Source organism: Sorex araneus, chromosome 1 (genome assembly GCF_027595985.1).
Source record: "Sorex araneus isolate mSorAra2 chromosome 1, mSorAra2.pri, whole genome shotgun sequence".
In the NCBI taxonomy this organism is placed as follows: Eukaryota; Metazoa; Chordata; class Mammalia; order Eulipotyphla; family Soricidae; genus Sorex; species Sorex araneus.
In genome coordinates, this window is record NC_073302.1 from 310069063 (window position 1) to 310213241 (window position 144179).

Genomic DNA, 144179 nt, shown 5'->3' on the forward strand with positions numbered 1-144179 from the left:
AAGCTAGAAATAGTCAAGACCCAGAAATAAGGAAGCTACTTACTTAGGGTAATTTTACTGGCAAACTCTGAAGTGGTGGTTAGTGATGAGGAAGCTTACAGTTTGACACAAACAGGTGTGAGGTAATTCTGGTGTGTGTTCACAACTGTCTTTCAGGATTTCAACCAAATTGAAGGGTTACACATGATGACTTAAAAAGTTGATTGCATTTAAAGCAGATATCCAATTAAGTCAACCAAAGAACTGTATCTACAAGTTAGGACTTATTCCAAAATATTCACCTCAGCCTTTCCATCATTCTCATTTCCACTGATCAACTTACCGGGCCATTCATACCGTAGTGCCCAACTCCTTTTTATTTTATTTTTTTGCCATTTTTTTTTTTTTTTGCCTTTTGGGTCACATCCGGTGATGCTCAGGGGTTACTCCTGGCTCATGCACTCAGGAATTACTCCTGGCAGTACTCAGGGGACCATATGGGATGCTGGGAATCGAACTCGGGTTGGCCGCGTGCAAGGCAAACCCCTACCCACTGTGCTATCGCTCCAGCCCCCAGCTGCTTTTTGTTTTCTTAATACCTTTCTCTAATTTAAATGTTTTTTTAAAACTGTAAATATTTGGGATACAAAGTGAATGCCTCTTATTTCCTAATTTAAGATTTTTGAGTTGATTATCTTTTATCAAAGATTTTTAGTAAAATCATTTTTACCAGTGATTTGACGGACTCCAAAGAGAAACACAGGATGAACTTAGGGTTCCCATTCCAATGTGTTATTATAAATAAATGAAAATTCTAACAAAATGAGTATGGGCTTTAAAAAAAAAATCCTCCTTCTCCCAGGCAATTGCTGGTTCTTCACATCACTACTGCTTATAGTTCTGGTTTTCCAGCTTTTCTCCACTCTGCGTAAAATAAAACATTTGCCACCAGGGAGAGAGCTCAAAGGGAGGGAGCACACGCCCTGCATGTGGGAACACCGGGTTCCATCCCTGCACTGAAGGATTTACGAGCACCAAGGCACCCAGCACCACTACGTGCGGTCCCAAACCCAAATTACTGACACTTGCCGATTTCACTAGGATGACAGGCTCAGGCAACACAGAGAGCTTTAATTTTGTGATTTGATGTTAGTTTCCCAGATTGAAACCAGCTAGGCTGCTTCACCTCTTTACCATCTCAATATCCTTCAGGCAAGAGAAACCCAGCAAAATTCCATCCATGTTACCTACAGCCTAAAGGTACAGTCTGAAAAACCAACAAGTTCTTTTACTTTTATTGTAAAACAAAAAAGTTCTACTTTGTAAAGCTTTCTACCAGGTCTCATCAGTTTCAGAAAGCCACAGTGAACAGCATAAATTAGTTGAAATATCTTTTTAATTTTTTATTTGGGGGGGATTTACATGCTAAACTATCTTGTTAAGAATGCTTGAGTTGGGACTGGAGCTATAGCACAGCGGGTAGGGTGTTTGCCTTGCACGCGGCCGACCTGGGTTCGATTCCCAGCATCCCATATGGTCCCCTGAGGACTGCCGGGAGTAATTCCTGAGTGCATGAGCCAGGAGTAATTCCTGTGCATCGCTGGGTGTGACCAAAAAATAAAAAATAATCAAAAAATTTTAAAAAAGAATGCTTGAGTAGAAAGAGAAATGAAAAATAACAAATGACATTTTCTAACAGTCCTTAACTTTGCCTGGACTGCTTGCACAGTTGATGTTTTTCCTTTGGATCAGCTGACTGGCTGCTTCTTTGAACCACAAACATTGATAGGGAGAAAAATCCAGAGCTACTAAGGGCTACTCCATACTCTGTGCTCAGGAGTTGGTCCTGACCATGCTTGGGACGGGTGCTGGGGACGACCCCAGGCTTCAGCATGCAATGCATGTGCTTAGTCCCTTGATCTAGTTCTCTGATCCCCAGACGCCTTCAGGGCTCCCAGCTGACCTCTGTCCACACGTGTTCACAGAGAACAGTACAGATAGAACAGCAGAAGCTACTGATGCTTCCTTGGTGGTATAATAAATAGCTTTCCCCCCAGCGTGGAGAAATTAAACAAATTCCTTTCATCCACAGAAGCTAGTGAAAGTGCCAGAGAACTAAGGGCTTAATTATGTAGCTACGTATATTCTACCTGGGGCACCCCTAGGTAGAATTTTTTTTACATTTTTTTTTTTTACCATTTTTTTACAGGGGGCTACACCTAGCACTACTCGGGGGATCACCAGAGTAGCAAGATATCGACTTCCGTACCAATGAATGGAGAACTGGCCACAAAGGAATCTCCCTGGCTCTTTCATCACTTTCTTCAGGCACTTCAGTTAACAAAAATGAGTTGTCTGATGATTATAGGCCATACTACAGGAGGGAAAAAAGTGAATTCTTTTTTCTATTTCTAGAAGTAATACATAATTTACTCCTTCAAGGACTTAAACTTCAAAACATTCTTTCAAAAACTGAAACAGTTTTTCAAAAGGGAAATAAGATTCTACTTAAAGGGAAATATTTATTTAAATAAAAGAGAAAATGAGTCTACTAGCCACAAGATGGTGCTATAATTCCAAGATAATACTGGTATTTTAGAAGTCAGCTGATAGGACAGATATTTCACTTATTAAATCTTTTTTTTGTTACATTTTTTGGTAATTAAAAAAGTGAGTTAGTTTAATAAATTTATAAATACTGACACTATTAAATTCAAGGTTGAATGTTCTTAGAAATTATTTCTATTTAGATTTGCAACTTAATGTAGCAAATATAAACTTGCACACAAATACATAAATATATCAGATATGATCAGATGATCTATATTGCAATTAGACATTGTAATAGCAATGTCTCCTCCTCGCTCTGTTTTCCTTCTGGAGAGTAGAATGCAGATCAAAGATGAGATTTATTTCTGAATATTTTATGTAAAAGTTAAAAAAAACCTGATTTTAAAATTAACTTTAAGTTTTTAAATTTAACTGCAGGAAGACCTTCCTCTCTTGAGACAAATAAGTAACTTCCCATCATTTAAAAAAAAAAATTCCATTGCTCTAACTGGGTATCTGCTGTATTATAATACAGCACAGCCACCATCCGTGTCTGATGGCCGGGCTGGTCTTAAAATGTGTGACAGAGTGTGGTACTAAAATATTCAACACATTCTCCAGCAAACTCTCCGACCTGCTTTTCAGGAAGGATCATACCCATACTCTCCCCCAGATGGGTGGTTTTTTGACATCTGACTCAGCATAAAATAACTGCATTTTCACTTGAATTTTCAATGAGTGTTTTGAACTGTTCATTACAACATATTTGTCAGGACAGATGGCAAGAGGGTATGTGTGAGAGCCTCTGGGGTACAATATACAGGACCCTGCTGAAAGGTTGCCAACAGGATGTAAACCACGGTCCTCATGTCTGGACTTTAAAAAACATTATTACTTAGCACACTGCCAACAAACGTCAACACAAAACAACGGGACTGTAATGACTTTGTTCTGTGAAAGAAATGGACAGAGACACAGGTTTCCCAAGAAAAGTGACACGGAATAATCCTGGAACAAAGATAGGTCATATTTATTCAATATTGGGTGGAAAAGCTCATATGTCAAGTGGAATTCAAATTATTTATAAAAATAATGCAGTATATTAAAATTTTATATTAAAATGTACAACATGTACAGAAATCAAAGTCCCAGGGGAGTTATGCAGCAATTTCTATAATTAGTGATTTGGAAATTTCAGTAACTCTGCAGTTTCCTCAAACCTACAACATAATAAGAAATATATTAATAATTCATAAGAAACATATTAATAATAAAATATATTGATAATTCAATCACAGGAAGATTGAAATGTTTTTGACCTTAAAATAAACTTGTGGTTTTTTTATTTATAGGTCCAGTTAATGATAATAAATTAAAGATACTATGGGCAGAAAAACAACTACAATTATAAAAATTTAATTCTTGAAGCACGTGATTTCAGTATTCCCCAAATTTCAAAGTATTAATATTTTTAGGTACTACATGGCATAATAATCTTATTTAATTACTTGTTGCATTTCCTTTGAGCTGTTCTCTAAACCAATCATTCTTTTGCAATTTTACTTTTTAGAGTAGTTGCCGTTAGTTTATTTTAGAGTATGCCATTTAGTTAATTTGACCAATAACTTTCAGAAAAATACAAGTAATACTTTTACAAAACTTGAAAGGATTAAAATTATCCATCTACATGTATTATTTAACATCTTGATATATAGCTATATTGGTGATCAAAATAGAGAGTGCTCAACTCAAAAAGATCTCTGCACTCTCTAACCCACAATTAATTCCATCAACAATGTTTCACATCCCTTGTTAGAAACCAAAACAGTGACTCATCTTGCAAACACAGAACTGGAGGTGGATTTATTATCCACTGGAGTCCTGAAGGAAATTCCACACCTGATTGAGAGGCCTTTTAAGGTCTGAAACACACATGCACAGTCCACATACACTGTAATCCAATCCAATTCCCTACAGACAAGTGAATTTCTGTTGCCCCTATCCCTTTACTTACATTTTTTTCATCCTTTCCATTTTCTGGATTGCTGTTTCCTTAAATTAAAAAAAAAAAAGCAACAAACTTAGCTGGTTGCGCAAAGCAAACCATCACCACAGATGCAACACCAACATACTCAACTCAGTATAAAACTGCAGGAAATACTGTTTCCTTATCACACAGAACTTTTAAGAGATTAAGACTTACACTTTCACTATTTTCTTTGCCAATGGCATCTACAACCAAAGCCAATGCGTGCTTGTTCTCCTGACCTCAGGAAGGAAATCATCGAAGCAGCTGGCAGTTTTTCTTACCTCTGAGAAATCTCTCACACCACAGTAAGTCACAGCTGAGTTCCTTGGAGCCATAACCATCGGGGAAACTGTACAACAGAACAGAAGATCTGTTAGCCTTTCTTTTTTTTTCTATTTGTGGAGAAAGCAATTTTTAGACTGTTATTCTTTTCCCCGGAGAAGCAAACATTTAAAACTTTATGTATAGATGAGGAAAATGATTGTTTATATCGAGTCAATGAGTATGATGGACATAAAATGATGACTAGGATAGATCCAGATAAGTCAAAATATATTTAAGAAAATGACCCACTCTTAGAGACTTGGAAATTAAAACGTGCCAAAAAAATTATAAAAGGTAATGTCTATAACATGATAGCGATCAATTGCACAAGAGGGCACTTTAATCATTTCTTTGCATAATCATTTCTATATATAAGTCACTAATTCATCTTTTTTTTCCTTAAACGGTGGGAAGTGTCTCACTGTCAGTGAGACAGTATAGGGGTAAGGCACTTGCCTTGCATGTAGCTGACTTGGTTTCTACATTTGTCCTGGCACCACCTATGTCCTCTAGACCCACCAGAAATGATTCCTGAGCACAGAACCAGGAATAAGTCCTGAGCACCACTGGATGTGGCCCACAAACAAAAAAGATGATGCACTAGTTGGGTTTCTTTGGGGGGGTGGTGGCTGGTTGGGCCACACACAGTGGTGGCCGTGGGCTACTCCAGGCTCTGTGCTAAAATACCATTCCAGGCGTACTGGACTATCATATGTGGGGCTGGGGATCAAACTTGGGATGGCAGCATGCAAGGCAAGGGCCTAACCCCAATGCTCTCTCTGTAGCCCCAAATGGTGAAAATTATGATGATAACTGACATATACTTTTTAAAAATCAAGAAACAGTCCACCCCGAATGATGAAGATATAAAAGATAATGTTTAAAATTCAGGTTCACAGACTTTTGTTTCTCCCCACCTCATTTTTCAGTGGAGTAAGAATTAAACCTGGAAGCTCCCCACTGCAAGGCAAGAATCCTACCACCGAGCACATTCCCCATTCCCACAAATCCTTTTCCCCAAAGAATTGGGTAGCGATCTATTTCCAGTACCCTAATGTTACTCAATCAACAAAATGAGAGCACATCTCCAATCTTTCCTACAATTGAATCAGCGACAGAAAGGTACAGATAAGGCCTGCTCCTGCTGAAGAAACTCCTAAGTTCTATGTTTTCGTCACGGCACATTTGGCAGCCAAAAGGAAAAAAAAAAAAAGAGAGAGAAAGAGAAAGAAAAAAAAACACAAAAATCAGACAGCCATTTAAACTGGTTTACATAAAGAGTTTTATTGTAAGCCTCCACAGACAACCTCAATTAGGGAACAAAGTATTACCACATGAGGACTAGAACAAGAAAGACTTTTGCTTTCATCTCGCAGGGACGCCTCTTGCCTGCCTGCTCATTCTTTGGCGTACTCACTGCTATTGACGGAAAAAATGGCCAGTCCAGGCTCAATCGCACTTGACTGACTTTCAACACCCTAATTCTATAGTTCTAAAGGACAAAAGTGATTTGCCTGGATCGCAGGATAGACCTTTGTCTTTAAAGCTTTTTCAAATATAATTTTCAATTTGATATGATGTTCCACTGACTGCTAACGATTGGCGTGGCGAATGCGGAGCCCACCTTGTGGCCCAACGTGGAAGACAAGCTCTACCTCACTCATTCTGTGGGGACTGTGAGGAGCACAGAACTTCAAGGAATAACATGAAATTAGGCAGGGATTTCATGGACTCTATCCTAAACTTGGGATTTTTTTTTTTTTTTAATTTTTGGACTGGAGCCACAGCACAGCAGGTAGGGTGTTTGCCTTGCATGCGGTTGACCAGGGTTCGATTCCTCCGTCCCTCTCGGAGAACCCGGCAAGCTACCAAGAGTATACCACCCACACAGCAGAGCCTGGCAAGCTACCCCTGGCATATTCAATATGCCAAAAACAGCAACAAGTCTCACAACGGAGACATTACTGGTGCCCGCTTGAGCAAATAGATGAACAATGAGATGACAGTGCTACCGTGCATTTTGGGTCACACCCGAGTGGTTACTCCTGGTGGTGCTTGGAGGACCATATGGGATGCCGGGGATTGAACCCTACCTGCTGTACTATCGATCCAACCCAACCTTGAGATATTTTGTATGAATAAAGATGGGTATTGTCTGAGGGTATTTTTATGAATATTTTTATGCCATTAAAAAAACTGGGCTGTCCTAGGGTGTCGGGACAGGAAAGAAAGAAAGGAGGGAAGAATGGGAAGTAGAGTAGTGGCTAGAGCTGAGGTGCCCCAGGGCTGAAACTTGTGCAAGGAAATACTTCTCTGTGGGAGAAAGTTTGGTGGGTAGCTGGCTGGGGAACTTTTCAGGGAGAGCCATTTAGGGCATTCCAGAAGTTCCAGATTAGGCCAGGCACATAACACTGACTGCGACGGACAGCCAGATGGCCTAACTTCCTATGATTTTCTGTGGCAATTCTCCTCCTGATTTCCTGGGTCTTTGCTTGGCTAGAATGGCCTCTTCCCTATGCTATGGGAGACCGAGCAAAGAACAAAGAACTAGGTCCCGGGAAGAAAGAGCTGGCCCTCCTTGGCATGAAGTCAGGGCTCGACACACAGCCCCCAAACAAATGGAAGGGAAATATCATTATCCTAGTGGGTCTCAAAGACCATGGGAGAGACCGCACTTTAGATCCTTTGCATGAAATTATCCTAAGATTGTCTAAATGCAAGTGGCTTGTAATACCTCAGAAGTGACTGACAGGGCTTGCAAACCAAGGGTGTGCACACCAAGTCTAAGCTATGAACGTTTCCACAGGAAACCACGTGACACTGGCAATCAACCCCAGCTCCCACACACCCTTTGTGGCATCTCTAGCCCAAATTTTGTCCGCTGACATGTATTCAGTCACTCTGCCATGTCAGATACATAGGAAACTGGCTTCTTCGATAATCCTTGCCTTCATTAGTCTGTAAGTCAATGGCTTGATTTATTTATCTATTTATTTATTTTCAGTGGTTGTTGTTGCTCCTAGGAGCAGTGCAGTTTCTAAAATTAAGGCATGAGAATATGAAAATCATCATCATTTTTCTGGGAACTACTCGCCATACCACTAACACTGACAGCATAGAACTTACCTGGGTTCTGGTTTTCCACGTCACTTCTAGACACCAAGTTTTCACACCTTCCATTACACATCTCAGATTCGTCCTTCTGGAATAACATAGTTGAATATTTAGAATGAAATGGAAAACAATCTGCTCTGGGGTTGGAGGGACAGCACTGTGGGTAGGATGCTTGCCTTTTATGCGGTTGACCTGGGTTAGAGCACAGCATCCATATGGTCCCCTGAACCTCACCAGGAGTGATGCCTGAGTGCAGAGCTATCAGTAAGCCCTGAGCACCACTGGGTGTGGCAGCAAAAGCAAACCAAGAATTTGATTACAAAAATAAATAAGAGAAATCTGTCCTTACTCTTCTGCTTGTGGGGCTTTTGAGCCACATCCAGTGGCACCTGGGGATTACTCCGCTGTGCTCAGGAGTCACTTCCAGCCGTGCCCAGGGGTCCTTAAGGGTGTCTAGGATCAAACATGGGTCTACAGCACGCAAAGCATGCTCTGTTCTCATTTTAACACATTCAACACTAAGTATCAAATACAAACATGAAATGATGCATGTTTGAATATCTGTTTTACTTGTTAAAGCAATAAACGTTTCTATGCATACAAAATTATCATTTTAAAAGTAAGCAGATAGTAAGCTTTCTGAATTGTTAACCTGACTTCCTTAAAAGGTAAGGTAGATAAGGAACAGAAAGTGAAATTCTGAGTAAATCAAAAATCACATTTCTGGGTGAGAGAGACAGGCCGTTGCGCTGCATGTACTCAAAGCAGGCTTTGTGTTGGGAGACCCAGGTTTGATTCCCAGTACCTCACGGTTCCCTGAGTACTGTCGGGAGTTGCACCCAGCACAAAAATAAAGAAATAAATAAATAATCACATTTATCAGATTTCCTGTGGCAATAATAAACTTGGTACTTGATTTCTATTACATTTAGAATTTGAAGTGAGAATAAGAAATTCTAATTAAAACTATTTTTCTCCCGCTCATTTCTTTTTTCACTCTATAAAAACAGGCCGTCTGTACTGTCTGTACTGCTGAAGTATATTTTCATAAAACATATGAAAATATATTTTTTCATAAAATCACACACGGTCTCACCCATTTGAAGCAATTCGACTACTAACAGCTCTGAAAGCTCCATTTCCATGTTTGTCTACGTTACCTGATATAGATCACAATAGCTTCAACAGGTTAATCCAAGTAGGACTTCATCACAACTAAACATCTTCCACTATACCTCATTCCTCAGCATTTTCAAAAGAATATACATCACAATGCATATCTCTTATGCATCTGAGATATGCCATAAACGTTAAGGGGGGGGAAATAATACCTTTTTAAACAAAAGCAATTCTGTTTCAAGAAGGGTGACGCGACTCATAAGATTGGTCCAGGATTTCTCATTCACCATCACTTGCCCTTTCAGTTTCTCTTCTAAGGCATCTACTCTGCTCTCGATAAAAGCCAATTTCTCAAGCTTCTCTTGGCATTCAGTAAGCATAGTCTGCAGTGCTATAATCTTGTGATCAAGTTTTAAATCCTAAAATGATTAGAGAGATCACAAATTATAATACACAAAAGCTGAAATTTCTTTACAAATCAATATATTCCCACTTATTGCATTGTCTCAACCACGACAGCAGGCATAAGCAGGAGCATCAGAACTACTTTTATTTCATAGAATTCGATCACTTGGTACAAGGAAACAATCACTGGCTTCTTAAGACAGCTCCTAGCACAAAACTGAGAGGGAGTGACAGGGCGAGGGGAAGGAATGCACCAAAACTGCTCAGTTGGCCATAAATAGGAGACCAGCCTAATGGCTACTTAATAGTTTTTTTAAATACCAACTGGGCCAGAGAGAGTCTAACGTTAGCGGGCTCGTCTTGATGGGGCAAAGCCCAGGGCAATGTCCAGCATTGTACAGTCTCCTTCACCCTCACAAGCACCAGCTGATGTGGCCCCCAATAATGCAAAAAAAAAAAAAAAGTTAAATAAAAATCCAGCTGTATGTGGAATATACAGGTGCCACATGATTCAGAAGACATGAACAAGTCTTAGCAGCTGAGATTAGACACATAATGGATTGGTAGCAATCAAGTGATAGAAGCAGTATTCCAAGAAAGAATAGAACAGTGAGGGAACTAAAGGAAAATGGAGAGGTTACAGTAGTGATCTTCCCATTCTTCAGAACAGGAAACAGATGTGGAAAACCTTTGCTGCACAAAATAACAGCTCTAGTCCTTATTAGATCGCATAGGCCCTAAATTGAATACTTACTGTGGTGCCCAAAACACCTAGTCTAGTTTAGTCTAGTTTCCTAAGCATAAGTGACAAAGTGAATTATACCATCAGATTTATAGGGACCATACACCAAGTCCAGTATCTTAAACATAAGCTACAAAGGTACCTACTGAATTACACTGTCAGATTTATAGTGCCCACAACGCCTAGTCCAGTATCTTGAACATGAGCTACAAAAAGTACCTACTGAATTTCTACTGTCAGATTTCCTGATTCTTAAGTAATGGTCATAAAAGCAACGTGTCCTCATTAACAATTCTGCACTGTAGCACCGTAGCACTGTTGTCCCATTGTTCATCGATTTGCTCGAGCGGGCACCAGTACCGTCTCCATTGTGAGACTTGTTACTGTTTTTGGCATATCGAATGCGCCACAGATAGCTTGCCAGGCTCTGCCGTGTGGGTGGGATACTCTCGGTAGCTTGCTGGGCTCTCCGAAAGGCATGGAGAAATTGAACCCGGGTCGGCTGCATGCAAGGCAAACACCCTACCCACTGTGCTATAGCTCCATTAAAAATTCTGAAGACTAGAAATATTCCAACCTTTAAATGCTGAACTGACCACGTGGGCCAGAGGAAGAGGGAATGAAGGCAATGAAGGAAATTTCAAATACTTACTTCTTGGTCAGTATTGACTTCAGCATCCTTCATTTCAGGCTTCTTTATTTCAGAGGCTTTTGCATGACAGGAATCAAAGATTTCACTAGCCTTCGTTGCAGGCGCTAATGGCTCATTGGGAACATTAATAGCTTCTTCGTTATACAAGTGACGGATCACCAGAGCTTGCTTCTACACAGAGGAAAAGTTAGCAGAGTTGCCTCATGAAGGTTTCTCCCACACAATCTATTTTTCAACATATACACAGTATTTCTGCAAAAGAGATGTCCTGTCTTCCCTTTAAGGTTGGCAGAAGTTTTCTCATTTATTTGTTTGCTTGTACCACACTTGGTGCAACACTAAACAGTCTATCAGGGCTAATCTTGGTGGCACCAGGTAGGTACTCTTATTTTTGATCACATCCCTGGCCCTTCCTCTATACAACTATATCAATCAATAGTAAGCTACTATTCACATTTTAAGAGTGATATAATTAAGTTTATAATCTTTAAACTAGTCTTAGAGTTTGTTTGGTTTCTTTTAGTCTCCTTAGTGATGTCTGGGATTTATTTCAAAATGTTTCAGATCTGGGGGCTGGAGCGATAGCACAGCGGATAGGGCGTTTGCCTTGCACGCGGCCGACCCGGGTTCGATCCCCGGCATCCCATATGGTCCCCCAAGCACCGCCAGGAGTAATTCCTGAGTGCAAAGCCATGAGTAACCCCTGAGCATCACAGGGTGTGACCCAAAAAATCAAAAAAAAAAAATGTTTCAGATCTGGGCAAAAAGATATTGAGAGGATCGGTTGCAATAAAAATAAAACAAGATTAGCAAAAACGTTGACAAAGGACTGAAATGCTCCAGGAACGTGTTTTCCTATTTGTGGTTTTGTAGGGAATCCTGTGGTGCCAGGGATTGAACTCGGGGCTTTTGCATGCTAAGTATGTGCTCTGTCAACTGTCCCCAATCCATAAACAGATATTATTATTATTTTCTGTTTGGGGGTATTCCTGGCAGTGCTCTGGGCTTACTCTTGGTTCTGTGTGCAGGGGTCACTCTTGGGGGTATTTGAAGGACCTGGAATACAATCAGGGTTGGCTGCATGCAAGGTAAGCACTGGCCCTTTGCTAAGGTTATTTTAAAATATTATTACGAGGGCTGGAGAGATAATGTGGCTGGTAAGGTGCCTGCCTGGCACACTGCCAACCTGGGTTCAATCCCAGCATCCCATAACGGTCCCCCAAGCACTGCCAGGAACAATTTCTCAATGCAGAGCCAAGAGTAGCCTAAGTATGACCGGATGTGACCACAAAACCAATATACATATGTGTGATCCCAAAAGAGGTCAGGAATATGGCTCATATGGTGAAGCACATGTCTTGGACGTATGAGGCCCCTGGTACTCTCCTGGGCACTCCGTGCCCTGATATGCCAATCCCCGAATGGCCAGTGTGCCTGTATGTGTCATCAACAACAATTTCAAAACAAGACTGCCACACAAGTAAGACTCAAGTATTCAAAACTAACTCTGAAGGAATCACAGCAGTATTTTTTTTTTAACCTCAACTAAGGTCACAGAGTATCAGACTCTATGTTAACAAATCAAACTTCATGGTGACAAAAGGAAAAAAAAACCGAGAGTACGGCATTGGGTCAAACTGCATTCATGCAGGATCTTTCTTACTTCATTTCACATATTCCAGTGTTTTAGGACCACACAGACAATTAAGAATACATGTTCAGGGGCTGGAGTGATAGCACAGCGGGTAGGGCATTTGCCTTGCACGCGGCCAACTCGGGTTCGATTCCCAGCATCCCATATGGTCCCCTGAGCACCGCCAGGAGAAATTCCTGAGTGCAGAGACAGGAGTAACCCCTGAGAATCATCAGGTGTGACCCACAAAGCAAAAAGAAAAAAGAATACATGATCAGGACCAGTGGGATTGCTCAGAGAGCCTGTGCACATGATTTGCATGCAAGAGCCCCAGGTTCGATTGCTGGTACTCAGCAGGCCCTGAGCACCACCTGCAGTGGCACCCTCCGTTGAACATGAACACATTTCATGCCTGTCCTGTACCCTTTCTACAGAATATAGAAATGAGGAGCAACCTGAGGTACATAAAGACCACACTCAATTTTGTTTTACCGGATCTAATCACGAAAGGGATCTTTTCACCTGGAATTAATTAAGATCATTCTTAAAACTGTATGACATATTTTGTTTAGTCCTACCTTCCCTGAAGTCATAAACCTGCCTGTGATATCAATGCCAACAGATTCTGCAGATGATATCTCACTGGTATTTGGAGGTTCTGGCTTATTAGAACTGCTTTTCTTTCTTTGCTGTGTTTGTGTCTAAAAAAAAAAAAAGTATTATATAGCTTATTAGAACTGCTTTTCTTTGTTGTGTTGGAGTCTTTAAAAAAAAGTATTAGCACATAATATATTTGTGTGAAAGCCTAGTATGCATTAAAAACTCTTCTGTCATTAATATTATCATACATAAAACATGGTTCCAAAATGAGTCCAAAGAAACTACATGTAACACGTGAAAGTGTTTATGAACAGCACATATAAATCACAAACGTACCAAAATAAGTGACTTGAATTTAAAGCAAATATGAAGTATTATAAAATTACCCAAAATGTATGAAAACACAGTAATTGCATTTTGTATCAGTTGTCTAGGTTTTTTTATTTTCTACATTAAAATCCTGCATTACTTTAGCATGCATTTGTCTTGAAAGTATTTCATCAATGTCTTGATTATTTCTGGTCCCAGAACTCAACACCAAGGTCTCACATGTGTAAAGAACAACCTCTGAAGCTATGTTCCCTACCATACTTTTACCTTCTCAGAACCAGCCAACTCCTTGTGCTTTTTCATCACACAATTCAAAATATCACAAATAATCTGGATTTTCCATTCTGCAAATCCAGACTGAAGAAATTGCTTTTTCGTCAAGATTGGCTTATAATTAAACTGATCACGAAGAAGCTACAAAGAAGGAACAGATCAACATGAAAAGAAGCAATGATTTTCTCAAACCCAAACAGCTACCTGGTACTCGGGTCTTCTTTAAGGAGGAGCATCAAGCCTTAGCTCCAGGATACTACAGAGACTGATGAATAAAGTGCTGTCAGTCAGAACTACATGGGTGACGTGTCCAGGCAGGGAGCTAGGCGGCTAGGGATATACCAGAAAACAGAAACTGTTCAAAGTGAGAAAACACAGTCAGTTATCAAAAAGTTTGAGTATCCTTACAAGATACTCTTGATTGATAGGGGGGTGGGGAAGGAAAAAAAACCCCACACTAGTCAAAAAAAAAAAATCAACAGCAGAGTTTTATTTGGTTTTAATTTTTTTTCCTTTTTGTGTCATACCCAGCGATGCACAGGGTTACTCCTAGCTCTGCACCCAGGAATTACCCCTGGTGGTGCTCAGGGGACCATATGGGATGCTAGGAATCAAACCAAGGTCGGTCGTGTGCAAGGCAAATGCCCTACCCCTGTGATATTGCTCCAGCCCTGGTTTTAATTATTTACCGCATGGTTTTTCAGATAAGTCAGTAGGCCCAAGTTTCAATTTTTCCCTTGCAGAATGAAACAGACTGGAATAGCTCTTTTCAGTATCTACTCTGCAGAACCCTAAAATTTCTTAAAATTCCTTCTTAAGCATCGAAGGGAATTTTCTGAGCTAAGAGACAAAGGAAGAAAAGATTTAACAGAAACTATGCGAAAGTTCCTATTTTATCCACTGTAACTCTCTATTTAAAGAGAAAAGGATTTGCTTTGATAAATGGGCTTTGTTATTTTAAAACAGTTTAAGAAAAGACATTGAATTTGGACACAATGGAATGACTGTAACTAGGGCTTTAAAAAAAAAAACCAATCAGGGGCCGGAGCGATAGCACAGCGGGTAGGGCGTTTGCCTTGCACGCGGCCGACCTGGGTTCGATCCCCGGCATCCCATATGGTCCCCCAAGCACCGCCAGGAGTAATTCCTGAGTGCAAAGCCAGGAGTAACCCCTGAGCATCGCTGGGTGTGACCCAAAAAGCAAAAAAAAAAAACAAAACAAAAAAACCAATCAATGCAGATTAAAGCCACTGTATATATGGTACAGGTATGGATACTGGAGTAGATATAGGATGTTGTTTAAGACCTTAGGAACATAAAATATCAGAATTACATTTCCTTCTGCAAAGGACTAAATTAATCCACAACTCTGTCACTGTATCACTGTGTATCACTGTATCACTGTCATCCATTTGTTTATTGATTTGCTTGGCACCAGTAATGTCTCCATTTGTCTTAGCCCTGAGATTTTAGAAGCCTCTCTTTACTTGTCCTCCCCAACGATGCCACATTGGAGGCGCTTTCAGGGTCAGGGGAACGAGACCCATCATTGTTACTAGTTTTGGCATATCGAATACGCCACAGAGAGCTTGCCAGGCTCTGCTATTCGGGCAGGATACTATGGTAACTAGCCAGGTTCTCTGAGAGGGAAAACTAGACTATAAGCTTCCGGGAGCTTTGTTTTATAGTCTCTGGATCTTGGCCGTTGATGGGATTAACCCACAACTCTATGAACCATAAGCCTTAATCCCCAAAAGAATATTTCTAACTTTTACTATTCTATCAAATATCACCAAAAGTTGGCATAAAAAAGAATTAATAATAATGAGTGACAAATATCAATGAAATGTCCCATGATTAATTGTGAAACACTAAGCAAACGTTTGAGTTACATCTTGACTACAATCAGAATTGCATTTAGGTGAGATAAAGACATTTAAACATACTGAGAATTGGAAGCAAGTGCTATAAAATTGTTCAGCTAAAACCATGACTTTCCAAACAATTATGGCTTTATAAAATCAAAGTACCTTATAAACAGTGTCTATAAAGCACAAGTCGTTCTTGGCCAGGAGCTCTACATTGGATTCCAGCAGGAATTCTGCGATGTAAGGCGAGTACGAGGTGAGGGAGTAGCTGATGATGGGCAGAGAGGCAGCTGTATCACCCTTGACCAAGCTGTGTGCGGGGAAGAAGGATTTTGAGTGAGCAGCACTATACCGAGTGGCATAATAAGCTAATAGATAAGAAATGCTGTAATAATAGAACTTAGTACTATAGTTACAATGATGCTCTAAACGCACAAGATCCTTGAGATTTCACTAAGCCCGACTCCTCAGCACTCCAGAGGATTTTAAAATTCTCTTGTTCATTTGCATGGAATATAGCTCTGTAGTACCAACAGTCTATTAGAGTATTGATTGGTTTTTCCCAGAGCAGACTTCTTCCACTAAATCTATTTTCTTCTGCTAGTGATACAAATGCAGTCCCTTATGGTGCTCAAAAAAAAAAAAAAAAAACTTGTCTTATGACCATGATTTGCTTCTGATCACACACCTGCAAAAGTAAAATAATAAGAATCTTAGCTTACCCTACACAATCCACCTCTTTAGGATAATTTAGTGAGCGAAGCACTTGTTCTAACTTCCGTAAGCTTCTCTTCAAGTCACCAGTTGCCATTATTTAACATAATATTCAGTTCCAGCTTTTGAAAAAAAATCTAATTTTTCACCTAAAAAAAAAAAAGAAATACTGGATGAGTCTGTATTTCTGAAGTTTCTTTATTTTTCACTTCATTCATTTATTCATTTTTCATTCACTTACCATATTTGGCTTAACTATTTCCCCTAACTTTTCTCTCTTATTAGGCTTCACTTTCTTGCATCTACTATATCTTCCTAGTTGTCAGGTGCACTTTATTTTCACCCAGTGTTTCTCCTTACAAAAAAATAAGATAGCCTTAGGTTCCTGCTAACTGGTCATTTTCTGACTCTTCCAAATACTATATGTAGAACCCTTAAGTAGGACTTGGGGAGATACATCAACCTAAAATAGTCTCCCTTGATGACAATGTAGGGCACTTCTAAGACTGTAATTCACTGCGCACAGGTGGAGCCAAGAGCTGGAGAGAGCTCAATGCCTGAGCGCAGCTCTGCAGGCAGGAGGCCTGGGTTTAATCTCCAGCATAATCTGCCAGTTACATTGATTGCCAGCATGACCTCTCAGCTACAGCTGGGAGAGACCCCAAGCACACACCAGGAGAAGCCCTGAGTATCACCGAGAGTGGAAACCAAACAAACAGGAATTGGAGACTGTTTAATCTCCTGGGCGGCCAGGGGAGGCCCCAACGGTTCTTCCCCTCGCCACACGGGTTGGGGGTGGGTCTTGGGCTGCTCGCCCAGCCTGGGCGGCCTGTGCCATGGGGCACACGGAGGAGGACATGAGGGCCAAATTGGCTGGTTGATCAGTTGCTGTTCATTCCATTCTCCCCACGCGCCTGTTCCAGGCTCTCTGAGCCCCCCATTTTAGCCTCATACTGCCCCTCATTCCCGTCTCCTCCTGTCTCCCGCTCTTCTCTCTGCGCTCTATCTTGCTCCCTACTCTCTCTCCCAACTCCTCCAATTCTCTCACAATAGGTGTTGAGGCTATACCCAGTCAGGTAGCAAAATCAACATAAGAAAGACCTTCCTGACTGCCCATAAGGCTCAATGGTGAAAACACCATCTAGGGGTAGGCCTTCCTCTTCTCCTTAGTCCAGTAACTTAATAACATCTTAATACTAGTTATTTTTGTATGGACACAGTAAGAGATGCATTGAGGCTTGTAGGGCAGCTCTCCTGGGAGCATCTTGCCACAGACTCAGACTACAGTGCTCAGGCCAAATTAATCATTCCTAACCCTAGCAGGGTCCAAATCTAGTTATTACTTTTTGGATCATGACAGAATTTGTTCATGACCAAGCTCTTAACTTATAGTTAAGCATTATGGCACTTTGGCCAGGCCCATCTCGATGCCAGGGTAGCACATAGCTCACTGCTTGCCCTGGGTCCATCCAGTCCTTGGTCAGGACCCTGATTTTGGGGGTGCTAGGAAGTTAGGGTAACTGAGGCTTAATTCGAGAATGGATGCCCAGGAGGAAAATATCATTTGGAGTCGATTAACTCTCCTGTTACAAAAACATAGCATTAACTGTCTTCTTGTGTCCATACAAAAAGGACATTGCTCTGAATTACCTATGCAAAAGACTTAAGGAGAAGAGAAAAACAATATTCACAAATCAACAGAGCACAAGGAAATAAGTTACAAATAAACACAAAGGAATGGGAGCACTGTGATGGGAGTAACCCAATAAACCTAAGCTTCCTGTGGCAAGGCAGAAAGGACAAACCCATGTTATCTTAAAGGAGACAAAGAAATTTAGCACAGAGTTAATGATTGAATATTATTCATTATCTAATAACTAGTATGATTTATTACAGCTAATAATATTTACTACAGATTTTATGGCTCTAACCTCAACGTAGTTGCCAATCTAGTGTTTTGCAAAATAAAGTCTTTTATAAAATAAAAGCAGATACTTAAAATAATGACTGGGGCTGGAGCAATAGCACAGTGGTAGGGCGTTTGCCTTGCATGCAGCTGATCTGGGTTCGATTCCCAGCATCCCATGTGGTCCCCCAAGCACTGCCAGGAGTAATTCCTAAATGCATGATCCAAGAGTAACCTCTGTGCATCGCCGGGTGTGACCCAAAAGGCAAAAACAATAAAAATTACTTTGGAGTGAGGGGAATTGGGCCGCATCCAGTGGTGTCCCATGGTTACATACGGGCCTCAGGTAGATAAGACTTGTACCCTTTGAGCTCTGTCTCCAGCTGGATGTGCATTTGGGGGGTTATTGTTTGGCTTTGGCATGGTTAGGTTCTGCAAGTTACATATAGCCGGTTTAATGGATGCTACTTTTTGTTTCCTTCTTCTAACTACCACTGAGATGAGAGCAAAGGATGAAAAACCACAAATACTCAGCAAAGCAACACGAACTCAGAAGGAATTCACATGACCAAGAGTATGCTTCCAACACAACCTGGGCTAGGAAAGCAGATGCGTGAGTGATCAGCAGGCAATCCATAAATCCAACAACTTATAGGGAAATGAATGGCAAAAAGTAGGTTCAGAAAGGAGATATGAAACTAATGGGTAAGGCCGTGGGAGCTGAGATAAAAATGATTATGTAGAAAAAGTATGTATATGGGGAGAGCTACTAGCACCTCGATTTTTACTTTCCTTGCAATAAGCTTATCACAGCAAGATCCATAAAATAAAAATTTATTAAGTTGAACTAACTACAAACCACTCTAAGACATTGTTAAGTACATAGGGGATAGTCACAGAGTAGATACAAAACATACACTGAATAAAAGACTGAATACATACACTGAATAAAAGACCCAAACTATACAAAGAACTCTTATATTTTAAGGAAATAGCTCAGTCAAAAATAGCGAAATTATGTGAACATTTCTATCACCCCCTAAGAGATACAAAGAAGCACATAACAAAAGATGCTGAGTATCTATGTCATTAGGATAACTTCACAATTTTAAAAGAATGAAATACTACAGACCTATTATAATGGTTTGAATCCAATAAAAAAAATATACAACTAATGTTACAAATGCTTTGAGGATATGGGACAAGAACTCTAGTATTTATTGCTGGTCAAAGGCAAATGGTGATAGCAATTTTAAAAGAATGAGGCAAATCTCACAAAACTCAACAGTATTTGAATACAATCAGCAAGTAAGTTAATAGATACACACTTGATTTGAACACTTAAGTACATGGAAGACTCTGCTGAGATTGTTTACCGTAGCTTCGGTCACCATCAAACACTAAAGCAGGGGGAGGGAGACAGAATAGCCCTTAAGACACACGCTAGACCTGGGCCCAGTGACCCCATGGAGTCCCTCATGCTGCCACTTCATAGGGTGCAACCCTGGGTGGGGGGGGGTCTCCGCTCTAGTTTTTGCAGGCCCTCACTTTTTGCTATGTTGCAGGCAGACAGACACATGGAGGCACCCTTGGCAGTGAGATTTGGGGAATGGATTCAAAGAAGTTGCCAAGGCACACCCTGAAGCAATTCTGAATGAAGGCTTGATGGCACCATCCAGACCAGATGGAGAAACCGGAGAAACCAGGGCACAACCCAGAGAGGATCCCCTGAGAAAAGCAGCTTCAAACAGAACAAGGGTTAAGATGAAGGAAAGACACCCCACAGGCTCCTCCTCCCTCTGGTGGCCACATAACAAAGCCCTTGGGGAACAGCCAGGCCATCAAGCCAGATTTGTAAAGATGAAGGGGAAGAGTGGAAAAAGACAAAGATGCTGGCCAGGTAAGTCTGAAAGGACCAGAGACCTAGAGTTTAGAGGTCAAACATCTGCACACAAACAAACACTACCACACACACAAAAAAAACAACACTAAATCACCAGTTCCTGGAGCAGAGACTTCCATGCACAATACACCAAGGCTGATCCAGGGACTAAAAAGCAGGAATCAGGTTTCTCGCAGCTGCAGTGAAAATTTCCAGAGAAGCAAGAGCAGGAAACTAGAATGAAGCAGGCCCAAGTGACTGGCTAAGATATCAATATGAACTCATGCTGGGCGAAACAGGGTAGCTTTTTTAGCTCCATACTGGAATATTGGAATATTTACAGATATGTATAGAGCGCTCACAGTAAGCACACTTATTTTGTTTCTCTCAGCTGAGAGTGACAAAAGTCTTCAACAATCCAGTAGCAAAAGGCCTACCTCATATCCAGATCTTGGAGTGGAATGCTCATCTGAAAGAAAGGAGGGAAGGGAGGAGGGAGGGAGGGAAGAAAGGAGGAAGGGAGGAAGAGAGGGAGGGAGAGAGGAAGGAAACAGGAATGAGGAAGGAAGCAAGCAGCCAGACAGGCTAAAAAAAAAAAAAATTTACATGAGCCCTTTCTTCTACACTTATATATTCATTGCAGCACTTTTCACCACAGCCAGAATCTGCAAACAACCCAAGTGCCTGAGAACAGACAATTGGATAAAGAAGCTATGGCACATTACACAATAGAACACAGCTAGGAAAAATGAAGTCATGAAATTTGCTTATAAATGGGTGGACAAATCACAAGGTTCAACCAGGGCCAGCTGCATGCAAGGCAAATGCCCTCCCAATTGATGTACTATCACTCTGGCCCCTACAGTTGTGATCTTCAGATACATATTTCTTAGAAGCAACAGACTACACTAAAATTAGCACACAGGGGCTGGAGTGATAGCACAGTGGGTAGGGCATTTGCCTTGCACGCGGCCGACTTGGGTTCAATTCCCAGCATCCCATATGGTCCCCTGAGCACCGCCAGGAGTAATTCCTGAGTGCATGAGCCAGGAGTAACCCCTGTGCATTGCAGGGTGTGACCCAAAAAGAAAAAAAAGAAAAAAATAAATAAAATAAAACAAAACTAGTACACAGAGACACCTTAGAGAGGTGGGAAAATAGCCACGGAGTGGAAGATGATGCTGAAAATATACAAAAGCCAACAAAATGACTGGTTTGGGGACTGGAGCAATAGCACAGAGCATAGGGCGTTTGCCTTGCATGCGGCCGACCCATGTTCGATTCCCAGCATCGAACCACTATTCCTATGGTCCCCCGAGCACTGCCAGGAGTAATTCCTGACAGTAACCCCTGTGCATCACCTGGTGTGACCCAAAAAGAAAAAAAAAAAAAAAAAAAAGGACTGGTTTCTAATTTTCAACAAAGCAATAAGAAAGCTCAATAAAAAACTTTGAAAGCGCATGAACTTCATCTATATGAAATATAGATGTAAAAGAAACTTCATATATTAAAAAAGCTTAATATATGAAGGAACTTCATACATATACTTAAAAAAAATGGGCCAACTTGTTCAATACAGCAGTATTCACAATAGTTGAAATCTAGGAACAACTGCAGTCCTGAGAACAGATGACTAGATTAGGAAACTATGTATTCTACACAGTGGAATACTACACAGCTGTAGGAAAAATGAATTCATGAAATCTGCTTATAAATGAATGGACTTGGAGAGTATCATGTTGAGTGGAATGAGTCAGAAGGAAGGACAGATGCAGAATGCATTCATTTTGTGAATATTAAAAAAAATTAGTATGAGACTGCTATCCAAGGCCAGGGAAATCAGGGGCCAGGAGGACTGGTCAATGGGTGGAAGCTACCATAGGTGTGTGTGTGGCGGGGGGGGCAGAGGGCCATTAGGAGAGAGAAGAGGTCAATATGATAGTAATAGTTGAAAATGATCATTCTTGACAAGAACTGAGGAACTGTTAAAAGTAGGTAAAGGGATATACATGATAACACGCTAACCCTTCAGTATCTGGATTGCTGGATTGTAAACCAATAATCCAAAAAAGGAGAGAAAGAGAGAGAGAGAGAGAGAGAGAGAGAGAGAGAGAGAGAGCCTGTTATAGAGGCAGTATGGGGGTAGGGTGGGGGCAACAAGTGGGAGACTGGGGACACTGGTGGTGGGAGATATGCACTAATGAAGGGATAATGTTAGAACATGATATGACTGAAATTCAATGATGAACAACTTTGTAACTGTGTATCTCAGTGTGACTCAATTTTTAAAAATTTTTAAATTAGGCCAAGAAGAAATAGTACAAAGGTTAAGGACCTTGCCTAGCAAGTGGCAGCCTAAATGCTGGTTAGAATCCCAGTATATGGGTCTGAGAGAGTACAACAAGTAAGGTGCTTGCACAGCATGTGGCTGACCAGGGTTCCATCCCTGGCACCCCAAGAGCAAAACCACGACTAAGCCCTGAGCAGCCCGAGTGGCCCAAACATAAAGGGGGGAAAGGAGAAAATTCTCATGAGCCAGGAATGGCCCCTGAGCACACAGACTTCCTTTCATCCTTCTAGAGTTTATTCCACACCTGAATTTTAAAAACTTTAACACCTTATGCTGTCTTTCCCCTTTCCTCCTCAATCCTGGTCAGGACGTCAGTCTCCTATCACTTCAACTGCGGTAACGGAACCCTTGACAATAAAGTACACACCCTTGGAACACGGCCTCTAGCTGCTGCTTTTGCAGGGGCACAGTAAACATTCTGAGCCAGAGCAGGAAGGGAGTGTGGCTCTGGAGATGGGGATGGCAGGTTGAAATGTGACAGAAGGCATTACAGGACTGAAAAATGTCCAGCTAATGCCCAGCAGGTCCTGGAACGGGTCACACACATTTTACCAGTTCCTTCACACCTCAATACTTGGATTACCAATTGACGACGTGAACCGTATCAAGGGGAATTTAAAGAGCTGCTCCTCTTTAGATCTGTGACGTAGGTCCCCCTGTTAAGATGGGACTTAAGGCTGCGGCTTCATTTCCTCCAGAGTTCATTCTACAAGGCAGCCCTCGTGCCCAAGGTCCTTAAAACACAACCTGATTCCTTTTGCATTGCAGTGAGCTGTCAATCAACGCCGCCACCCCAAGGAATGGTCCTTAAATTGGTGGTGTTTATAATGATGAAAGCAACTCCACCCTCCAGGTTGTGGTTGATGCGTTAAGTGACACAGCGGGTTAATTTAAGAATCATGCACGGAAGGGGAGGGGAGCGTTAGGACAGCGGGTAGGGCGTTTGCCTGGCAGGCAGCAACCCGGCCTCCATCCCCGGGATCCCATATGGTCCCCTAAGCCTGCCATGAGTGATGCCTAATGGAGAGTCAGGGGTACGCCGTGAGCGGCACCGGGTATGGCCTCAAACACTTCAAAATAATAATGATGATGATGATGATGATGATGATGATGATGATGATGAAGAATCATGCATGGAGACAGAGGCGAGGGCAATGAACTGTATGCAACTTCTTGCAGATCTAGTCAACTACTGATCTAAGAGGTATGAACAAGAGTCTGGAAAAAGAAAAACAGAAAGCTGAGGCGGGGCAAGCAGAAGGACGCACTTATGCATGGAGCTCAGGCGTGTGAATAATTTCCAAAGGGGGAAAAAAAAAGCATTTTGCTCTAGAGCCATCACCCCAGAATCAAACTGCCGACAGAGTTGTTCTAAAGAAAGGGTGATGAGAAAGGAATAATCTCCACGGTGCTCCAGAAAATCGGTGAAGGAAAAGAAAGAAAAAAAAGAGAGAAATGCAAATAGGGAAAAGGCGAGCTACTCTCCTCTCTGCCTTCTATGCGGTATTTTCACAAGCCTCGGGCCGCTCCAAATCCGCAGGAGCGAATTCGCTCTGGAAATTTCCCGACGCTGGGTCCCAGCCCTAAAATACCCCTGGGGTTTTGTGGGGTTTTTCAATTTTTTTTTTTTTCAGTTTGTTTTCTTTTTCTTTTTCTTTTACCCGAGGCGAGCAGGGTCTCTGGCTCGGTCCCCTCACCAGGTTTCAAAGCAAGGAGAAGCCCACCTGCCCGTGCGCGGCCCCTTCTTCCGTGCAGGCAGCGCAGAGCGGCGATCGGCGCGTGGTCCAGCCTGGCCGGCAGCCCCTGCGGACTCCGCAGCCCCCGGCCCCGCCTGGTCCAGCCCGGAGGAGGCAGCATAGACCCCGCAGCGCCTCTGCAGCTCGTTCTGCAGCCCTACGCCTGCGCCCCGGCGTGCTTCTCGCGCCGGCCGTTTGGATTCCGAGCCGTGGAGCGTCGCCCGCGGAGCACCGCGGCCAGCCCCGCCGGGAGGGCGGCCCGCGATTCCGCGTCGCAGATTCCACACGCCGCCCAGGGCACCACAGGGAGGACACCGGCCCTCCTGAGCACTATCGCCCGCGCGGGCCTGCCCCTCAGGTGACACTGTCCGAGTCCCGTGGAGGCTGGCTGTGCCTCGGGGCGCGCTGAGGGGCGCAACGCGCGCCCGAGCCGCGCGGCGAATCTGCTGTGCCGGGAACGCAGCTGCCGCCGCTTCCGCGCTCCGAGCGCCACGTCACTTCCGGCAACAATAGGAAACGTCAAAACTCCCACAGTCGGCCGCGCTCTGGCTGCGGCGGCGTCGGCGGCGCGGAGCTCGCCCCGAGCTGCTGGCGTTCGCGCCGCGCCGCTCATTGCCCTTGCCTCCTTTGGCGTGATCCGGGACACCAGGAAGCGGCTCCGCCATGGCCTGGGGCCCCGTTCCCGGCTGAACCATTTCCTTCTTTTTCTTATTTTGCCTCTGCTTTGGCTGAAAGCCCCCGCCCAGAAGGCCGATTCGTCGCGGCGGCGGTGGGGATCGCAGGTCGCTCAGGTACTGGGGTCGGCGTAACACTTTCTGAACTCTTGCTTCTTTTCCCCCCCTCGATACCCACCCCACTTTTCTCGGAAATAAAGGCACAGTCGGTGCTCGCCAGTTGGGAGAAACTTGCCAGCCCCGGGACTTTAGGGCCAATGACAGCGCAAAGGGTCTTGAGTGACAGCTGGGATGGCTTATAAAAATGCGGGACCAGTGTCAGGAGGCGGGAACTGGCGTGCTCCTGGTGTTTCTAGGCCATAGAGGGTTATAGGTCAGCTTGGGACCCCGGGTAAGGACCCTGCCACGTCCTGAAAGAAAGCCGGGAAACGTTGAGGCTTACGATTCTTTGGGCAAGTGTTGCAAAAAGCAGAAATTTCCGTGGGTCTTCTTGGGGCTCTTTTAAAAACGTATTTTCCAGTCATATGAATGCAATACTTTAACAGTTAAAGGTCGCGGTGGATTGCCAGTGACTTTAGTTGTCAGATTCTGGTTATGTAAAATTAGGCAAATTCTTCATTTGCTTTCTCCTGTTTCTCCCTCTGACTGGGCTCTAGTTTCCTACACGGAGAATGCTGCATTAACTATGAGTTAGGCCAAGTCACAGACAAGAATCCCCCACCCTAGGTCTTTTAAAGATTTTGTTTCAGTTTGATTTTATATTATGTGAGTAACTAGCAGGTTAACAATTTTGTTTACTTGCTTTAGCAAATGCAGCTTTTCTTTTTCCTGGGTCCTTAGGTGATTGTCTCCGGATCAATAGTAGGTGCATGACACCTTTCTCATTGCACAGTGAAACTGTCTTGGTTTCCATGGCAGTTTTCCGGACCCTCTCCACATTTAGGGATGTTTACCATGTTTCCTCGATAGGAAGCAGAGGTTTCTCCTCTGCGAAAAATGGTTTCCAGAATTGAGCAGATCTCAGGAGGAAGCATTAAGTTGGCTCTTTTTTTTTTTTTTCAGATCCAAACTTGCCAGTTTCATGGAATCAGCCTGACAGTTTAATGAGCTGTTACAGTGGTTGCCTATTGCTAAGTAAATGCTTTCAAAAGCGTGTGACTTCCAACAGCAAACATTATTTGACAGTTTCCATGTTTTAGGAATTTTGCTGTGTCTTGGCCGAGGGTCACTGACTGTGTGTTTCTTCTGAGTTCATAGCCAAGCCCCACTTGGAGACTAGGGACTCATCTGAAGGTTTCACTGAGAGGGAAGAAGCTCCATTTCCTGGGGTACAAGGTGACTGTTGGTAGCCCTGAGTTCTGCCACACTTGGGCATCTCGTCCTCCGTGGGGGGCTCACAATACGGATTTGTTAGGGTGAGCAATCCAAGAAGAGCAGTCAAGGCTGTCTAATACCAGTGGAGTAGAAACATCACCTCTGACCTATTGTCTTTGCTTGTAGTGAGGCCTTGCAACCTGGAGTCACTGGGGAAAGGGTGGCACCAACTGAGATGGTCATGGCTGCTAACTGTCGGGATTGCCACATAGAAGTAACGGAGCAGGAGCCAGAGGGATGGTACAGAGGTGTTTGCTCTACGTGCAGCTGACCCTGGTTCAATCCCTGCACTCAGTCATGCCCTGAGCCCCTCCAGAAGTGATACCAGAGCATAGCTGGGTATGACCCACCCCTCGGCCGCCAAAGTAATAACAGAACAAAAAAATATGAGAAATGTGCCTAGCGAAGGGATATGCCAGATTATGCAGAAATAAAGCTGCATTGGCCTTTTCATTCTTGGAAAAAAATACATTTTTAAAAAATATGTATGTTGATGACTGTAGCACTGTCATCCCATTGTTCATCGATTTGCTTGAGCGGGCACCAGTATCGTCTCCATTGTGAGACTTGTTACTGTTTTTGGCATATTGAATATGTCATGGGTAGCTTGCCAGGCTCTGCCGTGCGTGCGGGATACTCTCGGTAGCTTGCCAGACTCTTTGAGAGGGACAGAGGAATTGAACCCGGGTTGGCCGTGTTCAAGGCAAACGCACTACCAACTGTGCTATCACTCCAGTCCAAAAATATATGTAACAATTGAAAATATATTTTTTCTTACTAATCATCTGGAGGCCTTTTTCTTGTTTGGGGGTTTGTTGGTTTTATTTATTTATTTATTTTGGTAGTGGGGGGGCACAGGAATTTTGGCCTGAGAAATAATGTAAGAAAGAATGTATATGTTTTTAGAGTCCATATGAGAAGAATGTATGCATGTCTAGAGATTGTATCTTCCTTACTCATGACAATGGATATGACAGAAAATGAAGGAAAGATGACATTTAAGGCAGAGAAGGTTAGGAAAGGCTAGAGATAAATTTTCCTAACCTAAACAGAATTCAAGTCAGGGATGGGGGAGAAAGTACAACGAATAAGGTTCTTGCCTCACAGCTTTGCAAATCAGTGACCCAGGTTTCTTCCCAAATTGTCCCCTGAGTGTCACCAGGAGAGATCCCAGAGTATAGAGTCAGGAGAAAGCCTGAGTATAGTTGTGCTTGTCCCAACTACCCTAGTACCCTCCAAATTTTTAAAAAATTAAATCAGTAGCAGCCTGTACTTTGACATTAGTTCAAATAGATTTAAGGGAGAAGTGGATTTGGTGCAGAAATGTCTTATGTATGTGTCTAAGCCTTATTGACTATGTATGTGTCTAAGCCTTAGGTGGCAAATACCATCTTTCTATGTTATCTGCTGCCTATCACCGCCATCATTAATGTCAGTGAACTCTAAGGCACTTATTGGAAATGAAAGATGCAGGTTTCAGGATTTGTTGTAACACTGTTTTGGCCGTGACCCATTGTAAAATTGCCTCTGCTTCTTCCATATTTGAAAAATGCTGTAGATCCTTATCAGTAAAGTACTAAGTTAATTTTTTTATACCTCAGGCGCCTTAACACCAGCCTGAATGTGTCAGTTTTCAAATTGTAAGCATCACTTTTAATCAGCTTGAGCTTTATCTTAGTAGGTTGTAGTTTAGGGCTGTTGGATGTGTGGAAAATTATTAATGAATGTTTGAGGTGATAACAGATGGCTTACTTTCATCCCTCAAAATGTCTTTTGGCAGTAAGCTCAATAAGCCAAAATCTGCATAGTAACTTTTGATATATGCCATTGGAATATAATTCCCATGGGGGGAGAGCCCTAGGGGAGAACTTCAGTGGTTCCCACAACCACCAGGGCTACCCCCATACACCTAGCAGTGCTGAGGAGACCCTGTGATGCTGGGGATGGAATGAAGACCCCTGTGGGGGAGGGTGGCCTGCACCCCAGGCCTCTGAGCTGTTTTTCTAGTCACTTTTAAAAAAGAAAGAAAGGACTTCTATGAAAATGGGGGAAAACAAACATGTCCAGGTGAGATCACACCGTCTATAGAGAGAAAACAGGCTCATGAAGTAAAAGAAAGAAATTGCATACCCCGAGTTAGGATGCAGGTGGTTCCTGGGTGGAATGCAAGAAGGTGATTCTTGTTGGGGATTTTTCTTTGTTTCTTGGGGGCCACACTCAGGACTCAGGGCTTACTCTTAGGTCATTATTCAGGAATGATGCCTAGTAGGTCCCCTAGTGGGACCATGTGGGATGCTGGGGAGCCAATCCAGGTTTGCCACGTGCATGGTAGACACCCTTCCTTATATAATATTGCTCTGGTTCCCAAAAAGGCAGTTCTTAAGTATCAGTTATCCTATGGTGAAGTTGGTTTGTCATGCACCCTTTCACTTAAAGTTTGCAAAAATCTATCCATGACAGGAAGTGAACGCTCATCTAAAGTTGTCTGTGGGCTGGGACCAGGGTATAGTTGCGCAGTCGAGCATTGGCCTTGCATGTATGAGGCCTTGGGTTCGTGTTCTGCCATAAAAAGAAGAAAGGGAGGGAGGTTCAAAGAGGGGAAGGGAAGGAGGGGAGGAAAGAGGAGAACAGAGCCTGAATTGGTATTTGCTTTGTTTTCCGTTGCTCGGCTCTGACTGTGGTTGTTGGCGTGGAGTTTGGTGTTTTCCTAGGAGAGGGGCAATGTTTTATGTCCACGGCAGCTACTGGCCCTAGCAGGGTGAGTAAATAGAGCAGTTCCGTCTGCAACCAGGGGATTAAAAGTAATGCCTGTGAGGAGCATGAGCTCTTATTTTTTTAAAAAAAGTTGAAAGAATCTGGCAGTGGAATATCACTTGCATAATAAGCGGAAGAACTCAAATGAGCCTCCAAGTCTCAGCTTCCTGTTACATCTGAATGGCAACCTAATATTTTCATTGGTTTTGATGCCATTTGATAACACTCATTCTCAAATCAAATTTGACCAAAAAACAAACCTCCAGGGGAGAAAGAAAAGTAATATTGTAAATCGTCTTGGATTGAAAGAAGTGAATAAACCAAACAATAACAAGTAGTTTGACTTTCAGTAACAAAAACTGCTCTTCCTGGAATCTGATCTTTAAATTTAATAAGCATTTTGTTGTTGTTGTTGTTGTTGTATTTTTAATTCCTTTAATGTGCCTCCTCATCTCTTAGTATCGAACTATTTCTCTTTCCCTTCAGAAAGACCTCCTGTGGATGCCTCCTCCCCTTCCGTTCTCTGCATCTGTGGCCTTGATGCTTTAGGGGTGTGATTGGTTATCTGGTTTTTCTTTTCCTTTTTTTCCATCAGTTTTTCTCCTTTGTTCAAATTTGGCTGTCTGTCCTTTTGGCAGTAGAGAAATAAATCCCAGGCTGCCCATTGGATTAGAAAACGCCCCATAGGAAATATTTTCTCACATTCCATATTCTGATGGCATTCAGATCACATGGTTATGACTTTAAAAAGTTTAAGACCTAAAGTAACCAAATGGCTGTTTTTCACTTCTACTGAAGAAAAACGGGAAATTCCTGAAAAGAAGAAGAAAAACTGAATGAATCTCTCCAACCTGAAGTTTTAATAGGGTTCACATTTTTTGTGCTAATTCTTTGGTACACATTTCTGCTCTTTGCTTGAAATAGGAAAATTTCTGGTTTTGCCGTTACTACTCTACCTGTTCCACTATTTGGGGTCATACCCAGCAGTGCTTGGGGGTTCCACCCAGCTCTGTGCTTAGGAATCACTCCCAGAGGAGGGGCAGGGTACCAATAGTCATGTATCAGCTCTACACAAAGTAAACACCTTAACCTCTGTCTTATCTTCCTCTGCCCTCAAATGCAACTTTTAAAGCAGAATGCTTTTCTTGAAGACCTCCAGCCTTTATTCCCATCTTTCACTCTATTCTGTATCTAGTGAGTCAGTCATTCTTTTTTTCTTTTTTTCCCCCACTTTATTTAAACACTTATTTAAGCACTTTATTTTAAATGCTTCACTTACAAAGTTGCTCGTGATGATTTGCTGCAGGCATTCAATACTCCCAACACCAGTCCTACCACCACTGTCACCTTCCCTCCACTATCGTCTTCATTTTCCCAACCACCCCCTCAAGCCTGCCCCGATAGCAAGCCCTCCATAATTTATTTCATATTGCTTCAAATGGCTATTGGAATGATCAGAAAATGTTTGCATAGAAGAATATTTGTGAAAATTGTTATCTCTCACCCTGGGGACATTACATCCTTGTCTGAGGACTTACCAAGGTATTATTGCAAGTTCAGCCTTCTGTGTTCATGATTTTGTTACTTCGCTTCTATGTTGCATCCCATCCAAGCTGGTGTGCGACCACTCCTAGGATGTCCGTGTTGTAGAGTTTGGACATGTCACTTGGCTGCATTTGCGGCTGTTTGCTCCAGAAAGTCCAGAATATTCAACTATACAAATAACTGGGAAGTTAAATATTTACTGGGTGTGGCTGCTGGGTCTTCCAGAAGTGAGGTGGTAGGAGAGTGTCCATCCCAACCCTGAGAAGGCCTGGAGTTTTCAGCCACAAAGCCTCGTATACCTGAAGTTTCCGGCAGATTGGTTTCGCTTTGGCCCTCAGTCCTGAGGTGATGGGGTCCAGCTGAGGCATGTCAGCTGTTTTGCGGGGTGGGAGTGGCTGTCTGGGCTTTGTTAGGGTGGGAGCTGGCCTACCCACTTAAGAGATCATCATGGAAGTCTCCACTGGGAACGGGTGTCTGAGAAATTTTTGCAGCTGGCTGTTCTCTTTGGAGATTTATTTATGAGTCTGAAGCAAGGCTGGTAGATGAGCTGTTATGGCAGCAGTGGTGAGATGTTCAGCCTTTATCTTCTATGCTCAGCCTGTTGTATTTGAATGTTTGAGTGCCCTGGAATGAGGAAAAGCAGTGTGCCAGTGATCTTTTTTCATAAACAACAGTATTCCAGTTAATGTTGCACTTGTGACTTACGGGCATTTTGATGAAAACTGCTTGATATTTAGCAGGGTGTTTGGGGAGGGGGACTGGAGGGACTCTGCCCCCAGCTCCACTCGTGGTTGCTCCTGTGGTGGTGTTCACTAACTGGTGCCAAGGAGTTCAGTGGGCACCAGAAAAGAACAGGGCTTACAATGGGTGTATAGACCTCTCAATAATCAAATGATTATTCCTTTGTAGACACTTCAGGGTTTTTGTTTGCTTGTGCTCACACCCAGCATGTTGCTGTGGGTTTGGGACCACACCCAGAGGGGTCCAGGGTCTTCTCTGGCTCCTGGGAGTACTTTTGATTGAACCCAGAACTGCTGTATGCAAAGCATGCACTCCAGTCCTCTGAGCTATTTTCTCCAGTTCGAGAACATGACTCTTGAAAACAAAAGCTTGATGTGCTTTGCCTGCTAAGAGCCGAGGGTTTGAGGCAGGCACCTCCGGGGCCTTGGAGTCCATCCTGAGCACCTGGAGCAGCCCCTCAAGCACTGAGCCGTAGTAGCCCCCAGCACCACCAAGCCCCTCCCCTCCGACTCTCCCCCTCTCTGGACAAACACTGAATATGTTTGCAAAGAAGAGCTTTTCTTGTATGGGTGTTTTCACCACTGTATTAGACAGAATCTAGTCTGATCTCTTTTTCTGCAGCAGCAAAAGTAGAACTGGTTTATTTTGATTTTTAGAATCCACTTTGATTCGGGGTCGGACCCGCATCGGTCAGTGCTCTGGACTTGTGATGTGCCTCGAGAGTCCTAAGGCAATTGGGAAGGGCCTATCAGAGCGGCTTCTCCGGGCCACTCCGCACTCCACATTCTAGAGCCTTCAGCTTTGTAACACCACATTCCACTCAGCTGGGCTACATGCTTGCTCTTCTCTCTCTTCTCCTCCCTCCATTCAGAAGGCACCAGCATTCCAGATCAGGGTGCCTAGATTGATGTTGGAGTTGCTTAGCTATCCTGAGCAGTGATTTATTATTATTTTTATAATAGTACATGTATTTTTTTTTTCTTTATGGCACTCTTCCTCTGTCTCCAAATTTCCTCAGTAAAGCCTTCACTTTATTATTCCTCTTCACCAGGAACTCCTTTCTGCAAGGAATTTAGAAAATCCTTTTAAAATCCAGGGACTGACTTTTCCTTTTCCAGAGAAGAGCACAATCGTGACTCAGCCTGAGAACCGTGTGCCCCCCACCTCCCAATTGCTGGGGTAGGAAGCCAACTCCTGTGCTGCATATAGATGAAGTGGGCCCTAAGTGCAGCTTTTATTAGAAATACCATAGTATTTCCAGCAGTATAGAGCCAATCAGAGTTATTTATGTACTTTGAGTATTAGTAATTATACCAATTTACTTTTTAATGTATTTTTCCAGCATATGTAAATGTCATCTCTCCAAATGTCAGATCCCAAATGAATGAAGTTTAGAACTTGGATAGTGACCACTCATATGATAACCCCCCCCCCACACACACACACACACACGCACAATTATCAGATCCTCTATGAAATGGGCAAACCCCCAGGAGTAAGACTGGCCATGACAAGGGGCTTGGCTGAGTGGCTATAAAAGGTAAAATGCCCTCAGTGGTAAGGGCCTCACCTGGACCAGCCCTTTAACTCTTATCTTCCCTTAAGTCACAGGGTTTTAAGAATTCATGTTTTCATCGATGAGGAAAATAATGACCACAGAGTACAGGCTAATCATATTCTGTGTTAGAGTTTCAACCAGATTTTTTTTTCCAACATCAAAGCCCGGGTGCTTTCCCCAGTAGCCTGAGAGAGATGCCACAGCTGGGAGCAGCAGTGACAGGGGAGAAGATGAGAGCCAGTGATGAAGAAGCAGATGGTGTGCCGCCTGTGCCATCTGGGAGCTCTTAACAGCTCTGGGCATAAGGCGCGGTGACTGGGAACAAAAGTCTCAGTCTCAGATCAACCTGTATTTGCAACCAGCACGTTTCATTTGCCAGCCCTGTTACCCCCCCACACAGCCATACACCTCCGTGGCTCACTTGTCCTCAGCTCAAAGATTCAGACGTAGCTCTCCACCTATGAGAGCTGTTTTGGCAATAGCATGAAATAATATCTAAGAAGACTTAGAGCGGTTGGACAGTATTCAATGAATGGTCACTTACAGTGCAAAAGTGATTCTGCTTAAAATTTGATTTACGGGGCTGGAGAGATAGCACAGCGGGTAGGGTGTTTGCCTTGCACGTGGCCGACCCGGGTTCAAATCCCAGCATCCCATATGGTCCCCTGAGCATGGCCAAGGGTAATTCCTGAGTGCAGAGCCAGGAGTGGCCCCTGTGCGTCGCCAGGTGCGACCCAAAAAGCAAAAAAAAAAAAAAAAAAAAGAAAAAAGAAATTAGATTTACTAAATAGTATATAAAGTTCATGGGCATAGTTTCATGCACAGAAGGAGGGAGCAGCCGGGAATGCCAAACCTTAAATCTTCATACCTGAGAAGTTAGATGAGTGGGGCTTATTTTTTTCCCTTAGGCAGGGGGAAAAAATTCTTTAAAATGCAAATAGTGCACCACGGGGGTGTGGCCCAGAAGTAGAGAACATGCCTCTCATATGTGAGATCTAGAGTTTCTGATCCCCCCAGCTTTGCAAATAAAGTGATAGATTCTCATCAAAAATGAAAAATAAGTCCTACTGTTTGGTGTTTTTCTTGACTGAGGCATCCAACTGCATATCTCTTTTTCCTTTTTTCGAGGGTGTCCACATCCGGTGGTGCTCAAGCTTTATTCCTGGCTCTATGCTCAGGAATCATTCCTGACAGTGCTCATATGAGTGACCTTATGCCTTTCCAGGGATCAAACTTGGGTCAGCAGCATACAGGGCAAGCACCTTACCCTTTGTGTTGTCTCTCGGCTGTTTCTCTCACACTGTAATCTGAGCATCTGTCTGGTAATGTTTTTTGGTCTGTTTACTACACTAAGCCCAAAACCCTAGGGAAGCAATTCTTGTATTACTTTTTTTAATTGAAAGGATTTTTTTTCCTTTACAAATAAGTTAAAAGTTAAAATTCATTCTTCAAAACTTAATACCGAGGCTAGCTTTCGACAGTGCTCAAGCTACTCTTCAATGTTGTGGACTTCTTTCAGTCAGAACTCTATTTTCTCTGAAAAATCTGCTATTCCAGCTCCACTTGCAAATACAGAATAGCTCTTAAGCTTGCGAGTACACATCAGACTTAAAGAGTTTTTTTTTAATTCTTGATTCTGGATCCCACAACACGGAGGTTTTTATTTACATAAATGTTGTCTAAATTAATGTTCTTTAATAGCAGGTTTTTTAATGACGAGATTCAGTTCACATACTGAATTTGTAGGCTGTGGATTTTAGTTTCCTAAGTTTAAAATGGCCCTTACCGGTACTTGTGAAGAAAAAGCATTCGATCAACAAACAGACAAAAACCAGCGGTTGCCTAATACATCTCAGGATTAGATTCAAGTTCATGGTTGTTGTTGTTGTTGTTGTTTTTGCCTAAATACTGTGTAATTTAAATTTTGTACTGTTATTTGATTAAGTATTTGCTGATTTGATTTCTTTCTTCTTTTTTTGATTATTGGACCATACCTGGGCTGGGCTGAGGGCTTACTCCTGAGTGATCAGGGACTATTCCTGGTGGTGCTTAAGGGACCAAATGTGACCAATCAGAGAGCAAACTGTGATGAGCCACATGCAAGCCAGCGCCTTACCTGCTGTGCTATCCCTCCAGCTTTTAAACTGGAAATCAAGTTTAGATTGGTTCCATCTGAGCACCTGTTTCAGAGTTTGAAATGCCGCATGAGACCACAGCATCTTTCCATCTCTTTTCTGTCTCCGGGTTAGTAGATCGCTAATGATAGCACAAGGACCTGCCTGTCAGACCTTGTAAGGCGTGTTGAGTTTTGGGGGGAAAAAGTGGAGCATAATTATAGCAGTTCCTTTTGATTGGGGGCAGTAGGGGAGGGGGACACCCAGTGGTTCTCAAGGTGTCTTTTCAATTCTACACTTGTACTGCTAGAAAACATGCAGTACTGAGGCCCGAACCCAGGCGTCCAGTGTGCACGGTCTGGCTGAGCCATGAGCTGTCTCTAAATCCCTAGAAGTTGCTTTTTATGACTTTATGTTTGTGTTTGTTTGGTCCTTGATATATATGAGCTTCATTTTGTTTTATTTTGTTTTGTTTTGTTTTGAGTGTTTGGGATCACACCTAGCAATGCTCAGGGGTTCCTCCTGGCTCTGCACTCAGGAATTACTCCTGGTGGTACTGGGGGACCATGTGGGATGCCAAGGATCAAACCTGGGTCAACCGTGTGCAAGACAAACGCTCTCCCCACTGTACTAGCGCACCAGCCCCTGAACTTCATTTATGAGGAAAAAAATAGCAGTGTGATCTGTCAGGGTTACATTGCAGTTCTTGCTCTGCTCTCCTGGCACCCTTGGAATTAAGAAATGCCGTGTTTGTGTCTTGCTGGGTTGTTGCAGTGATGGGAAAGTCAGAAACATAAGCACATAGCTAAGCACAGGTGAGCAGGGAGGCAGCCACAGGTGGGAGCTCTGGTGTGACCCATCTGGGCGCTGGGCAGAGATCACAAATCAGAAAGATGACCAGAACAGAAGCCCCAAACCCACCTGTTAACCTCAGCAGGAAGGGGACCCAGGCCACCAGAACAATTAGCAGAATAAATATCTGTGTGGGACCTAGAATGAATTTATCCACCACGAAGATTCTCAACAGCAAGCCCCCCCCCACCCCCTCCAAAGTCCCTGTTAGGCCTCTCCTGCCTCATTGTACCTCAGTGAACTGTGGGGAAGTCACCAATGAAGAAACTCCATCCTGGTGCCCTTCTTTTTGTTTCAACATCACTGTGATTGCCAGGAAAAGTCCTACACAAAGTGCTCTGAGCTCCTAGTCTGGGCTGCGATTTCAGGTGATTACCTAATTGTGGCCTATTTTGACACTCACTAATTGGATCTCTTTGCTTTGTTGCCTGAAGATAGTTTCAGTGAGATTGAAGTGAATTCCCTTACAACACGATTATGTCACTAAAGGTTATGAAGAATATTAGAACCCTACAAAGCATAGCAAGTATCAGCATGAACAGATGAGTTCATGCAGCCAGTAGAACAGCAGGCTAATACAAGCATCGTTCCGTAGGTTCTGCCGGATTCTTATTGTTTCCACTTTAAGAGAATGGCCTTGCCCTACCCCACGACTGTTGTTTTCTTTTTACTGATTGTTATTATCATTGTTATTTTACCTTACTATCCATATTGCTAAGGAAGAAACTATAGTGTAGAGCTATCTAGTAGATTCCCTTCTGTCCACTCAGCAGCGGGTTCAGGATTCAAGCTCTTCTGTGGGAATTTAGCGACCAGCCCTGGACTCCCTCCATGCCTGGTTCAAGGCAGTCTGCAGGATTGTGTAGCAGCCGGGACATTTTCATAGGAGATATAATTGGCAAGGCTTTGGGGGGCTGTATACATAATCCAGGCTAATATGTGCTGGGGAACTTCTACCTTCTCCCAATTGAGTCCCTGGGTTTGGTTTTTGCTGTTTGAATGGACGGATGTTGGCTTTCCTTTCTACCATCCAGATGCCTTCTGAATCACATTAGGAGTGCTCAGAGTAAGTGATCCTCATTATGGTCCAGAGCCTTAGGGGAATCACCCTGATCCTCTGTCCTAGCAACATCCCTGAGAGTTACACAGATGCCAGACCATCTGCTGCCAGGAAGATGCTCCAGTGGAAATGGACAGGAATTGCTAATGAAATACACTGAGTCTTAAAGACTTTGGGCACCATCATTACCCAGTTTGATTATTCGCCTATAAATGGCAAAGAGCAAACGAGAAGAATAGCTTGTATTATCTAAAAGGATAAGATGTTCAGCAAGCTTATACATCAGAGTGGTTTCTGGATATTTTCTTGCTCAGTTAGAGAAATGGCCCCGATGAATATGAAACACCTCTATACTGTGAGTCTTGAAACGGTAAAGGGTGGGTAAGAACTTTATGAAGGAACCTGGCATGGCACATTTGTTTGTTCGTGATGCAGGAACCCAGGTCTCATGCTTGCAGAACTTGAACTTGGCTGCTGAGCCGCATCCCTGCCCTTAATGGGGAGGTGGGTGGGTTGTTGTTTGGAGAGACCTGAGAGCCACAGACAGTGGTGCTAGGGAGGTCATGCAGTGCCCCTAATTCATAACCCAGGGCCCTATGTGGCCCTTTGGACTATTCCCAGTCCTCACATGGTACATTTGAACATTAATCAAACTTCAGATTGCTTAAAAATTTCTGTTGATATTCTGTATCTTTCCGTTAATGAGGCAGGCTATTTTTGCAATTCTTGTCCTTTCTCAAATGTAAGCATTAGAATCATACCTTCTGTCATCTCTTCAGACATTTTTTTCTTTCTCTTTTGGGTTCTTGGGCCACACCCGGTGGTACTCAGGGTTATTCCTGGCTCTGTACTCAGGGGTCACTCCCGGTAGGCTTAGGAGATCACACTGGGTGCCAGGGATGGAACCTGGGTCTGCCGTGTGCAAGGCTAAAACACTACCTGCTGCACTATGACTCAGGTAATGCTTTTGCTTCTTTTCCTAGTTCTGTGCCCTTCCAGAGTCCCCGTATCTTTTCATGGCGTGATAGCCCATCCTTTTCACTGCTAGGTCGTTCATTGTGTGGATCTGCCTCAGTCTCTCTGCTCACCTACTGGAGGCAGTTTTTGTTGCTTGCAAGTTTTTATAATTATGCTGAACGTTGTTAAAACAGTTGTATGCTGGGTTTTCTGTAGACAGAAGTTTTCCATTTATTTGGGTAAATACCAAAGAGTCTGCTTGCTGAATCAGATGGTAAAAGTGGGTTTTGTTTTTGTGAGAAATGCCAAACTGCCTTCCAAAGTGCCGGTGCTGTTTTGCATTCGCACACTCTCCGTGGCAGCTGGTGTTGTCGCTGGTTTGAATCTCAGCCATTTAAATGGATGTATAGCATGGTCTCCTTGTTGGACCCTAGTTCTTAATCAGATGTGTTTTGCAAGGAGCTTTTTCAGTCTGGCTTGATTTTTCCGGGCTGTTTTTCTTTTAATAGTCTATATTGAAATGTAAAATTTAATTATAGATTAACCAAAGTTTAAAGACAGACATCACTAATTTGGTATGTGTTTCAGGGAGGAAGCTTATCTTTGTGACTTCTTTGTGAAAACAGATTTCCCACATTGGAAATTCACTGATATGTTCCTTCTGTTCATATACCACTCACCCGCCTTCCCTGTCTCCAGCCCTATAAATTTAGTTTTTTGCTTTTTGGGTCACTCCTGGCTCTGCACTCAGGAATTACCCCTGGCGGTGCTCAGAGGACCATATGGGATGCTGGGAATCAAACTCAGATTGGCCGCGTGCAAGGCAAACACCCTACCCGCTGTGCTATCGCTCCAACCCCTTCAGCCCTATATATTTTTAGTTGCTCAGGTGGAAGCAGTTGAAACTCTCAGGAATAAAAGTTAACAAATGATCTGCATTCCGTTTGTTTGTTTGTTTGTTTGTTCATTTGCTTGTTTGTTTGATCCACAAGTGATCTGCTACAGCAACCATTCTCCAAACTAGTTAGTAACTCCGTGAATCTGCTAATACTTGTGGTCTGCGCCTTGTAAGATACTTTTCATAATTACATTGTCATTCTTTGGAATTCAACCCAGCTTTCTCATTATTCCTAATATTTCTCAAAATTACCGGCCACATTAGATTTTCTTTTGCTTCACTCTGTCTCATTAGCCTTTCTTGTAAGCAACTCCTTAAGCCTGTGTTTTTGGAAGGCCCAGATCAGGGGCTGCTCAAGGGGCATCCCCAGGGAAGTGCTTGGGAATGAGTGCTGGGTATTGGGCGCACTGTGCCAGGCCAGGGATCCAACTCGTGGCCCCTGTGTCTACGCCCTTGGACCTATCTCCCCAGCATTGTTCGTCTTTTTAACAGCTCCAGCCCCTGGAGACCTGGGCAGTCACTGAAAGTAGGCCAAGTGGTTAGTTTTTGTTTTGCTTTTTCAGTATCCAGCCTGGTGCTCGGGGAGCTATTCGGGCCAGGAATTGGGTCAGCACCCAGCATGTGACGCATGTGCATCCCTCATTGAGTTATCCACGTAGACCTCGCTCCTCATGGTTTGGGCCATCTGTATTTCTCTTTTAAAAGAGGTAATTAATTGATGAAATTTTGCTCAGTGCTCAGCAGTCACTCCTGACCCGTTGCTTAGGGACCACTGCTGGAGAGTACTTGAGGACTGTACATTGCTGCCAGGGACTAAATCTGGTTTTCTGAGTGCGACGCATGTGCCCCAGTCCTTCGAGGAATCTGCAGCCCCCCCAAAAAATTGTCATTTAAAATCAGATGAGATAGGTACAGCAAAATTCATTGGGATGCTTTTCCAGAGCATCTAGTTTTTGAAATGCACACTACACACACACAGCACACACATAGTTGTGTGCCTGGATTTATAGAAATAAGAATGTTGTGTTTGATCATGAAATTAATTGTATTCTCTAAATAATCACTTGTATTAAATGATGCTTTGATTTTGACTTTTTTTTTCCCCAATGGATTTATTTGCCCAGGCAAAGTTACTTATTTTAGATCTGAGGTCAAATAGGAGGTCGAGGCAGTACTTTCTAAATGTTTGCTTTTGTGAGGAAGTCCAGTATTCCTGAAAGATCAATGTAGAGCTGCTTCAAGTCCACTGAAGTTGGAAGACCCTGGAGCACGCTGTCCCCTGCCTTCTCTTGGGCATTCTCAGCAGTCTTTAGGGATGTATGGTAAAGAATTGGAAAATGCATCTAAACTGTGGATTTTTATTTTTTTTAAATTTCAAGTAACCACAAAACTCAATAGTTCGTCTTGAGCTGTTTAGCATGGTCTCCTAGGTGTCTAATTTATAAGATTTCTGAATTAGACTTCAGGGCCTATGTTACATTTTATTACAGTCTCCAATATGCATGTAGACTGGCAAGAATTCAACTGAAAGCCTGTAGAACAGCTGTTCAGCATCTGAGTGCTTGGTTAGAAAGGCTTAGCTTAGCTTACCCTGACCGTGATTAAAAAGTAGTGCCTTTTCACTAACATCCTGTGCTCTGATCTGAGCTGTATGTTATTCTGGCGCCTGAGTCCATATAATTTAGTGTTTGAAAGCGCCTTTGGGATATCAGGAACATTTCGGTCTTTATCACTTCTGACAAAAATGATCATGGTCCCTAGGGACCTTAAAGGCAGCTCTTTAACTGGGATCAAGGTGTTGCATGAACCAGTTTTTTCTGTTCACAGTTGGTTCTTCCACGATCCCAAGTGTTCTTTAGACTCTCACTACCAGTGTTGAAATGCGTCTCACTATCCCTATCCCTTCTCTATCCCAACTGCCTTCTCCCCCAGCATAAGTCAGTGATGGTTGGAGGGATCACTTGGGATGGGAGATGTGTGCTGAAAGTAGACAAAGGACTAAACATGATGGTCTCTCAGTATATGTATTGCAGACCATAATGCCCAAAGTAGAGAGAGTAAGAAGGAAAGTGCCTGCCACAGAGGCAGGGGGTGCAGTGGGGAGGGATACTGCCAACATTGGTGATGGAAAATGTACACTGGTGAAGGGAAGGGTGTTCAGTTATTATGACTGAAACTCAATCATAAAAGCTTTGTAACTATCTCACAGTGATTCAACTAAAAAAAAATTTTTTTAATAAAACATGTTTCACTAAGGAATTTTAATTCTGATTAAGTGAACACTTCCTACGAGAATTTCTGGGCATGTTTGGGATTGCTTTTTTTTTTTTTTTAATGTCTTGCCACACTCTGGCTTTCCCCCAGGCTTGCAGATGGGTCAGGGGCTGTGGAGAGTGGTCAGAAACCAACAGCTCCAGCAGGACGGCTACAGCGAGCAAGGCTACCTCAGCAGGGAACAGAGCAGGAGGCTGGCCTCGGGCCCCCTCCCCAGCGGCGGGCAGCGGAAGCAGGTGCAAGGGGGCATGGATCTCTATCATCTCCTCAAGGCCAGGAAGTCGAAGGAGCAGGAAGGGTTCATCAACTTGGAAATGCTGCCTCCCGAGCTCAGCTTCACCATCCTCTCCTACCTGAACGCCACAGACCTCTGCTTAGCCTCTTGCGTTTGGCAGGACCTTGCCAACGACGAACTCCTCTGGCAAGGGTAAGTTGAGCTCACCTGTAGGATTCAGGTTCTGTTTGATGTCCTCATGCTTCAGTAGACTCGGCTATCATAATATGAGATGTTTCACTATATTGCTTTAAAAAAAATTGTTTTTGACATCTGGAAAGAAGATGCAGTTTTCCTAGTCAAATGTGATACCAGGAAAAGTAAACAAGTGGCCAGAGAGGGTAGGACTTCACACAGCCGACCCAAGTTCAATCCTCAGCACCCCACCTGGTCCTGCAGGCCCTTCTGGGAGTGATCCCTGAGTATGGAGCCAGGAGTAAGCCCAGTGGTCCCCTGTTGGATAACACTGGGTTGTTCTTGCTGCTCCCACAGGGAGCTTAGGTTTATTGAGTCACTCCCACAACAGTGCAGTTGAGGCACACCCAATTCCACCAGGCACTAATAATCCTGAACTGCTTTTCTCTTTCCTTTATGTCACTTGTTTATTTAGCAATGTCCTTTTTGCATAGACACAGGAAGACAGTTGATGCTATGGTATGTAACATGGGAGTTAATTGACTCCAAAATAATGTTTACTCCTGGGCATCCATATTTACTTGACTTAAGCCTCAGTTGCCCTTAGTTCCTAGCACTCCAAGAGCAGGGTCCCGACGAGGGACTGGTGGACCCAGGGTAAGCTGTGAGCCAGCCTGGCATCAAAATGGGCCAGGCCAGGCACCATGGTACTTAACTATAAGTTAAGAGAATGGTCATAGATAGTCCCCCAGAAGAAAGAAAATTATGGGATTTACAGTTAGAAGAGAGGTTACCAGTTAAGGTGTGTCCATTCATTAGAATCCATAGCTTCTCAGCTTATTCTGAAAATGCAAGTTCTGAAAAGAGAATTTAGAATTCAAAATGGAGAGAATTCACACTGCTCGTGTGGCCTGCATTTCCTTTGTGCAAAATAAAAATGATTAAAAGTCCCCAGATTTAAAATATTCCCCGAAGCTCACTGTTTCCTTGGTGATAAATGGAGTGGATGGTGTCTACTTATTTACATACTTTTTTTTTTTATTATCAGAAGTACTTCTTCACCTAAAATGTGAACTGGTGAATATTTCAGACTTTATTTATTTTTTCTTCTACTTGTCTTTTTGTCAATGAAGTAGGTAAATAATACTAAGCAGATTTGAGAACCAAAGTAGGTATAGAAATTTTAGCAGTTGTTCTACCAGTTCAAATTTAAGTTACACATCTAAGAACTTTTGATGGAAAGGAATCTATTTTATAGAACCTAAATGAGCAGTTCAAATTTAAGTTACACATCTAAGAATTTTTGATGGAAAGGAATCTATTTTGTAGAACCTAAATGATTCCTTGAATAAGCTTATAGAATTGAATCTTGAAAATGTTACCACCTAGAAAAACTGCCCTGTTTTCTAGCATCTTTGCCAAGTCTCATTCTTAAAATTTATTTACATTTTGGTTTAGGGGCCACATAAATGATGCTCAGGGACTACTCTTACCTCTGTTCTATCTCTGTTCAAGGTGATCATTCCTAGAAAGGCTCAGGGTCAGGGATTAAACAAGGGTCTACAAGCAGCCAACTTTCTGTTGCTATCTCTCTGCTCTCCCCCAAGTTTCATCATCATCATCATTATTATTATTATTTTGGGGGGGTCACACCCGGCAATGCACAGGGATTACTCCTGGCTTAGCACTCAGGAATTACTCCTGACGGTGCTCAGGGTATATATGGGATGCTGGGAATCGAACCCGGGTTGGCCCCTTGTAAGGCAAACGCCCTACCCGCTGTGTTACCGCTCCAGCCCCAAGTCTCATTATTTTAAAATGTGATTTTATAAGAAGGTAGAACATAACTAAAACAAATGTCTTCTTGGGATTTTACTTTCAAACTGAAAATGTGATGGTGAATTATCTAAATTGCCAAATTTCCAAGTGTGAAAATGTATTGGTGACAAAGACATTCCTAACTCAGACTTCATGATTCCACAGAATTATAATGTTAATAATAGTTTTTTTTTTCTTAACCACTAAATAATAAAAAGCATAAGTATCACCTTGTTCCTGTCTCATTCTCTTGTCATAGTGCGTGTACTGCATAAATGTGAGGAAATACTAGTACTTTGCATTTAAAGTGTAGCTGTGAACTAGAGAAGAAATGGAAATTCTTTAAAACTGGTTCATTTTTTTATATATAATTACTTCATTCTAATACTTCCAGAAAACAATTTAGTATTTTTTGAATATAAAAAAATGTTTATTTCTAAGCTTATCTGAACTCAGCCAGAATATAAACTTGAATGGAGAATAAATTCTACATTTCTCTTTTCTAAAAGTAATACTGATTGTTTACCTCATTATTATACTTGGTTTATTTTCCTGTGTGTTTTTCCTCCAGTTATTTTTAATTAAGAGCTAAGTTGTTGTGAAGACTAGCTTAGATTTTAAACTTTGAATGTTTTGAACGTCTTGAGACGTTCTGTTCCTTTCACATGGTTTAGTAATAAATCAACATCTATGGGGTTAGATTTAAAAGGCTGCTCAAATGAAGCAAAAGAAAATTATTAGGAAAGAATTTTATTAAACTTGATGTTTTAAAATAATTAGTTAATAAAAATGATCTAAGACTCTAAATTCACTACTTAGATAGTCTCATTTAATTATATATTTTCCCATTATTCTTAGCAATTTTCTTTTTCCGTTGTTTGGGTTTCAGTGGATTTTGTGTTTTTGCTTTTTGGTGCTGGAGGCCTCATCAGCTGTGCTCAGGGCTGACTCCTAACCATGCTGAGGAGTCATTTTGGTGGTGCATTGGAGACTGTATACAGTTTCAGGGCTCAAACCTGGGTCAGCTGCCAACAAGGCAAGCACCTAAATTCTTATACTATCTCTCACACCCAATCCTAACATTTTTCAATGTTGTGGTTTCAATACATTTTTCTTGCTTTTCTGTATATTATGTGCATATATAAAATGAGAGGCTTGAGGCTGGAGAGATAGTTTAGGGATTAAGACACTGGCCTTGCTGGGGCTGAGCAATAGCACAGTGGGGAGGGCGTTTGCCTTGCACACAGCTGACCTGGATTCGATTCCCAGCATCCCATATGGTCCCCCAAGTACCGCCAGGAGTGATTCCTGAGTGCAGAGCCAGGAAGAACCCCTGTGCATCACCGAGTGTGACCCAAAAAGAAAAAAAAAAAAAGACATTGGCTTTATATAAGCCAGCCCCTGTCTGATCCCTAGCACCCCACATGGTCCCTCAAACACCTCCAGGAGTGATGTTTGAGCAGAAAGACAGGAGTAAGCCCTCAGCGTGGCTAGAAGTGACCTCAAAACCAAAAATAAAAATTAGGAAGTTTGTGGTAGAAATCAATAATAAATATTAGAAAGTGAAATTATTTGAATAGTTATCATCTCTTTTAAAAGATTACTTGGTTTGGGGCTGGAGGGATAGTACAACGAGTAGGGCATTTGCCTTGTACATGGCTGACCCAGGTTCGATTCCCATCATCCCATGTGGTCCCCTGAGCACCAACAGGGGTAATTTCTGAGTGCAGAGCCAAGAGTGACCCAAAAAGAAAAAAAAAATTTACTTGTTTTATGGGCCAAATGCTGCTGTGCTCAGGGTTTACTCCTGGTCTACACTCAGGCATCACTCCTGCTGGTGCTAGGGGAGTCATATGAGGTGCCAGGGATCCAACCCCAGTCAGCTGTCTGCAAGGCAAGCACCAGACCTAGTGTACTATCACTCTGGCCCTGTCTCTTTATGTTTTTAATACGCAGAAAAATCAGGTAACTTTGAGACAGTTATCAAAATAAAATTTTAGTGTTCTCATTCTCTTAACGATAGTGTCCTTACATTTAATGATCTGTGACATACAGTGTCTAGAATTTCTAGACATTGTAATAAAATGAACCTTTAGTTTTTAAGTAATAACCACACACCTCTGTTCAGGGCTAGAAACTGCTATGTTCATCTGCAACAGTTTATTCTGCAGTATAGACTTATAGATTTGATAGACCTTAAACAAAAATGCCACTGGGGTATAATAAAGAACCAGTGTTTTGAGGCAGTCCCTTAAAACAACTATGCTTAATCTCACAGCTTTTGTGTTATACATTGAAATTAAAAGTTTTAATTTCTGTTTAGGTAACTCTCGTAGGTAATTAGGTAATTATAGGTAATTATAAATATATGGTAATGGCCAGAGCATTCATACTGCAGGTAGGGTGTTTGCCTTGCACCCGGCCATCCCGGGTTCAATCCTATATGTTCCCCCAAACACTGGCAGGAGTGATCCCTAAGTGCAGAGCCAGGAGTAAGTCCTGAGCACTGCTGGGTGTAGCCCCAAAACAAAACAAGCAAGCCAAAAAAGTTTCCCCCTCTGCCCAAAGTCTAGTTCTCCCATTCAGTTTCACTGGACAGTAGAGCTCATGTTCTTCTATAGATCATGTTTCACATCTTAGTTGAGATTGCAAAGATACCACCACTACATAAATTTACTGGACAACTTGTTTTCTTTAATTCTTTCCTTATCTATAGATCTGGCCTCATAGGATTTTTTTTTAAAGATTAGGCCAGTTATTATTAAATGCTTTAAATAATGTCTGGCATGTGTAGGCACTTGGTAACTGTTACTTTTTCTTATTAATACATGTATTATAGGGGCTGGAATGATAGCACAGTGGGTAGGGCATTTGCCTTGCATGCGGATGACCTGGGTTCAAATCCCAGCATTCCATATGGTCCCCTGAGCACTGCCCGGGGTAATTCCTGAGTGCATGAGCCAGGAGTGACCCCTGTGCATCGCCGGGTGTGACCCAAAAAGAAAAATACATATGTATTATAATTTCTGTATATCATAATGCCTTATGCTTAGCTTCAGCCATGTTCACAAACAGTAGTCATTGTAAGTTATACTTATGTGCTAGCAAAATTGCTAACTTAAGTGTACTTGTATACTGTACTCTAGTTAAAAAAATAAGTACATTAGAAGTAAATACATAATTAAAACCTAAATATAAAGTATATCTATGAAATATACTTTATATAATTTCATGTACTTCTTACCATGTATATGCATTTTTAACTCAGATGTAACCATATTTTTTGTCCAATTTATCTTACTTTTACAGGTTGTGTAAATCCACTTGGGGTCACTGTTCTATATACAATAAGAATCCACCTCTAGGATTTTCTTTCAGGAAATTGTATATGCAGCTGGATGAAGGCAGCCTCACATTCAATGCCAATCCAGATGAGGTAAGTAAAGAACCTGAATATTTATAACAATCAAAACTTTATCACTCTGTTGCTATAATTTTCCAATATAATAAACCTAAGAGTGAAAGAACATGGCTTTGAGTGGGCCTTTTTTCCCCTTTGTTAGTCTATCTGGGCCCACTCCCAGCGGTGCTCAGGGATTACTCCCGCCTTCTGCTAATGGTCTACTCTGGTGATGCTTGGGGACCATGTGGTGCAGGGATCAAACCAGGGCCGCTAGGTCTTCCAGTCACCTGAAGCCTGGTACTGGAGGTATGTCTCCGTGACGGTCATTTCTCTGTGACCTTACCACGGCACATTCTAATCTTTCCACATGGAGTCATGCTCTCCTGTCTGCCTGATTGAGATTTGCCTACCTGGCAGACTGAGAAAGGGCATAAAGGACATCAGTAGGATGGGAAGACAGCTCATAAGGCCAAAGCACGGCCCTGGCGTGCAGGAGTGCCATAGTACGATCCCCAGTACCACACAGGCCCACCCCCAACTCTCACTGCCTCGTAGAGCCCTCAAGAGCTGGATTTTGAGCACTGAGCTGCCAGGCCACCACGCCTGGGCCAACAGTGGCCAGGAACGGCTCACAGTCTCCCTAGTCACTGCCTCAGAGGTTTCTCCCCCCAAAAATAATGCTCACCAAATTTTATCTGCCATATTCACTTCCTAGTTTATTGTTTCACTGCTGGAGAGGCCAGGAGCGGTCGTGGTGGAGTTCTGACTATGTGAAGTACGTGCTTTCTCACTGTCCACATCTTCTTTATAATGCTCTTTCACTAGAGAGAGGGACAGTGAAAATATTAGTCTGCAACCCATTATAATGCTAAATGCTGCTTTTTTAAACACCCTAATTCTGCGCTGACAAAACTGTTTCTATAAAATTGAATACATTTGGGGTAGGATATTGAATAATCTGTTTCTTTTCAAATTATATATGAATGATCAAAATGTTAAGACCATTCTTTCACTTTTTTAATAATTTCACCCTTCACAATTCATCTTGGTAAAGGTTCAGATTCTCAAATGTTTAAATATCTTCTGGCCTTACCTTGTATAATGGAAACCACACAATAGTACAAAACTGCCACTACTCTGTAGATTATTTTCTGTAGAGAAATTTAACTGATAACATCTTAATTAACCTAATTTTAAAAAATATTTTATTTAGTCCTAACTTTCACTGTTACTAGAAAAATTTCTCCCATGAAAAATAGGTGAACCTAAAGTAGAAATAGTGATTTTATGACATATTATGGCATATTTCAAATATTTGATTTTAGGGGCTGGAGAGATTATACAGTGGGTAGGATGCTTTCTTGCACGCAACTGACCTAAGTTCAGTTCCTGGAACCATATATGGTCCCCAAAACCCCACCAGGAGTGATCCATGAGTACAGAGCCAGAGTTAAACCCTAAGCACAGCAGGTGTGACCCAAAATCCAAAAAGAAATAAAAAAACATAAACATTAGATTTATTTTACTTAAGGTTTTTTCTCCTTATCAAATTTTTCTGGTCAAAGAGTAAAATTATATGTAACATCATTGCAAGGGTGTCTTGGGACACATTATCAATTAAACCCAGCAAAGTATGTATTGTGCAGCTAGATAAAGTGTTCAAAGGAGAGTATTCTCTCCTTTGACCTGTGTTTAAAGGAGTGTTTTCTTTCAGTGACTAACAGATTAATACTTTCAGTGATAGTCAAATGATCTATGCTCAAACTAAGCAATGGAAGTCTTAATTGTATGAATTTAACAGGTTTTCCTTAGAAGGAGAATAAATAGATGTTACAATAAATGGATTTTTCAATGATGCTTTTTGTCAGAAATTACCCTTGTTTTTAACCTTGTTCTTGGTCAACTCCAAGTTCTTTCTATACTAGGTAGTAGCATCAGGAGGTAGGGACATCTTGGGTCGTATATCATGGTGATACCTACTCTGTGTGAGAAATTGCACTCCAGTGCCCTGAGCACCCAGCCACATGGTTTCAGAGAACTCACTGCTCCTCATTAGACTTACCCATTGCTTATTACTAACTGCAGCAGCCCACAGCACAGACAGTACAGTAGGCTGTCTAGTTTTGCATACCTCTCTTGGGCTTATTGGATGACAGTTATTGAACTAGAACTGAGACAGAACAGTCCGGTTTTTCACCTGAGCCACAAAAGGATCAAGTTGGGCAGTTACAAGCCCCCATCTTATTATACCCGATTTATCAAGGCATGCTGGTTCCTGTCATGGATATAACTGACATTTAGTAAAACTGTCATCTTCAATGCATATCACTCGTAAATGTTCCCTTCTAAGGAAAATGTAACTTGGTAAGTACTGAGTTGTAGATTTCTAAGGTCAGAAAAGTTGGATGTAACTGCTGATATCAGTTATGGTAAGTAGTCCCTTGTTGCAAAAGGAATCCTAATTCTTTAAGCTATAGAACCATCCTTTCAATGCAAAGAAGAGAATATAGATAAATCCTCGTTTACTCAAATTTAATCTGGGTACTTCTGAATATCTAAATGAAGAGAGGTAGATGACAAAGTAGGTTTCCATCTTTGCAGCTGCATATATCATATAGTTCTTAGATTCTCCTCTAGCGCTTGGAGGAGGGGAACAGAGAAAAGAGGCAAAATTAAAGGGTTTTTTAAAAATACTACTACTAATAATAATATTCTTAAACTTTGAGTGAAATATTTACTGAGAGGAGATTGAGGTTATTAATTAAAACAAGATCTTCAGATTTTACTTTTCCATCCTTCCTCCCCTGGTTATTGAGAGTTGGCTGTATTTTCTGTTTCTTCACTCCTTGGCCTGCTTTAAAGAATATTCGGGAGCATTCCAGGAGTATTGAACCATTCTGAAAGGGGCATATGTGCTGCCAAGAGACATAGACATAGTCATTCAAAATGACATGTGGTTCCAGAATTTTGATTCTGTGCTTTCAAGAACATTTTTAATTTAGCAGGTGTTGCCAGATAGCAAAATAGAATTCTCTCATTACCAGAATTCACTTAGGATATAAATAGGCAAAAGGCATTGGGGACCTACATGTAGGCACAGGGAAAAGAAAGTATGTTATAATTCTGTTTGATACTTTCTTTCATTGACTTTCATTCAATCCATGTATCATCAGTTATAAATAATTAACTTAGTTGTCTATTTAAGTCAGACCTCCAAATTTGAAATAATGTGAAAATTATCCTAAGATCTTTTTTTATAAAGTACTTTCTGATGTGGGTGATACTTTAACCACATTTAGATTGACAGGCCAAGTTTTTGAAAGAAGCGTGGAAATCAAGAAGTATTTCTGAGGGTGTTTTTTTTCCCCATTTTTACCCACTCAATGGAGCACTGTCATCAGATGTATTTTTGGTTTCATTTCAGCCTGAGAAGTAAATTTGTTTTATGATATGTTTAAATGTAAGTGGTGTTGATTTGTACCTAAGATGATATGTATATAACTGTTCGGTATTGTAAACAGTCTACTTTTCCATAATTTCTAGTTCTGTACTACATTTTTATAGCAAAGCATCATTAAAATATTATAAAAATCAGAATACTTACAGCCACAGGGAGCAAGATTCTCCAAAGGACATCGTGCATATCATGGATATGGGTAACCAAACTCCACAGCAGCTGCTGCCAGTGGCTCTTGGGGTGGGGGCGAACACCCGCACACTTCGGGGTACGATTATCCGGCACGCTGTCGTGATGTGCATGAAACTGTGATCCCAGCTATATGTCAAGTCTTGATCTTGTGCATGAGCTTGTGTACCTTGTGGCAGGCAATCACATTCTGGTAAAGGGATGTGCTAAGACCTCTCTGTTGACAGTAGGCTGGACTCTCCCCCTGCATGTACCAGTTGAGTGTGTTGGTCTTATTACTCTGGCAGAAGTCTAAGAAAGTAATTTTACTTGTAAATTAGTAAACTCTATTCCCTGTGCTCTGTTTGGTATTGAACATTTTGTTGATAGTTATTTGAAAATTTGGAATGTGAAAAATTGGTAGTGAACATGGTTTAACTTTTCGTGTTCCCTTTTTTGTTAATTGATGGTATAAAATTGCTTTCAGTTATTTTTTTAATGTGACTGGGGTCAGGTAAAGACTTTTTTTTTTTCAGTTATATAGGTATGTTTTTCCTGTAGTCATTCAGATAGAACCACATGCATATAGCTTGATGTATTTTATTGGATTAACAATCTGGAATAAAGTGTATTATGAGAAATATTTTAAATGTGACCCATGCCTACATTTCACATGGAAGTGTGTAAACAATATATCTTCACGATAACATTTTTTATTGGACCATCTAAAATATAAACAGGAAATTTGTAGGAATTTTCCATTAGAAAAAGTAACTCAGGAGTTTCTACTCAATTCTGTTGAATATCTCAGATATTAAATCTTACTGACATTTTTCTCCAGCATATAGCAGCCAGATGTTCATTGCCATTATTTTGTAGCACAGGAACAATGATTTAAAAAAAAAAAAGTTCCCCCCTAGGAATAGAAACCCCTCATTGATATCTTTAAAATGAATAGATAAGCAGTTCCCAAATGTATTCTTTGGGATAATTATTCTATAGGATAATAGGCACAGTCGAAGGAATTCCTAAACCTATTACATTTGATCATGGTAGCTTATGGTTAGTTGACTTATTTACAGAATAACTTTTGAGAGCTTTTTATACTTTTGATGCAAATTATATCCAAGAGGAAGGTGTTGTGTCTAGTAGTATTAAATAATTTATTTGACATGGTGTGTTTTGAATATTGGGAGGTAAGGTACTATTTTAGGTAATGTATTCTGAGATATGCTAATACATGTTGTCTGTAATATTTCTCATGTTAAGAAAGTTTGTGTTCTTAAGCAGACACACTGAGTGAATAAGATACGAGTGTTCACTGATAGCACTTTGTACTACTGAAAGTCTGTGGGCCTATAGTCATTATTCTTTCTTTTGGTCTGCTAGTACTTATCACCAAAAATTAATAAGCTAAGAGTTGAGTTCTGATATGATTCATTAATACTCTGGGTTTTTTTGTGGTAAATGTTAAGTGTAGTATAGTGTGGAAGCTCATCTAAAAGCAGCATTAAATTCAGTTATTTTTCTGTAGACATTGGTAAAAAAAATACACCAAACAATTTAGAACTAACCATTCACCTTTACATACTTGGTATCTCATGCTCTACATGAACCCTATAATTTTTTTTTTTTTTTTTGCTTTTTTGGGTCACACCCAGTGATGCTCAGGGGTTACTCCTGGCTCAGCACTCAGGAATTACTCCTGGCGGTGCTTGGGGGACCATATGGGATGCCGGGGATCGAACCCGGGTTGGCCCCGTGCAAGGCAAATGTCCTACCCGCTGTGCTATCGCTCCGGCCCCTGAACCCTATAAAATCTTAATATCTCCTGCAACATTGGAATACTCCCAGGGAAGGCCAATGAGCTGCTATATGGTTGTTGTTGTTGGTGGTGGTTTTCTTTTTTGACCAATGTGTGTTCTCTTTTGATATTTAATGTTCTATAAGTCTAGAAATTTGCCTTTATCTTTCTAATAAAAGTACATTAGTTTCCCATAAAAAAAAAAAAGAACTTTTCTAGGTTACCAAGAAGATGTGTATGGTTGATTGATTTAGTGATACTTGAGACTGGGACCTCTCTGTCTCTGAGTTCTTGCCCCAGCCTAGGATGTATATACTTTGGGGAGAGAAAGAAGGAAGGAGAAAGGGAGGGAAGGTGGGAGGGACGGAGGGAGTGAGAAAGGGAGGGAAGGCTAAAGGAAGGAAGTCCAGGTAATTTAGAACTAATCAGATCCTCCACTTTCCTTCTCCCTAAGATAATTCCATATTTAATGAGCTGTGACCTGCAGGATGTATTTTTCCTGCTTGTATCAGGAAGGGGTTTTAGGCTTGTATGAATAAAAGATCTCATAGTGAAACCAACAATGTACACTTACATTTTTTCAGAAGAAGCCCAGAGAGGGGTAGGCATCGCCATTATTTTTGTGTTCACTATAGGCCTTAAGATTGTTGAATTTTGCATCCTATTGAAAGTGAAAGTCCAGTTGAAAGGGAGAAAAATAGCTACCACCACTATTTGCAAAATTGTAATTCCACTTACCTTATGTTTTGGCTCTGCTAATTTAGAGGTTGTATTGTCTAATAGAGGAATGTGTTGAAAACACTGGCCAATTCAGATTTTTGCCATTTTAGTTCCAGTATGGAGCAGACAGGTCCAATAAAAGAGAAAAGGTTAAGATGGTAGGAAATTGTGTTGCAGTTCTGGTAATTAACCTGCATTATCGGGAAATTGTTACTAGCACCTAGTGAGGAAAAAAAAATTAAGATTATGGGTAGAAATTGGGAAAGGTCTGAGAGTTCCTTACCACTCTTGAGTTTTTTGTTTCATTTTTGTTTTTGGTCCTCACCCGGCAGTGCTCCTCCTGGCTCTGTGCTCTTGGCAGTGGCAGAGATTCAACCTGAGCCAGCTGCACACAAAGCCCATGCTCCAGCCCGCTGAGCTGTCTTTCTGGCCTTGATACCACCGGATCCTCTAGTAAAAGGGAATTTCTCTTCAGTCACAGTAGTACGGCAGGGTTGATAACACCGAGGACCCAAGCACATTCCTTGAATATGCCAGGCCCTGGGTGCCATGTGGCCTTCAGCCTCTACCAGGTGTAGCCGCCATGGTGAGACTTCAGAGTGTTACACTAGAGAGGCTGACTCCATTTTCACCCTTAGGGGTAGAATACAGGGGCCCAGGAGATGGTCCAAGAGACAGGAAAGCATGCTTTGCATAGAGGAGGCCCAGGTTTGATCCCTGGCACTGTACTTCCCTGCCACTCGCCCACCATCACCTCTGGTACTGCTCAGTGCAGTGGTGCCAAAGTCAAAACCGAAATTAAAAGTGTTGACTATATATTATTTCATGCTGCTCATGTTAAGCTTCCTCCCTTTGGGCCATGTGATGCTCACATCATCCACTGCTGATCTGTGAGATTGGGGGAGATCTTGTCCCTTTGGATAGGAACTGAAGCGGCTACGTCTTCACACATGTATGAAGAATTTAATGTTTAGTGAACCTGCAGCCATCTTAGGGGGATGCTAATAGCACACTGAGAAGAACACAGTGAAAGCAAATCATTGGATCCATGATGTGTTCATTGCATGAGCTTTAGAGAATTGGGACTTTTTACTCCATAAGGCGACAGACTCCTTTACTTTTGCAGAGGGCATCCCCAGCTGTGCTCAGGTCAGGGCTCTGCAATCAGAGATCACCCTGGCAGGGGGTAGAGGGTTGCAGGCAGGGGGATTAAAACTGGGATCAGCTGCATGCAAGGCCAGTGCCTTATCCTCTCTACTATCTGGTCCCACATGTTGGTTTTTACAATGAAGAAGGAAAGCTTTGCTTCTCTATTAGCATCCGCTTTTATACAGTGCTAGTGTATTTTATACAACCTACTGTATCATGTCCACCCTCCGCTTGTCTCCAAGAGTGATTCCAATATATATATATAGCTTAGAGTCAGTCCACTGAAGGACATTTGTGGATGCAAAATAAACTTTTTAGAATTCTCAAAGCGAATCAAATTCCTTGAACCCTTTTTTAATCTGAATGTAATCAAAAAAGAGATTAATGCCTAAAATATTCTAATGTGCTCGTCAAACTTCTTCTTGCATATGTTTTGCTTTTATCAGTATGTTAAGGTAGATACTATTTTGCATCTTAAGTGTCTGAGGTAAAAAGTAAACTGAAATTAGTCGCTAGTGTTCTAGGACATTGAACTAGAAGAAAGAATCGAGTTAGAATCGTTGCCAAAGCCTGAAGATCTCTTTAGATCACTCTTGGCCATTGGCAATTGAATCTTAGTCGATTAACATGTTCCCTTTTTTTAAAAATTAAACTAGTGACTCAAACCTCTAAAAGTTCAGGATTTGAGGCATTTCACACTATACCAAAGTTTTTTTTATCAACTCCAGGCTCCAGGTTTTTGCAGTTGTTGCTACACTATTTTTTTCTCCTTAGTTGAACTCAGGAAAATCTTCAAATTTACAGCTTCACCTGAAAGTCAGTTGGAAACTGACTTTTTTTTTTTTTTTTTTTTTTTTGCTTTTTGGGTCACACCCAGCGATGCTCAGGGGTCACTCCTGGCTCTGCACTCAGGAATTACCCCTGGCTGTGCTCAGGGGACCAGATGGGATGCTGGGAATCAAACCCGGGTCGGCTGCGTGCAAGGCAGATGCCCTACCCACTGTGCTATCACTCCAGCGCCCCCCCTTTTTTTTCTTAAGTAGCTCTTCGGACTAGAGTGATAGCACAGCGGGTAGGGAGTTTTCCTTGCATGCGGCCGACCCGGATTAAATTCCTCCATCCCTCTCGGAGAGCCCGGCAAGCTACCGAGAGTATCCCGCCCACACAGCAGAGCCTGGCAAGCTGCCCATGGCGTATTCAATATGCCCAAAATGGTAACAAGAAGTCTCACAATGGAGACGGTACTGGTGCCCGCTCGAGCAAATCAATGAGCAATGGGAAGACAGTGCTACAGAGATACAGTGCAAGTAGCTCTCCACTTACTAGTTCTCTGACTTTATTGGGCAAATGACTTTACTTCCATTTGCATTAGTTGTCCCATCAGCAAAACGGAGGCAGTCAGTCACAGTGCTGTGATGGTGCACTGAAAAGGAAGTGAAGTACTGTATGCTAAACGCTTATTGCCTCCCAGGGCTCACCAAAAATATCTTGGTTGACAGACTCGAGATACAACAACAGGAACTTTTACTCCCAAGAGTCAGGTAATGATCTGCACTTTGCAGTTCTTCCTCTTCTGAACTTCTGGTAAGCCCTTGACACCTGAATATATGGTTGTAAGCAAAATAGGTGTTAGTTACACCAAATCTTATAGCATTAGATGTGGATACCCTTTCCTTTAAATCCATTTCGAGAGGGGAGAGGGGAATAGTGATTTGGTTGAGCTGTAGCACAACTTGCCCTGTATGTATGAGGTCCTCAGTTCAGTTCCTGGCATCATCAAAAGGAAAAAAAAAATACTTTAAAAATGTGATCAGATGGATAAGCAGTCCTTCACATATGCAGTAGCTTTTCACATGAATGGTGCTATTTAGTTTAATCTTTGTCAGGACATTTAAAGTAATACTTAGAAATTCAAAATAATTTTCAAATTAAAATGTATGTCTTGCCTATAGTAGTGGCAGGATAAATGATATTTTAATTACTGGGTCAATAAGTCTGTGTATACACTGACAGTGAAACCACCTTTTCAGTCTTTACTTGCTTCACTGTTAACGTTTTTGGTTGTTTGATTCAGTGATGCCAGTGGTCAGACCCGGACCCTCACACATGAGATCTTTCCTCTGGACCACCTCCAGGGACAGGATTTCGGAGGCTTTTAATGTTGCTTGTTTCAGAGCTACTGCTAAAATATATTTATAAATGTATGCACGTGAGATCTTAATAATCCAATAAAATTGTAATTTGCAGTCTTCACGGTAAGCTTCATCCTTTAGCTCGGTGGACCTCGATCGCATGCACTAATTGTGTGTGTTAAAAGCAGGAATTCGAAATTAGCAAGTGTTTGAATGTGCCATTTTTTTCCTTTAGTTTTAATTATTACTATTTGTACTTTAATAATTTATTTCTGTATCATGATGGGGTTGCTTTTTTATTTCTGAATCACAAGTAGATGTAGAAGCTTAGACTTCAACTACCAGCAACTTTTATCAGTAAGAATTAAAATGATTGCCAGGTTTCATTACTGGTAGCTATTTATTACTTAGGACGTACTTTCATATTCAAGTTATTGCTTTGTCCCATTGATTGTGATTCTGGGGGACATCAGGACTCACAGATAGGACTTTTTATGCTATTTGGAATTACTCTAATCAATGGAATTCTTTTTGGTACTTCAAATCTTAAACAGGGCCAGAGAGGTAGTACATGGGCTAAGGCACTTGCCTTTCCATGTGACCACCACCAGCTGTGGTCCTGAGGCCAATTGAGCATCACCGGGACAGAGTCATCTTCACTGCCAGAATAACAGAACAGCACAGAATCTTCCAGCCCTTGCATTGAACCTCAAGTGGAAGCCCTCAGGACTAACCGTTTCCTCTCTTTTATGAGATTGCCTACTGACATCTAACTACAAATAATTTGGGGTACATGTGTGACTGTTCTTAAACAGCTCATCAGCATCATGTACTTCATTTGTTGGCAAATCCCCCATAAATTACTCTTGAAGGCAGAAATCCTTGCCCATTCACAGCAATTAACCAGAACCACAGTATGACTCATTATTCTCCAGACAAAATGTGGATTTTATTTTATTCAGTCGTGAATTTTATTCAGTCACTGTATTTGTGAATTTGCTACAGGATATTGTCACTCTCTTCTCCCGCCATCTGTCACTTCCCCTACATAAGTATGCCCAGACACTGTGTACTCTCTGTACTTAGCAAAGAGACAAGACTGAAATCTGCTCTCAGCTTAGCTTTCAGGCTGACATCAAAATCATCTTCACATTTCTTTCCCAATTTTTACTGTTTTCTCTTTCCCAATTTTTTCTTTCTTCTAAGTGACAAGGGCAGACAATGTGAATAGCCCACATAATAACTCCTCAAGAAAAAGGAAACACTGCTTCTATTTTTTTTTTCTTTTTGGGTCACACCCAGCGATGCACAGGGGTTACTCCTGGCTCATGCATTCAGGAATTACTCCTGGCAGTGCTTGATGGCCATATGGGATGCTGGGAATCGAACCTAAGTCAGCCACGTGCAAGGCAAATGCTGTACCTGCTGTGCTGTCGCTCCAGGCCCCCCGCCCCCGCCAGTTCTTAAATCTTGTGAAATTATCTTTCTAAAACATGACAACTCTTTAAACACAGCCATAATTTCTGCTTGCATCTTTGTCTCCTCAGCATGAGATTGGGATAGTGAGTCTAATCAGTGGGAAAAGCTTAAATTCTCTCTAATAAAAGCTGTGCATGACATTTCTGAAATATCTGCTCAAGGTGAATGTGACCGTAGAGTGGCAAGCACACAATGGCAGGAGGGAATAAACATGGCAAAACCTAGTGGATAGAAGGAAATGAAAATACAAGGGACCAAGCAAGATAGTCCTAAGTTTGTCTGCTGCCAGCAGCCACCCACCCAGATGCTGCCAGTCTCCGAGTATGCTTGCTATGAGAGCTGCATGCATCTCAGTGCAGCTGAAAAGAAGGGGATTGGCTTGCAATTTTCCAAATTATATAGTCCCAGGTAAATTTTCATATGTGCAAGTTCTATTTGTTGTATTTTTCCCCCCTCTTGACTATATAGAGAACATGTTCTTTCATTAAAAAGAGCAAATGAGGGTGACTAGAATAATCAAAAATGGGTTTTATGGGACCAGAGCAATAGCAGAGTGGGGTGTTGTTTGCCTTGTACCCAGCTGATCTGGGTTCAATCCTTGGCATCTCATATCATCCCCCAAGCACCACCAGGAGTGATTCCTGAGCACAGAGCCAGGAGTGACCCCTGAGCATTGCTGAGTGTGCCTCCCGCCCCAAAAAAAAAAATTGCAAAAAAAATGAAATGGGTTTTTATTTTCCTTAGCTATAAGAAAGGAAAAAGAGCATCAGGGCTGGGACTAGAGTGATAGCACAGCGGGTAGGGCATTTGCCTTGCACAACGGCCGACCCAGGTTCAATTCCCAGCATTCCATATGGTCCCCTGAGCACTGCCAGGAGTGACCTCTGTGCATCGCTGGTGTGACCCAAAAAGAAAAAAAAAAAGGAAGAGCATCAGGGTTGTCATTCTAAATGTTGTCACTGTTGATTTCAAACAACAAAAATGGGGATGCTTTCATTTCACCTATATCGAGGCTGTCCGCTGACCAGCTGGTTATCTTTCCTTATCCAGAGAGTATCTTATATTATATCTCCAAATCTTTGCATTGTATTTTGGTGAAAATGCTAAGATTTCAGTTGTCCATGTCCCTGTGGTTAGAACATGTACTTGTTACTAGATGTTAATAGACATGTTCTCATTGGGCTAAAAATCAGAAATCTAAGCTGAATTATTTTGCTTTGTATTTATCAAAATGTAAGGATTATTATGTGGTGTTTGTTTTTTGAGCCACGCTTGGCTATGCTTATGGCTTACTCCCACCTCTGTGCTCAGGGATCACTCCTGTCAGGGCTCAGGGGACCACAGAAGGTACCAGAGATCAAACCCAGGTCAGGTCAGCCACATGAATCACAAACACCTTACCAGCTGTCCTATCTAGCCCCAGGATAATTTTTAGCCTCTAAATGTTTATCTGTGTATTGTGCGGTGTTGGTGATCAAGCCCAGATGTCACACATGCAAGAGCATGAGTTACACTGAGCCACATCCTCCAATCCTCAGCCACACTGACAGGTGCTCTCTCGAAAAAAGACAAAGTCCTGTCCAGTTTGCTCTTATGCAATGCTCTAATTCTTTTGTTCTGTTTTGGGCACAACAGAGTTACTCAGGGGCTGTTCCTGGCTCAGTTGCTGGGGGTTTGCTCCCGGTGTTGCCCCGGGGACCATTTGGTGCCAGGGAACAAACCCAGGAATTTCTCAATGCAAAGCACACACCCAACCTATTGTGTCACCTCCCCCTTTAACTCTGCCCCCGTCTTTTTTCCTCCCCTGTGCTAGTACATTTTCCAATTTTGCGGGTCATCCTCAATTTCCTGTTCTTGAGCAGTTCCCTTAGTTTCCTTTCCTCCTTGGTTCCAGTCAGAGATACTTAACTGTCACTCTCTTCTCTGTTCCAGCCATCAGGTCCAGTGTCCTTTGCCCACCTGGGTCTCCTGGAGCCATCAAAACCAAATCTACCCATGTTCCCCACCAAGCACTAACATCCTTCCATTGTGGGCCAGAAGGGGCACACACCCAGCAGTGCTCAGAGGCTTCTGTGCTCATGGGGGCCCCCAGAGGAGTTTGGGCCCTGGGGCAGCATGGGGAACATTCTTTCCCCTCTCTGCTTTTTACATTTAAAATGCATATATGCATTCCTCTAGGTGAAAGTCGTGCAGCTTTTATCAGCATAAGATCATCACGTAGGGGGCTGGAGCGATAGCACAGCGGGTAGGGTGTTCGCCTTGCACACAGCTGACCCGGGTTCAATCCCCAGCATCCCATATGGTTCTGAAAAAAAAAAAAAAAGATTATCACTTAAAGCTGCACAGATAGCCTTTGCTTTGTGGCACTGCCTTGTCCCATCCCTTCTCTTCTAGGCTTAGATGGATGTGCCTCCATCCCACAGAGCTCCCTAACATAACCATCAGTCCTGGACTCCTTCCGCAATCTTGCCAGAGCCTCATTCCCTTTTTCCATACACTTGGTCTGATTCATCTCGAGTTGGACATCGTTCCCGTGAACTCGGTAGATGATGGGGAATGCTACGGCCTTCCCTTTCCTGGCCCCTGCAGATGAAGGTGGCCCCGTCTTCACAGTTGCCTTTGCATGGGGACCCCCACCCCTCACCATTACAAACATGTTACTGACTTGGTATGTCTGGGATCTCACTGGGATCTCCACATCCCCGCCCGCCGAAACAGGCCTCGCCCCATGCTTTAATGTCCAGCTGGTCGGCAGATCCCAGGCTGGGGGCTCTGCTCCCTTGCTTACACCACAGCTCAGCTGATTCCCTTGGAATCTTGTCCTGTGCCTTTTTCTTTTTCCTTCCTTTGCCTTTCACTTTGTTCACCGTGAAAGTGATCCCTCACCAGAGCGTTCCCTGTCTTGGATCTGGTACCTTTAATTATAAAATCAAGAATTGGCTTATTTCAAACCGTCATCTCATTGGGCTTTAGCTTTACCATCTTTCTACATATCCTGACTCTTGACTCATTTTTGAGAACTGCAGTTAGGTTTTATATTAAATTCTCAAAAACAGGTATCATACAATGCTTCTAGGGGACAAACTCTAGTATTCATTTATAACCAAGTAATATCAAATGATATGAGAATGGCAGTTATGATTTAATTAGAGAATTTCTATACTGTTTAATGTATAATTTTAGTGAGTTTTAAATTTTTTGTTTAAAAAGTGTATTAGACTGAGTTTTGCATCTACTAAAATATTGATTTACAAATAGATATGAGTAAAGAACTATTAAATAATGCTTAATTGACTTCTCACTGAGTCACTTAAAATTAAGCATAAGGAAAACTTCTAAAATTGTTATTCTTTAAAATGGAAGAATTGGAGGGAGAACATTTTAGCTTTAGTTGTTTAATTAAGTAGATCCAATAAATATACAGTCAACTCTCGATTATTTAAATTTACGGAGGGAAGGATGGAACAAAAATTCCTATTTCTCTGGTCCCTACCCCCTCAGACAGTTGCTGAGAACCTCATTCCAAACAAAACCTTTGCCTTTCCGTCTAGATCATGGTATATCCAGGATGCAGTCTGAAATATGGCTTACAACTGAGTTGACAAGAAAGTTTTATGTCAGCACATTCTGTTCTTTATATATATTTTTAAAAATCAGTGCACTAGCATTACTTTTGTACTATTAAAATTCACATGAGAATTCGATAATATTGCTATAGGGATATAATCCTGATGGCTCGTAAAATCAGCTTTATATAGAAAATCTTATCTTTGAATTATAAGTTACAGGTAACTGTAACCTTTCAAAAGCATTACCTCATGGTACCAAGTGCTTTTAAACTGTTTTTAATATAAAAATTTTATGAGCATTTTTATATTGAAGCATCTTTGGTAAAACTTCTTGCAGCTTTTAAAATTCTTAATTTTCAATATTCCTGAGTACTATGGAAGTGTAAAGAGGAAAAAATACTGAAGGAACTTATGCATGAAAACAGTATGTTGTGTGTATATAATACATTGTTTTCTCAACCAATTAGCTGAACTCTGTGTGCTCTTATCCAGACTCGAGCATTCGTGGGGATGCGTGTATCTGGATAACTGAGTTGAAATAAACACCCCTGACTTTTATTTCAATAACTGCACATTCAAATCCGCATACAACATCTATTTGAATGTGACCTCTACATAATTGAGTAAACATTGGTTTCAGTGTTTGGTTTTTTTTGTTGTCGTTGATGTTTTTGTTGTTGTTAATTTTAATCTAAAGTAGGTAAAACCTTAAGATAAAGCTTCTTGGGAAACTGCATGCAGAGAAAAGGAAATTCAAAGGTAACTCCTCTGAAAATATATTTAAATTGTTTTTTGTCCTTGTGCCCTCGAGTACATTGGAGCTACACTGAAGCAGTGCTTAAAAGCCAAAGTGTGTATTATGCATAAACTACCCTTGACTGTGCCCACTTTAAGTTTTAAAAAATGAATTTTTTTTGTATAGAATAAAAAGCGTTGGTCTTTCATTTGGTGATTCTTTTTGTTTCTAAGAAGTTATTTCTTTGCAATTGTATTTTTGAATATGAGATTTAAGAAATCATGATCCTTTTTAGTCTGCTTTTGGTTTTTTTTGTTTTTGTTTTTGTTTTTTGTTGTTGTTGTTGTTGCTGTTTTTCAATTTTATTTTGGCTCATACCCCACTAGTCACTGAACAGTGCTTGGGGGTTGCTCCTCCCAGTGGCCAGGCACTGGGATCAATGCAAAGCAAGCTCATCACCCCTGTGAGTCGCCTCCCTTGCCCAAGAAATCACAGTTTCCTACGAGACAGTAGGAATGCTTGTGACAGGACTTGCTTTAAAGCTTACTTTTTCTCCTGCTCCCCCAAGTTTAGGTCCTATTTCTATAGAGATAGTTTTCACTAGTAGGAATCAGAAAATTGAATTAGAATTTTGTTAGGAGGCTGAACTTTGAATTTCCTACTTTTCATTGCATGTAAACTATCCAACACATATAATAGTTTCAGTTCAAGTTCGAGCTTGTTGTGCATGTTAAAGCTACAAAAAGTCTACTAATGCTAGAGGGAAATCAGTTCTTGTTCCGCTATTGCCTTAATTGTCGAAGTTATAAATAACGACTAATTTCATTTATGTAGATTTGTCTTTCTGTCTTAGGGAGTGAACTACTTTATGTCCAAGGGTATCCTGGATGATTCGCCAAAGGAAATAGCAAAGTTTATCTTCTGTACAAGAACACTAAATTGGAAAAAACTGAGAATCTATCTTGATGAAAGGTAAGGAATATTTTGACTTTTCATCAGTAGCTAAATGATACTTTAAGCAAGTTTTACTCTTTGGTGGCAGGATGACTTCAAATTTTGGTTGTTGGTGTGTTGTACACAGTCAAACTGAATTAAAAAGCTGGAAGGGAGGTCAGGATGGGATGGGGGAGACAGCTCTTCCAGAGGGAAGGTTTCAAGCACTACATCACTCAAGAAAGGAAAAAAAAAAAACAAACTGTGTTGCATGACAGGCATCCAGCTGCAAAATTAAGTAAAGCTAAGGAAAAGATTTCTGTTTATTTCAAGTCATTTGTTTACAAGCTTTAAGTTGCTGATGAAGCAGGCTTTCTTTAAAAAAAAAAAAAAAAAAGTTATTTTTAGCCCAGGTACACATGCAAAAAGGAATACCAGCATCTTTGTAATTGCAAACACAAATCCACTCACAAATCCACTAATTTTGAGAATACCCTTTTTCTTTTTTTTCTTTTTTTTCTTTTTTTTTTTTTTTTTTTTGCTTTTTGGGTCGGACCCGGCGCTGCACAGGGGTTACTCCTGGCTCATGCACTCAGGAATTACTCCTGGCAGTGCTCCCGAACCATATGGGATGCTGGGGATCAAACCTGGGTCGGCCGCATGCAAGGCAAGTGCCCTACCTGCTATACTATCACTCCAGCCCCGGAAACCCTTTTTCTTAATGACTAGCTATAAAGGTTTAGGTTAACTGAAAAAACTGAAACTGTCCATATTAAAAAAAAAAATGTGTTGTTTAACTCAAATTATAGACATAAACTCAAAATTCCTGAAGGTATAAGTTATTCATGTGTTTGTTTGCATGTAGATACTACACCAAAGTGCCACATGCAAGTTTGAATTTCTGAGAATATGTCATTTAATAGTGTGTTGTACAATAGAGTGGATATCTAATTCTGACTAAGTAGTCATTTGCTTGTTTTAAGTGGACCTAATAATATTAGGACAATGTTTGGATGTCACATTATCAAGCTACCATGATTTCAGCATTGATCTCATACTAATCTAACGAATAGTTCAAACACATGCTTACATTTTTATTGTAATTATTAATGTTTAACTAATCAGGACTTTTTAACAACAGTTTACATTAATTATAATCCAGGAATTTGCCAGCAAGTAAGGAGTACACAATTCATTAAAGCACAAGCCCTGTCTTTGGGGGAGTTTAGATAGAGCACAGCAGCAAACTAGAAAGAAAAACAGACATAAAGATAGTGTCATTCACTCCTTTTTTATCTCCACATGCTAAGTACCAAATGATCAGCATAGCATTTTTCTATAAAGAACCAACTCTTTCATATTTCATATTTCATATCTGTCATATCTGTCTGTCTCTCTGTCTCTGTCTGTCTGTCTGTCTGTCTGTCTCACTCTCTCACTCTCTCTCCCTCTCTGCCACTTGTAATTACCATTGTTTGATAAAAGAAGACAGGATGTAAACAAACAGGTTTGGCTTGGCTTTATGTTAATAGTTTGCAAAACAGGTACTAGTCTTGTCTGGCCCACAAAATGTAGTTTTTCTATCCCTTCTATAAACAAATGGTAGAAATAAAGATTTTTCATGCAGTCATGGTTGAACTTAGAAGAATTGAAGCATTTTATAACGAAGTATTATTAGAATTTTCTTGATGAAGAAGTATTTATCTATAAATTTTTAAAAGTTACATAGCAGTTGTTACTCCTGGTCATGTGGATTGGTATGAAAAGTGAAGACACTTCTTATTTTCATAATGAAAAAAATGATAAAGGATTACATTTCTCACTTGATTTAGCCAAGGAGATGCATAAGAAGATATGGCTCTTTTCTACACTGAAACCTTCATTTTTCTTTAATTTATGGTTGTAGCTACTAATTTCAGTTTACCCAGGGGAAATATTTGCAGATTTAAGAATTATGTAAACCCTTTGTGACTGAATAATGTGCCAAATAATAATAAAATATTTCCATCCCCAAAAATGACTGATATTTCTTATGAACTTTTGTAATAGAGAAAGGTAAACTAAAGCTGAGTCTTTCTCTTTTCTCCTAGGAGAGATGTCTTGGATGACCTCGTAACATTGCATAATTTTAGAAATCAATTCTTACCCAATGCACTGAGAGAATTTTTTCGTCACATCCATGCCCCTGAAGAGCGTGGGGAATATCTTGAAACTCTTATAACGAAGTTCTCACATCGATTCTGTGCTTGTAACCCTGATTTAATGAGAGAACTTGGCCTTAGTCCCGGTAAGAAAATAATGAATTATTTCCTTTTCCCACTCCGCCTTCAGGTAGAAACGGGAGTATATGAGACATTTTTTGCTCACTGCAGGGAAAAGCACTGCCAGCATTTGCAGATACTTGTTTTATAACTTCTAGCAGTGATGATACTAGTTTTCTTAGCTACCATTTGTTTACAGAAAACATTCTGCTTTAGGAGAAGAGACAATTTTATCAGTTCTTTAAAATTAGCCTTGTTTGAGTATTGTATATTTTTGTGAGTCTAACTGGCAATTGGAGAAATTTTTTTCAATGTTTTTGTTAAGGCACTTTTTATATAGAACTACCTAGAACTTCTACTACACTGGCTTTTTGGCTTGCTTTATATATATATACATATATATTTTTTTTTAATTTTTTTTTTACCTGCTTTATTATTTTGGGCACTGAGTGGACTAGGGTGTTGGAGCTGGGGAATAACCCAGTTCCTCAATTGTAGGGCATGTGGTCTGCGTCTGCATATATCCCTCACCTACAGTGCGTTTTCAATACAACCAGTTTTTATTGTGTGTTTGTGTTTATGTATATGTACAGTCGGGTCCCCTAGACATTTCTTTCACATAATCAAATTTTAACTCATTTCATCATGACCGAAATGGTATTGTTCTTACTAAGCAGAAATTATAAAACATTTGGGGCTGGAGCGATAGCACAGCGGGTAGGGCATTTGCCTTGCACGCGGCCGACCCGGGTTCAAATCCCAGCATCCCATATGGTCCCCTGAGCACCGCCAGGAGTAATTCCTGAGTGCAGAGCCAGGAGTAACCCCTGTGCATCGCCAGGTGTGACCCAAAAACCAAAAAAAAAAAAAATTTTATAAAACATTTAGCAATATCATGAAGTTTGTTGAACATGCTTTTTTATAGGGTACACTTAGCTTTAATAGAATTAGAAAAGTCTGAAATAGAAATACCTCCATCCCCCTAAATAGAATATTTTAATTAAAAATCATAGCAGTGGGGCTGGAGTGATAACACAGTGGGTAGGGCGTTTGCCTTGCACGCGGCCGACCCGGGTTCAAATCCCAGCATCCCATATGGTCCCCTAGCACAGCCAGGAGTAATTCCTGAGTGTAGAGCCAGGAGTAATTCCTGTGCATTGCTGGGTGTGACCCGAAAAGCAAAAAAAAAAAAAAAATCATAGCAGTTAGGGGCCAGAGAAGTAGTACAGCGTGTTGAGGGCTTGTCTTGCGCACAGCTGACCAGGACTCCATTCCCAGCATCATATTTGGTCTCTTGAGCCCCACCAGGAGTGATCCTTAAGCACAGAACCAGGAGTAACCTCTAAGCCCCACCAGGTGTAACCCAACCCCTCAACCCCAGTCCCTAGATAGTACCAAGAAAAAAATAAGAAAGCTGGGGAAGAAAGAAGCCCAAGGGTGGGAGTAAGAGGGACACCCAAGGTAAGCAGCAGGGGGTAGGGGCCCTTAGCACATGCAGGGTGTGAGAGGAGATGTATGTCTACATAGAATCCACGATCAAGAAGCCCTGAGAGCAGGACACCCAAACTCCAGCAACCAAACCTAAAAATGTACCTATCAAACAGGCAGGCTGGGGTGGAAGGGAACCTGGGGACACGGGTGGTAGGATTGGTGCTGGGATATTGTATGCCTAAATGTCAGCTATGAGTAATTGTGTAAATCAAAGTGTGTTAATAAAGCATTAATTGAAAAAAAAATAGTAGCAAGTACTAAGTAGTTACAATTATAAGTAGCAATTATCATTATGTTTGTTAGTTTTAATATTTACTACGATCTATTGTCCTGACCATAGATAAACAGAAAGATTGGGTTGCATTGTGTTTAAATTTTGGCATCTTTAAAGATTTGTTTAACTCAAAGAAGATACTAATTTTATAATCCTGTGAGTTATTGACAATTTACTTTTATTACCAATATAGTACTTCTTGCCTTTGATGATCTCAACTTAGTGTTAATAAGAGGACATATAAATACGTGGCCTTAGGTGGGGAAGATAAATGTACTGATAATAAAAATGTATTTTGTGGGGAGTTTAGTGGGAAGATGCTGTTTAGAAGCCAAGCTGGCCAGGGGAGAGCTCCGTGTTAGGGCGCCTGTACCCTCTTGTCGTGCTCACGGCCCAGCACCACAGCGGGTAGTCCTTGAGTCCTCAGCACCACACTTTCAGCCTGAACTTTAACCCATTCTGCCAATGGCCAAGTTGGGAGTGACTACCCCCCCCCCCCGCCACCTCAGGCCCCCTAACACTGCTGGGGAGACCCCCAAGTAAACAATGATAATAATAAAGCCTATCAGAAATTCTAAATGTTAGAATGGATTTTTGTTATGGGTTGCTAAGCTCTTTTAAAGTCCTTTGAAGGGGCCAGAGAGATAGTTCAGCAGGGTGGCCATTTGCCTTGCGCGAGGCTAGCCTGGGTTCAATCACTGGCACTCCATAGGGTCCCTGAGACCTGCCAGGAGTGATCCCTGAGTACAGAGCCAGACATAAGCCCACAGGTGTGACCCCAAACCAAAAAGATAGATAGATAGATAGATAGATAGATAGATAGATAGATAGATAGATAGATAGATAGATAGATAGATAGATAGATAGATAGATTAGAGAGAGTTCTTTGTAATTTAAAAAAAAATGTTGGTATTGAATTCTAATGATCCATCATTCATTTACCCATTACTACTGACTCTCTTTTAGAGCAGGGGCAGACCCAGGCAAAGTGGGATTATGGGGACCGGGACACCTTCTACTCAGTCATGATCTAATCTTGAGATCATTGTCACTGTCATCCCCTTGCTCATTGATTTGTTCGAGCGGGCATAGTAACGTCTCTTATTTTGAGACTTATTGTTACTGTCTTTGGCATATCCAATACGCCACGGGTAGCTTGCCAGGCTCTGCCGTGCGGGCTAGATACTCTTGGTAGCTTGCCGGGCTCTCCGAGAGGGGCGGAGGAATCGAACTTGGGTCAGCCTCGTGAAAGGCAAACACCCTATCAAGATAGTGGACATTTTTCTTTGGCCGCTATATAATGCCTTTGGAACAAATGAATGTATTTGAAAAATCAGGTTGGGACGAGAGGACAGGGGATTCCTTATAAATGGTGTTCAGGTGGCCCCGGGGTCACTCCAGTTCTCAGTCAGCTGGGCCACATGTTCAGTCCAGGAGCCTGAGGATTAGGTGCTGGGGAAGGAATCTTCAGGGCTGTACGTGGACAGCCCAGGTGATGCCAGGTTGAAACTGGGGCGAGCCACGTGCCAGGCATGTGCCAGGCTATCTCTCTGCAGCCCCAGCCCACAATTCTAAAACCCACTAATAATTTGAAGTCTTCCCTTTTCCTTGCAGATGCTGTCTATGTACTGTGCTACTCCTTGATCCTCCTTTCCATAGACCTCACTAGCCCTCACGTGAAGAATAAAATGTCAAAGAGAGAATTCATCCGAAACACCCGGCGCGCTGCTCAGAACATCAGTGAAGATTTCGTAGGGCACCTCTATGACAACATCTACCTTATCGGCCACGTGGCTGCCTAAAAGCACAAGTGCTCGGACTTTGGACTTCTGACTTCAGACGAAAGGACTCTTCCGCAGATACGGGCTTCCCTTAGTGCTGGGCATGCCAGCCTCTGTATACAATCAAGCTTGAGTGTACAACTTTTTTTTTTCCCTCTCACCGTTTTATTTTTTAACAATTTCCTTGGGGAACTAAAGAATATTGCAGAATTATTCTTAATTTTGCTCATCATGTTTTGCACAAAGCAGAGCCATTGTCTGCCACGGTTATTTAAGAATGTTAAACTGACAAGATAGGGGATGGTATGTTTGTGCATTAGATTTGCCTGAAAAACTTTATTCATTTTCATTCTTTTTTTAAAATACCATGTAATGTGTACATATTTAACTGAAGAGATTTATAATCATAATTATTTTATTGTAAAGATTTTAACTAAAATCTTTCATTTTCTCTCACACTGAGTGCTGAAATTTATTTGATTCTGATCTATGATTGTTATTGTCCTTGACCAAGTGACTTGAGATAGAACCAATATCAGTGTCTCTTTCCTTTGAACTTTGAAAAGAGTATTGATTTGTTGCTACGTTACTATGCAAAACTGACACATACATGTTCTCACTTAGCTCTTCATTTTTTAAATTTCTGGGTTAGCATGATCTCAATAAATCCTTGAAATAATTTCAGTGGGCAAGCTACATTAATGTAAGATTTCCATCCATAAGAACAAACAGCAGTCAGTCTTTGTTTCTGTACAAGTGAGTTAAACTCTTAGTGTGATAATTTTTGATCATGTCTGATCAGTTGAGAAAGAGTGCTGTGAATGATTGTCTAGATCATTAATTCTAGATCATTAGTCTATTAATTCATCCCATAAATACTTGCCAAGGAACCTCAGGTGCTAAGCGTTTTGGTAAGGACTTGTGCTATCTAGACATGAGCATTGCCTCTGCTGAGGGAGTGACGGGAAGACACTGCTTAGTACAGAGCAAACGGATGAAGTATGTTTGTATGAACCATTACTAATAAAACTCTTTGGCAGCAGAATTATAAAGAACAATATTTTTATATGAAGTCAAAAATGCCCTGGAAATTCCTATAAGTGAAAAGCATCTGCTTTGGAGGGAGGTACGCCTTGATAAGTCACTTCTAATGTCAACGAGAAAATTGGAGAGTAGGAATTCTTTGCTCGAGGACCAGAGCGATTGGGCATTTGCCTTGCACGTGGTCAATCTGAGTTCAATCCCCAGCATCCCATATGGCCCCCCAAGCACCACCAGGAGTAATTCCTGAGCACAGAGCCAGGAGTAACCCCTGAGCATTGCCAGGTGTGACCCAAAAAGAAAAAAAAGAAATTCCTTGCTTGAGATACTGATTTCTAGCTTCCATTCCTTCACAATCTGATCCTATGTTAGATAGTGTTTATTTAGTACTGTTACCATGGGAATGATGTACTGCCAGTTTTTCAGGGACAAAGTGCATGGTAATCATAATTCTTGAAAGTCCAAGGGATTTTTTTTAAACAATTTCTATGATTCTAAAACATGTTTACCTGGGCAGAACTTTGAATTGTAAGGTAATCTGATTTTTAACTTCAAAACAACTTGTTGATTGAAGCCATACCTGGTGGTGTTCGTGGTGACCATTCCCAATGTTGAGGGGACTGTGGGTGCCAGCTAGACCCTGGTGACCGTGGAACTCAGGGCTTCCATATGGAAAGCATGGGTTCATCCCATTGATTTGTCTCCCCAGTCCCTAAAACACTAATTTATTCCATTTAAAAAGCCAAAGTTCTCATGACACACTATTATTTTCTTATTTTCCAATTAGTGGCACCATGTCCTCACCTCTTGACTTTTTCCTGTCTTTGTTTTATTCCTTGTTCTTTTTATTTTTATCAGTTTCTTCTTATCTACTCAATTCCTTCTACCTCTGTGGGGTTTTTTTGTTTCTTTTTTTTTTTTTTTTGCTTTTTGGGTCACACCCAGCGATGCTCAGGCGTTACTCCTGGCTTTGCACTCAAGAATTACTCCTGGCGGTGCTTGGGGGACCATATCGGATACCGGGGATCGAACCTGGGTCGGCCGCATGAAAGGCAAACACCCTACCCGCTGTGCTATCGCTCCAGCCCCTCTATCTCTGTGTTTTAAATCTACTTTTTTTATCTCTGATTTTTCATTTTATTTGTTTTTGTTTTGTGTTCTTTTCCTGATCTGATTGCAAATGAAGATGGTCAGTTATTTTTTAAAACATTTTCCTTTTTTGCTTGGTGACCACACCCTGTGGCTCTTAGGAACTCGTCCTGGCTCTTTGCTCAGGGGTCTCTCCTGGCAGGGCTTGAGAGACCCTCTGTCATTTCTGGCATTTAAACCAAGATGGGCTACATACAAGACGACAGCCTTCACCTTCGTCCTTTCTCTCTGGCTCTTTTAATATTTTCTTATAAAAATTTCTGTTTGGGGTCTGGAGCCATAATATAGCCAAGTAGGGCACTTGCCTTGCATGCCACCAACCCAATCCAATCTCTGTTATCACATATGGTCCCCTGAGCCCAGCAGGAGTGATCCCTGAGTGTAGAGCCAGGAGTAACCCCTGAGCTCTGGCGGGTGTGATCCCCTAAAAATATTTGTTTCCAAGCCATACCAAATATCATTCTAGACCTACTCCTTCCTGTCTCTGCTCTGCCTATTGAGCTCTCATTGACCCACACCTATTTTGAACACATGAAAAATAATAAATCTTTTATAGACAATGCCAATATAGACTTACAGTTTTAGTTCATTCCTATACTTGTTAATTCACTCTCCTGCCCTTCAATCAACTCATTGTTTTGGTGCTTTCATACATCAGATTGCTTCCTTCCTAAAGATCTCAACATGTGTATCTTACTAACAGAGCAGTTCCCCTGCCCCCTTCATGTTGTTGTCTGTGTTCCAGTGGACCAGAATGCTCATACTTAGTTGTGGTGCCCAGAGGGCTACACTTACTTGGTTGCAATATGCCACGACACACACACACACACACACACACACACACACAAATGTGGTGTGCTATGGATCAAACATACCGTAAAGATACTCGGAGCCAATACATCACTGAACTTAGAAATATTTCATTTTCTTTTTTAGATAAAATTTAAATGGAATGAAATGTACAGCCTGCATGGCAGAGCCTGGCAAGCTACCCGTGCATATTGGATATGCCAAAAACAGTAACAATAAGTCTCTCAATGAGGGATGTTACTGGTGCCCGCTCGAACAAATCAATGAGCAACGGGATGACAATGACAGTGACAGTGAAATGTACAGAGCTTCAGTGTGTACATTTTACACAGTGTGTACTTTACAATGACACGTGTGTAAACCAGGATAGGCAAGTTGGCACAAGGTTGTTTCCAAGATGATGCTATGGCAAGTGAAATAGACAAGCCTTGTCGCCATATTGGAGTGAGCACCTGTTCTCCCATCTGCCATCCTGTAGTTGTCACATGGGTACATATGCATGTGTTATAAAAACTGCACTATGCAAAAATTTACTTTGTAGGGCTGGAACAATATACAGTAGGAAGGGTGTTTGCCTTGCATGTGGCTGACTCTGATTCGATCCCGGCCCCCCTCCCCTTCATATAGTCCCCAGAGCACCGCCAGAAGTAACCCCTGAGCATCACCAGGTATGGTCCAAATAAACAAAACACAGCCAAAAAATGAAGAGTTCTAGTTCTCAATTCTTGAAAGGTGTATATTTTAATTCTTTTCTCTCTTGACGTCTAATATAGACTGTGGCCCAGAGCAATTTCTCAATACTTGCAATTGAGTTCTTATTCCATTTTTTCCCCTTTATTTTTCTTTTTTATTGCAGTGTCGGGGGACTGTATCAGATCTCATATGTAAGGAACATGATTTATTTACTACTGAGCCCATTTCTGGCCCTAAGAAATTAGAAATTAAACTTTTATTCACTGTATCACTGTCATCCCATTGTTCATTGATTTGCTCAAGCAGGCGCCGGTAACGTCTCCATTCGTCCCAGCCCTGAGATTTTAGCAGCCTCTCCTTACTTGTCTTTCCCAACGATTGGAAGCTGTTTTTTCAGGGTCGGGGAATGAGACCTGTTACTGTTACTATATTTGGCACTTTGAATATGCCACAGGGAGCTTGGCAGCCTCTTCTAAATTTTATTTTTGTTTTTAATTGTTTTCTTTGCAAGAATACATAAAGTTTTACCATTTTAAATGCATTTGAAATGGCGCATGAGATCTTTTGCATCTGGCCTAAGCTGTTTTAAATTTTCCTCAAATGTTGGTATATCTTTGCCTTTTACAGGCTGTGCATTCTGTAATATCTTTCTTTGTGTTTTCCTGAATTTTCCTACTTTATAAGCATGTAATATCCGTGTTGCATAATATGTTAAAATGATCCTGGAGAAAAAATTCTTTTTTTTAAAATTTGATAGCGGCCCTTATCACTGCTATATCTACTACCAACACAAGTAGATATACGAACATCAGTCAAAACAAAGTGGAGAAAAAGGTTTCTTGAGAAGATATTTGTTTTTGATTCTTGGGTCACACTGGCAATGCCAGGGATTACACCTGGGTCTTCACTGTGCAGAAAAGTGAACTTTTTTTTAACCCCAGCTCTCTGAGTGAACTTTGAAGGGTAATATAAATCATCCTTCCACTAGTAAATATAGAGAAGGAATTATCAGCTTTCCAGAAGGAAAACATGGCAAATGAAAGTAAGGATGGTTTGTAGAGGGTTTGTTGAGTTTTGAGAATCTTAGTACTGTATCAGCCACACACTCATTAAGTATCTAATTTTGTTCTTCCCCCTACACCCCAGTATGGAGATCAAACCCTGGCCCCAACCCCTGTTTGACCTGTGAGAACGTTAACAGAATTTTGTACAAGGAAAACTTTCTATTGATGATTCCGGTAGATTCTAAATGTTTTTCAAGTGTTTTTATTTTGTCTTAAAAAGAAAATAATTGACATTATGTGGGGGAGGGAATTTCTTTTTTTTTCTTTCTGCTCTTCTGGGCCACACTCAGCGATGCTCAGGGGTTACTCCTGGCTCTGCACTCAGGAATTACTCCTGGCAGTGCTCAGGGGACCATACGGGATGCTGGGAACCAAACCCAGGTCAGCCGTGTGCAAGGCAAACACCCTACCCACTGTGCTATAGCTCCAGCCCCAGAGGGAATTTCTAGCATCACCCAGCTGATGAGGTGTGTTCTGAGCTTACAACAGCATGGTCCTTAGGTGGGACAGAAGGTGTAGACAGATTGAACCGTAACTTCCTCTTGTGGGTTTCAGCAAAGCTCAGCTTACACATGGGTAAAGCAGTATTTGGTCAGGCTTTAAAAAAAAAAATCAAGAGCACAACTGTGACTTTTCTGGTCTCAAAGAGCTCAGCCCCTTGGAGAAAGGTGGATTCAAACACTCCTGAGCTTTGATGAGAAGAATCTACTTCTTAGGCGGCACCAAGCCCAAGCAAAGCTCTGCATCTTTCCAAAAACTTTCCTTTTCAAGCTCCTGAGATTATGGTTCTTCATTCCTCTTACAGTTGCGATGAATCACTGTTCCTTTTTCTCTACTGAAACCTGAAATTCTGTGTTTCTTGGAATTAGTGTCTTAGGACCTCAGGCCATGCCTAGTTGTGCTCAGGGGCTGGCTCCTGGCTCTTTTCTCAGGAATCAATCCTGGTAGTTCTTAGGGAACCATGTGGGGTTCTGGGGATCGAAACAGAAATACTGTATGAAAAGCAATCGATAACCTCACTGCCCTCGCTGACTCGCCAGTCCCTCAACTTTATTCAACATAGTTGTTTGGGGTTCCCCCCCCCCCCGCCATGCATCACTTTACATATTAATATTTTCCCCAAAGTCGCCTGCTCAACACTGATATTTCTTGACTGCATCTGACTTTTTTTTTCTTTTTGGGTCACACCCAGCGATGCTCAGGGGTTACTCCTGGCTCTGCACTCAAGAATCACCCCTGGCAGTGCTCAGGGGACCATATGGGATGCTGGGAATCGAACCCGGGTCAGCCGCGTGCAAGGCAAACGCCCTACCCGCTGTGCTATCACTCCAGCCCCTGCATCTGATTTTATCTTTTTATCTTTTTTTATTTTATCATTCTCTTTCTATTTCACTGCATCTAGTCACTTCTAGGACTACCATTTTATAGGATAACTAGATCCTCTTCCAGAAATACTTCTCTAAAATCACTCAATCCTGTAAACTTCCAGATTCATATTTCCTTTGCATCTTGTGCCACTTGCCAAGGTGAGACTGCAGTAGAATCTGGAGGCTGGAGACAGTCCCTGACCTTAAGAAGGTCATGTTCTATTAAAGGAGTTAGACATACAGAAAATATAGTACAGTAAGTACTAGAATCATAAAAATATTACAGAATGTTATTATTCAGAGAGAAAATATTTGAGGGCCTTGATAAGGTTATATTTGAGTAGACTGATTACCTCTCCCTTACATTTATCACTTGAAATGCTATTTATCCTGTAAAAGCCTCTCAGCGGGATGGAGAGAGAACTCAACAGACCGACACATAGCTTTGCATGTGGGAGGTCCAGGTCCCATCATTGGTACTTCATGGTCCCCTGAGCAACATCAGAATGACTTCCAAACACTGGACAAGCAGAAGCCCATGGTTTTTGCAAGGGTGAACCCCAAACTCACAAAAGCATTAGATGTTTTTTCCACAGAATAGTTTTTTTAGTTTTCACAGGCAGGAACTTTATTCTTCTTCTATTTTTCAGTATCTAACACAGACCTGAGCCCAGAACAGTTTCTTGGTAAACACAGTTGAATTCCTTTAGCTCTGATTAAGTCTGTATATAACAATATAGAAAGACAGCTTTACTCTTTTGTTTTAAAAAATACATGCCCCAAATCAATGCCTCCAGGTTTTCAAGAGTACACAATTTACAAATCAAGATATGTTAGAGTTTGCTTTTTTTCATTTTGATTTTTGAGTCATGGGGCTGGAGCGATAGCACAGCGGTTGGGTGTTCGCCTTTCACAAGGCTGACCTGAGTTCGATTCCTTAGCCCCTCTCGGAGAGCCCAGCAAGCTACCGAGAGTATCAAGCCCGCAAGGCAGAGCCTGGCAAGCTACCCGTGCGTATTGGTTATGCCAAAAGCAGTAACAATAAGTCTCTCAATGAGAAACGTTACTGGTGCCCACTCGAACAAATGAGCAACGGGATGACAGTGACAGTGATTTTTGAGTCACACTGGCTCAGGGCTTCCTCCTGGCTCTGTGCTCAAGGTCACTCCTAGAGGGGCTTGGAAGACCATACGTAGTTCCCGAGATCAAACCAGGGTTGACTGCAATCAAGTCCTGAATTATCTCTCTAGATCCAGAGTTCCCTTTTAAAGATATTAAATCAAGCTCAAGCTAATATTCTAGATAATAATTTATCTCAAATTTTAAATGTTTGGATGAGTCACAGCACTTTAAGATTGCTTACCACTTTTTTTTTTCTTTTTGGGTCACACCCAGAGATGCTGGGGATTACTCCTGGCGGTGCTTGGGGGACCATATGGGATATTGGGGATTGAACCTGTGTCGGTCGAGTGCAAGGCAAACACCCTCCCCGCTGTAGTATCACTCCAGCCCCTATCTACCATTTTAAGTTTAAGAATCTAAGTTAATGATCCTCTTACTCTGTATATGATTATGTTTTCCCGTTAATATAGAGCTTAATGTTAAGCTTTTTTCAGAATCTCAGTATTTAAAATAATAGCTTGTGTGTTTATTCTAATTGCAATCTATTTTCTTATGTTTGGAGTGAATTTTTTCTTAACTATTTCTATTAAGGGAGCCAGGGAGACGGCTCACAGGACTCAAGCAGATGTTTTCTATGTTCAATCCCTGGCCTGTGTGCCCACCCCCCCACTGCCAGCTCTGCCAAGAGTCACTTTAAGCACTGTACTAGGAGTATCTCTGAGCACCTCCAAGTATATGGCCACAAAATTAAACTAAAATTCTGCAGCAAAATCAAGTGCTGATTTATTATTAAATATATATCATTATTAATAACTCCTACAGTTTCTTTTCAATCATTTATAGAGGAAAATATCCACTTTGCAAGCAGATCCTTAGGAAATAATCCAAAATAGATAAAGGCAATATGAACACCTTTCGTCACATTATTGTTTTAGTTAAAAAGAAAAAGATGGAACAAGTAGGTCATTTTTTTAAACAAATAACCAACAAATCTCTGAGTATGTACTATATCCCAAACCCTGCTAACACTGACTCTTAGACAGAAATACATGCTCATGATCAATTACTATGAAGTCTTAATATTTATGAATTATATGGGAAAGTAGCTATAAATAATGTATATTTAAGAGGCTATGACATTATACAATATCAATACTTATGCATATGTATTTGTAGACACAGCTACTACGGAAAACAAAGCAAAAATATGAATGTAATATATCAAATATATATCAAAGAAAAAAAGAAAGCTATATCAAAGACTTACAAATACCGGAATCTCTTCTTACTTTGTCTTTCAAATATTGTTGACTATCATGTGTTTTCCAGATATATAGGACAAAATGAATTCTTTGAACTCTTCAGAAAACAAAGATAAATGGTGTCCCAAGCTTGACTTGTGTAGTTTCTTCTCATGTATTTTTATTCAACGTTTGTTTTCTTTTTAAAAGACACTTGGTTGATCTGTTTAAACCATATCTAGACAAATGTTTTGTTTGCTGGCTTAGAAGAGTGAATTGTTTTATTTTATTTTTGTCTCATCAAATTAAAAACCAACCAGAGAAAGATACCAAGTCCTTACTGAGGAAATTTTTATTTGTTAGAAAGAGGGGGTGGGGAGCTTTCCGTCTTGGCCAGCTTGGACAGGGAGGTTGGATTTAATTTAAAATGATTAATGAGATTTTGTCAGGCTCCTGGACTTTACCACCACTGCAGTTTGTCAGGGCAACAACCTGGGAAGCTAGGACGCCACTCTGTCGCCCCAAAAGCATTCTCCAGGGACAAAATTAACTGGCAAGCCCCGTGCCAGGCACACATCAACAGTGCTGTCTCTTGGGTAGCGACAGTTTCAGACTCTGACTCCGAACTGTGTGCTGTGGACACAGATCTCGAAGATATTGTTTTCCGTCTCTTTGCAGAGTGGTTAATAGCTTTTTAAATATTTAAGTTGTTGACATTTTCCAAAGAACACTATTTAAACACACAATCTTTTCTAACGTCCTTTCTCTTTATTTTAAAATTTAAAATAAACAAACAGGGATTCTAAGATCTCAGATTACTTCTTTTTTTTTTTTTTAGATCGAGGTTTAGGAGTAGGTTTTTAAAACGTGAAATTCTTTTTCAATTTTTAAGAAAGTGTTTTGGGAGCGAGCCAAAGACAAAGCTCAGTAGTGGAGTACAGGCTTCTTTGGGCCCTGGGTTCAATCCCTGGTACTGAAAACATTAAAAAAATATTAAAGCATTAAAAACATTTATTTACAAACAATTTTAAAAAATATTTTGGTGTTTTGGACCACATTCGATAGTGGTCAGAGCATACTTTTGGCTCTGCCAAGAATCACTCCTGGCAGAACTCTGGGGCCCACCTGGGATGCCCACCTGGGATGTGGGGGATCGAACCCAGCTAAGTCATATATGAGCCAAGTACCTTACCTTCTGAAAAATCATCTCTCCAGCCCCAATTTATAGGCTTTTTATAACTGACTTTTTTTACCATTAGCATCATCTAATTTTGTAATCAAAAAAATTTTTACTGAGTATAAAGCACAATGATTTGATTTACTGCACTCTTTATTACTAACTCACATGTTTAGGTGTAAAGATGATCAATGACATGACTTATTCAAACCAAACAGCGGATTATGTCTCATCATTGGGTGGCAAATTACACTGTATATCCTTACGCCATGTAACCTGGGGCCCAGGAGCTCGCTCTGGGTGGGTGGTTGGAGGGAGGGGGGCCTGGCGCACATTATACATAAGGAAGTTTCAGGATTGGGCCCCAACACTGCATGGTTCTCTAAGCACCTCTAGCTGTAGTTTCCCCCACCATAAAAATCCAAAGGAAAGTAATCCCAATGTGTATCATACTATTGAAGAACCTCTTTCAAAGGAATCCGAGGGAAAGGACTTTTTTTCTTTTGGGCCATACCCAGATATATTCAGGGCTTACTCCTGGCTCTGTGCTCACTCCTGGCAAGGTATAGGGGACCATCTGGGGTGTCAAGAATTGAATCTGGGTTGGTTACATGCCAGGCAAGTACCCTACCCACGGTACTATCTCTCTGGTCCCCAGAAAGAATTTTTTCAGCCCCAGCAAGGGGAAGGTCTTGGGGGAATGACTGACACCTGACACCTGAGAGCTAGCTTTGTAGAAATTTCCCATAATGTGCTCATTGTTATTAAAGCTATTAAAAAAAAAGGACCAGAGCATGTTTTTATGCTAATTTGCTGGCCAGTGTTTCTTCTTCCGAGCTGTGTGAATGGGAGAGTATCTTCCTCTGCTCCTGCTATAGGAAACCAGCGATGCATCAGAAAAGCATGGAGAGTGGGAGGCTGAAGCAGAGCTAGCTCTAGCTGACCAGGCCAGCAGGAGGTGGCCAGCAGGGCAGCACAGCAGACCACTCCCAAAACAGGTCTCTTCCATAGCTAATGCCCTCCTAGGCCCCAGGCTGCTGGGTCATTGAGGGCATTTCTGAAATTCTCGGAAATCGTATCCACTGTTTGTGTATGGAAGTGAAAGCCGTGGCTTACCAAGGGCTTGTGCAATTGAGTGTTACTGCAATGGAGGTGCCACATGATGCATTTTTCCCTGAGAAGGAAAAACTCTGCCAGGAGGCCAAGTTGGTGTTGGGTTAGGAGAAGCCGCTTGCCTTGTGGCAGCTCTCCCTAAATGACAGGATCCGATTTGTCCCTGTGATGAATTTGTGTTGTCCTGACTCTGATCTCGGCCATAGACACTTGATGGTGTCAACCAACCTCGAGCAACTGTGTTTTTTTCACAGCGCTGATTTCCCCCCCAGCTTCCCTTTCCAATACTGTCACTGCCGTCCTTTGCCAGGGCTCTTGGTAATAAGGGACAGAGTCAGATGAAGCTCACAGTCTCGGGTAGGAAAGGCAGCTGTTCTACCACTGAGATGCCTCCCCGGGGCCCCTCATTGCACCTGTTTTATGTATTTATGTTTGCAGCCACGGATTGATCCCAGGTCTCCTGCGTGCAGAGTCACAGCCCTGCTCACACGAATTTCAAAATCCCAGACAAATGGATGTTTCCATCCAGAAGCGGGACACGGATAACCAATGTGATCTCTCTTTACCAGCCTACACAGGAAACATTGACTGATGATCATAGGACGAGAACAAGAAGAGTTATGGGAAAGGGGCGGGGCGATGGTTTCCAGGATGCATGCTCTCAGAACATGCTCTCCGTACAAGAAGTCCTGGGTTCATGGGTGCTGGAGTGATAGTACAGCAGATAGGGCATTTGCCTTGTACGCGGCTAACCCAGGTTCGATTCCTAGCATCCCATATTAGCCAGCAAATTAGCATGAAAACATGCTCCGTTCCTTTTTTTTTTGATAGCTTTAATAACAATGAGCACATTATGGAAAATTTCTACAAAGCTAGCTCTCAGGTATCAGTCATTTCCCCTGAGCACCACCAGGAGTAACTTCTGAGTGCAAAGCCAGGAGTAACCCCTGTGCGTCTGCATCGCCGGGTGTGACACAAAAAGCAAAAACAAATAAATAAATAAAAAGAGGTCTTGGGTTCTTGACACAGCAGTGATGGGAGCAGTCCCAGAGCACATGACAGGAGCACCTCCTGACCGTCACCAGGTGTACCACGCCCCGCCCCCCCCCCAAAAAAAGGTGAGTGGAAATCCAAAGTGTGTGTTTGATTCAGGCTAAAAGACCCAAATACCTCTCTTTCATCCAACAGAAATGCTTCTGCATATTCAAACTTTGATCAGCACCGCAGTGCTCAGGGGACCATGCAGGGCTGGAATAAAGCCAAGGGCTCCCCCAGACAAAGCATATCGGCAACCTTGGAGTCACCTTCAAGTCCCCTTGCCTCAATATTTGATGACTAAAATCAATCAGATGAGACATTGCTGGGGCTTGAGAGAGAGTACAGTGGGCTGGACGCCTGCCTTACACGCAGTTATCTAGCCCAGTTCAATCCCTGGCACCCCATACAAGTCCCCTGAGCCTCGCCAAGAGTAATCCCTGAGTACAGGAGCCAGGAGTCAGCCCTGAGCACTGCCAGGTGTGTTAATAACTGATCTCTTGCCAGTATTTGCTTCCATATCACTATTTTGTGCTAAGTATGACCCTGTTCTGCCTTTCCCATCCCTCATCTCTTTTTCTATTCCTCAGAATGTTTTTAATACTCGCAATTGTTACTGCGTTCATCAGTGGAAAACTTAGCCCACGTAGTGATCATTGTATGGGCGTGGCTTGCTCTCCAGCTGGAACCCGGTGCTCTTTGTGCTGATCCCACTTGTTCTCTCTAAGGAACTGCTCAGTCCTCATTCTTCCACCTGCAAAAGTGTCACCAGGTGCCTACAACTGGAGATTAATCCGGGGCATTAATTTCCACTACATGAAAATTCAATGTAGAAAAGTAATTGAGGGGGGGCTCACTTTGTGCAAGAGAATAATGAGGTCAGTGTATATTACTGAATATTATTGAATAAATAAATATTGGTTTTATTAAATATCAGTCAAAAACTGTAGTTTATAAAAGCAAAATGACTCTTTTTAAATCTTAATAAAAATATTTTGCATTAAAAAATATAATGAGGTCAATGTGATGGAATAGACAACAAAGAAAAGACTCTTGGCCCCAGTCATCAAGGATCTCAGTGGGAGAAGATGCCACAATCACACACCGCTGCAAGCTTTGCAAAGGTACCGCCATGCCATTGCAATACGCTGTATGAATTTCCCTGCCATTATGCTGAGACCTAGAGAAATGATGTGACTTGAAGAGATTTGCATGACCAGTTATCGAGATCAAGAAAGGAAGAATCTCAAGCATATGTGATGCTCTGCCAGCCTTGTAGAACATCAGGAGAAAATGTGTTAGTTTCAACCATAAAGAGGAAGAATCTACAGGGTGGGAAGAGGAAGTACCATTATACATAGCAAGAACACAGGAAAGCTGAAATTTTCTTTGAGTGGGAGTGAAAAGAAGACCAGAGAGAGGCTGTGTGTAGTAGCAAAATGAGTTTGTCAGTTCAGTGACACACGGACCAGAGCTTATTCAATCCCTGGCACCCACTCTACCCGCCCCCTCAAACACAACGAGTTCCCTTTTGATGAGTTAAATTTAAAATATAGAAGTGGACCCAGGTATAACTGCACCTAGCTTGCAGGTAAAGGGTCAAAATTTTGTGCCCCCTCCCAACACACACACACACACAAACACACACAAACACACACATAACCCACATGTGCCCAGCACCACCCTAGAGGCACTACCTTTTGGGGTCCCAGGTGTCACACCAAGTATGACCCCCCAGCTTCCATGAGGATGTGGTTAGGAAGATACCCACCCCACACCCCTTCACTACAACCATCCAAGCGAGTCGAGGGGAGGATCAAGTACAGACAGGGTGATTCGGTGAAGGCATTCAGTCGTTAGGAACAGAGATAAAGGCTCAGAGAGCATTTGGGGAGAGTCATAAACAGTGACAGAAACCAAAGCTGTGGGTGAGTACTGGGGTCTTCATTGCCTTGCACGTCATAGAGCTAATTCTTTATAAATATACACTGCAGGGGGGTGTCAACCCTTCCTGAGTGCTTCTCAGAAGTTTGGTTTCCGGGGCTGGAGTGATAGCACAGAGGGTAAGGCGTTTGCCTTGCATGCGACCGACTCAGCAACCCATATGGTCCCCGGAGCACCGCCAGGAATAATTCCTGAGTGAAAAGCCAGGAGTAACCCCTGTGCATTGCCAGGTGTGACCCCCCCACCAAAAAAAAAAAAAGCAAAAGAAAAAAAGTTTGGTTTCCATTGTTTCCTTTGGCTCTCTTTGGGGTGGCATTTGGGGGGCAGGGATTGGACTGCGCTCTGTATAGCTCAGGGATTGTTCCTGGCTCTTTGCTCCAGAGTACCCTGGCGGGGTGAGGAGAACAAGGGCGTTGCCAGGGATCGAACTAGTGAACTAGGGTCGGCTGCATGCAAGGCAAGCGCCTTCACCCCGGACCATATCTCAGAGCATGGGTTTGTTTCTGCCCCTGACTGAAGCTGCATCTTCTGGTCCTCGGGTCCCTTGGTCACCAGGATGTGGTCCCCTGGGCCATTCAGACCTGCCAGCCCCCCTATGGCTCCACTGTGGGTGTTCTCTGGGGTCCCCACTCTCTGAGAGTGTGGCATAATGAGAGAGGAACGTCCTCCTCACCGGGCCTCGCAGAATCTTTGCGGTGTGCTGAGGTGCTGCCTTGCGCTTTCAGCACCAAAGTTTTCCCCTCACAGTCCTTTTCTGCATGCAAGTCAGCCGGCCAGAACTCTCGGAGACAGCAGCCCGGCTCTTTCTTCCACAGGACCCTCACTTGAGGACCACCCCAGCGCTCCTCACTTCTCTAGCCAGGCACCTGCCTCATAACTTGGGGGCTACAGGCTTTATAGTCTTCACCAGGACACTGTTGAGAAGGTCCAAATACTAAACCAGATGGTGCTTCCAGAAAACAGGCAGAAACTAGGAAGTGTGTTCACCCTCCCCGTGACTATAATACAATGTGATAAATGCAATAATAAAAGTTTAAACACTTTGCAGTGGGACCAGCCGGGATGTAATGCACTGAAGGGTCACACTTTGCTTCCAAGCAGAAACATCTCTAAATTAGTTTTCCGTTGGCATCTGGGACAAAAAAAAAAAAAAAAAAAACATGCAAGAAGACTCTGGGCTTCTTGTACCAGGCTGTGCAGCCGAGCTCTGGCCTGGGAAGGAAATTATCTTGTGGCATGTTGGAAATGTCTTTGATAACTTCAGATCTCGGTGAAGGAACTTGTGTTTTATTTTTTTAATTAATTTTTTTTTTAACCATAGCTCGGTCAACTCCAGAAGAACCAAGTTTCAGAAATCTCTGGAAAGACTGTGGAGTTATTTGATTGCTAATAAAGATAATGCACTCCAAATTATAATTGTGATCTGTGATTGCACTTCCTCACTCACTGTGCTTACTTTGTTGAGAACTGTGGATTCCTTGTTTAAAATGCACGCGTACGAGGCTGGAGCGATAGCACAGTGGGTAGGGCATTTGCCTTGCACGCGGCCAACCCGGGTTCAAATCCCAGCATCCCATATGGTCCCCTGAGCACTGCCAAGGGTAATTCCTGAGTGCAGAGCCAGGAGTAACCCCTGTGCATTGCCAGATGTGACCCAAAAAGAAAAGAAAAATGCACGCATATGTTCTGAGGAGGCAAATGTGACTTTATTTAGAGGTCACAGCTAGGGAACTCTGGGCATACTGGGTATGGGGAGGTTTACATTTCTGAATATCTGTTTCTATCCGTCCCTGAGTAGGTCTCAGTAAGAAGGCTCCAGAACAGGAAAGCAGCAAATAAAAGGCTAAAAAGCAAAAACCAGGTTAGGTCACATACAATAAACACAAACTTCAGAGAAGGAAGGCACTGTTATATTCATGTCTCTATGCCAAGAGACTTTCTAAGAGAATCACTAAGATAAGAAAAAGTCAACCATATGTGAAGAATGAAATGAGTGAATTCAAGAACCCACGGAGGAAAATGGCTCCTGATCATAGTCAGCTCATGCCATATTGTCTTGGAGGTTGTACTAAGGAATTCATCTTCTGATCAAAATCAAGGGAAGGTGCTAGAAGGATTAGAACAGAAAACAGATATATTGTTGTGTTTCCAAAACCATCACCCTAGGTCACACTGTCCAACTTTGCTGGATGTGGTACCCCAAAATTAATTGAAAATAAGTAATTCACGTGACTGCCTCAGAGAGGATGTATAATAAATACGGAGGAGCAAGAGGGCAAGTCTTTAAAGTTCTTCCACCATTTCCTAATGTAAAGCCCTCAAGTCTCTCTGTGGTTTGTGTTGAGTTTTTCTCTTGGTCTGAAAAAGAGCTTATGGACAACAACCACTTACTGTCTTCAATTTAGAGGAAGTTCACAAACTAAAACATCTCTAACATTTAAAAATAAACTCTTTCTTTTTTGAAGGTGACTACACGTTGCAGTGTTCAGGGGTTGCTCCTGGCTCTGCACTCACAGGTCAATACTGTTGATGTTATGGAATCATGTGAGGCCCCAGGGATTGAGCCCGAGCAGGCTGAATGCAAAGCAGGTACCATAACCCTTGGACTATCTCTCCACCCACCTAGCTCTTCTTTTGCTGGAACAGGTCAACTCTAAAATGTAAGTGTTGGGGCTGGAGTGATAGCACAGCAGGTAGGGCGTTTGCCTTGCACGCAGCTGACCCGGGCTCGATTCCCAGCATGCCATGTGGTCCCCTGAGCACCGCCAGGAGTAATTCCTGAGTGCATGAGCCAGGAATAACCCTTGAGCATCGCCAGGTGTGACCCAAAAAGCAAAAAATAAATAAGTAAATAAAATATAAGTGTTTTGAACAATAGTCTCCTCAAAATAGCAGATCATAACATAATTGTAAATAGTGTAACATATTTATGTAAAATAGATTAAGATGGAGTCAGGACTTCGTAGGGCCCTGTGAAAAGTTATATATTCCCAACCTGCAGCAAATTTATATTATTCGCGAAGCCAGGGCTACAGAGAACTATACAAAACAAATGAAAAAAAAATTCTATAGGGAAAAGAATGTTTTAATTTTAATTTTAAAATTAAATGGAATCACCACTGATACAGTTACAAAGCTTTCGTGATTGCCTTTCAGTCATACAATGTTCCAAAACCCATCCCTCCACCAGTGTACATTTCCCACCACCAATATCCCCTGTATCTCTATCCCTCCTGCTACACCTCCCAGCCTACTCTATGGCAGGCAAATTTCTTCTTCTTTTTCTTCTTCTTCTTCTTCTTCTTCTTCTTCTTCTTCTTCTTCTTCTTCTTCTTCTTCTTCTTCTTCTTCTTCTTCTTCTTCTTCTTCTTCTTCTTCTTCTTCTTCTTCTTCTTCTTCTTCTTCTTCTTCTTCTTCTTCTTCTTCTTCTTCTTCTTCTTCTTCTTCTTCTTCTTCTTCTTCTTCTTCTTCTTCTTCTTCTTCTTCTTCTTCTTCTTCTTCTTCTTCTTCTTCTTCTTCTTCTTCTTCTTCTTCTTCTTCTTCTTCTTCTTCTTCTTCTTCTTCTCTTCTTCTTCTTCTTCTTCTTCTTCTTCTTCTTCTTCTTCTTCTTCTTCTTCTTCTTCTTCTTCTTCTTCTTCTTCTTCTTCTTCTTCCTCTTCTTCCTCTTCTTCTCTTCTTCTTCTTCTTCTTCTTCTTCTTCTTCTTCTTCTTCTTCTTCTTCTTCTTCTTCTTCTTCTTCTTCTTCTTCTTCTCTCTCCCTCTCTCTCTCTCTGTCTCTCTCTCTCCTCCTCTCTCTCTCCCCCTCTCTCCCCCTCTCTCCTCCCTCTCCTTCTCCCTCTCCTCCCTCTCCCTCTTCTTTCCCACCGCCCCATATTTTAGGCATTGTGGTTTACAACACAGATACTGAGAGGCTATCATGTTTGGTCCTTTACCCACTTTCAGCACACATCTTCCATCCAGAGAGATCCCTTCAAACCATCATTGTTATAATTGTCCCTTCTCTATCCCAACTGCCCTCTCCCCAGGACTTAAGGCAGGCCTCCAACCTTGGACCATTCGTCCTGGTTCTTGTTTCTACTGTCCTTGGGTGTTAGTCTCAAACTCTGTTTTATTTTATATCCCACAGATGAGTGCACTAAAAGAACTTTTCTTAAACTAGCTTGGAATATTACAAAGGCCTCTGGTATGTAACTGGTTCTCTCCTTCCTCTAAGAGATGAGCTCCTTGGCAAGGAATGCTTCGTGAAACTGAACACTAGTTCATTAACTATGGACTCTAGTGCTGAGAAAGAGACATTTGTAACAAACTATGGTGGAAATGTTCAGAGAAATACACTATTGGCTTCAAATTTTGGGCCACATTAAAGGGCCAGTTTTGCACATTATACCACCTAGTGGATAGTCTGAAAACTTCAGGATTTTTCTCCTTCCCCTCCCCCACCATCAATCTTAGCCTCTCTAGAAAAGCAATGCCCCAACTCCACTTTAGGCAAATTATTTGTTTGTTCCCTCATTGCTGCTTTCAGAACAACAAATAACTGTTAAACAAATAATGAATTCTTCCCGGAACATATACTCCATTTCAATTTATCCAGGAGAATATCATTGAAACTAAAGTCACAGTATTTCTGGGCAAAATCTATTTGTAACAGAAATGAAAGTTCCAAAGTACTTCAAAAGTGAATGACAGGTTTTGTATTTTCAGGTTAGAGAGGCATTTACATAGCTCAAGAGGAAAAAGGAGAGGTCAGTGATCCTTGTGAGACAAATAACCCAGTCACTCACGGAAATAATAAGACTCAATGTTTTCTCTCGAAGACCCACCTAATTGCTCCAAATAAAACTAAACCTTCAGTACCAAATGCCTTTTCTCTTGTCTAAAAACCACAACTTTTGTTTTTGCTTGCTTTGGGCTAGGATGCTTGCTAATTCTCTTTTCTGTTGCCAAAATTATGAATCTCTTTTATCCATCTTTTAAGAAAAAAAGTCACATATACATGAAGACTTTTTAAATTTTCTTTTTCTTTGGTTATTTTTCTTTTTCAGAATAACATTTATGTTTCTGCTTTAAATGAGCGCAAAGGGTTAATGACTCTTAAACATATTTCACCTGGAGTAATGATTGGTGATTTTAAAAGTGATATAAAAGAATAGTGGCCATTCTTTATTTTTTAATAAATTATAAAAAAATTTATATTTTTTAAAAATGCATAGACTGGTCATTTTTATTTTTGAAACTTTCTTTTGGAAATGTTTCAAAAATATACTTATAAACTTTGTTATGCAAAATATTTCCACCTATCTTAAAATTAAGGCTGGAAGATATTATGTATCCCTTTCATTTCTAAAATTAGCAAAATAAGTATACACAAAACAGAACAGAAGGACATTCTGTTTTGTTCTTAAATCAAGTTCCTCTCTCATTAATGATCTAACACTTGTAAATAATACCATTGTCAAATCTGGTGGCTTTCAGATTAAATTATTTATTCCTATATAAAATTCACTCAAATTGCATAGAATTAAAACTTTGGGATTCATCGTTTAAAAATATGAATATTCAATCAAATTAAAATTAAATGCAAAGTACACAAATACTTTGATAGAGTCTGTGGGAATTGTAGCCCTTATATCTATAACCACCAAAACAAGAGGAAAAAATTTAAATGCCAGCCTTGAAGAAGCCTAAAAAAAATTTCTAGGCTGAGAAAAATGTTCTGTATTAAACTCTTTGCATCTCAAAGACTTTGAAAATGGAAATTGCATTTTTTTCTAAAGTGCTTTTCTGCTCCTTTGGGAACAGCCGTAACAGTGTTTTAAGTATAATAATTTCTTACATTTCTGTGCTAGTGCAACAGTCTATGTACACACAAAATAATATGCACAAGAAAAACAAACGATTAGAGTAACATTTTAATTGGGGGAGGGTGGTGTATGTGAAATATTTTGTTTTTCTCAACTATATCCCTGGGCCAAGGTCCTAGCATTTATTTGAACCAGCTATCTATCTCATTTTCATAGGGTCTCAAGAGGCAATAGTCAGATATGGTTACTTCAGCCTTCACAAGGGGAAAGCAGTACAGCCCTGTTCTGTGATAGACAACATGGAACAGTCACAATTTCAGTTCCTATGACCTTGAGGACTCCTTCAGGTAAGAGATCAAAACACTCTTTTATCGTTATAAGGTTAAAGGAATCAAAGGATTATTCCTGCTGCAGGAGGGATGCAGTTAGAAGTGTAGGTATGTTGGGGAGACAGACTTCTCCACTTTGGTGCAGAAGCTCTCTATAATTGGAATAAAGCTAGCTCTATAATCTCAACATTCCTGTCAGAACAAAAGCTACCTAGGAAAGAGATGATGTAGATTCCAGCCAAAGACACTGATAGACATTTATTATTTTTAATCGAGAAGGTGGGTGATTTTCACAGGCAGTTTGCATTTGAACATGAATTATACAGAACTTTTTATATATGCTCTATCATTGTGACTGACAAAAAAAGTTCCACATTTAGATTACATACCTCAGCATTATGGTGTGCATATTTTAAAAAAATTAATGAGATTCTCAAAATTAATTTTCTTGCCTCATCAGCATAATTTAGAAGGAAAAAAAGATGGTGGGAATGCCCCAATACATATTAATCTATGTAAATTATGGGAATGAAGAGCCTAGTCAAAGTTGTTCAAAAAACTTTCAAATGGCTAATTCCTTCAGACTTTATATTTTGGTATAATTTATTGTTAAATAAAAAATTATCCCTTATTTGGGAGAAGAGATGACTTTTCAAAAAACGAGATAAGATTGAAGGTAAGGGACAATACAAGTATCTGCTTAAACAAAAGAAAAGGATTTGTTTTACTGTAAAACACCATTTAAATAAATAATGTTTCTTGAAAGTTCCTTAACATCTATAACTGACAGTCTGACTAGATATAAAATGTATGCAAGTTATATTTCACAAGGAAGATTAGCAGCTTTTTAATCTTGATTTTTGGTGATTCCTTGTAAATATTTATTTCCTGATTCTGGATTTATTTCCTGATTCTGGATGCACATCCAGAAATATAAGATTTTTTTCTTAATGCCAAATATTAGTTATTATTTCTTGACTTAAATGAGGGTAAATCCTGACTTCAAGTAGGGAACTGTATTATGACAATTTCTAAAATATCACCATGTTTTTTGTTCACATGCCAGGTAATTATTTTAACATTTCATTTTGAAACAACTGTGTGTATTAAATAGCCATTTGCAGCCACGGTGTACATCATTGGTAAGAAAGCAATATTTTTTTCCTTGCAAAATCAAGTTTTACAACCCAACGTCAGTTTAGCAAAACTGCTCACGACGAAGTGAACCGCATTTTATTTAGCTGGAAAGGCAATTATCTTCATTGCAATTGTTCTCATAAAATTTACCTATGCATTTTGTCTATGATTATCTGAAACTTTACCGGTATCCTCTTAAAAAAAAAAGAAAGAAAGAAAAAGAAAAACCAAAAACTTTAATCTCCTTTTTATCCCGTTCCGGTTAACAGAGTTCTGACACGTGACTAGCATAAATCCATACCTGATCTCTTCTCGCATCCTAAGTGTACCCGCGGAGATTTCAAATGAGATCAAACGCCTTAAAGTGTTTAACACCTTTAGGAGAATGTTTAGCAATCTTTTCTGAGCTGCCGGGCGCCGGGACCACTAGCAGGTTTATCTGCTCCTTAGCCTCGGCGGGAAACGCCACCAGAACCAAGCAGAGCGCGTGGCGTTTGCGCATCTGACTGTCGGGATGGGGCGTCTCTGGTGTCACCTCTGGTCCACCTCCTGACCCGCCAGGTGCCTGGAGCTAGGGAGGTGGGGCAGTGTTACAAAGGAGCAAAGCAACGTGATACTAACGCTCTCCAGGTGACGGGATCTGATTGGCGCCCTCGCCACCGAAGCATCCTTTATCTCTCCGGCTTCCTACCTCCGGGAGGCTCTGGCCGCGCCTCTTTCACTCCCGCAGGGGTGGGCGCGCAGAAGCTGCGGGGCCCATGGCTTAGCACCCCAAGGCTGAGGGAGGAACTGCACGCGCCACGTCTTTCTGTTGGGATACCGCGCTGCCGTCGTTCTCTGCCACCCAGAGCATAAAAACTGGTCCCTAAGGAAGAAATGCATTGTGAGAAGAGGGAAGCCCGTGTTCCTCACCCCACCCCGTAACACCCCCCTGCCCCGTCTCCAGGGAAAAATCTTTCCAAAACATTGGTGCAAGACTTCAGCTTGATTCTTGGACACCTTTCCCGGGCGTCTGGGTTGCAAAATGAGAAAGGCATCCAGAGAAAAAGGACCGGGAAGGATGCTGGCCGGACCAGGTCTGCGCCCATCGTCTGGGTTAGAGGTCTTGCGGCACCCCTGCCGGAGGCCTACCTGGAGGAGGCATTTGCTTGGGAAAGTCAGGTGAGATCCTTTGGCAGCTCGGACTGGCAACCTGCTGGAGTACTATGACGAGAGAGAGAAAGGCTTTAGATTCTGAAAAAGGGGTAGTGGTGGATTTATAACCGGATGAAACCGGTCTAGCTCCTTGCACGGGGCGCGCAGCCTGGCCGCTTGCCTGGTTCTGGGGCTCCGACCGCAGCTATTGTACAGTCCTGGAGGCGTTGGCGTCTTAGAAGTACTGGAGCAGGGCTCAAGCTTCAAACCGCCCGCGTCCACCCCACCCTCCCCCGCCCCCGGACTCTCACGTTAACTGCGGGCCAGCTGGTTCCCACCGTCTGCGCAGTGCCTGGGCGCACGGTTGGGTTCGGAGCCGCCGCCCGCACCCCGATCTCTGCGGAGTCTCGATGCTAGCAGCCCAGCGCCCCAAACGGGAGCCGACGGGCTTTTCGTGAACGCAAGCTTTGCCCTTGGATTCAACCAAGCTGGAAAATCTGGCAGCTGCGCGTCCGGGAAACGCAGCTAGACCCGGAGGGGGGAGTCTGTGAAAAGGGGGTGCAGGCTGGACGATCGGGCTTGAGTCCTGCGCGCGTTCCGCCGCAGCCCGGGACACCATCTGACAACCCAGGTTTGCGTCCCAGAGCATCGGTCGCTGTGAGCCGCTGTGAGCCGGCTGAAAGCTCGCCTGGTGGCCTGTGCCAGGCCGGCGCGGGCCCGGTTATCTGCCGGGAGCTGGGGAGAAATTTCTCGGCCAGGAGATGTTGCCTTGATTCTTCCCATCCGAGTTCCCTGAGCGTTCCACACCAGTTTTCCCTTGCAGAGGGTGCTGGGGGGAAGGTTCTAGGCTCTGCAGGTTGGGGGGGGGGGGGCTGGAGGGGTATGCAATGATTGCCCACAGTCGGAGCACACAAACGCATCCTCAGATCTGAGCGGGCTCTGGGGAGAAGGTTCTCGCCTCTGCAGGCTCCGGAGGGCTATTTAATGATTGCCCTGCGGTCGGGTCGGAGCACACAAGCTCATCCTCACCTCTGAGCGGGTGCTGGGGCAGCCGGGCCAGCGCACAGCGACAGCAACAAACAAACAAATAAGCACTCAACCCCCCAAAGCTGCTGCCAACTCCACCTCCGGGGAATCCGGCCTCCCCTCTCGAGTGCTCGTCGGTTTGAGGACAGACTCAGAGGCGGGGGCGCGGACGGAGGGTGTCGGGCGCACCCACGAGCTGTGCCGGCCTTGCTGGCGGCAGGAGCGCGCGGGACAGCTTCTCTCTCCACCCACGTCACTGTCCGTCAAGAGGAAGCTCTTGGGGGGCTACCTAGGGGGCTCCCCCACCCCCTCCTCCTCGCAGCTCACCTCCCAGGCGCTCGGGGCGTCCGGGCATCCCGCCAAGGCAGGGGGAGGGATGGGCTGCCCTCGGGCACTGGGTCGTCACTGGCACCTTGTGGGGCGCTCCTGGGGCCGGGGCTGCTTTTCGTCCCGCCTGGGCGATAGGGGCTTGACGTTATCGCGGCCGCTTCTCACGGTTCACATGAATTATTTTAGGGAAACGCAGGCACCGCCGCCACGCCACGCTCTCTTGGCATTTGGCTTGAATTCCTAAGCTAGCTCGGTTCATGGGGGCTTCAGGGATTTGTTTGCTTTAGGGTGCTTTGGTTCTTTTGGGGGGGGGGCGGTTCTTGGGGGAGGGGTGCACACCGGCGGGGCCTCAAGACTCACTCCTGGTCCTGTGCTTCCTGATCCTATCTGGTGATGATGCTCAAGGGACCCTTTGCGGGGACGGGATCTTTTTTTTTTTCTTTCAATATAGCATAGAAAGCTGGTGACGCTCAAAACATTTATTTCTGAAGAGGCTCGGAAGACGAATGAGTTCCCTTTTCCTTCTCATTCAGATTCTCTCTCTCTCTCTCTCTCTCTCTCTCTCTCTCTCTCTCTCTCTCTCTCTCTCTCGCCCCCCTCCCCCTCCCACTCTCTCTGCCGCCGACCTTCAACTGTCAACTGTTTTCCAAACACCAGATTAATGTTCCCCAGGACCCGGTAGTAACGTGACCTTTCTGTTTTCAGATGTGTTTTTCAACATGTAATCGTTTGTTTGTTATGTCTTTCAGTATGGCAGAAGAAAAGCTGGGGAAGGGGTGCATGTCACAGGGAGGAAAGAAAAAGCATGGATGTGGAGGCTCTTTTTGTTCCCTTCCCAACAGGAATGGTCAAAGCATTTTTGTCTTTTATTTTCTATAAGGATAATTTCCTGAAGGGGGTAGGGGAGGCTGAAAACAAAACCACAATAGCTCACAAGCAACTCTAACCACTCTGAAGCAAAAATTAAGCAATTGGACTTTATATTTTTTAAATGAAGGGGACTTCGGAGATGCTAATGCAGGGTGTGTGTGTGTGTGTGTGTGTGTGTGTGTGTGTGTGTGTGTTATCTAGAGTGATTGGATGAGATGTATTCTTTTAAATAATTTGTCAAGAGTTTTCATATGTGGCTTGTGTTCCTTTTCAGGGATTTTTGGAATTCCTATACTTCAATTAAAATGGTTTGGGAGCCTGAGGGAGCTTAATGGCAAAAGTGTCTGCCTGGAGAAAGCCTGGGTCTCTAGAGGTTGAGAAATAGATCTCTGGCAACACCAAGGTGCCAGATGTGATCCTGACAGCTCTGCCATTGGGGACCCCCCAGTGCCAAAACGAAGTGTGGGTCTCCAGAGAATTGCAACCAAGGGTAAATGAAAACTGCGACAAACACCTTAATAAGAGTGTGACCATGGCAACCAAACCTAAACAGTAGAGCAGAGAAATAAAAAATATTTTTAAATCTTTTTAAAAATTAAATTGGGAGCCCCGTGGTAGATGTGTGCTTGTGTGTGCATATATATGTATATATACATACATACATACTTATACATATCACTATCCTCTAAAACTTATTCCTAATTCATTGTCATACCAACATGTTAATTGTATTCTATTTAAACAATTTTACCAATAACTTGATAGTGGTCGTCAGTTCAAAATGTGAAATTGAAAATATACTTGATTAAGTCATTCAGTAACCAAGTATACCTATAAATTGATTTTTGATATATTCATAATATTTAATGGCATTGACAGTTTCAAGTTTAAGAAATCCATACAGGAACCAAAGATCTTCATAGTTTGAAGCAGTATCAATCTGTATGAAATAAACTCACCTGAGAAACGGTTTTATCCCCAATGGGGGGGGGGGTTGGGATTTCTTTTTAAGCATCTCAGCCATACATACTCAAAGTGAATTTCTGCTTCTAGGAAGAAACAGTTTCAATCTTGTTTTACTTCCATAAAATATCATGAGATAACTTTCATTCAGGGTTTCCCCGCACCAAATTGAAGATTAAATTGCCTCCTCCTGGAAACAATAGCTTTTATGGCCCGGGGCCACCCCACTAATTAATGACTTTGTCTGCCTTTCACTCCTGTTTCTTTCTCTCCTCACCGCCCCCCCTCCACGCCAACTCCCCCCCCCCCCATCCTTCCCTTACTCAATTTAGAGAAGTGACTCTCCGTCTCTGTGTGGGAAATTATTTCCCTAGGAAGAGTGTAAGCTACACTCCCACCTCCCCACCTTGGCCTTTTGTTCCAGTCTCCCCCCCTCCCCCCTGTACTGGTACTGCCCGCTCTGCTCTGGCCACTGCCCTGTTTTACAGGCCCTTCTGCGGTTTTATGATTGGCTGCTGTGGGTGGAATGTTTATAGATAATAAACAACTAATCCATTTCTTGCCTAATGAATTGCCCCACCCACGTACCACTTTAACACCCCTAAACTAGCTCCAGGATCCACTGGAGCCCTGGGTAGGAGGTGGGGTGGGACAGCCGCCCAACCTTACTCTTCTCCCCCACCTCCGGTTTCCTTGTTTTCCAGTTCCTCTCCTGAGCGTCCCCGGTCTCAGGTTCTGCCTTATCCCGCATTGGTGCAAAGGATGCATTCTCGAGGCATGTTTGCATAGAAAGATGAGGGAGCTAGCCTACACCCTGAAGGCGCAGCCTCAGGGCCCGGCACCTCTGCTTAGGGATGGTCCCACTGGCTCCTTTAGACTCCGGGTCCGGGGTACTACGCACCCACTCAAAAGTCTGCAGGGCATTTGGCTTTTACTTATAGCTTCAGCCTGCAGTGGCAAGGAGAGCTAGCCCCGCACACCTCAGTCTGAGAACCCAGAGAGAGAGGAACCCAGAAGAGAGGAAGTAGCAGAACACTCTGGAATGTAGAACTAAAGGAGGGAGGGGACTGTGAGGTGGGGGGTGGGTGGGCAGGAGTTAATGACAGTGTCTGGGGGCTAGGAGGGGACCCCTGGGCTCTAACTTAGATCTCCCAGGGTGGGGGCAGCTTCAAGGGAGTCTTCAGCTGTGGAGGTGTGTGGGGAGGGGTTGGGGACAGATTTGGGGGTTTCCTCTCTGGGGCATCCCACACTGAGTAGGAGTGAAGATAAAGGTCCACCACCGGTGCCTCTCCCCGCCTCCCCTCCCCCCCTCCCGCGCCGTCTGGTGAGTGACAGGCTTTCCTCCCCGACTCAGGCTGGACCCAGGCTGCCGTGCGTTTGTAAATGTGATTTCTCCAAAGCTAATGTTTATGCCTCCTACATCCGAGCTCACAGATGCCAGTATCTCCTCTCCAAGACCCCAGGGGAAGAAGGCTGGCAGATTTTCCCCTCTCTCCTCCCCACGACTTGCTGCCTTCATCTGTGCTAACTGGCTACCCTTTAGAGACTAAGTTAAAGACTCCCAGCCCTGTTTTTTTTTCCTTAGTTCTCCCCCAAACTGGGCCTCAAGCACCCTTGCTTGCCCGACTTTCTACTCTCACAAGGTCTCGGTGCATAAATCCGTGTTTCTTGGTGTACTTCTGAGGGTCCATCATTTCAATCACAGATTTCTCTCATGTCCATTGACCTCCACGTTGGGACCACCTCGATTCAAAACGTTCTCTAGACCTTCCGCGATTCAAAGCCTTTTCTAGAACTCCCAGCCGGAGGAGCGGGTCACAGTAGTAGCTGGACTCACTCTGAGTTGAACGTTGAGAAAAAAAGGGATTTTTTCAACTTTGTGGCTGGGCGTCCTTGAAATCTCCCTGCCCTCCTCCCCTCCCTCGGTGACCCCAATCTTGTGTTTTCAACGTTTTTAAAGAAATCAGCCTCCTGGGACTCTTCCCTGAAAAGCAGGCTAATTTTGAGGCGCCAAAATAAGAGGGTGGCGGGACCTGGCTTTTCCTCTGCATCTTTCTGCCGGGTCCGGGCTGCCCGGGAAGGCTTCAAGGGCTCCTTATTATCAGCTTGAACTAACCAGATCTTGTCCAGAAGAAGCTCTTCCTGGAAGATTTTCCAACCTCTTTCTCTCCTCTTCTGAAAACGGCCCGGGGTGGGAGGGGGAAGCCTTGGGGGGCCGCGTTTGCAAGACAACCGGTTTAATTGCGCCCGAAGGAAGAAGCGAATTGCAAACCAGCCGCCCAAGGAACCCGGGAATCAAAACAAAGGCCAAGAGCCACCGCGAGCGGTTTGATTATTTACCCTAGACGTCGCTGTTGGATTTGAACCTTCCCCATCAGAAATAAAAATAAATAAGAACACAACACATTGACTGGTGCTACAGCCCTGGATGTGTGCAGAGTTGAAACAGAGAGAAAAGAAAATAAAGCTGGGTTACTTAAGGAAAGGACCACGTAATTTGTGTAAACGGAGCTTTAGGGGGAAACAGGCCCTGCACACAGAGCTGGGGGCAGCAAGCACTGGTACTTGCCCAGACCCATTGGGGAAACTGGAGGGACTTGAACCGTCCAGGGTCGCTTTTGGGTTGCTGCTGAGACCTTAAGAACCTGCACAGTTGGGGTAGGAGAGAAAGGCTAGGAAAGCTCTGCCAATTGAACACTGGATTGGGGTGGGAAGGGGGAGCTATTGTGACCCCAGGTCCGCAGTACCGAGTACCTGCCAGCATAGAGTCAGTGTAGACCTATTATTGACTTAGAAAAAAGTGGGGGAAAAGGAAGGAGGGAAGGGGTGAGAGAGAGAGAGAGAGAGAGAGAGAGAGAGAGAGAGAGAGAGAGAGAGAGAGAGAGAGAGAGAGAGAGAGAGAGAGAGAGAGAGAGAGAGAGAGAGAGAGAGAACTGGACAGAGCCCAGAACACATCAAACAGTGGGGAGCAGGCCTTGCTTTTATTTGATGATCAAAGGAATGGATAGATCTGCAAGGCATCGGTGGGAGCTTGCATCAGAGGGAGCGCTGAGAAGTTAATGAGAAGCTAAGCAAGGTGTTTGCACCTCGCTTGGCTTTTTTTTTTTCCAGGCTGTTCGGGAGATAAGGCTCTTACCAGGAAGATCCGGTCTTCCCCTTGTACCTGCCCGGCCCCCATGTGCATGGCCCGGTGCCCCTTTGCAAACAGGCACAGTTCCCAGATTCGAGGAGCTGGGAGGCAATCGGCAGGTCCTCTCCCAAAGATACAGTGTCTGTCGTGTGTTGAGAGTCCCAAAGACTATCTTTCTGTCCCCTGACACCACTTGGAAACCTCGCTGTCCCGGTGTTCACACACTCCAGTCTGCAAAACAAGACGAAACAAAACAACAGAAAGGGAAAAAACCCGAGAAAGCAGCCTTTCCAATGGCAAAGGTTCAGCTGGGCAATTTATCTGTCGAGTTGCAGTTTCATTTCATTTAAGTCGCGCTCTCCTCTTGAGCTCTCAGTGTCATCTGAAGTCAAATTGGAAGCAGTTTGCCCAGGGTGACTATTAGTGCTGTCTTGTGGCAGCTTTTTTTCGTAAAGTTAAGCCGCCACCCCACTAAATTTTAGAATAGCCCAAGAATGTCTTACATTCAGAAGCACAAAAGTACTGTGGAAAGGAAACTTCCTGCCAGTGTGAGATCCTGGGTTCCCCTTCAAGGGCATTATAGAATGAATGAGTAAATGAATGAAGGCCCAAATACAATTTATTTAATTTATTTTTTTTATTAGTGAATCACCGTGGGAGTACAGTTACAGATTTATACATTTTTGTGCTCATGTTTCCCCCATACAAAGTTTGAGAACCCCTCCCTTCACCAGTGCCCATTCTCCACCACCAGTAAACCCAGTATCCCTCCCACCCTCCCCAGTCCCATCAACCCCACCCCACACTGCCACTATGGCAGGGTATTCCTTTTTGTTCTCTCTCTCTGATTAGGTGTTGTGGTTTGCAATAAAGGTGTTGAGCGGTCATTGTGTTCAGTCTCTAGTCTACATTCAGCACGCGTCACCCCTCCCCCGCATGACCTCCGACCACATTTTACTTGGTGTTCCCTTCTCTGAGTTACCCAGAATGAGAGACCAGCCTCCAAGCCATGGAGACAGCCTCCTGGTACTTATTTCTACTATTCTTGGGTGTTAGACTCCTATTCTATTATTCTATATTCCACAGATGAGCGCAATCTTTCTATGTCTGTCTCTCTCTTTCTGACTCATTTCACTTAGCATGATACTTTCCATGCTGATCCACTTATATGCAAACTTCATGACCTCATTTTTTCTAACAGCTGCATAGTATTCCATTGTATAGATGTACCAAAGTTTCTTCAGCCAGTCATCTGTTCTAGGGCACTCAGTTTTTTTCCAGATTCTGGCTATTGTAAACAGTGCTGCGATGAACATATAAGTGCAGATGTCATTTCGACTATACTTTTTTGCTTCTCTGGGATATATTCCCAGCAGTGGTATTTCTGGATCAAATGGAAGCTCAAACTCTAGTTTTTTGAGAATCGTCCATATTGTTTTCCAAAAGGGCTGAACTCGTCGGCATTCCCACCAGCAGTGTAGAAGGGTCCCTTTCTCCCCACATCCTCTCCAACAGTGGTTGCTTTTGTTCTTTTGGATGTGTGCCAGTCTCTGTGGTGTGAGGTGGTATCTCATGGTTGTTTTGTTCTGCATCTCTCTGATGATTAGTGATGTAGAGCACTTTTTCATGTAAAGGCCCAAATACAATTAAAGGACACATCCTCTGATGTAGGCCTGGAGATGGGAAGATAACTTGCACATAGTAAGTCTTATCATTTAGTGAATGTGAATATTAAAATCCAATGGACTTCCTGTCCCCTACATTTTACACAGTGTGGTGGTCAAATCAATTCTATGCCTTTAACTTGCTGCAGGGAGAACACAGTTAAGGATCCTATGGCATTCGTGTTGCTTTTGCACTCTAAAAAATTTTTTTAATCGAATCACCATGAGGTAGACCATTACAAAGTTGTTCATGATTGGGTTTCAGTCATACAGTACAACACCCATTCCTCTGACAGTATCCCCAGTTTTCCTCTCCCCCACCCTCCAGCCTGCCTCTATGGCAGGCACTTCTCTCTCTCTCTCTCTCTCTCTCTCTCTCTCTCTCTCTCTCTCTCTCTCTCCTCTTTGGGGCAGTGTGGTTTGCAATACAGACACTGAAAGGTTATCATATCCCTTTACCTACTTTCAACACAGTTCCTTTTCAAACAGTTCCTTTCCTGTGTGATCATCTCCAACTGTTATTGTCATACTGGTCCCTTCTCTTGCCTTTTTACTCTTGATTGGCCTTCAGAAATAAGTTTCTACGCAAAATTATGAGCTCTCAGTTCAATATGTAGAACAGTTTCTGTGCCTATATTTGAGATCTTTTCTGCCAGATTTGGGGGGCATGAATGAGCATATTTTGCGTAAGAGACGGAACTCAAGATAAATACACGGGAGACATTTTTACTGGAATTAGTGAAAGGCAACAGAAGCCTCCCTGAGTAACATTTCGTAGAAACAGAAATATTTCATGCTGACATGACCAAAGGCTAAAGCACTCATGTTAGAAAATAAAACCTCTGTTGATCTGAAGGTAGGAACTCTGTTTCCCAGGGAAGGCCCCAATGAGCACTGTCCCCATACCCTAGTCCTCTGCCCTCCTGGCCCATAGCCTGGATGATCAGAGCCCTGGTTTTCTCTCTGTGTCTTCTACTGCTCCACTCTTCGGCCAGATATAAATGTTTCCTAAAATGGTCATGTAGGAGACTTTTCTCTACCCTTAACTCCACCTAAGTTTAAGTCATTTTTTTTCAACCCCACTACTTGACAACCAATAGATAAAATTATTCTTATAAAGGTGTAAATTGATCAGTTAGCATGTCCTCTTGTACAATTGTAGGTGCCTTAAGACTTGTATTTTCAATCTTGTAAGACAAATGTGGGACAAAGCAGAATTTCTCTGGAAAATTTCCACCAGGGGCGACCAGCGAAGGTTAATAATAAATTTGTGTGTTTTTTTTCCTGCTATAACAGTGTCTATCTATGTACTAAGGCACGTGGATAGTAAATAACATTTGTTTACCCTCAAAATTAAAAGTCAAACTCCCTTGGATAAAACTTTATTTGAAAACCCAGTACATAAAAAGAGCTGAAATGACTTAGTTTCCCAATTCAATCAGCTTAATCAGTGACTGAATAAATAGCAGTACTCCTACATACATTAAAAACAAACAAACAAAAACTAAGAACAACTTAGTTGCTCTAGGTGGAAGGAGTAAGATGGAGGTATAATGTGTCAACTAGTTTCACTGTGTCCCATTATCCCTATCTGCCTCATTTTGGGGGAGTGTAATTAAAAATGGATTCAGTCTGAGATCAATCGGAAACTAGACACACCATTGTACACATAAGAAACAACCAGTTGGAGATAAAACTTGTCTCATTTAAAGCATGATCAGAAACTGTGAAAAGAACCATCATATAGCATGCATGCAGTACGTAGAGAATTAATAGATTTCACAGTCTGAGCTTCCTAAGTATATTTATAAACAATGGTTACTGGACGGGGTCTACTTTTATAATTTCCTTGAGCCGAGGGTCTAGTAATGTCACCATCTGTGTGGAGGAATGTACACTAAAAATCACAATGCGAGGTCTGGGAAGAGAGCCATAGGGGTGAAGCACTGTGAATTGTGGCACTCTGTTTCTGCTATCCCCATTGACAGCGGGTCAGGCTATGCTGATAACAGCTGCAGAAACGATTGGGGACCTTTTGCATAAAATCAAAGGCACGATGCCAGATGGCAACCAACCAAAGAAATTGAGGATGGAGAGGATTACAAGATGCTGGGGGAGCAGGGAACAAGTCCTTTGGGGAATAAACATCGCTGTGTTTTTGTTAAAATGTAAAAAGTCAGGTATTTTCTCTGCAAAATTACAATCAGTATGGTAAAGATGAAAGCAATGCGTGTTTGCTCACTGCAACGTTGATCCAGGGAGAACACTTTTCTTAGTCAAGAGTTTGTTGAGTTATTCAGGCGATGATGCTGTCATTTTTCTTGTCTCTCTTCATAATCTCTATGAAATCCAGAAGCAATCAGTCAAAGAGGAGAATCTCTGCTCTTTTAATTACTTCCTGTAAACTTGACAACTACTACCTCAGTCTCACTGGATATTCTACTTTAAGTAGGCCACTCTTTTAAAGGCAGCATGATAATTTGGCTTCATTTTCTTCCCTAGCTATATATCATGCTTATCAAAACTAAGTGCTTGCAACTTTAACACTATCTCATATCTTACTTGCTCAGTATCTTTAACTATGAAGTGTTACTTAATTTCTTAGCTGGTTTATATTTGAGCCATTACAGTAACAACAAGTCTCACAATGGAGACATTACTGGTGCCCTCTCAAGCAAATCAATGAGCAATGGGAAGACAGTGATACAGTGATACAGTGATGAAAATATATCCCCGAGGCCGAAAAGTAAAACCTAAAACAAAACTGTTAACAACTAAGGAAAAATAATTCAATTCAAATATTGTGACAATCAAAATTATTGCATCTTACTTAAACTGTGTGCATAGTTTGCAATTTATTTGTTTTATTTTTTTGTTTGCTTTTTTGCTTTTTTTTCTTTTTTGGATCACAGTCAGCAATACTCAGGGGATACTCCTGGCTCTGCACTCAGGAATTATTCCTGGTGGTGCTCGGGGGACCATATGGGATGCTGGGACTTGAACCCAGGTTGTCTGCGTGCAAGGTGAACTCCCTACCCGCTGTACTATCACTTCAGCCCATAGTTTGCAATTTAATATGAATTTCATACCTATGTGACTCTTCCATGTTCATGGAAATAAGGTACATTTATGAAAGTTATTTGTGTATTTAAGAAAAATCACAATTAAGAAAAAAATCTTGGGGTTGGAGTGATAGTTCAGCCAGTAGAGCATGTAGCTTGCATGTGGCCAATTTAGGTTTGATCCCTAGGAGCCCAAAAGGTCCCACAAGACCCACAAGAAATGATCTCTGAGCAGTAACCAGGAACATTGCCAGGTGTGGACAAAAAGAAAAAAAAACAGCAGATCTTATAGCTAATCTATTTAAATTTGGGGCATTAAATGTGATTAATTGGAAGGAATTATTCCAATTCAAGGAACATATGTGGAGTACAGATTAAGTTTTATTTTATGCAGTGTGAAGTAAAGGATATATGTGTCACCTTCTAGTTTGGTTGATTAGAAACAAAGAATTTGATAGAGACTCTATAATGTAACTTGAGGGGTTCGAGATTAGCTGCTTTGATTCTCTATTGACCAAATAAACGATCTGAATACAACATATAGTTTATTTTTCATTCTATTTTATGCTATTTTTGTGAAAGATTTGGGTCAAACATAGCTCTGCTCAGGATTTACTCCTGGCTCTGTGCTCAGATATGATTCCTGGCAGTGCTCAGAGGACCAGATGGAATGCTGCGTATGAACGTGGGGCAGGGACATGCAAAGCAAACTCCTTAAAACCTGTACTATCTCTTTCTGACTCTCATCATATACATTATCATTTACTCTGTCATCCTTTAAACTAATATGGCTAGGGATAATGTTTGACTTAGAATGAAACTTGCTTTTGTTCACAGGTATTAGTTTTAGATGTTATTTTATAACTCACAAAAAATCTTGGGTTTTATCATTTCACAGTTGAGTGTATACCTTGGATTGTAGGAAACTGCAGGGAATTTAGGAAGGAAAAACAAGGTGGGCTGTCACATCGTTTCTACTATGGAACCATGCAATGAAGATGTATATACTTAAGTAGCAAAACTTCAGTGCAACATACCTTCAAATGAATGCGGAAGATTTATAAAATGAAATAGAATCATTCATTACAAATCAGTGATTCTGTTCATCTTTGTGTTGGAATATAGCTCTAAATATGTTAGGCCTGACTTTGGTTCGTCCTTGCTCCCCTTGCCCAAGGAGCTTAGGTTTATCAGTCACACCCATCAAAGTGCTCCCGAGTCACTCCCATTCCTTTGTTTATCTGTAACCAATTCTACCAGTTTATCTGCTCTTCCCTTAATCAAACTCTGTTAATTGGTAAGGTCAGAACTTCCTAGGACACTGAATATTATAACATTGCCTTTCTCTCCTCTTTATGCCTTTTGAATAATTTACTTTTAAAGCTATGTCTTTTTTGTATAGACACAAGAAGACAATATTATGTTTTTATAACTTAAGACTTAATTGGCCTCGATATTCCTTCCTGGACATCTGCTTTCTCCACTTAAGCCTCAGTTGCCCTCAGTTCCTAGCACCCCAAAGCAGGGTCCCCGACGTGGGACGGGAAGGATCCAGGGCAAGCGGTGAGTTATGTGCTACCCTGGCATCGAGATGGGCCTGGCCAAAGTGCCTAATTCTTAACTATAAGTTAAGAGCTTGATCATAGACAAATGCTGTCATGATCCAATAGTAATTATGAGACTGGGACCCTGCTAGGGATAGGAAAGACTGATCTGGCCTGAGCACTGTAGTCTGAGATTGAGATGGCCCCAGGAGAGCAATTCTATAAGCTTTAATGCATCTCTTATTGTGTCCATACAAAATGATTAATATTATGAATTCTTATATGTTTGCTGGCTGAGGAGAAGAGAAACACATTCATGGGACTCTGCCCTTGGGTGGGTCCTCCTGCTGAAAGAGAGATTCTGTCCTAGTGAAGGCATTCCCCTAAGAGATAGAACTATACCCCCTATGGATTGTAACCACACCTTTAGATAAGCCCCAGGCTGCTGGGGGACGGGGAGATTTAAGGTAGCTGTATGAGGGGGCAGAGAAAGAGTTCCAGAGGAGAGTGTATAGAGGGAAGATTGGAATAAACTGCAAGTGAGACCAACCATCTTGGCTCCGTTCCTTCCTTCGCCTGCCACATCTTCGCCATCAACCTCCCCGGGGTGGGGGAAGCGGCCGGAGGCTACCGAACTCGGGTGGCGGGAGAGACAGCTGCTGCCCTAGGCCCTGTGCCTGGCTTGGTGCGGTGAGGCATCCCTTTCCTCGCCCGCGCCCTTTCTTTTCTTTTTAGTTTTACACACTTTGGATCATATACGCATGTATAGAACCAAAGGAAATATGTTAATATGTGCCTATATCTGGAACACATTAAAATATCACAGTAAAACAATGCACATCTGCATATGTGATTAGACATGCTTTAATTTTCCTTTAATGACTGTGCATGTGGAGGAAGTGTTTGAAAAAGCCTACTGCTTACTTAAAAAAAAATCCTCTTAATGAAAATGGAAGGTGGTGGAGATTCAGTCTCACCATGGAATAATTTATCCCACGCTTGGAAGAAAGAATTACACAATCAATCATGGAATGTTTGTGAGTCCAAGATTTCTGTAAAGAAACTAAGCTACACAGTTGCTGTAGAGGGAGGGTAGTAAGTAGGTAAAATACTGAATATCTATGAAGGAGGTGAACAGATATATATTTGTTTGTCACAAAGTGCTAAATATTTTCAAGGCAATATATTTTAATTTGTTTCTACTGAAGTGTCTCTGGAAGAGTCAGATGGACTCTAGCTCAATGGACTGAGTTCATGCATTGCATGCAGGAGGCCTTGGTTTGATCCCTGACACTGCATGGTCCCCTGAGCACCACTGGGGGGACCCCTGAACACAGAGCTGGGAATACAAACAAAAAAATACAAGCAAACCAAACAAAAATACAAGCAAACAAATCAAATAAAAATACAAGCAAACAAAGAAAATAAAAAATACAAGCAAAGAAATCAAACAAAAATAAATGCAAACACATTAACACAAACAAAAATACAAGCAAACAAAATCAAACAGAATACAAGCCAAACAAACAAATCAAACAATAACAATCCTCACTATGCCAAAAAAACAACAAAACCAAGATATCTCTGGAAGGATACATAAGAAACTGACATTGGTCATTGCTTCCAAGAGGTAACCCAGCTGGTTGAAGGATGAAGCTGGGAAAGAGACTTTTTTTGAAATATTTTTGTGCTTCTTGGGTTTTGAACACTGAGAATGTATTCCAAAATTATAAAATAAAATAGAAAAAAATGAACATGGATGATGCCCCCCAAAATAACAGAAGTAGATACCATTATATTTGAAATTTTCATTGGACCTTAATGAAGAAACAGCAACCTGTGTTGAGTATCAAAAGATGGTTATTATGAGAGATATTGGAGGGACTAAAAGAAGGCGAAGCATTTGTAAACAAAATGATTGTAAATAGAAGTCATGGCAAAAAAAAGTGTAAGACATCTGCAAATGTAGTAAGTCGATCAGGATGACTTTAGGTTATCTTGGAAGATCTAACTGGAGAGAGGAAGGTATAGGACCTTAGAAGTTGGACTTGATAATACAAAGAAAAACTTTGACAATTTTTGAACAGGGCAGATTAACTCCGTAGTAATGCTCAGTGTGAATGAAAATGGGAGATATTGGCGTTGAAAACATTATTTTAGACAAGGAGGTCTGTGTGTTGGTGCCAGATTTAGTTTGTAATGCAAAGAGAAGAAATGAGGCAGACACAGGATTTGGAGTATGAGAGGAACTAGAATGATGGAGGGAAGACAGAGAAGAGGGTTTTCCTCAGCATTGGATTCATAATGGGCAGGATGTGAGGGCTGAGAAAATGTTACTTATTGATTTGCAAGTAATTGTTGAGAAAGCATAACTCATGTTTTTTTTGATGAGTGCACAGTTTATGAGGGTGGAGATATGGAAACCAGATTTGTACCCTTTCTGTTGGAAGTGGTAAGAAAAACAAAAGGCGCCCTCATTTAAATAAAATTACCAGCATAATAAATATTTTTGAATGCTTCCATTATCTTGGCAAGTGTATTAATATTAAAAATAATGCCTGAAACATGACGATTTACTATGTGCCCTTCTGGAGTTCATAGATCCCTTAGAAAGACAGACAGGAAACCAGTAATTAATGGTATGTTCATAATGTGCCAATAGAAGAATTCTAAATGCCAATAGAAACAGAGGATCATGATAGGGACACATGAAGCAATTTTGTTCCAAGTAGATCCATGTGTCCTTAAAAACATGAGGAGTTGTGGCAAGGAAAAGAGCAAATGATTGATGAAGCTAAGTTCCGTAGAGGCAAGGGGAGATGAAATTAAGCACAGGTGGAGAGGTTTACCTGCAGAAGAGAAGAACATCTTTTTTCCTCCCCCCTCCTGAGGCAAGAGAAGAAAAGAAATGTTCAGAGTGGTTAATGCTCAGAGAAGAGAAACGGGAAGTATTCAAACCTAGGATTTGACCATTTGAATTAAGTGGGGTCTTCAGGAATATAAATTTGGAATCCCCATGGGGTGTCCTATACTGAAATGAATCAGCTTTGTTCTGATTCCAGGGTATAGGCTTTTCTGTTAATCTCAGTCAATTCAAGGAAGTGATGCATGGCGTGACCACATAGCCTATGGTGCTAAAACTTTGATGTCCATCAACCTTAATCTCTCAGTGCTAATTTGAATAAGCTCACACAGCCTATCCTCAGTAGACATGTCTAAAATCAACAGGATGGTATAAAAGGCATTTTATTTTTTTCACAGTATGTGCAAAGAAGACCTCGTATTTATGTACGCAAAGCTCTCACGTACTCAGCAATCCCAGTGCGGTTTAAAAAATACTTATGCAAAGGATCTACAGCAAATGTAAAGAGATTTGTGGAGAGCTGGGGGAATCTCTCTAAACTGTGCGGTATAGTCATCAGATTACAGTGGCCTCAGAACTAGGCAAAAGATGTGGTTAAGGGTGCGTTACATGGCTTCTAGCTGAGGTGTTTGGGAAAGATAGGGCAGAAGATGAAATAATTTTGGGAACCTGAATTTTCTCTTCTGAGCTTCTGATTCAGAGGGGAGGGAAGTGGGGGGAGAGGAGGGACATCCTTAGCGACAGATCGAACACATGTACCCAGAAGGGCACTACTCCCTTCTGCTTTGCAGCACCATTCATGAGAAAGAAAAGGGCAGACAACGTTTAGATACTAGCTTCTGTTCTGCCTTAGAACTGCCTTTCTCTTCAGGACCAGGGCTCACTCCTTCCTCTTCACTCCAGCCAAAGGAGAAGGAGAAAGCCCTCACCACAGGCTGGCAGCATTAAGGGTACACATTCAAAGCTGTAGAGTTGATAATCTGGATTTGCACGAGGACATTTGATGCACTGAATATTTCAGAGAGTATGATCTAGATTTGAGTGTCTTGAAGAAGAGTAACTTCTGCCTGGAGACTGGATGGTATAAATCAAGCAGCTCACTGGAAATACAGTGTTGAGAGGGCCGTTGTAATTCAGGAATGGATATTTTAATGAGAAAAAAATTTCCATGTTACGTTGTCAGACACTCCCTACAAAATGACCTCTTCGCTATTTATTTGTGAATGCATTTTCATTTTATTAAACCATTTGTCTATCGTTTTCTCTCCTATGATAAATTGTAGCGAGGTATACGCAATTTCAAAATGGATATAATTCCATTATTGTCACATTTTATAGGGCATCAGAAGTCAGTCTGTCCTCATTATTATTATTTTTTAAAATTAAATCTGTCTATCAGATAACCTAAGCCTTTAAAGCCATATATCCTATTTTAATTAAAAAAAATTCTGGTTGTGATCATTGTGTAGAATTAAAATCCCAAGTAAAATATGGGAAGAAGGGAGGTAAGAGAAGGTCATATAGTGTTACCTGATAAAAGGAGACAGTAATATTTAAAATGAGGTAAGTGTTGCACCGATTTATGATGTATTTTATCTTCAGGAGAAGCCATAGTTTATCGTGCTGTCTTTCAGCTTGAATCGTCAGCTGTATATCTTTGACTTTTTGAATGTAACTGTTGAAAGGAAAAGACTTTCAGAGATGTGAGCTATGAGATAGATCAAAAACTTGAAGCAATTTTGCTTTGCTAGTTCAAATATATTTTTATTGAAACATATTTTGTTGTCATGTGAGCATAAATATTACGTAGCAGTTAGAGAGGTGAGTGTCCCAGAGTCTCTGCGTGTTATTAACAGAAAGAAAAGTCAGAATTAAAATATTCGTATCTATAATTTTAAACTCTTTGCTCCTTTTTCTTAACAGCTAATTTTGCAGCAGTCGTTCTCGTTCATGGGTCACTTCTGTTGTAGAAGATAAAAAGAAATTCCTGATGGTAGAGTCAAGCACTGGATTCAACAATAAACTTAAAGAACATAAATCCTTATGAAATAATAATAAACACTAATTAGAGTGTCTCAGGAAGTTGATTATAGTTCCACTTTTTCCAAGAGCCAATATACTTAATATGTAGTTATTATTTTCTCATTATTTTTGTTATTATGTTTATATTTTCAACTTTTTGGCATTGGTTTGAGGTTTTCTCATGCTCATACTATTTCCTTCCCTGTATATACTTGTAGAAACCAAGAAAAAAAATTTTTTTAAGTCTTGGAACAGATTTTTAGAATTAACATTTCCTTTTTTAGGAGGCTATTTTAGTTTAAAATTGAATAATAAAAATAAATTTTAGAACAAGTTGTTAGAGTTATTAGAGGGAAAGTTGACCTAGAAATATTATTGTTCCTCCAATATTATTGAAGGGAAGGATTTTAAGCGCTTTCAAGTCTTTGAGGAAATTAATCCCAATCGATTTAAATCATTTAACTAAAGCTACCCTATGAAAAAAGGCAATTGAAAACAGAAGAAAATATTTTGTCCTAAACTTTTAAAATCTATTGCCTTGGCATTTTGATTTTTAGGGGCTCCCCTCACCCCCACACTGTGTCTTGCTTTTTCAACTTCTTTCTAAAGGTAAATGCCTAGAATGTGCTCACCTCATGCCATCTTTGGGATCTAGTAGAGATAATGATTTGAGGTTTTAGGAGGAAAAAATAAAATAATTAGAATTCATAAATGAAATACATCGGCCTCTTTCTCTGAAAATCAAGCCCATCCTGTTAAACTCTCATCTCTCTGGAAAGTGGGAGAATAACCCGGGCTTTTCTTAAAAGGATCTAGAGAATGATAAAGCTGCCTTGAGTTTGGAGCTGGGGTAGCAATTTATAGAAGGAACTTGGAGACTCACATATAATTCTCAGTATTATTTAGAGAATGGCAGCTTGAAGGGTTCTGATGCCTTGTATATCTTACCCAGACTTTATTAGAATGTTTACAAAAGAACTCACTTCATAACTCACATCCTTTCGTAAAGCAATGACTATAAAGCAGCAAACATATGACAGATGTGTGTCTCTGTGTCTTTTCTGCCTTGTTTAGACTTTATAGTAAGTTTTTTCTCTAAGAAAATCATTAGTGCAGGATCGTTTCACATTAGCATGCATTCTTTTGTTTGTATTCTTTTTCCTTCCTTTTTTTTACAGCTTATTTAAATACTGTGTTTTCATTAGCTACATCAGAAAAAAAATATCATACAAGTTTCAAATTTCTATGCTTAATTTAGGTTTCTTTATGCTAAGTTCACATTTACTATATTTTATGGTAATAAAACGTCCCTCAACAACTTCATCACGTTTCATACTTGGCTCTTTCAAAGATGTTTTCAAAGACTCTGGGACCCCCCCCTTGCACCCCTTTCAGCCAGATGAACATCTGATTAAAAGTTTTTTTATTAAGAGTTAAAAAACAAAAAATCAATTTTTGAAAATGTTTGAAAAAAAAGAGTTTCAGAAATATTTATATTCAAACAATTATTAAAACTATTTAAATACCCTGAATGAAAACAGCACAGGAGGGCAAAGGAAAGGATAAAACAAACACTACATTTGTTTGACTGCCAATAAGAAAATCTATTCATTAAGATCAAATTTACTTATTTATGATATTTTGTGGAGCTTGTATAGTAGGTGCTGCACAGAATATTTTAGTTTTGTAAACTAAATCACGGTGAAAACGATTTTATTGTTTTTCATAGAGGAATTGGATATGTTTCAGAACATAAAATAGTACTAATTCACATTCTTCATACTAGTAGAGCTAGCAATAATTTAGAGGAAAAAATAAGTGTGTAAAAGTGACAAAGTTATAATAATTAATCACCTTTATTTTGTGAAAATATTTTTAGAGAGAAGAAAAGATAGAAATGTAAAAATAAGATATTTCTACACTGTGCTTTCAATATTGGGTTATGGCACGTATTCATTCCATCTAAAAGCTAAGTTGTTAGCTTATTCTCAATATTATCTCAGGTTATATATTAAATCTAATGTGAATAAAAGTGTTTCACAAAGTATGATCATGACATAAAATTATTCTAATATTTTATCATATAATATATGTTTTTATTTTATTAAGACAATTACCATATTTTTTGCTCTGTCTTATACTTTACCTACCATATTTTCTTTCTTCTTTTTAACTTTTACTCTCTCCATGTCTGAGGAAAAATGTCTTTTTCACATTTTTATTATTGTGAGTTCATTTATAAGTTATTTGCTTTTCAGATTTTCACTTCAAGGTTCTCTCAGTTAATCTTCCTAGATACTATCGAAAGGATTAGTTTTACATTCTGTTTTTGAAGTTGCTTGATGATTTAGGAGAGTGTTGTTTTAAAATTTTCCTAACAAGTTCATTAAGTATTTTCCAATTAACTGAGCCTTTTTGACTGTTGATAACTTTTTAGTAAATGGAAATTAGTATTTCCTAGATAAGCTCATTAAAAAAAAAAAGACCCTTTAAGTTGTTGACTTAGCTAATAAAAACAATAAGATGATTCTGATTATTTTATTGTTCGTATTACTTTATTGCATTATTACTATAATAATTTTTCATAGAAATTTCTGTTGCTTTTATTTAAGAAAAATGATATTTAGTGATAGTGTATGCACTGATGATCCTTACTTTATAAATTTTTCTTTTGTGAATATTTTTGCAATAAAAAAATGAAACTTCATACACTAGAGTGATTTTTCATTTTCTTTTGATGGATGCTCCGTGAATAATCACAAGAAAAAGATCACAATAATATGAAACTGAACATAGTAATGCATATTCAAAGAATGTTTCAAGTCTGTAGTCTTTATATTCTAAAATAAATAGCACAATAAAATACTGCCATCTTTATGTGCATCTATCATCTGTCCATTCAAGTATTCATTCACCCATTTGCTATCTTGCTAGCTAGCAAAATCAATCATTTGCTAATTAAAAAAAGCTACTCAAACCTCCTAAATGTCCTAAAACCTGACTTTATTATTTGTAATTATACATTAGTAGTGCTCCTCTGAGAGAAATGCTATTTGGCCCTCATCATTCAAGGCATTGGGAAAGTAAAATTTTTCTATTTTAAATCATATTAAATTTTTTTTAATAAGCAGTTAAAACATTTGTAGTAACTTAGCGCAGCTCCAACTTAAGTACTAGTAAATTTATAATCAGTATCTGGTTTCAAAGTAAAACTTCAAGTATATATAGTACAAAGGGAAAAGTTATAGTAAAGCTAATCAATTGCTTATTATGGCACTGTCTTTTTTCCAAAAGCTAAAAGCTGTATTGCTGACTATGTTACCTTATTGTTGTGTATATTTTTCTGATAAACATGGGAGTTTTTATAAAGAACAGTATTTTTATGAATTCAGAAAAGTCCTTGGCCAATGCTAAAAGACACTGCTGACTTTCATTTTATTTCATATTTAAGAATAAGAGTGAAGCATCTTATCAGTGCTTGAATTTTGATCACGTGCCTTTTATTGCTCTAAAAACACTGTCTTTCTGCCTGTTACATTACTACATATGATGCTTCTGTCTGAAGACGGGACTATGAAAATATGCAATAGCCTTCAACGTGACTTGATGAATAGCAAGAGAGCTTAGTGGAAATGTTGAACTCCTTCATGATTAAAAAGCAAACCTTTAATGTAGTTTTTGTTTACCGTGTCATAAGTGCAGCGTTGGAAGTTACTGCCAAAGAGTCATTGGAACAGGCATCAGTAAGGCAGTGTCAGCCAGCCAATGCTTTGAAAATGATTCAGTTCCTCTAGCCTTATGACTAAAATAATATCCAGTGGCTCCAGCCCCAAGCCTGGTTAATGCATCTGTCCAGAACACATAATTACTCGGTCATAACATTCCCCCGGCCACCAGCCAACAAACCAATCAGCATTTCTGCCTAACTCACTAGAATTTTTGCTGTGTCAAACTGTTTGATCTTTAGGTAGTAAAAATGCAAAAAATGGAAGGACACTGCACTGGAAGGTTTTAATTTAGAATAGTTTCTCATGGAAATTAAATTTGAAGAGAAACATGTTTTTGTGTCATGACTGAAGTTGAAATTTTAATTTAGTATCCCTTTTACTTATCATATAGTTTATTTTTTCACTGTAAGCTAACATTTTCAGCCATTTAGCCAGGAAATATTCTAACAACAAAATAATGGCAAATACATCTCCATTACTATTAAATATGATTTTGTATCCAAAACATTAAGAAACATAGTGCCAAAACATTTGCTTTTTTGGTTAACGTAAACATTGTATGTGCACATGTTTATGTACATGACATGAATTCCTTGTTACTTTCATAGAGCAACAAAATACGTATGTCCCCCAAATACATATGTGTAAATGTGTGTAGTTTGGCTTTTTTTACACAAGTTCATTACATCTGATGAGTAATTGTTAATGAAACCCTTGAAAATAGTCCAAGATTAAATTACATTATATTCTCCACTTTTCCACAGACTTGTCTAAAAGTTTTTTTAAATGGATTTCCAAGAAGGTTTCACTGAGTATGTGAAATTTGAGCTGAGTTATAAAGAATACGTAGATTTAAACACTAGTGGAAGTGAAGAAGAACCTTCCAGATGGTTCTGGAAAGCATGTAGGAAGAAGCATAAGTGGGAAAGAAAGGGGCAAGTTCAGGAAAGTAAAGAAAGTCGGTCCTTCTGATGTGCAAAGACGTCTGTAAGAGCAATCTAGGGGAAGTAGAAAGGGCAGTCCCTGGGGAGCACGGGAATAACAACTCTGGAAATGTGTAAACTCGAGGCATAGATTGGAGGACTAATAGTTTGAATGACTTTTGAACACTGCAAGGAGTTCATTTATGGGAACATAAAAATATCTCTCCATTACTGATCTCCCTTCAACTGCATTCTCTATCTCTGGTATGTCTGCAGCAGCTGATTCCTGGCTTTGCATTTGATGTCAATAGAAAAAAGTGTAGGGGCTGGAGCGGTGGGGCATTTACCTTGCACGCGGCCCACCCAGGTTCAATTCCCAGCATCCCATACGGTTCCCTGACCACAGCCAGGAGTAATTCCTGAGTACATGAGCCAGGAGTAACCCCTGTGCATCTCTGGGTGTGACCCAAAAAGCAAAAATAAATAAATAAATAAATAAATAAATAAATAAATAAATAAATAAATAGAAGTGTAGAATAACTTGTCACCTGCCATTGCTAAAATACCTCGAGCAGTACTTCTTTCTCTAGGAGCTCACTGATCTGCAAGAAACTAGAGCCTAGAATAAGGATGAGAGATAATGCCGTGCAATATATTTTCCTTCTCAAAGAGCTGCTTAGTACATATTCCCTACTAGAGCCCAGAAAGTATATATTTTGAATTCAAAGGGGAGGTTTATGCATGGATGTAAATATACATGCCTCTATATACATGCACAGCACTTTCTGCCTGATTGCTCACTATATACTCCATCTTCATGTCTCATTTCATTTCTCAGTTATTGTATTGTTCACGTGTCAAAACTTTGAAATATTTACAGAGATTCTATAATAAATCACAAGCATGAATCATGTCTGAGACGCGATAAAAAGTTTTATAATTCCAAAGGGGACCTGGGTTTCCACACTTGACCGATTGGAGGTGAGCTCCTTCCCCGGCCAGGTGATGGAGCGCTGAAGCAGTGTGAGTGCTAAGACCGCTGCTGTCACTGCAAACCTGTGTCTTTATGTCTGACTATATCCTTTTAGTCCCATCTAGTTATAAAAGATTCTAGTTTGGACGAGGGATGCAAACCTTAAAGTCGTTAGGCTGTAAGAAATGACCAGCCATTCTCCCACTCCACTCCCCGTGTTTGATTCTTGTGTCACAACTGGCAGTGTTCAGAGATCACACCTAGCTGGGCTCAGGGGACCATTTGTGATGCTGGGAATCGAATCCAGATCAGTCTCATGCTAAGCAAATGCACTATTAGCTGTACTATCTCTTGGGCCCAAGTACATTTTTTTCCTCCTTTATTTTTTTGTCTGGGGACCATGCCCAGCGGTTTTCTGCACTGATTCCTGGCTCTAAGCTCAGCAATCGCTCCTGGTGTAGCTTGGTGAATCATACCGGAAGCTAGGTACCAAGGATCAAACTAGCTATGGCTGTGAGCAAGGCAAGCACTCTGCCTGCTGTACTATTTCTCCAGCCCCAGGAAATGACACTCTTATAAGAAGAAAATGCTCGTGAATAACTGTTGTCTTCTTTTTTCTTTTTGTGTCACACCCTGCGATGCACAGGGGTTACTCCGGCTTAGCACTCAGGAATTACTCCTGGACCTGGCGGTGCTCAGGGGACCATATGGGATGCTGGGAATTGAACCCGGGTCAGCTGCGTGAAGGGCAAACACCCTACCTGCTGTGCTATTGGTCCAGCCCCAAACTGTTGTTTTTACTATTAATAAGTTCAACATAGTCTTCATGGAGTGGATATCAAATATGAAATGTTCTGTTTTGAGTTAAAACAATTTGTGTGCTAAAAGTAGACAGAGGACCAAATATAATGGCCTCTTAATATCTGTACTGAAAACCATAATGCCCCAAAGTAGAGTAAAAAAGGAAAGTGCCTGCCATAAAGGCAGGGGGAGGGGCGGGATGGGGGGGGTGCGGAAGGGATAATGGGGACATTGGTGGTAGAAAATACACACTGGTGGAGGGATGGGTGTTGGATCATCGTATGACTGAAACTCACTCATGAAAGCTTTGTAACTGTGTCTCACAATGACTCAATAAAAAAAATAAATAAATGAAACAATTTGTGTTCTGGGATATTGCTGTCTAATAAAAAATAGAATAAGATTTATGTGTATAATTAAAAACTTTGTCATTGTTTACAGCAACATTTGAACAAATAAAGGTAATGGATTAAATTAATTTTAACAAGATTTTACCTAGGTCAATATATCCATAACATTACCGCAATGTTGAACCAATAGAAGTATCTAACATTTTATCTCTAAATCCAGCGTACCTTTGACAAGTGTAGTGCATTTTAGTTTTGACTAGTCGGATTTCAAGCACTCAATAGCTATGATTAAGCTAAGCAGAGGAGCATTTGACGCTGACTTCTGTTTCAGTTCTTGGCACATGGACCTCCACCACATCCCACTCTTTTTAAGGGGGGATTTGGGTCATCTTTGGCAGTGCTTAGGGACTACTCCCAGTGTATATTCTACGGGAGGCTAGGGAAAGCTGCAGCAGCTCTCCCTCTTAGCTCCCAGGATTGGTGGACTCAGCTGCTGCCCCAGCAGGGCGGCCCAGGTCATGGGTGGATGAAGGAGGAAACGAGGGCCGAGCTGGTTGATGATCAGTTGCCACTTATTCCATTCTCGCCATGCACCTGTTATAGTCTCTCTAAGCTCCCCATTCTAGTCTCACACTGCCCCTCATTCCCACCTCCTCCTGTCTCTCCTGCTCATCTCTCTGTGCTCCCTCTCGTAGTCCCGTCTCTCATCTCCCCACATGTCCACATGTCTGCTCCTGAATTCTTCCCCTACATTCTTCTCCCTCGGTCCCCCTTGCTAGTCTCTTTGTGCTCCATCTTGCTGCCCTGGTCCTCTCTCTCCTCTCTCCAACTCTCTGTATTGGGCGTAGTCACCACACGCAATGCAGCAGCAAAATCAACATATCAGAAGCCCTTCTTCTGCTCAGGGGCAAAATACCACTTACGGGTGTTTCTGCTCTCCTTAGTCCAATAACTTGATTAACATCTTAATTCTACTTCTTAATATTAGTTATTTTGTATGGACACAGTAAAAGATACATTGAGCTTGTAGGGTGGCTCTCCTGGGGACATCTTGCCACAGACTCAGTCTACAGTACTCAGGCCAGATTAATCATTCCTAAACCTACCATGGTCTGAAGCTAGTTGCTGATTTTTGGATCATTTCGATGACGAAGTAGCACATAGCTCACAGCTTGCTCTGGGTCCATCCAGTCCCTCGTCGGGACCGGGTGCTGAGAAGTAAGGGCAACTGTGGCTTAAGTCAAGAGAACATATGTCCAGGAGGTAAATATCATTCAGAGTCAATTAACTCCCAAGTTACAAAAGCATAGCATTAGCTGTCTTCTTGTCACAAGCTGTCTTCTTGTGCCCATACAAAAAGGACATTGCTCTAAATGAACTGTGTAAAATACTTAAGAAGAAGAGAAAAACAATATTTAGAAGTCAACAGAGCACAAAGAAAGAAGTTACAAGTAAACACAGAAGAATGGGAGCACTGTGATGGGAGTAACCCAATAAACCTAAGCTCCCTGCGGCAAGGAAGAAAAGACAAACCAGTGTTTTCCTACACTCTCAACTCTGTGCTTGGGGGTAGTCCCTGTTGATCCTCTGGGGATCATTCTGTGTCAGGGATTGAACCTGGATCTCCCATTAAGTTTGTTCTTAGCTGCCCTTGTAACTCTTTCCAACCCTTTTGTCAAATCAGCCTTACATTTCATTTACATTTACCCTTGTTTTCATCATAGTTTTTTTTTTCTTTTTTATATAATGCAATTTATATAATGCAAAAAATTTATCTTTTTTTTTTTTTTTTAATTTATTTATTTTTAATTAGAGAATCACCGTGAGGGTACAGTTACAGATTTATACACTTTTGTGCTTATACTTCCCTCATACAAAGTTTGGGAACCCATCCCTTCACCAGTGCCCATTCTCCACCACCCGTAAACCCAGTGTCCCTCCCACCCTCCCCAATCCCATCTCCCCCCCACCCCACCCTGCCACTGTGGCAAGGCATTCCTTTCTGTTTTCTCTCTCTAATTAGCTGTTGTGGTTTGCAATAAAGGTGTTGAGTGGCCGCTGTGCTCAGTCTCTAGCCCTCATTCAGCCCGCAACTCCCTTCCCCCACATGGCCTTCGACTGCAATGTAGTTGGTGATCGCTTCTCTGAGTTGACCTTTCCCCGGAACGTGAGGCCAGCCTCGAAGCCATGGAGTCAACCTCCTGGTACTTATTTCTACAGTTCTTGGGCGTTAGTCTCCCACTCTGTTATTCTATATACCATAGATGAGTGCAATCTTTCTATGTCTGTCTCTCTCTTTCTGACTCATTTCACTCAGCATGAAACTTTTCATGCCCATCCACTTGACTACAAAATTCTTGACCTCCTTTTTTCTAACAGCTGCATAGTATTCCATTGTATAGATGTACCAAAGTTTCCTCAACCAGTCATCCGTTCTGGGGCATTCGGGTTTTTTCCAGATTCTGGCTATTGTAAACAGTGCTGCGATGAACATACATGTGCAGATGTTGTTTCGATTGTACTTTTTTGCCTCTCTGGGATATATTCCCAGCAGTGGTATTGCTGGGTCAAATGGGAATTCAATATCTAATTTTTTGAGAGTCGTCCAAATTGTTTTCCAGAAGGGCTGAACCAGTCGGCATTCCCACCAGCAGTGAAGAAGGGTCCCTTTCTCCCCACATCCTCTCCAACAGCGGTTGCTTTTGTTCTTTTGGATGTGTGCTAGTCTCTGTGGTGTGAGGTGGTATCTCATGGTTGTTTTGATCTGCATCTCTCTGATGATTAGTGATGTAGAGCACTTTTTCATGTGCCTTTTGGCCATTCGTATTTCTTCCTTGGTAAAGTTTCTGTTCATTTCTTTGCCCCATTTTTTGATGGGGTTGGATGTTTCTTTGATAAGGGAGCAAGAGAAGTGAAGTGGAGCAAGGAAAGCCTCTTTAACAAATGGTGCTGGCACAACTGGACAACCACATGCAAAAAAATGGGTTTAGACCTTGACCTGACACCATGCACAAAAGTCAGATCAAAATGGATTAAAGACCTCAACATTAGGGGCCGGAGCGATAGTACAGCGGGTAGGGCGTTTGCCTTGCACGCGGCCGACCCGGGTTCGATCCCCGGCATCCCATATGGTCCCCCAAGTATCGCCAGGAGTAATTCCTGAGTGCAAAGCCAGGAGTAACCCCTGAGCATTGCTGGGTGTGACCCAAAAAGCAAAAAAAAAAAAAAAAAAAAAACTGCTGTCAATTAAACACTTACTAAAAAAAAAAAAAAAAAAAAAAAAAAAAAAAAAAAAGACCTCAACATTAGACCACAAACCATAAGGTACATTGAAGACAAGGTCGGCGAAACCCTCCACGATATTGAAGATAAAGGTATCTTCAAAGGTGACACGGAACTAAGCAATCTAGTAAAAACAGAGATCAACAAATGGGACTACATTAAACTAAAAAGCTTCTGCACCGCAAGAGATACAGTGACCAGAATACAAAGACTATCCACAGAATGGGAAAGGATATTTACACAATACCCATCAGATAAGGGGTTGATATCAATGGTATATAAAGCACTGGTTGAGCTCTACAAGAAGAAATCATCATAGTTTTTAACTCTTAAGTTCTTGAACGTCTGAGTTTTCTGCAAGTACAAATTTTTATTTTGCCAAAAAAATATTTTAAGAGGCAGTCTGCAAAAAATGACATTTTAGATTTTGGGGGATTGTTTGAATATGTTTTCATTTCAGTTTTTGGCAGGTCTTTTTTTGGTATGCATATAATTCTAATTTAGATCATTAATTTATTTACATGCCCTATTTTATTTTATTTTACTTATTAGTCTTTGCCCGGCTAGCTCAGTTGGTAGAGTATGAGACTCTTAATCTCAGAATTGTGGGTTCGTGCCAAACGTTGGGTGCCAGTCCTTCTCAGAGAGCCTGGCAAGCTACCAAGAGTATCCCACCTGCACCGCAGAACCTGGCAAGCTACCTGTGGCATATTCAATATGCCAAAAACAGTAACATCAAGTCTCACAAAGGAGACATTACTGGTGCCAGCTCGAGCAAATCGATGAACAATGGGATGACAGTGCTATTTAGTCTTTAATTTTATTTATATTTTGATTTGTGCTCTGAGGCACTGCTGTCCAATAAAAAATAGAATAGGATTCATGTGTAATTAAGTGTAAAAAAAGAAAAGTGTAATTAACAACTTTTTCAGGGCTTAGTTCTGGCTCTGTGTACAGGGATCACTACTGGTGGTACTTGGGGGATGATGTAGGGTGCTGGGAGATAAACCCCAGATGGGTTGCATGCAAGGCAAGTGCCCTCCTCATTGCACTATCCCTTTGGCTTCCATTGAGAGCTTTTTTGTTTGCTTGTTTGTTTGTTTGGTGGTTTTTTTTTTTTTTTTGCTTTTTGGGTCACACCCTTCGATGCACAGGGATTACTCCTGGCTCATGCACTCAGGAATTACTCCTGGCGGTGCTCGGGGGACCATATGGGATGTTGGGAATTGAACCCGGGTTGGCTGTGTGCAAGGCAAACACCCTACCTGCTGTACTATTGCTCCAGCGCGTTTGTTTGTTTTAAGCCAAGCTGTAATTTCTGCAAGTGTTGTGCCTTTCCATTTCCTGTTTAGCCCTATTCTTCATCCTTACCCTTTGGAGGTGCATTTGTTTCTTGAGATGTCCAACTAAAAGTGAAGGGATTTAGCTGGAAACTCCTCTGGCAGCTTTTGGACCACTACTGTTCTGTCAGCCAAAAGTTACCCCTTGCTCTCTTGACCAAAATTCAGAAAAACAAACGGGAAAGTGGCCATTGGGTTATGCTCACTTTTCTGGGTTCTTTGATATTCCAAAATCTCAAACCAGTAACTGTTCATTAGCCTGCTAACTTTCCCTTGCTTCAAAAAGTTGTTTTGCATCTTTTGTCTATTTTCCCTTGTACAAAGCAGAGGGCTACTTTAAATGATGTATCCCTTTACTATTTCCAGTTCCTAAAACAAATGACTTTTTTGTCCATTTCATGATCAAACATTACTCACTAAGTGGTGATCTATTCACCTTCAATTGAAGTTTATCTAACAGATTAATATAGAATCCCTGAAGGTTGAACATTATCTTTTAAAAATGTTTATACTTTTAATCATCCCTATTTCTCTCATTCCATTCGACTTTAAGTACAATATACCACAAAGGTGTTTCTTATAATTTTATATTTTTGTTGAGATAATGTAGGTAATTTTTCTCTATAATATATTCTCCAGGAGCTCTGATTTGTATATTGGCATCATAGAATTCCATTGCAATATATGTTAAGTATTAACTTCTAGAGAAGCTAGAGCTTTGGCCTACATATTTATTCAATATGAACATTTTTTTTTCAGCATAGCTTTTGCAAACAGTGGATTGGGTTCTTCATGGGAAATAAGCTTTCTAACTATACTTGTGCAGAATGATTTTTTGGTGGTTGATTGTGTTATTTTGCTCATTCACATGCCAAAGAATAGAATGATTGAAGATCAATTGCAGTTGTGGATTCTTGGGCTTGAATAGAGACGCTCATAGAATCCACTAAAGTGTGCGTTAGATAGGTCAAGAAACTTGACATACCCCAGACCCAGCTCATTTGGGAGAGAAACAGATGATTTGACCAGCCTATGAATTCTCAGTCCTATTTCCCTAAATGCTGAGCATGTGTTTCTGAGTCAGCTCAGGCATCACTCCAGATCCACTGACTTGCCTGGCTCTGGGGCAGTAGGAATTCCCTTTCTAGAACGTTCTGTGGCAGATTCCCATTTACTCATGTTGCTCAAGGCTGATTCCCCAAGTATCAGCTCTTTCTCCTCACAGAGCTCCTCTTTCTCTAGTCCAGCGCTTTTCTTGTTTTTGTGAAGCAAGAGAGTAAGCAGGTACTTGGAACCACTGAAAAACTGCCCTTTAGTACTAATTCCCTGGTGGAAAATTTTGAACCATGGTAGTCTATAAAATATTTCTTTATTCCTCCATCATAAAGTCTTTTCAGAGACTCAGTAGCTACTTGAGTGCACCCTGGAAACTTATCTTGTGAAAATGAGTGATTGTTTCTTCATGACACCCTGTCGTTCATGACTTGGGTTGCTACCCTCTTACCTTTTCCCTCATGTCTATGTTTCTGGATTCCACTCTTCAATAAAGTATTAGCACATCTGCTTTAACGTGGGGTTCTGTTTCAAGGAAACTAGACTCAGATAGACTATATCAGCAACCTAATGAATATTTATGACTGTGATATTGCAAGCTTAAGAGAGTCTTGGTAAACATATGTGGAATATTCATTACAGACGTATGCTTACAAGAAGATATTCTGATAAAGATGTTTGGCCAGCTGAAGTTTAATAATAGCAAAGACTTAGCGAGAATTTATTGTCTGTCAGACACTGTGATAACTGCTTGGCAAGCACTATCTCTTTAGCCTTCACAACAATTCAATTGAGGGCTACTACAATTAATCTAAATTTTACATATGGCAAAAATTAAACTCCTAGTGTTTAAGTAACCCATCTAGGATAGTGAGTTAGTATCACTAGACACTAGACACTAGAACTAGAAGCAAATTATGCAGTTCTAGAATTTATGCTTTTGTACAAATTATAATCCTGTCTAGGGGTTTAGTTTAGTTTTTCACTTATTTTTATATATTTTTTCATTTGATCATACTATCATTTCTTACTGTGGTAAGTTCTAAGAAGGGAATCTGGGAAAGGTAGTATCTTTATTATTTTTACAATTGCTCTTTCCTCTACCAAGACTTCTTTTAAGGGTACTTGTAAAAGTTTATGTGCCCTATAGAACCACTTTTCTGAAAGTATTAGGAATATTGTCATTAACCCCACTTTTGTTTTTTTTTTTAAATGAATTTAGGCCCTCACTCACTCAAGTACAATACCACTGAACTCTTTCCCTGACTCTCAGAATCACTCTCTTTATTTGGGGGGGGAGGAGGGGATGTTTCTGGGTTTCACTTAGTAGTACTCAGTGTTTATTCCTGACTCTGTGCTCAGGGATCACGCCTGGTGGGGCTCAGGGATCATATGAAGTGACAGGGATTGAACCACCTGCAAGATAAGTGCCCTACCTGCCATGCTATTATCTCCACCTCTAATCATCACTTTTAAAGTGTGCTGAAGAGATAGTGCAGGGCTTAAGATGCTCCTGTGTATCTGAACACTGTCAGGTGCAGCCTCCAAGTACTCTGTAGGGCCCCAAACAACACATTCTGGCTATTCATTCTGCTGTTTCATTCATTTCCTCCTGTATTTTGTTGGAAGTCCATCCCACTGTTTCTTTGAGCTCATTAAACATTCTCACTATTTCTTCTCTGAATTCTTTATCAGACAGATCAGGTGTGAAAGCATTCCTTAAAGCAGCATACTCTGGGACCCCAACCCTGGTGACTGATGATTCTTGAGAGGGACCTCCAAAGCACAGCAAAAGAAGTTAAAAGTTGTTTTGTGAGGAATAAAGAAGCAATAGTAAAAAAAAAGTTGCACAGCACTGAACTTTGAGTCAAACATTCAAGAAATACCTATTCACAGTCCCTTAAACTAATGGAGTACAGAAAAAATATTCCATTTCAGATATTAGGTAGCTGAGAACATATCAAGGATGATAAGTGCTTCTATAACTAAGAAGTAAAACATGGTCTAATTCATCTTAACTCTCAAAATCAACAAGCTGATGTTTTCAGTATGGGAGAAAATACGAACAAATTGAAAATTTGTTTGTCCGATGCATTGAAAAGAATAAATTCATGCTGATATGAATTATATTTGCTTATTAACTTAGAAATGTGATTAAAATAACATTAATGTTAATAAAATGTCTTGAAATAAGGAAATGGATGATATTTAAATCATTAAATCATGCATAATATTTTAGAATCTATTTGACCAAATTTGATTCTAAGTTGGTAGGCATGCATCTCAGTAAAAGTCTGACAATACAGATATTTTCATATTCAATCACACCCAATAACTATCTTATGCTTAATTCTGTTAGGCACTGTTTTAGGTAGTAGGAATTTTGATGTGTAAAAGATCCAAATTCTTGCCCTAATACCATCTATGTTTGTTGATGGGTAGCACTATAACACTGTAGCACTGTCGTCTGGTTGTTCATTGATTTGCTTAAGCAGGCACCAGTAATGTCTCCATTGTGAAATTTGTTGTTACTATTTTTGGCATATTGAATGTGTCATGGGTAGCTTGTCAGGCTCTGCTGTGGGGACGGGATACTCTTGATAGCTTACCGGGCTCTCTGAGAGGGATGGTGGAATCAAACCCGGGTTGGGCGGGTTGGCAAGGCAAATGCCCTACCCGCTGTGCAATCGTGTAAGTAATAAAAACGAATCCTTGGGCTGGATCAGGGAAGGGTGCAGTGGGAAGGGCACTTGCCTTACATGCTGCTGACCAGGGTTTGATTCCTGGTATCCTATATATTCCACCAAGCCCTCTTAGGAATGATCCCAGAGCACTGTGCCATGAGTAAGCCCTGAGAACAACTGGAGGTGGCTTCCACGCAAAAAAATAAAAAACAAACAAAACCCAGAAAATATATTTTCAGACTGAGATCAACACCGTGACACACAATCAGTCAGTGTGGATTGACATTTTTTGATGAGATGGTGGAGAAAAATCAACTATTTTAGTCAAGAATTTAATTAATCAGCTTTTGTTTTTGAGCACACCTGGAAGTACTCAAGGAGTATTGCTGGCTCTGATCTTGGGGGTCATTTTTGGAAGTTTTCGGGAGACTTGAGATTTTATTCTTTGCCATCTAAATTGGCTAACCCACAGATACTTTGAGCAGGGTCCAATCTACAGGCTTCTTTGGAAGCTGTGGAGAAGACTCAAGTGCACCCTCACCTTTGTAGCTTTATCCCAAGTCTTCCTCCTCCTCCATGTCTTGTTACCATTTACCAAAGGAAGGCTCTCTCAGGAGATGTTTCATCCCTCGGGTTCATTTCTCCATTGACAGACCTCCCACATACACCTCTTTAAAATTGAAGGGCTCTACTAAGCAGTGTTCATGAGGCCATGGAGAGACCTCCTAGCAATTCTTGGCCAACTCAGCCAGCCTTTCAGAACAAGGGTCCAAGGATATGATACTGCTCAGAGGGGAGGGTCACATCTGAGCTGGTGGTGCCCAGGGCATACTCCTGACTCTGTGCTCAGGGATGGCAGTGCTGGGAGCATAGTTTATGCAGTGCTGGGGATCCACCTGGGGTTGACCAAAGGCAAGACCCTTAAGCCCTGTGTCTCTGGAGCTCTGAAGACCCTCTTTAAATGTAGTCACACTCTGAGGCACAGGAATTTGCTTTCAATCCTTTAATGGAGCTGCTGGGTGGAATTCTGCCCAAAACACTACATGCCATCTTTGTGACTCCTGGCCAAAAAATTGGTTTTTGTTGCACAGTGACTCCATAGAACCCATCGCTCCCTCTCGGGCTGAGAGAAGGGCTTCACCATGTAGAGAGTGTTTCCATTTGCAGTGCTGCCATTACACTCCCAGGAGTCAATTCTGGGAAAGCCTGCATTGGAACCGGCCTGTGATGATTTGGGTTTTCTAGACGCCCGCAGTATTACAACAGCGCACTTTTATTGCAAAGACCACTTGGCAATCAGCTCATAAATCAAGGAATTCTAGACCCTTTCAAGCTTCCTCAACATCTGTTACTGCTGGCAGTTGAACTAGCTTCCTTACAAATACCCTAGAGGAGCCCTTATAGGTCAAGCTGGAATCTCTGTGTGTGTTGTAAAAACGTTTTTTTTTTTTTTATCTATTATGTATCACTCTACATATATTTAAAAATCTAGGTGAAAACAGATGATTGGGTGATAAAAGACACCATTAAATGTCTGGAGACACACTGACTTCATGGCATGAAAGGGAGAACAATCCTGGTCCTTGGAGGGAAAAACACTTATTTCCCGGGAGTGTGAGTACTACACTCATGAGCTTGGCTTTCAGAATCACCTCTGAAGACCTACATGGAAAGAAAAGTATCCCGCTACAGCTCTTCCAAACATTGCAGACACCTTAAATTTAACCAACTAATGGTTAAGCTGTGCTATCTCAGACAACTCTATCATTTTTATCACCAACTCCTTTTACATTTTACTGAGAAATATTCCAAAACCTGCAGAGTCTGAACCCAGCTCCTACGCCTTCCATGTAAACACCTGTTAACAGCTCCATTTAGATGTCTTTTCTATCCCTGTTCACATGGATGACTTACTTAGTCAACCTATAGGGTGAAAGAATTATGTTCATCTGTTGATGTGGCTGAACAGGACAGGTTGGGGAGATTATTTGCAGGCTGTCCCTCAAAACACAAGAACAAAAGTCAGCTACATTCTGAAATAGAATCCTAAGATCTGCTTGTCTTAGTAGGGTGTCTTGGCTGTTCTGTCAGCCTTCTCTGAGAACTCTGACAATGGCAGGACAACATATTCTTTCTAGGGATTACCAGGAGTGCAATTTGTCACAATATTTTTAGCAGAAAGCTAGGCATTGACTTAGCTGTGATATTAAACCCCCAAATGATAGGCTTTATTATCAGGGTAATCATCAGTGACATTCAGTGTTTAAATAAATAACACCAATTCCTCATGATGAATGTCCCAAAAAAAAAAGTAGTATTTCTTGTGGGTTATCTCAGCAGTATCACTGACTTGCTATTATTTTTACCTAGTAGTCTCTACTTTGGCTGGAGCGATAGCACAGAGGGTAGGGCGTTTGCCTTGCACACGGCCAACCTGGGTTTGATTCCTCCGTCCCTCTCGGAAAGCCCAGCAAACTACAGAGAGTATTCTGCCCGCACGGCAGAGCCTGGCAAGCTACCTGGCATATTGAATATTGGTGGCTCATTCAGTATGCCAAAAACAGTAACAACAAGTCTGACAATGGAAATGTTACTGGTGCCTGCTTGAGCAAATCAAGGCATTGAACAACGGGATGACAGTACTACAGTGCTACAGTCTCTACTTTGATAATTATCACCCATTTGAAGAAGGCAGTGTGAAACTGGGACCTAATTAATTTTGGTAATCTACCTCATTCTGTTTCTTGACTTTCTGTTAGCAGTAACCTTAATAGAATTCTTTATGCAATAAATTAGTTTGGGTGGAAAGGTGAAGTGAGAGACTATTCTTCATGGCCTTTCATGTTTTTGTACATTGTATGAGTAAAATATTGACAGCCGTGTAATATGGACTATGTTTTCAAGGATTTTTGTACAACCGAAAGAAAAGGAGTACTTTTGTTTGTAGAGCAAGAAGAAGCATGATTGCTTTCAATCTGGAAAACATTCATGTTACCTCTTGAGGGTTGGAAACAGGCAGGCTCACTGTCTGCACAAAAATTTTGGATTTCCCTCTTGGACTGGGATTAGACAACTTCGATTAACAAGAAGTAGGAGGTAGGGTGGCAAAAATGAAGAGATGACATTGGGACAGTAAAGAGTGGTGCTTTGATGTTACATCATACTCTAAACTTTAACACAATTATAACCATGGTACCTAAACCATCATAAAAATAAATCACATTTAAAATATCTTGTTTTTCTACACTTAAAGTTCCTCTCCTATAATGCAACTCATCGCATTTCCTGGGACCAGCTAACTGTATTCAAACCATCTCACCATCACCTGTGGGAAATTTAGTCTTGAGGAAAGGGTGTCCCCTGATGTGAGTAATGAAGTCCTCTGGCATGGCCCAGGGCTGCTGTGTCCTCTGTGAACATCAAGGAAATTATTCCAGGAAGACTCTTTAGCTTGCACATTTACCAGTAGGGCACAGACTCAAACCTTTTCCAGTTCTTGATGCATCCGCCCTTTCTTTTATCATCTCACTGTTTTGCTTTTCCTTGTTTTTCTCCTGTAGCAGGGATTTTTGTCTATTTTATTCGCTGCTGTAACTCCAGTGACCAAAAGTAATGTATGTCCTTGTAGACAGCTCAAGATACCTGGAACAAATAAATTTTATGTAAGGCATTTCTTCTTTTCATCAAAGCAACCAAATAAATTATGCTTTGATTCTGCCTCATGATTAACATAGTTAATACATGTCATGTGTGGACAGAGGAGTTTATTGCAACATACAATTTTGTGTTCTCTTTGTTCCTCTTAAATACTCTGTGTAGTACTTGCCTTAACCTTTACGTGATATTTTGGGGGAAGTTGACTATGCGAGAGGTTAAATTTATCTATTTCTTGTTAGCATCATTACCTTCCTTTTCTGTTTTCTCTCCATGTTATTGTGTAGCTTCAATTTCTTCTTTTTTCCTCATTTACTCCCACCTGCATCCTTCGAAGTGGTCATTTGTCCCTTGTTTTAAAAGACTACAGTTGTTTTTCACTTTTGTATTTTCGCTGTTATTACTATTTGTCACTAAAGGGTGACCTATGCTCCATGCTATTTTTTCTCCCAACTACTACTTTATCTCAATCTTTTGTTACCTGATATCTTCATTCACTGTCATCAAACCTGTTATTTAATGATCAATTATATTCTATTCATTAAATGTAGATATATCTTGCCAGATTTCATTTTTTCAAAAATAGTTTGGTGCTATCTCAATTCTTACTTACTCACTAACTTATTAAAATTTCTTTCTCTCTTAGTTTCTACCTTATAATGTGCTTGCATTTCTGTTTTATTTTAAATCATCTGTCATCCTAAATATAAACTCATATTTATTCATTAACTCAATGAATATTTCTTGAGTACTTGAGATATTCTTAGTCTTTGAGTGCATTAGTAAGCAGAAAAGTCAAAGATCTCAATACTTATTAACTTAAATTTTAAATTTTAGTAAAGGGATTTAGCAATAGTAAGAGTAACAGGGAAGTAAAAATGACTATCTTAAAAGCTTATAAAAAAAAGGGAAAATTACAGTGGTACAGGGTGGGGGACGGGTGAGTATGTGGGAATGGTGAAAATAGGAGCGGGTAGAATCAGCAAGAGTAGGTCTCATTGAGAAGATGAATGACAAGGGATCCTCTATTTTGACTCTCTACCATATTCTTTGGACTGGCTGCTTATCCATTTTATTTTATGAAATCAGCATCTTGACATTGTAATCTTTCTATCTATATTTATTACACTGTGTTCTAAGATATGGTCCTGTTTAACCTTAAGCATTATTCATCTATTCAAAAAATTTACATATTAAAAAATTTCTATATCACTGTGTGCCAGGATTGCAAAGCGATGCAAAGATAAATAAATCCAAGTCCCAGAGTTCAACAATCACACAAGATAAGAGATACTGTGGTTTAGCAGTAGAAGTCTTAACCATTTACTAGGACATTCACAGAAAAATGGGAATACTAAGAGAAGCCAAGGAACTCAACCTTGAGGAAGGAATATTGGAAAGATCCTAGAGAAGGTAATGTCTCGGTGGAGGTGTGGCCGTAGTAGGGACATGAGCCCGGAGGAGGAGGTAAACTCAGGGCTGATTACAATCATCACAATCTTATAATTCCATCCAGTTGAGATATGGAAGTCCTTTTTTTTTGACCCTTAGCTACAACCCAATAACATTTTGCAAGTATGTTCTTTAATTTCATAGGTGGGACCTCTTATACATAGTGTATTACAGTCATCAGTATTTTCTGTTCTGACAAGATTACAAGGGCAAGTCTATGACTTATTTATATTTGTCCTTGCCATTACACACTTAGTACTTGTTTATGGAATGAAATCTGACAAAGAAGTAGGTTAATGAACCAAATGGAAAATGAAAAATTACCATGTGTTTTTTACTTGTTTGGATAAAAATCCAAACAAGAAGCAGGGGAAGGAATCTTATTGAATGTAAACAAAGATGTAAGCTTAACATTAGAAATTCCAAGCAAAGATTTTCTAATTTTCCCTTCTCTCAGTTTAGCCTTCTCAAACTTTCCATCATCAGAGGCCCAAAGAAACCACTCTATTTTTGCTCAATCCTTAACTATCCCAAAAGCCTGTCTCTGCGACAACTTCTATGTGATCTGGCAATTGTAAATTGCAGGTTAGGTTTCTCTAGACCAGTATAATATGTAGTCTAATTTGCATGGAAATCATTGTGATTATATACTCCCATTTCAATTAAGGAACTCTAAGTCATATAATAGGGCTTATTATTCACAGTAGCTAAACATGAAAATAATTCCATGCTGGATTTACAAGTGGTACAGTGGCACAAGTGACTCACCTCTGAAAAAATTACTTAGGCAAGGAAATTTATTTTAAAAGGCCTATTTGACTGTAATCAGGATAGCCTAGATTGACAATATTATAAATAAGCAACAATCACAAAGAAGCACTTTAGTTTTCAACATCATCTGACTGGAGGACATACAAAAGCATAGAGAAAAATTCAGTGGCACAGAAGTATTAACTTCTGGAACTTACCTGAATCCCAGTCACTTTTCTTCCTAGTCTGGCTCATTTGCCGTTGGGGCTGACTGCTCTACTCTATAGGAGCCAGACTGGGAAGAAAAGTGACCGGGATTCAGAGTACTTCAGAGCACCAAGACACAGAAATTTTTCCTACATTAGAGCTGAAATCCAGGAGTCTAAGTCAGAAATTGTGATGACCATTAAAGATAACCAAAGAGGCAGAAGGTGTGGGGCGGAAACAACTGGACCTCTAGGAATTCATGTAATTTAGTGCATTGGGAACATTTCTCAATTTTTAACATGATTACGAGCATTTTATGGTCCGGAGTGTTGTCACCATGAATTAACAGTCTGCCCAGAGTTGTAAAGCAAATTAAAATATTTTTCCAAATTTGAAACGATCTTAGATTTGGAGAAGTGTGAAGTTTGGGAGCATCAGCATAGCATTCAGACAAAGCAGCATTTGACGCTCTAGTAGACTGAATGCTAACCAGGTAAATGGGGAAAGGTGCTTTGTTTCTTATTTCAGGGTTAACTAAGCAATGGAGCATTGATAGTACAACTTGGACAAGTTGTCTTGTGCATAACTATAAAGTGATGGCTTTAAAAATTATTTTCTAGACATTATAGCACTGTGTAACTGCCATCCTGTTGTTCATCAATTTGCTCTGAGCGGGCGCCAGTAACATTTCCATTCGTCCCTGTCGCATCAAGACTGACAGACTGACTAAGAAGAAAAAATATGGACAACTCTGAACACTAGGACATGATAGCTATAAAATTAAAAATGCCAGAAGAATTGCAGGAAAATTAGTAAACTTTTTTTTGCTTAATCAAAAATTAGCATATGAGATGTCTTAGCAGAGCAATGACAAGACTTTACAATGTCATTAACAAGAATCACTGTATCACTGTATCACTGTCATCCCATTGCTCATTGATTTGTTTGAGTGGGCGCCACTAATGTCTCCATTTCCCCTGTCTCGTTCAGGCTCAGAGGAATGAGGCCCATTATTGTTACTGTTTTTGGCATATCAAATACACCCTGGGATGCTTGCCAGGCTCTGCCATGTGAGATTCTGCATTGTTTTATAGTCTCTTCTGGGAGCTTTGTTTTATAGTCTCTGGATCTTGGCTGTTGATGAGATTACATGGCGCTGGGGGCAGTTTGGGGTGTGGCTGCCAAGCTAGTGAAAAACGAGGGATCTGGGTGAAGGAGGCCCAGTCCCAATCCAAGCAGGCTTGGAGATCTCAGTCACGGGTCCTGTATAGCTGGGTTCCTCTGCTGATTCCTTCATGCATGAGGCTCGTCTGAGTGTGTGGAGAGTGGCCTTGAGTACAGCTGTGGCTGAGTTCTGGAGATTTTTGGCTGCTGGGGCTCTGTTTGGGACGGGGAAGGAAACTCAACCCGCCCTCCTCCGAGGGGGCAGGGTAAAGACAGCCTGGCACTGGAGCAGGAGGTTTTGCTCTTAACAACAGTATTTCAATAAATGTCCATCTGCTAAAAAATCTACCTCTTCTTTCCATGGGCATTCTGTGCCATGACCAAGAACTGCTTATTTCTGGATGCATCTCTGTATTTCAGAAGGGGTTTTGCTCTTTTCTTTTTAATGGCCCAAAGTACTCTTCAAATTCCAGGAACTGCTCCTCAGTAGGTATCTCCCTGCCCTCATGAGGTTTACTGTTACATAGTAGGATTCCTGTTCGCTCAAGCAAAAATGAAACTACAAAACACATACTCCCTGAAGAGTTTCATTATTCTTCACTTTGGAGATTTTCACTTTTCATTTCTCACTGTCTGAGAGACAATCCCTTCTCTAACACCCATGTCATCAAGGGTCCGGCTGCTTTCAGTGACTTCTGGAAATGATTATCTTTGCACTTCAGAGATGAAAGCTTCATTAAATCTGGGAGAGACCAAGCAGATGTGGCAGAAAAGATTATACTGCACATCATCCACATCTCTGTTGTCACAGCTGTACAGCTGATGAAGAACTTGTATGGGTCACTGTTACTCAGAGATCTTAGGAGAGATGGCTGTTTGGGGGAAGAAAATTAACCTTACTTATCACAAGAGCTAGCCGTGAAATCTAAGATATATGTCTTCAAAATATGATGCTATTTTTCAGAATTAGCATGATTGAAGTATGAATACAGGAAAAAGCAAAGAAGAAACACTTTTGCTAATACTAAAAATGGTATGAAAAATTTCCAGTAAGAAAAAATTTCCATTAGCTTATTAAAGAAAAAAATTCATCTATACTCTGTACCTTTGTTTTTACTGCTTAGTAAAGAAAAAATTCAGCTATACTCTATATCTTTGATCTTACTGCCGAGACTTTCAAGCAGTGTTTTTATGCTACCTTTTCTTTTTTTCTTCTTCCTTTTTGATTCCTTGGAGTTTTGCACATTGAAGAGGAACAACAAATAACTAGACAGTGCATTACATTGTGCACATAATTTAATGACTACTGTGGTACAAGATATACATTAAAGATGAAGCACAATATGGAGCATTTCATATGCTCCCCTCATGCCACATGGCTGCACATTACTCCTAAACTTCCAGTCATAATGCATTGATGGCTGAAATGAATCCTTCATGCTCAAAAGCTGTGAAGAAGTAGAAAATACTGTAATTCTTGCTTTCTAAAGAGGCCTTACTGTGTGATTTGGGGGTTTGGTGATTTGGTGGTCAGTGTTCTAGAGGGAATCAGAAGTACAACAGGCATTTCAGAACCCTAGCGGGTGTGCACTGTTGAAGAAAGATGTAGGAAGAAAAGGTTCAGCTGGATGGAAGGCAAGGACCTACCTGAGCATCCCTCATGCCCGTGATTTGCGTTTGAAAGGATCTTCCTGCTAGTCACAGTATTGTAAACCACACTGTCTTAACGAGGGGGAAAGGAAGACAAAAGGTCCTGCCAAAGAGATGGGAGGGATGTGGGAGAGAAATGCGCAATCATTGGTGGAGGGAAATGGACACTGTGGACCCTTCAATTGGTGGTAAGCCTGAAATTCAATCAGGGCAAACTTTGTAACATTGTAATTCATGGTGATTCAATTAAACAACAGCAACAGCAACAGCAACAACAATAAAATGACTATAGAAAAGGACCTCCTCATCAATGTCAGTTTCCTTGTCTTGCTCAATTTTAGTGTTCTACCCTACAGGTGGTCTGCTTTGCCCCAGTTAGTCACATCCTAACCATCCTATCTATGGCTGGCTGCACTGCCATGGGCAACAGAAACTCACCTCAGTGCCCTTCAGGCAAAAATTCTCCTCCCTTTATGTGCTCTTGCAATACTGTTTTTACCTTCCTCTGTTAAGGATCTTTTTTGGTAATGATCATTTATATCTCACTTTCTGATGAGTGAAAATCTCAGTTTTACTTCTTCCTATAGAATGTATTGTCACTTTAGTAGGTGATAAATGAGAATTTTTGTCTGGCTATAGTCTTAGAGCTAACTCATCGTTAAAGAACTTCAGAAAGCACAGCCTTATTTTGATATTAGCACTGTAGCACTGTCATCCCGTTGTTCATTGATTTGCTTGATCGGGCACCTGTAACGTCTCCATTGTGAGACTTGTTGTTACTGTTTTTGGCATATAGAATGTGGCACGGGTAGCTTGACAGGCTCTGCTGTGCAGGCAGGATACTATCAGTAGCTTGTCGGGTTTTCTGAGAGGGACAGAGGAATCAAACCTGGTTCGGCAGTGAGTCAGGCAAATGCCCTACCTGCTGTACTATCACTCCAGTCCTTTTTTGATATTACTATTAAATATTGGAAAAAGGGGCAGAGTGATAGCACAGTAATAGGGTGTTTGCTTTGCACGCAGTTGACCCAGATTCCATGCCCTGTACCCCATTTGGTACCTTGAGCCTCCCCAGGTATGACCCCTTAGTGAAGATCCAGGTGTAAGCCCTGAATACTGCTGGATATGACTCCCAAACAACAAAATCAAAAAAACAAAAAAACAGAAAAAGTAAAGGATCTGTAATTCATAATGGAAATGTTAACTAAATTGGGGAATTTGAAAACGCTTTTGGATATGTTTACATAATTACAAGATCCATCTTAATATTCCTTTAAAATCTTTACATGCCTATCACATTGTAAAAATGTGAAAACATTTAACTAATGGAAAATTTAAGAAACAGCCTCTAAAGATAATATTGTTAGGTGAAGATTAATATTTGGCATATTTTAGAACACATTTCTAACTTTCCATTTCATTCACTGATCTCAAGCCAAGATAACTTACAAAGGAAGATGCATTAGTCTGTACAAAAGCAAATATTGTTTTCTTTTATCTTAGGGTCACACCAGACTATGCTCAGGGATTACTCCTGGCTCTGTGCTCAGGGCTCACTCTTGGTAGGGCTTAAAGACCGCATGTGGTGTTGGGGATTGAACTGAATCAGCGGTATGCAAGGCAACTACAGTATTCTTATATTACTTTTCCAACCCCCAAACAAATATTCTTTTTATTAAAAAAAGTTTTTATTGTGGTACCAGGATTTCCATGATAATTTCATGCATACTTCATTCCAATACAACATCCATCACCAGATGGCCCTCCCAACACCTCTCTCCATTTAGCAAGCTCTGAGTTTTATAAACAAAATATTCAATTCCAGTGACTTTCACCATTTGTTATTTCCTTACTATGTTTCCTTTTTTGGTGTGTGTTGGGGAACACCTGGGTATGCTCAGGGCTTACTCTTGACTCAACACTCAGGAATCACTCCTGGCAGGCTCTGGGGACCATATGGGATGCCAAGTGCAAGGCAAGTGCCTTGCTGGCTGTACTATTGCTCCCGTCCCCTGTTTTTGTTCTTATCCCACATGTGGGAGAGATTTCTTTTTACTATGGATATGGTGACACCTACACACATATAGATGGGTAGAGCTACACTCCTGAAATTCCACAATAGTGTAAGCCAACGGTAAGTTGATAAAGTAAATTCTTTTTCAGAAAGTCTACCTTGTTAGTATAGGTATATAAATTTAAAATATTACAAATAATTTGGTGCTAAAATACTTTTCAATTTATGTGAAATAGATAATTCTAAACTATAAAATTTAGTAAGAGTGAAGAGAACTAAAATTTTAAGGGGAAAACATGAATAGGCTTATAAAAGTATGAACTCTGTCTTAGAGAGGAAATATTGGAGTTATATTAGAAAAATCTTTTTACTATAGAGAATGTTTTAGTATCTCCATTAATATGTAAAATTTTTAATGAAAATTAGTATGAATATAAAAAATCACCTGATCAAACAAAGAACATTCAGTATAAATAAAACAGTAATTCATTACCAAAAGCATATAAAATCCCTTAACAAGCTAGGAGTGTATATACTTTTCTTAGTCTTCTAGAGAGCAACCATAGCACCATGAGTGCTATACTCAACATCACATGCTGGGGGGGCTGGAGCGATAGCACAGCCGGAAGGGCGTTTGCCTTGCATATGGCTGATGGCTGACCCGGGTTCAATTCCCAGCATCCCACATGGTCCCCCGAGCACGGCCAGGAGTTATTCCTGAGTGCAGAGCCAGGAGTTAGACCCTGTGCATCTCTTGGGTGTGACCCAAAAAACCAAAAAAAAAAAATCAACATCACATGCTGGGAAGTTTCTCTTGTCCTTTATTTTTATTTTTTTAATTTTTTTGGCTTTTTGGGTTGCACCTGGTGATGGGTCTTATTCCCCTGTCCCTGAAAGAGCCTCCAATGTGGCATTGTTGGGAAGGACGAGTAAAGAGAGGCTTCTAAAATCTCAAGGCTGGGACAAATGGAGAAATTACTGAGACTGCTCGAGAAAATCGACGATCAACAGGATGATTATGATGATGACCTGGCAATGCTCAGGGGTTACTCCTGGCTCTGCACTCAAGAATGACTTCAGGTGGTGCTCAGGGGACCACATGGAATGCTGGGGATTGAACCCAGTTTAGCTGCATGCAAGGCAAACACCCTCTTCACTGTGCTCAGGCCCCTACCCTGTCCTTTAAAGAAGATCCTTTGATGGTTCTTGCAAAACTGGTTTTAAGACTATAAATTTCCTAAGCTGTTGCCTGTCCATGAAGTTCTGTGTAATTCCTCTGAATCGTATTGATAATCTAGCTGGATAAAGTGTTCTTAGTGAAGAGTTTATTTCATTTAGTTTTGGTATCCATAACCACCATTCTCCTCTGGTGTCCCATTTTATAGATTTGCTCTTATAAGTTCTTTTTTTTTTCTCAAGCTGCTTTCAATATTCTCTCTGTCTTTAGACTTTGTCATTTTGAGTACAATGTGTCTTGGATTTTTTCCTGTTTGCTTATATTTTCCTTCAGGCCTCTTGTAACTATAAGCCTATATCACTCAACTCTGGGATGTTCTTAGCTATGATCTTTTAAAACTATTGGTCCTTCGTAGAATTTCCCTTCATGTTCTTCAGGAACTCTAATGTTTCTTATATTGTTTCTCTTGAACTTATCCCATAGTTCTTTGATTTACTGTTAATTTTTTTTACTGCTTTTTAAAAATCTTCTATTGTTCTCTAGAGATTTCCAGCATCTCATCTTTTGGAGCTCCTCAATCTTTTTCTTAGCTGCTGTTATTCTGCTGCTCAGAGCTTCTACTGAGTCTTGTATTCCACTTACATACTCTTCATCTCTGTCATTTCTGATTTTAGTTTTCTCATTTCAGCTGTCATACTTCCTTGTTCTTTGCTGGCTATTGCTGTGCTCCTGCTGTGCTGAGGGTCAATCTTTATAGTAAGTCTCCCATGCACAAAGAGTCTTTGAGGGATTAGACTGTGAATTGCTCTTTTCCTTTCTAGTCTATCTTCACCCAGTGACAGGAAATATAACTGTAAGCAGTGTGAAATTTAATGAGTAGAGCTGTCTTATGGCCATGTATATGGCCCTACCATTCAGGAGATGTGAAACCAGTTCCACAAGATGGCGGAGGTTCAAAAGCAAATAGTTTTATATATTTTGGTGGCTGGAATGAAACTCCTATATGTTAAACATGTACTATATAACCTCAGCTTCATCTCTGGCCCCCTTGTACAACTTTATATACTTGATGTTTCAGTGAATTGCACCAATTAAAACAAGACTGATCCTGAAATATATTTTGTTTGGTTGAATTTTTTAGTTGATTTTTAAAACAATTTAATGGATTATTGTGGCATGTGTAGATATAATATTAGTGGTTAAATTAATGTGGATGTACATTATACATAATTAAAATGGACTTGCATTTGTATTCTGAAATGATTGCTCACTATGACATAAATTTAATTTATTTTAGGAGTTTTTAGTAGTAATTACTTGTCTGTCCATAAGGTTCTGTGGGAATAATACTCGACATGGTAATTTTTAACTACTTTAGGTATCATGAAATATTTTTTCTTCTGAATAAATCACTAACAAGATATTTTATTATAAGATAAGTATACATCTAAACAAAGGTCACGATCATGATCACGATAGCCCGTTAAACACCGATTTTTCGGGTGGGCCCAGTAACATCTCATTTCGTCCTTTCCCTGAGATCTTAGAAGTCCATCTGGACTTGGCCCTCCCAACAATGTTGCACTGGAGGCTCTTCAGGGTCACGGGAATGAGATCCAGCTTGTTACTGGATTTTGCATATAAATACACCATGGGAAGCTTGCAAGGCTGTCCCATGTGGGCAGGAAACTCTCAGAAGACTGCCAGTTTCTCCCAAAGGGAGAAGCAGGCTAAAGATATCGCTTCTGAGAGCTTGCTTTTAAGTCTCTGCATGTTGACCGTTGATGGGATTACACATACCTGGGTTCCTCTGCCGGTACCTTCATGCATAAGGCCTGTCCGAACGTGTAGAGGGGAGCCTCCAGCATGGCTACAGCTAGGTTCTGGTGGTCTTCGGCCGCCGGGAGCTCTGCTCGGGGTGGGGAGGGAAGCTGGAGCCCAAACAAAGGTATATGTATAAATATGTACATATTTTAAGGCACATATTTCTCTATATGGACTATATGCTCCATATGCTCTATCTCATGGTGAACTGGAGTGATAGCACAATGGGTAGGGCATTTTCCTTGCACTCGGCCAATCCGGGTTCAATTCCTCTGTCCCTCTCGGAGAGCCTGGCAAGCTACTGAGAGTATCCCGCCCTCATGGCAGAGCCTGGCAAGCTACCCATAGAATATTCGATATGCCAAAACAAGTCTCACAATGGAGACATTACTGGTGCCTGCTCAAGCAAATCGATGAGCAATGGGATGACAGTGCTCAGTGCTCATCTCTCTCTCTCTATGGGTCAAAACTTAGATGAAATGATGTTCTATAATATACAATTAGGAAAGCAAACAAATTCAAAGAACCACTTTAAAGAGGATATTTTTATGTCTTTCAATACTTTGAATAACCTTGTCGCACTTGAACTCAACTTTCTTTTTTTATATTATCAATCATGATAGCACATAGGGTAGGGCATTTGCCTTGCATGAGGCTGACCTGGGTTCGATTCCTCCACCCCTCTCCGAGAGCCTAGCAAGCTACTGAGAGTATCCCACCTGCACGCAGAGCCTGACAAGCTACCCATGGCGTATTCAATGTGCCAAAAACAGTAACAACAAGTCTCACAATGGAGATGTTACTGGTACTCAGTCGAGCAAAATCAATGAACAATGGGATGACAGTGACAGTGACATTATCAGTCATGCATAGATGGTAGTCATGGATGGCAGGGTAATCATTCTGAGCTATTAGCAGAGATTCCCCCACCCCACCTTGCAGTTATTGGGTTGGCTTCCTCTCCCTCTTCATAGGACCCCAGAGGTAAGAATAGAATTTTGCCTCAACAACTTAGTGTATTTGGGAAGATATTTTGAGGCACAAGATACACACATTTTGAATATTTAGGTTTGGGAAATCAAAAATAGAAACTGCAAAGAAGTTCAATGTAAGCAGGTTTCTCTGCTACTTTCACAGTGCTTGGCCTAGGAAGTCAGAAAGAACTCAAAGAGGAACTTGCCAGGTTAATGCAATGAAGGGCCCTTTGAGCCTCTCAACCTCTCCAGTTTATTGAGCCTGGGCAGTAAGTAGCCAGGGAACCAGCAGATAGGACTCCTTTAAGGTTCAATGGATTGAGAACTGAGAGGCCTTGTCCTAGAGTTTTCTGGTGAAGGGAGGAAAGCAGCATTTTAGGGAGAATGGCTTGCATGTGAGAGAGTTGCCTGATTAGAAAATCTTAGGAAAGCATTGTCCTGTTCTCTAGAAGGGTGTGTGTGTGTGTGTGTGTGTGTGTGTGTGTGTGTGTGTGTGTGTGTGTGTGTGTGTGTAAGAAAGAGAGAAAGAGACAGGCAGGCAGGCAGACAGACAGCACAAAGAGGCAGAGGCAAAGACACAGAGAGAGTGGCAGAGAGACAGAGAGGCAGAAACAGAGGCAGAGGCAGACAGAGAGGCAGAAAGAGACAAGAGACAGAGAGAGATGGAAGAGGAATTTTCTGCAGATGGAAGATAAGATTCAGGTCAGTAAGAACTATCTGGACCATCTCTTTGGGAAGCAGACGTCATGATTGCAGCTTAGCAGGTGTCAGTGTAGAGTGAGTGTCAGATGGGTGACGACAAAGAATGTCAGGAGAGAATCGAGATATACGATGTCACCTCTCTTCATCACCAGGCTGTCATTGCATTAGCCACCAAGAATCCAACTCCATCTCAGGAAGAAACCAGGGGAGGGTCACCTAGTCTCAATTAAATTAAACCTGAAGTAACCAGCTGAGTTCGTTGAATAACGACTACAGATGGACATTTCCTGCACTAACTACAATGGAGACTTGATTACCTGTAAGGGGTTTGCTCTTGCACTTATAACTTTGAGACTGAAATTTATACCAGGTCTACACTTACATGTTCAATATTTTATTTGTTTTGGAGTCATGCCTGGTGGTGCTCAGGAGATGCTCCTTGCTCTATGCTCAGTGTCACCCCTAGCAGTGCTCAGGGACATCTGGTGCCAGGGCTCTCCAATGTGAAGCCTGTTGAGCTGTCTCACCCGAAGGTAACACCTTTTTCTTTGTTACTGTTGCTTTTTTGGGTTACACCAAAAGTACTCCTGGCGCTGTGCTTGGGGTTCGCTTCTGAAGGTGCTTGGGGGACCATGAGTATGTGTGTACTACAGGCAAAGCATACTTTGCGTGTGCTCAGCCCACTGAACTGTCTCTTCAGCTATTTTAAAATATTTATTTATCAGATCATCTTCTAGATTTTGAAGACATGAACAAAAGAAATCTGTGTTGCTAGATCATACATAAAACAATGGAAAACCATCGAAACTAATTATCCAAACAAACTTTTCTTGTCATAGTTAACTTTTAGTTTAAAGTATAAAGGTAGTTTGGGTTCAGAGAAGTAGCTAGAATGGGAATATTTTTTTCCTTTTACTTTATTGTTATCACAATTTTGGAAATCTCTCCAAATGCTGAAAATATTTTATTTGTTTATTTATTTGCTTTTTGGGTCACACCTGGCAATGCACAGGGGTTACTCCTGGCTCTGTGCTCAGGAATTACTCCTGGCAGTGCTCAGGGGACAATATAGGATGCTGGTATTCAAACCCGGGTTGGCCGCGTGCAAGGCAGATGCCCTACCCACTGTGCTATTGCTCCAACCCCTGAAAATATTTTAATATAAAATGCTGCTGTTTCTTTTTTAGTAAAGGTACTAAAGTAATACTATGCAAATGGTTCAAGATGCTAATACCATGAAAAAAGTTGAGATAAAATTAGTCATATTTATGTTTTTCATAAAGATGTATGTTTCTGTTCTATGTCCAGTAAATAGTCTATGAATTGCTCTAGCTAGGATTAATGACTAGACTCATTAACATCAAGATGTAAAACCCATGTGAAAGTAAAACCTGTTAAGAATGAAAATTAAGGGACCATATATGTGGTATATATGGTAAGGTGCTTGCCTATCATGCAGTAGACCATGGTTCTAATCCCAGCCACCATATATGACCTCCATGTGCCATTAGGTGTGATCCCAAAGCACAGAGTCATGAGGAAGCCCTGAACACTGCCTGTAAACCAACAATAACATCAAAAGACAGACAGAATAAATTATTTAGGAGCGGAAAAATTAAAGCAAAGAATGACAAAATCAAAATTCTTTCAAAATCTGAGTTCTATTACATACATAATATGTATAAGATTAAAGAGTATATATTTAAGTGTATTATATATTTATATAATATATAAGATTTCTCTTGCCCGCGCGCCTGGCTGTCTTCCCCGGGGCCCCTCAGAGGGGATGGGCTTCAGCTTCCCTCCCCACCCCGAGCAGAGCTCCCGGCCGCCGAAGATCACTGGAACCTAGCTACAACCTTGCTGGAGGCCCCTCTCCACATGTTTGGACAGGCCTCATGCATGAAGGTACCGGCAGAGGAACCCAGGTGTGTGTAATCCCATCAATGGCCAACATCCAGAGAGAGACTTAAAAGCAAGCTTATCATGTAGCCTGCTTCTTCCTCTGGGAGAAACTGGCAATCTTCTGAGAGTTTCCTGCCCACATGGGACAGCCTTGCAAGTTTCCCATGGTGTATTCATATGCAAAATCCAGTAACAAGCTGGGATCTTATTCCCTGACTCTGAAAGAGCTCCCAGTGCGACATCATTGGGAAGGCGAGTCAAGATAGCCTTCTAAGATCTCAGGGAAAGCACTAAATGGGATATTACTGAGCCCGCCTGAGAAATCAGTGATTAACGGGATTTTTGTGATTTCGTGATTCGTGATATATTTATATATAACATGCATCATGTGTTGATCAACAGTTATTTAATGTGTGGGATATAGTTGTTCAATGTTAAAGGTGATAAGATTAAGAAACTAATTCATAACTTTAATTAGTACATTGACATCAAGATTATGAGAATAGAAAAATCACAATTTCCATGGAACTTTGCATATAATAACACACTTCTCTTCTGATGTATCTGAATAATTTACTTTTAAAAGCTGAGATACCAATAGCATTAGACGTTAGAAGTAATATATGACAGTTTTCCTATAGAGATTTAGTTAAGTGATGAAAATAAAGTTATATCTTAATTCTAACTCTGCAAATAATTTGTAATGAAGCTTTCTTTCTGGTTATATAACATAAGACCATTATGGCTATAAATCATAATACAGAAGAAGGAAATTGGAATGGTAGAGGCTGAACTTCCAGTTTTTAAACCTCTCTGAAACTCTTGTGCCTAATAACTTTAGTGATAGCATTTAAGGACTGGAATCTCTCAGTGAGCTTTTCCCTTTTGCTCTTATGCCAACTGAAAATATTTGCAGCTGCCTCTGGGAGATGTAGGAAAGGTTCAGCTATTTGATTTATGAAGCATACAAGTGGAGTGTCTAGAGCAAAGGCTTTTAGTCCTCGGTAAAGTCTTCAAATTCATAAACATCTTACAAATCCTATTCACATACCCAGAAATGTATTTAATCAACACTGGTTTGCAGGAAAGAGAGCAGAACAAAACAGTTATTGAATAAGTCCCCAAATACTAGAGATTGGATGGTGTTGGGGAATTGAGATCTACTGTTTTTTCTCATCTGAATTTACTTTCAATTGAATCTGCCTTGAAATTTCCCCTTTGGGGAAGCTTTTAAGTTTGTGGAAGCATTTATTAGGATATAGCTCATATCCTAATGACTTAAGTAAATATTGGAATTGGACTCACAGTGATTTTGACATCTGACACACTTTGTCCAGTGAATAGTGTCATTGCTGTCAGAGGTCTCAGACGTGACCACATGTCGTCAATCAACATTTGGACCAGCTAGAACTGTTACATGGAAGAGGGCACCTGTGTAGCCTGTTGGTGATCACTTAATAGAATATTCCTGGGATATTCCTGCTATATTCTTGGGACCATAAATGCTAATTTGCATGGGGATAAGACAGCCATAGTTCTAAGAATAGGAATTAAGAAGCTGAGAACTGAATAGGGGTGTCTGGACATTTGTGAAAACAGATCCAAGCATTAACATTGGATGGAGGATGGAGGCAGGAACAAGAATTGTTTGATGGGAATCAGCGCCACTGACATCTAGTTGGTCAATTAGGACTTTGGTATTATTTTATATATCCCCATCTTCTTCCCTTGGCAACTTCCTCCTATCTCCATTCTTTATCTTGCTTGGGTAATCATATAAGTTCAGGCCTTGGTTTCTAATCTTTATTAATCAGGAAGTTCACCACCTTTGGTTCATCTGCATTAGGATAAAGATAATGGACCTGAGAGTCTCAAGGATGCCTATCATGGTTGATGAACAATGTATGGTTTGATTATTGCTTCTTTGTGAAAAAACATGGAGACTCGTTAGTAACCTGACACATGTTATTGCACAGTGAACCAGTTTCTCTTTTTTCCATCTTCCAAGTAGACACACACAGTCATCTATCAAGAACCTCCTGTTTCCTTTTTGTTTATCTGGCCCAGGAGTAATTCTTCTAGCTTTTTCTTATGGCCTTATAGCATCTTTCATCTTCCTGACAATGTCACAGTCCTAGATAACTTTTTGCTTCCCAAGGTCATTGGCCTGCCTTTGATGACCCCTAATATCTTACTATGTGAATCTTCAGGGATGTGTGGAGCAAAGGACAGTAGGCTGTAATGGGGTGCATTAGTTGTCTGGTGCTAGCAAACAAAGCATTCCAAAATAAGTTTTATTTCCCCACAGTTCTGGAATTACAAGGTGACAGATGCATTAAGTCTGATATTCTTGTTTGTAGGTGACCATTTTCTTCTAGCATCTTCACATGGTGTTCCCTCTATGGCAGTCCTCTAGTTTCTTCACCATATAAAGTAGCATAATATAAGACTAACCCCTAAGGACAGTAGAGATAAGGGGCAGGAGGATCATGCCATGGTTTTGGAAGCCAACTCCATGTGCTGGGGGAAAAGGCAGCTGGGATGGAGAAGGAACCACTAAGTAAATGATGATTTGAGGGATCTTCCAGGATGAGAGATGTGTGCTGAAAGTAGACCAAGGACCAAACACGATGACCTCTTTGTATTTGTATTGCAAATCATAATGCTTCAAATTAGAGAAAGAATAAGAAGGATTGTACCTGCCAGAGAGACAGGGAGTGGGATGGGGTGGGGGTGGCAGGTGGGACACTGGGAACAATGGTGGTGGAAAATGCACTGGTGGAGGGATCGGTGCACAAGCATTGTGTGACTGAAATGTAACCATGCAAGTTTGTAACTTTATCTCATGGTGATCCAATAAAACTTACTAAAAAAATGATAACAGTAAAACTGGTTTAGGTCCCAACTTAAAGCTCAATTTAACCTCATTTAACAGTTTAAAGACTTCCCAAACAGCCATATTCTATGGTACTGGGTTGCATCTGCCTTCAGCATCTGAATTTGGCCAAAAGTTCAACCTAGAAGAGGTCCACAATAAGGGTGAGCTAAGGACTCGGGACCACTTTGGAAGAGATAACAGCCTCTCGAGGAAGGATGGTCAAACAAAGTTAACATGAGGAGAGCTTTTATAGATTATCTCTGCAGCCAAGCATCTCAAGAAATTGCCTAAGTGGGTTGCATGTGTCAAACATAACACCTATTTTTAAGTTCTTCCTTTCCTCCCTCTGAATAAAATTTGTGCTGTCATGAATTTTACTGGTTTTTGGGGTATTTTTGTTATTGTTGTTCATTTGTGAAAAGGGAGAAGGTGTTTTTATTTTATTTTTCCTTTTACCCTTAAAGTTCAT

The 144179-nt window shown here is 41.3% G+C and overlaps 2 protein-coding genes across 5 annotated transcripts; one reads left to right on the plus strand and one right to left on the minus strand.

Annotated features, from left to right (window-relative positions):
- Positions 1–3537: 3537 nt before the first annotated feature.
- On the minus strand, positions 3538–24459 carry CEP44 (centrosomal protein 44). 3 transcript variants are annotated; one of them, XM_055141907.1, is made up of 12 exons: positions 24195–24459; positions 20558–20589; positions 16341–16481; positions 15781–15928; positions 13745–13891; positions 13126–13248; positions 10915–11085; positions 9328–9534; positions 8009–8084; positions 4840–4907; positions 4544–4581; positions 3538–3749 (listed from the first exon to the last, which is right to left on the minus strand). In XM_055141907.1, exons 3-12 carry the CDS (start codon positions 16427–16429, stop codon positions 3707–3709), a joined length of 1110 nt encoding a protein of 369 aa, XP_054997882.1. In that variant the 5' UTR covers positions 16430–16481; positions 20558–20589; positions 24195–24459; the 3' UTR covers positions 3538–3706. The 3 variants fall into 3 exon arrangements, with proteins under 3 accessions (XP_054997882.1, XP_004610478.2, XP_054997890.1); XM_004610421.2 differs by lacking the exon at positions 20558–20589; XM_055141915.1 differs by lacking the exons at positions 9328–9534; positions 20558–20589.
- Positions 24460–24730: 271 nt separating this feature from the next.
- FBXO8 (F-box protein 8) lies at positions 24731–69047 on the plus strand. 2 transcript variants are annotated; one of them, XM_004610386.3, is made up of 6 exons: positions 24731–24997; positions 41098–41434; positions 46544–46670; positions 62705–62823; positions 64875–65071; positions 68425–69047. In XM_004610386.3, the coding sequence occupies exons 2-6, from the start codon at positions 41106–41108 to the stop codon at positions 68610–68612; spliced, it is 960 nt and encodes a 319-aa protein (XP_004610443.1). In that variant the 5' UTR covers positions 24731–24997; positions 41098–41105; the 3' UTR covers positions 68613–69047. The 2 variants fall into 2 exon arrangements, with proteins under 2 accessions (XP_004610443.1, XP_054975971.1); XM_055119996.1 differs by having other exon boundaries at positions 24865–24997; positions 46613–46670.
- Positions 69048–144179: the final 75132 nt, after the last annotated feature.

Bases quoted from the DNA above. Each gene is read 5' to 3' on its own strand.
- FBXO8 (XM_004610386.3), top strand. From the start codon at position 41,106: ATGGGTCAGGGGCTGTGGAGAGTGGTCAGAAACCAACAGCTCCAGCAG. The intron at 41,435-46,543 runs GTAAGTTGAGCT...TTACTTTTACAG, and splicing joins GACGAACTCCTCTGGCAAGG to GTTGTGTAAATCCACTTGGG. The intron at 46,671-62,704 runs GTAAGTAAAGAA...TTTCTGTCTTAG, and splicing joins TCAATGCCAATCCAGATGAG to GGAGTGAACTACTTTATGTC.
- CEP44 (XM_004610421.2), bottom strand. From the start codon at position 16,429: ATGGCAACTGGTGACTTGAAGAGAAGCTTACGGAAGTTAGAACAAGTG. The intron at 13,249-13,744 runs GTAAAAGTATGG...TTTTTTTTTTAG, and splicing joins AGTTGGCTGGTTCTGAGAAG to ACACAAACACAGCAAAGAAA. The intron at 4,582-4,839 runs GTAAGAAAAACT...TTTTAATTTAAG, and splicing joins GTGTGAGAGATTTCTCAGAG to GAAACAGCAATCCAGAAAAT.